This window comes from Mercenaria mercenaria, chromosome 14, assembly GCF_021730395.1.
Source record: "Mercenaria mercenaria strain notata chromosome 14, MADL_Memer_1, whole genome shotgun sequence".
NCBI lineage: Eukaryota > Metazoa > Mollusca > Bivalvia > Venerida > Veneridae > Mercenaria > Mercenaria mercenaria.
Genome location: NC_069374.1, coordinates 47,922,495 through 48,066,673, shown reverse-complemented (window position 1 = coordinate 48,066,673; position 144,179 = coordinate 47,922,495). Strand labels below are relative to the sequence as shown.

General features: G+C 36.2%; 1 protein-coding gene and 1 long non-coding RNA gene across 3 annotated transcripts; both read right to left on the bottom strand.

Annotated features, from left to right (window-relative positions):
• Window positions 1-8,154: 8,154 nt before the first annotated feature.
• On the bottom strand, window positions 8,155-52,146 carry LOC123527487 (uncharacterized). 2 transcript variants are annotated; one of them, XR_008367098.1, is made up of 7 exons: window positions 51,968-52,146; window positions 51,655-51,800; window positions 44,043-44,204; window positions 36,244-36,356; window positions 28,451-28,539; window positions 21,097-21,184; window positions 8,155-15,335 (listed from the first exon to the last, which is right to left on the bottom strand). It is a non-coding gene; the product is annotated as an uncharacterized LOC123527487 (long non-coding RNA). The 2 variants fall into 2 exon arrangements; XR_008367097.1 differs by lacking the exon at window positions 36,244-36,356 and having other exon boundaries at window positions 51,968-52,138.
• A 2,308-nt stretch (window positions 52,147-54,454) lies between these two features.
• On the bottom strand, window positions 54,455-126,911 carry LOC123527485 (uncharacterized). The gene is made up of 6 exons (XM_053523437.1): window positions 126,451-126,911; window positions 126,146-126,217; window positions 124,575-124,896; window positions 124,192-124,230; window positions 74,511-77,402; window positions 54,455-54,510 (listed from the first exon to the last, which is right to left on the bottom strand). Exons 1-5 carry the CDS (start codon window positions 126,841-126,843, stop codon window positions 74,773-74,775), a joined length of 3,456 nt encoding a protein of 1,151 aa, XP_053379412.1. The 5' UTR covers window positions 126,844-126,911; the 3' UTR covers window positions 54,455-54,510; window positions 74,511-74,772.
• Window positions 126,912-144,179: the final 17,268 nt, after the last annotated feature.

The following is a 144,179-nucleotide window of genomic DNA, read 5'->3' as shown; positions in this document are numbered from 1 at the left end:
CATATACAATCAATGATATCAAAAGTAGCAAAAGGGCTGTACCACGAGTTCTAACAACATCAGTAAACGGTTCTGGGAGACAGTATTTCACAACAGTTGTTATTAAGATTAGACTAAAATGACAGTGTTCAAGTGTAGTTTAAGAAAACATTTAAAATTTAGCTATTTAAGAAAATATTAACAAATTTAGCAAGTTGATCATTCGTACTATTTATTTCTTAGAAAACCCGTTTTGAATATATTTATTTCTTAGAAAACCCGTTTTGAATATATTTATTTCTTAGAAAACCCGGTTTGGATATATTTATTTCTTAGAAAACCCGTTTTGAATATATTTATTTCTTAGGAAACCCGGTTTGTATAATTGAACAAAATAGCCTCAAAGGAGTTTAATATTTCTATAGTTAAGAATTCTTGTCTCTCAATATAAAAGGAGAGTAGGTAACAGTAGGGCTGGTTCACCTGAATATTTGAACATAATGAGATGACGTGTCAGGTGCAAGACCTAGATCTCTAGCTCCAAGGTCAAGGTCACACTTAGAGGTCAAAAGGTAAACAGGGTCTGTTTCGTTTCCGGTCCATAACTCTGTCATCCATGAAGGGATTTTGAAATAACTTGGCATGAATATTTACCGTGATAATAAGACTACGTGTCATGCGCAAAACTCAGGCCCCTAGCTCTAAGGTCAAGATCATTTTTAGAAGTCTATGGTTTTTATGTAGAACATTTATGCCAAGTTATTTCAAAATCATTTTTTGTAAGTCAGAGTTACAGCCCGGACAAAAATTTACACTGGCGCCCGGACGGACAGTGCGATTTCAAAATGACCTCCTTCGTTGGAATAAAAAGATATGTCTACCGACATTATTCATCACCTACGATTCATTGTCTTTCTGCCAGCAGTACGGCTTGAATGTTTTGTTTAAATTTCAGTATACATGTATCACCTTCACGTGTTTTTTCAATATTTGATGTTTAATTAGTATGATATAACGTTGTGACGTGAGTACTTTTCTGTTCGATGTAGAGTAATAAGATATTACAAAAATCTTTTAATTACCTATAATTTAAACATGAAAAAAACAGCATAAGGGAAACAACCCAAGTATCATTTTGAAAGGTATTTATACCTTTGTTATCTCCCTTCTTCTTTTCATGGTTAGGCTATCTTCGTTCTTGATAACACTGAAATATCTTTAGGAATACAAAACCTACACAACTGTGAATATATGTTATTTTTGTTTTGTGCTTGTGTTTACCGTAGGGTAAACTAACAAATTTAGCATTAAACTATTTTTGCCATAAAGAAGGTAAACTTTAGCCCAAAAGTTAAGATAATCTAAGTATGTCTGTCTGTAGAGTAAGTGTTTTGATCAATACGCAAATTTAAGTGATAATATAGAGCGGACATAGAATTAGCTGGCATTATTTAAAATTATAAACCGACTGGCGATCAACACTCAGTCAAATAGATGTTTGCCTTGAAAAGTGAATGGTGTTTGGTGACATGCATTATGTCCGCATTTCCTTGACTGTAGAATTTCAAAATTGAGAATGATTCCTTCATCTTTTTTTACATATCCTTGTAATTCTTTTTACATTCTTAAACATACAAGTATATTCAGTCTTTTCCAATATTTTGTACATTCTGAAGGACTGTGGTTCATTTGAAGTTATTGCTTATAAGTTTTCAAAGCTTAACTTGAATTAACTTTTTAGGACCAAACTACGATATTCATTCATTGCTAGATCGAAATAACAAACTAATTTACTGCCACTAAATTACTATCAGATTTTAGTCATTTTTATTAACTGACGGTAGCCAGGGACTCTGAGCTCTGACTTCCGTTGTCCACAACTTCCCATGAGGCCGTAGATAGATATACACCGGCGAACGTGGAATAAAGCATCCTTTTTTTTGAACTCTTTCAGTGTCTTATATCTGTATTTATCTCTTTTTCATATAAAATGCTTCCAGAGTCAACTACACAAAAATTTTTAAAATAAATTCTACTCATAAGCTATTTGGTGGATTTCCATCAAACTTGGCATGTAACATCTGTTGAACGATTCCTTTTAAACCTCTGCACGTGATTGTCTCGTGTAAAACTACTTGCTGGCATAAAGGTCGAATTATTTACATAGAAATTTATACGCAAGTTATTGTAAAGAATGAGAGCTATTTTAAAGGATATTAACAGTGACTGGTGGAAAAGTGTGGTTTACCTGTGTATCAAACAAACAAATTACTAATATCTTAGGTTTGGGGAGTATGCTGTTTGTATTTGGAAACTGTTTTATCAAGTTTTCTCAGGCTTGCCAAGTCCTTTGGACAAAATACAGCAAACAGGCCCAATATTATGTACCATCTGTGGAGTGTGCTGTGATTTTTTACATGGTTAGTTTCTGAAATTAATGTTCAACTCACCTCAATTTATTCATAGAATTCACTCTACCTAGTCTTTCATAGGCCTATGGATCTATGTTCTCACTTGTTTAGAAATCATACTACGGTTTAATTGCAAGTGAAACCGGAAGGCGAAACAATGATGAACATGTTGTTTTCTCGTTTTGTCGCGTAACGCTCCTGACTGTATGACAGAACTACAACACGACAATATGTTGTTTTATGGTGTCCTAGCTTGTGTAATGACCTGTCGTCTCCATCAGCCCGAGCACATGACAAAAAAATAGTACAACATGACAAGAGTTGCTGTCATTAGAGCGTGCTCGACTACACAAAGTGAAATCACAAAAAAAGAGTTTATTTTCGGGGTGTGCACTAAACGTTGACCTCTTAACTTTCAGAAGAATACGCCTTTTCCATTTGTCAATGAGCGTCGACACATCTGGTCGAACCGCAACATTTCGCAGTAGTTATCGTTTTAACATATTAACCCATACACTGCTTAATTTCTTTAATGGACTTGACCATCTTTCAATTTGGTCAGTACCATTAAGTGTCAAAAGGGGAGATTACCGAAATAACAGTGACCGAATGGCGAACAGTGCAGATCACAATCAGACTGCATGGAGGTGCAGGTTGTTTATGATTTACACAGGTCACAAAGACAGTATCAATCGTGTCCAGCATGATAAGAGTTAAAGACCGGTGGATTGTCTTTATTCAAATAGAAATATTCAGCTTTAAAATCTTAAATTTATATCTGTAACAACTGGTGACTTGATACGAACAAAGATGAAAAAGAGGTTATACACACAAATTAATTCCAATATAGAGAGAAACATGTATGTAGCAATCGTATGATACTATGCTAAGTGCAGTTAGTTAAAACCTATCATAGGCACTGCGCGATTTCAAAGAAGATAATTGATTCCGAAAAACAGAATTTCTGGAATAAACATAATTTATTATTCATGATGTGGAATGTAACTCATGTTCATTTCCTGACGTTATAATTACTCTCAATATAAAGATATAAATGTAAACGCGTCTTACCCCACCCAAAGAAGTATTTTATAGCTCTTTGCCCCACCCAAGATTTTAGCAAAAGCGATTGACATTTTTTAAGAAATAATTTATAGAAAAAAAGTGTACTTTAACACTATTTATGCACGATGGACAGTTATACGTCGGGGGTAATAATTGCACGAGGGCGCAGCCCGAGTGTAATTATTTTTACGACGCATAATCGCCGAGTGTATAAATAGTGTTAAACACTCTTTTGCTCTAAATAATTTCGATTCTAATACGCCCTTCATCTAAATCAGTAGACGACAGGCCTATAGAAGCTCTTTTTCTTGGTCGCAACAAAAACTTTGACGTCACCGCACGTTAACGTGACGTCATTCAAGCGTAAGAGTGTTTTAACAGAGAAAAGGATATTAGAATGAAGATCATTTCATTTAACGCGGTGCAATGTTGTAACAGTATCTAAGAAACCAAAGGGACACAAAAAGGTTTTGCTAGACTAGAACCAGGACCTAGACACTGTCTGGTCTTAATATAATACAGTGTCAGTGGTCTACTGCCTAGCTTCCAGGCTTGTCTATCCATTAAAATTTCAAGTGATTCACTGTGACCTTACTTCCCTGCAAATATGAATAATATTATTAAATGAATTACAAGTTTCGCTAAGTTTATAGATAACTTATTTTAGGTCCATTGAGAAGCAAGTTCTGCAACTTATATTAGTCACTCTCGACACTCATTCTATCCTGATGGAGTCCATCGCCACGAGGGTAGGCCTATGAGAGAAAAGAAGCCAGTTTCCCTTTTAATGCTGAGCGTTTTTCACCATTTTTCACGTCTTTGGTGTTATGCGGTCGGGAATCGAACCCGCGGTCGGGGATCGAACCAACTACCTCTCGCACTGGAAGCGGACATACTACTACTAGGCTGTCGAGGGGGTTGCTTGACGGAGAACTATTGTGCCAAATTGATGTCAGATAATGATTATCTTTTTTCAGTGAAATACTGAAATAACAGTGAAAATATTATTTGTGTTTTTCACTGATGATACGCGTGAAAGAACATGAAATGTGACTTCTATATTATCTGTTCTTTTTGACAAAAATGATAAACTGTGTAAAAAAAAGATTAATCCAACTCATTGATATACCGTAATTTTTCGTGGTTTATTGCATGTTTTAAAATATGTCTGGAATCAAGCAGTATTATGTACAGAAAGAATTGTTCATCCTTTGTGAGATAAAATAATTAGAAGATAAGACGTTTATCACGAGACTCTGTGATCTTACATGTGAAGATCAAACTGTTGACAACTGAATAAAGTTTAAACATGAGGTTTTCTCATAATTGAGCCACGCCATGAGAAAAGCATGGATCAAGACCAGCCTGCAAATTCGCTGGTCGCTAATGGTTTCCCTAACTGAAATAGGTTTTGAAAACGAAAAGCATGGATCCTGACCAGACTGCTCGGACGCGCAGGCTGGTCTGGATCCATGCTGGTCGAAAACGCAGTATGTTGGTTTTCCTATGGCACGGCTCATATTTAGTATTTCGGATTGCTAAGTGTCAATCCAGAGGTGCGGAGTACGAAACCCGGTCAATTCACTAGAAATTTCTGTTGGCTAGTACTGGTTCTTCCCAGGAAAGACTACTTGGCGTATATCAATGCTACACACCGCGCATGTTAAAGAACCAGACGGTTGCGAACAGATAAGCTGTTAGCTAAACAGGCCTGTAACCATTAAAAGATTTTCCTCTCAACTGAGACTATATTTGTCATTTATATCTAAATAGCATGTTTAATTAAAACTAATTTTTGATTAATACAGTAGAATCTCTTCAGAGCGGCTCTCTTTTATGCAAAAAATATTTCTATAACAACATCATCTAAATTTCCCTATTAAAGCTAAATTATACTATCAAATCTACCTCACCAGAACAACAACCTCTACATAATAGTCAATATTTGTATCTCCCAAAGGGTGTTGCTCTACAGAGGTTGTACTGTAACTAGTTTTAAGTGGCTATTCAGTATTGATGGTCTGTTTCATTGAAATGTAACCTTAAAGTTTTAGTAAAATGAGCCGCGCCATGAGAAAACCAACATAGTGGCTTTGCGACCAGCATGGATCCAGACCAGCCTGCGCATCCGCACAGTCTGGTCAGGATCCATGCTGTTCGCTAACGGTTTCTGTAATTGCTATATGCTTTGAAAGCGAACAGCATGGATCCTGACCAGACTGCGCAGATGCGCAGGTTGGTCTGGATCCATGCTGGTCACAAAGCCACTATGATGGTTTTCCCATGGCGCTGCTCAAATTGATATTAAAATTTCAAACTCAAACTCAGCTGAGACCGAAAAATGTTGTGTGAAGACGGGGCCTGGTCACCTTGTTTCCGTACTAGTAGAAGATGAATTTGGCACCTGTGTATATAATGCGCCTCTGAAGGTGTTTATCGTCATAATTGACAGTTTGTGTCAGTCTCTCTCTCTCTGTGGCAGCTGGATATATAATCTAAGATATCAATTTTGACAATTTTTCCTGAATTCCATGTAACTATTGCCTTGCCTAAAACTTTAACACGAGTTATATTTTAATCTTTAGAAATAAATTATTCAGAAGTGTGTAAATGGCTTCATAAGCACACATTGCTTACTCCATGGTATCCCAATTTCTGACATTCCGAAGTGCAACATCTGTTTCAGTAGTGGTCCGATTTTAGAAATCCATGACTTTTATACATGTACCAAATCAGCTTATGTTTCGACATACAACCCCCTTTAAGAGACTTTCAACTAGTATTGAATTGTAATTGAAGATTTCAACATAAATTTATTTTCCAAAATACTGCATATTTTCTTGCGAGCTACCTAACTTGCATACTGTTGTATTGCACAGAAGATCATTCCATTATCAACTCAACACCTATTTAAATATTAAACATGATGGCCATAATGGCCCTATATAGCTCACCTTGGGTTGGGGCCCGTGGGTGTGTGTGTGTGGGGGGGGGGTGTGCTCTTTTCACCGCAGGGCATACATTGAATAAACTTTGTAGAGAACAACAAGGCAATGCTACGTACCAAACATCAAAGACCTAGACCTTGTGGTTTCAGACAAGAAGTTTGTTTTCCTATTTAAGTTTATGTAAAACTTAAGACCCCGGGGTGAGGCGTCTTTTTTAACCCAAAGGGCACAATTTGAACAAACCAAAAGGCAATGTTTCGTACCAAATATCAAAGGCCTAGGTCTATTGGTTTCAGACAAGAAGTTTTTTTTAAAGTTTTTTCCTATTTAAGGCCATATGAAACTTGGAACCCTGGGACGGGGCATCTTTTCGCCCAGGGGGCATTGTTTCAACAATCTTGGTAGAACCAAAAGGCAATGCTACATACCAAACATTAAAGGCCTAGGTTTTTTGGTTTCAGACAAACAGATTTTTTTCTATTTAAGTCTATGTAAAACTTGTGACCCCCGGGGCGCGGCCTCCTTTCACCCCAGGGGCATAATTTGAACAATTTTGGTGGGAAACCAAAAGGCAATGCTACGTACCAAATATCAAAAGCCTAGGTCCTTTGGTTTCAGACAAGATTTTTAAATATTTTTCCCATATAAGTCTATGTAAAACTTGGGACCCCACAGGATGGGGCTTCTTTTCACCCCAGAGGCATAATTTGAACAATCTTTATAGAGGAACATTAGATGATGCCACATTCCAAATATTGAGTCTGTATGCCTTGTGGTTTTGAAAAGGAAGATTTTCAAAGTTTTCCCTAAATAAAGTCTATGTAAACCATATGATTCCAGGGCGGGGCCATATTTGATCCTAGGAGAATAATTTGAACAAACTTGATGCTACATACTAAATATAAAAGCCCTATGACCTGTGGTTTTGGACAAGATTTTTAAAAATGTTCCTTTTGGTTGCCATGGCAACCAGAGTTCTACATTGAATCACTTTAAAGAATTTTTATAGAAGACCACCCAACCAGCATCCCTTTGAAGTTTCATCAAAATTGGCCGGTGGTTTAGGAGATGTTGTTTAAAGGAAAGTGTGGATGGACGGACAATCAACGGTAAGCGATCACAATAGCTCACCCTGCGGAATAAATCAACTCTATTGAACGTTCAATACATGATGGAAAAGTACTCAGATCTTTACTCATAACAGAGTTTATATTTCCCTCAGTATCTCAGTATGTCCAGTTTTCATATATGTCAGTTTCTCATTATATCAGATTCTCAGTATGCCAGTTGCTCAGATGTCAGTTTCTCCTTATGTCAGTATCTCTTTATGTCAGTATGTTAGTTTCTCAGTATGTCAGTTTCTCAATGTGTCTCAGAATGTCTAAGTATATCAGTATCTCAGTTTCCCTGTATGTCAATCTCTCATCTAGTCAGTATCTCATTATGTCAGTTTTTCTGTATGTCAGTATCTCATCATGTCAGATTCTCATTATGTCAGTATCTCTCTTACTGGGTATTTTATTTTCTCATCATGTTAGTTCCTCATTAAGTTAGTTTCTAAATGTCAGTATCACGGTATGTCAGAATCTCAGTTTCTCATTATGTCAGTTTCTCTTTATGTCAGTATCTCGTTATGCCAGTTTCTCATTGTGTCATTATCTCACTATGTCAGTTTCTCAGTGTTCAAGCTCTACATTTCCACATGAAACAACCAAATTATTAAAACTGGAATAATAAACAATAAAGTCAAATTTTAATTCATTGTTACTTTTTAATTTGACACATTCTCAATAGTACAATATTATACATTAAAGTTATAAGCAGTAAAATATGTTTTGCACATATTTTGGTAAGGTCATAATTATACTGAACATATTTTAAACAACTGAAAACAAGGTAAATATAAACAAGAGCTTGTCGAACACGAAATGCACCCCTTGATGCATTCAGTAATTGCACAAGGAACAGAAATTATATGCTCCCTGTAAACAAAGGTTCTACTGTTCTGGTTCAACCTTACCTTGACCTTTAACCTATTGACCTAAAAATCAACAGGGATCATCTGCTGGTCATGATCAACCTCCCTATTAAGTTTCATGATCCTAGGCCCAAGCGTTCTCACGGTATCGTCCAGAACGGGTTCAACTGTTTCCGGTCAATGTGACCTTCACCTTTAGCCTACTGACCTCAAAATCTACAGGGGCCATCTACTGGTCATGACCAACCTCCCTATCAAGTTTCATGATCATAGGCCCAAGCATTCTCAAGTTATTGTCTGGAAAAGGTTTAAATGTTCCAGGTCACTGTAACCTTGACCTTTGACATACTGACCTCAAAATCTATAGGGGTCATCTGCTGGTCATGATAAACCTCTATCATCTTTCATGACCCTTGGTCTAAGTGTTCTCAAGTTATCATCAAGAAGCTGTTTAACTCTTCCTGGCCAATGAGACCTTGAACTTGACCTAATGACCTCAAAATCAATACGGATCATCTGCTGGTCATGACCAATCTCCCTATCAATTTTCCTGATCCTAGGCCCAAGCATTCTTGAGTTATCACCTGGAAACCATTTTACTGTTCCTGGTCACTGTGACAATGACCTTTGACCTACTGATCTCAAAATCAATAGGGGTCATCTGCTGGTGATGATCAACCTCCTTATCAACTTTCAGGATCCTAGCCCAAAGCAACCTTGAGTTATCATCCAGAAACTGTTTAACTGTTCCATGTCACTGTGACCTTGATCTTTGACATACTGACCTCAAAATTAATAGGGGTCATCTGCTGGTCATGACCAACCTCCCTTTTAACTTCCAAGACCCTAGGCCCAAGCGTTCTTCAGTTATCATCCGGAAACTGTTTAACTGTTCAGGGTCACTGTGACCTTTACCTTTGACATACTGACCTCAAAATCTATAGGGGCCATCTGCTGGTCATGACCAACCTCCCTATCAACATTCATGATCCTAGGCCCAAGCGTTATTGAGTTATCATACGGAAACCGTTTAACTGTTCAGGTCACTGTGACCTTGACCTTTGACATACATACCTCAAAATCAACAGGGTCATCTGCTGGTGATGACCAACCTTCCTATCAAATTTCAAGTTCCTAGGCCTAAGCGTTCTTGAGTTATTATCCGGAAACGGATTGGTCTACATTCCGACCGACAGACATCTGCAAAACAATATACCCCTCCTTCTTCGAAGGGGGGCATAAATATAAGCAAATGATAATCACAGAATCTACATTATCTGACTAAGAAAGATTTTTTGTCTTAAAGGTCAACAGTATGGATTATCTTCAAAACTGACATTTAAAATGTGGCATATGAGTAACAAAACTTATTTACATTTCTATCAATGCAAATAATCTTGAATTGTTACCAATATGTCAAGTATAGGCCCTTATCATACAACAGAAACTGGCTAAAAGAAAGCATGAAAATGCCACTCTAACTGGAATACATAATAATCTTTTCCGTCCACCATTATCTGGCTAACCCTGAAATGTGGCTTGATTACTATAAAGTACTACTGTACTTTTACTAAAATGGCCTGATTCATTATAAATGAAGAACATTCACAGAAGCTTGAAGGACTGCTTTTCAAATAAGTGTCCCTAAAATCAATAGACGCTTTCTTTCCTATAACAACATTTTTGCAGCTTCAGTTTTAATACTAGCGATATCAATGTATCATATAAAAATGATATAAACAATGTCATTAAAATATATATATTATGTTAGAACAACTATCAAACAGTTATCATTTCAATAAATACCTCAATCTACAACAAAACATGTCAAAGACAAATACAGGCGCTTAAACAGGAAAACAACGGATCTATAATATACCATTTTGGTTGCAAATTTTATGTGAAACTTTAAAAAGGCTTCAACATATTGCGTGGAAATAGTTTATCTCTGATAAGATGGTTGAAATAAGTTGGTAAACTGTTTAGAAAACAAACTATTAAAATATGAATAACTTATCATAAATGAAATAATTATGTACAGTCGAACCTTTGCCAAAGATTCCCCGTGAGCAGAGCTCAACTAACTATAAAGCGTTTTGTTTATTTCGTTTCCAAATTAAATATTTTTTCTCTATTTTAACCTGTGAATAGAGGCCACCCGCACACAAACACTATTATTGTTTGACTTTTGCATGCATATTTGTCTGTTTACTTTATGCTTTAGCAATCTAAACCTGAAACACAATTTTCGAAAAGAGCTCAGTGTCACTGTCAAACAAACAAAGTGTATTTTCTAGCAAATTTATCAACAAGTATTCAGTGCAATGTTTTACGAGCAAACGTAATTCATATGGCTATGATATATATATATGATTTTGTTATGAAATATTTATGCTCTGGCAAATGCTAATTTACATTCAAATCTTTCTAATGCAGTAGAGAAACTTTCTGTTTCAGATATCAATTTATGGTTTTTCCCTACTTCCAGAACTGGAAAATTGTTACTAAATACTGTAACTGTTTTCTTGTTTTGGAAGCAAAGTCTTCATTTCGACTTGTTTCCTTCAAAAGGATTGTTACATAAGAGCATACATGTAACATTAAATGAAATACAGTGTTGCTAACTTTGATAAATGAACAGTGGTAATACTGATACTGTATCTTATATTGTAAATAAAATCTAATTTAGAGAAGCTGCTGCTCCATAAAAGTTGTTTTGCTTGTAATTTACCTTACTGGACAGAAAATATATACGTTCTACTCCAGTGGTTATTTCCCTTTTCATGCTCTTGGACTAAATAGACTGAATATATGGAGTTCATATAACAAATTCTACATTACATTTCAAACATAATCATTGTTTGAATGAAGACAAAAACAAATACAATTTTCACATTAAAGCATGATTGAATAAAATTATGTACAAACAGAAATATATTTATGTAGCAGTTACTAAATTGTATATAGCTTTTTAATTTGACTTATTTTACTACAGTTTTCTACACACTGAACTGTAACACAAATTCTGTTACTTCAATGATAAAAATAAATGCTTATATGTACACACAGAAAACTTTAAACACTGCTGCCCATTTACATTCACAACCTCAGCAAAAAAATATAATGTATATATACATATTTACAAGCTTGACAAGTAAACAAATACGAATTCTTTTGAAATGGTTTACTTGGCAGAGGGCACATCGATATATGGAAAGTATGTGTTATCATTTTATTATGTTTAACCTCCAATCGACACAATCATGTCACATAGCAACTTCTTAGCTTTTGATGTATTGTGTCATATAGCAACTTCTCAGCTTTTAATGTAGGAGGAAGACCCTAAGAGTCCTCCAGGCATTTTCAGGCATGGGCTAGTATTTGGGTAGGACAACTGATCTTCTATTTCAAACCATTATATGGTGAGAGGCAAGTGACTCGAAGTCGTCCTCCTTAATCACTCATCTGCCGAGGCCCGATATGTTATTAAGAGCACTTACAACTTACTGTACATTTTAAAATAAAAAAAACATGTTATATACAAACTAAGTACAAGTGAATTACAAATGTAACTGGAAAACTCAAGGTCCAAACAGTTTATATTACAAACAAGGCAGTCGGAAAGACAGCTAAATCCCCCGCTACTGGTACCGATAGTAATAGGGTAAACCTTTGACCTTGAGCTGTGACCTTGACCTTAAACTGACATGGCTGACCCATGAATTCTGCACATCGTCTTGATGAGGGGATCATTTGATCTAAGCTTCATGAAAATCCTTTTAAGATATTTAAGAGATACAGAGCTCAAACTTTGGCCTTGAGTTGTGACCTTGACCTTGAGTTGACATGGCTGACTCATGAATTCTTGATGAGGTGATCATTTGACCGAAGTTTGATGAAAATCCTTCAAGGGGTTTAGGAGATACAGAGTGGACACAAAATGGAAGGCTCAAACCTTTGACCCAAAGTTATGACTTTGACCTTGGGCTGACATGGCTGACTCATAAGTTCTGCACATTGACTTGGACAGGTTATCATTTGACCAAGGTTTCATATGAATCCTTCCAGGGCATTAGGAGATACAGAGAGGACACAGATTGGAAGGCTCAAAACGTAAGGTTCAAACCTTTGGCCTTGTGTCCTTGACCTTGAGCCGATATTGCTGACTGATTATTTCTGCACAATTGTCTTGATGAGAAGATCATTTGGTCCAAGTTTCATGATTATCCTTCAAGGGGTATAGGAGATACAGAGTGGACACGAAATGGAAGGCTCAAACCTTTGGCCTTCAGTTATGACCATGACCTTGAGCTGACATGGCTGACTCATGGGTTCTGCATTATCATCTTGATGAGGTGATCATTTGACCCAAGTTTCATGATTATCCTTCAAGAGGTTTAGGAGATACAGGGGGGACACGAAATGGAAGGCTCAAAATTTTGACCTTGAGTTGTGACCTTGACCTTGAACCGACATGGCTAACTTATAGGTTCTGCACATCGACTTTATGAGGTGATCATTTGACCCAAGTTTCATGATTATCCTTCAAGGGGTTAAGGAGATACATAGCAGATACGAAATGGAAGGCTCAAACCTTTGACCCTGAGTTGTAACCTTGACCTTGAACTGACATGGTTCACTCATGGGTTCTGCACATCGTCTAGACGAGGTTACCATTTGACCCAAGTTTCATGAAAATCTATCAAAAAATTTCAGACAGGGAAGTTAATGTTATACTATAGTCTGTGCAATGCGGTATAACTGTACACACTTGTCAGCAGAATATGTATACAAAAATAACATCTGAAGTAAAAAGCCATCATCGAAACCAAAAAAAAAAAAAAAAAAATCAGTTTGATTTAGACAATTATGAAATGTGAAAGTTCTTTATGATTACATGTTTTTGTATATATTTTAGGTGTGTATTCCAAATGATTAACTTTGATTTGACTTGTGTGTTTTTTTAACTCATTGCTGACCTATCTAAAACATGGTATAACCCATTCATAAGATAAATTAACTTTACAACTATCATTTATTAACTTCTGTTTTAACAGTTAGCTTGCTGGCAGCAAGTGATTCTGCGTTTGCGACCATTTGAGACAAAGATCAGCCTGCACATCCGTACAGTCTGATCATGGTCCATTTTAGAAATTCAGCCAGCTAAGGGTCAAAATCAATTTAAAACCATTGAACAATTCTAGGATCTGGAGGTCAGAGGAAATTTGTAAAACTTTTCATAATGTAATCCCTAACCAGAATCCCTTAACTTAATTTGAAAGACAAATAACAATGTGTTTAAAATTTATGTCCCTTGTTACTACATGTGATGGGTGACAAAGATCTGCACAAAATTTACAGTTATGTACACAATGTTAAAATGCACCTGTGTAATTTGTTTTTCATAAATCATATCAATAAGGTAAGTATAAAACTATCTCATTTACGATGCAGTCTGCTACATAATAACGAAACAATCTGTATTTCCTTACTTTCCTAACCAAACACAAGATATATACATGTATCAACAACCTATTTACATGTAAATTCTTCTGAAACAATGTATGTTTATGTACAAAACAATACAGGAAAACATATTCAAAACTTAGTATACAAACAAGAACTAGATAATAAATAACAGGCTAAAGGAGGAACACGTATTTAAACTTCTGTTAGCACAACTTTCCTCCAAACCTAAAGCTGTGCTATCAATCCAAATAGGTATATGATAATATGACAGATGTGTATTCCCTGAGTATTGTAACATAATGCTAGGCATCAATTAAGTGACAATGAAAATGCTACATAGAGACAGTATACTTATATGTCAATTAAAAATGTGTTGTCTATGCTATGTACATGTATGTACAAAATGAGATATAAGAAAGGCATTTTATGTACAGCGTACTGAATCTGATTTCCCTGAGTATTGATAGTCTTGAACAAACTAATGGCAGTATATGAAATGACGGAATGAAAGACATATGACATGACATGTACAATTTTTACATTTACAACAATACACTGACAAGATATGAAAATGCAAAAAACATATGCATGAATATACTTTTAATACAAAAAAGTATCACCTTGAACTGTTCAACACAAACACATCTCGATACTGAGACTATTCCCATTGTGTAAGTTTTATGATCTGTTGTGCTGATTAAATTTGAAAACAATGAGTATAGAATATCTGTCTGTGTTAACATTACAATGCAATACTTTTGGTAGAAAAAATATATTCAGGCATGCGCTTGTTGCGTTTTCATATCTCGTCAGTATACATGTTATTTTTGATTAGACGAGCTGTTATGAGTTTATCTTGTCCACTTTGTACTGATGCCAGGTAAAAAAAAAAACTTGACAATTTGTGCACATCATAATTATAATTACCTGATTGCTTCCACCCTAGGTTCAAATTTAAAAACATAAACATTCTCATAAACAAAAGAATTGTACAAGTCGCTGATCACTACAGGTGATTCTACATGTACTAGTTTTAAAATCTCAACTTCTTTATTAAAATAGAATTTCACTGCGAGGCTTATTATTCTAAATCAGATTCATATTGTTGTGTTGAAAAAAACTATCTTTTAAACATTACAGAAAATTTCATAGGAGCTTGTATGCAAATAGTTGTGTACAACAGCTGATCTGCAAGCTTAGTTACATTTTAGTTAAACTTGGATCCAGTTAGTAATATACTGTCTATGGTCCAAACCTTAGTACTTTCATCAGTCTGTGTCTACCAGTCCAGTAGAATTGGTTGAATGTAAAGACTAAGTTACCGTTTAACTTATGTAAATGTCTTGAGATCCAGGTACAACAGTACAATCATTCAATTGTGTGATAAATTTTCCGCTGAAGAGGGATCCTGGACGTAAAACTAATGGTCTACGAATTCACTACTTAATGGTGCTGAAATCTAGGTTCTAGATTGCAACTGGTGATCTGAAAAAAATTGTAAACATGTTTTGTTTTTCTGCAAGGTTTGTAATAAATATAAAACATTTAAGAACAGTTGTTTGTTCAGTGCTATGGAAAAAATATTTTAACTGAAAATGCATGTTGTTAAACAACAGTTCGCTAGGTCACTCACATGAGATAATGTCATTACAGTGTAAACATGTTTATTTCTACTTTTTGACGCGACAAGACCCAGTTTCGTTCGAGTATTCAAGCATATAAACATCCTGGCCAAGTTTCATGAAGACTGGAGTAAAACATGTACTCTAGTGTGTAAACAATATTTTCTTTCTATTTTTGCCTAGTGACCTAGTTTTTCCCCTACCTGACTCAATTTTTAACTCTTCTGAGATGTCATTTAAACAAATGACCTAGTTTTTCCCCTACCTGACTCAATTTTTAACTCTTCTAAAGATGTCATTTAAACAAATGACCTAGTTTTTCCCCTACCTGACTCAATTTTTAACTATTCTGAGATTTCATTAAGAAAAATATTCTGAATTATTTTTTATTAAGATTGGACCATAAATATGACATTGTCCTCTTTAGTGTTAACAAGCTTGACCTAGTGATATAGTTTTAAAGACTTTTAAGCTCTATTATTATTATCTATTTATTTATTTATTTATTTATTTAAGTCATCCACTTATATTTATACAGTCGATACATGTAAAAGCATATATATACTGGTTGGGAACCATTTTCCAGACACATTTTCATATTTCGGCTCCATTATTCCGTAAAAAATTATTTGACATAAATGAAGCTCACACTGCACAAACTTCAGCTCCTTCCACATCCGATGCTGTAATCAGCATCGCGTTGTGACGTAAAATATAGGTTCCATGGGACCTCAAATCGGGTCACTAAAATGAATTATTTTTCCCGTCAGGTAAACCAGTTTCCGGACAAATATTTTGACAGTGTTTTGTTGTTAATTTGATATCAAAATAAGTAATTAAACTCTTTCTACACATTTCTTTATCATTCATCTCTTCAAAATTGCGCACAAAACGTAACTCGACTTTCAATAGCAGCTACGAAAGCAAACCGAGGTTGACTACAAAAAACTCGATTTTCGTCTTATATGAATTCTTGATAATTCCAATAGATATAGAATAAAATTAGTGCAAAAATCGACAGCCCTGCATCTTACGTAACTTTTAGCTTTAAATTAAAAGTAGAACATGCTGTCAGCAGACAATCATTATGTAGTTTGATTATTTCTTCCCTACTTGATACTTTGGCATGTGTGAACTACTGCACATGCGCAATGCTATCTTCATGCCCCGTTAAGACAGAAAGTTGTTTTGTAAACGCAGGTGAGTTATCATCAAAAACCAAAACATATTATACAGCCTTATAAAAGAGTGGTTTGCTGTAGACATGAAGAACAAACATCTAAATGATCTAGATGAAACAATTACATGAATCACAACGAAATAAAGCAGATTTTACATGTGTCCGGAAACTAGTCCTGTCCGGAAAATGGTTCCCAACCAGTATAGTAAGATAAAAATGTAAATGGTCATTCTATTTATGAATTATAAGAGACTGTTAACGACAATATGATACTATTACATATTAATAACATTTAGTAAAAGTTAGGTTACCACTGATAATCTATTACTAACAAGGCAGTCTGAAAGACAGCTAAATCCCACGCCACTGCTATGGATAGTGAAAGGGTAAAACCTTTGATTTTAGCTGTGACCTTGACCTTGAACTGACATGGCTGACTCATGAATTCTGCACAACGTCTTGATGAGGTGATCATTTGACCCAAGTTTGATGAAAATCCTTCAAGGGGTTTAGGAGATACAGAGCTGAAACCTTTGACCTTCAGTTGTGACCTTGACCTTGAGTTGATATGGCTGACTCATGAGTTCTTGATGAGGTGATCATTTGACCCAAGTTTGATGAAAATCCTTCAAGGGGTTAAGGAGATACAGAGTGGACACCAAATTGAAGGCTCAAACCTTCGACCCTTAATTGTGACCTTGACCTTGAGCTGGCATGGCTGACTCATAATTTCTGCACATCGTTCTGATGAGGTAATCATTTGACCCAAGTTTTATAAAATTCCTTCAAGGGGTTTAGGAGATATAGAGCGGACACGAAATGGAAGGCTCAAACCTTTGACCTTCAGTTGTGATCTTGACCTTGAGCCGACATGGCTGACTCATAAGTTCTGCACATCGCCTTGATGAGGTGATCGTTTGACCCAAGTTTGATGAAAATCCTTCAAGGGGTTTAGGAGATATAGAGCGGACACAAAATGGAAGGTTCAAACCTTTGATCCTAAGTTGTGACCTTGACCTTGAGCCGGCATGACTGACTCATGGGTTCTGCACATCGTCTTGATGAGGTGATCATTTGACCCAAGTTTTATAAAATTCCTTCAAGGGGTTTAAGAGATATAGAGCGGACACAAAATGGAAGGCTCAAACCTTTGACCTTGAGTTATGACCTTGACCTTGAGCCGGCATGGCTGACTCATGGGTTCTGCACATCCTCTTGATGAGGTGATCATTTGACCCAAGTTTTATAAAATTCCTTTAAGGGGTTTAGGAGATATAGAGCGGACACAAAATGGCAGGCTCAAACTTTTGACCTTGAGTTGTGACCTTGACCTTGAACCGACAAGGCTGACTCATGGGTTCTGCACATCGTCTTGATGAGGTGATCATTTGACCCAAGTTTCATGAAAATCCTTCAAGGGGTTTAGGAGATATGGACCGGACAAGATTTTGTTACGGACGGAAGGACGAACGGAGACCATTCCTATAATCCCTCCACCACGGCGGGGGAATTAAAAACAGTGTTCGAAATTCCCGGTAGTCCGACAGCCTGTGGCTACCAAATTTCAGCTCGGGCTACTGATTTTCCGCAGGTACAAGCCCGACCAGGCTACCGAATTTTCCTCGTCCAGACTGAGGAATGCTTATGGAATTATTGTTGGTTTTTGCACTCTCACGTGATGACAATCAAACACCAAGTGTCAAAGACGGTACGTCACAATCACCTCTAGTGTAACGGATAATTTGATTGGTTTTCACACTTCTCGCGGAAATCTCACAAGTACCTGCAGCAGGCAGAGCTTAAATCATGCTATCAGCGTGTGTGTAAATGTGTATTCAGCACTCGTTATTACATCTTGCAAATTGTCAACAGTCCGAGTAGCAGTAATTGGCGAGTGTGGATCCTAAAAAATCGTGCGTTACAGTTTAGATTTCGTTTGGCAAGGAGTGTCATGTCCGATGCTTTTGGACTCTGACGATGCTGATCTGGACTGGAGTTATTAGAGTTAAATTTTTTCAAAAACATGGCAAACATGTACTGTATGTCTTTTCTATTCCTTCAAACATTCATAAAGATGTCTGTAAAACAAAATGTTATATGGTGCAAAAATTAAGTATTTTAAGGTGTTAAAGTTCGGGCTAGTGAAATTAGTGTCGGGCTTGGAAAATTTCCTATCTGGTAGCCCAAACGGGCTAGTGGATTCAAATTTGAATTTTGTACACTGTAAAAACTGCCATAAAATAAACACTTTTAAAATGCTCTACCGGCCCCTAAAAGGGGCCAAGTGCCCCGATTTTAACAAACATGGAAGAGGACCATATAATGATGCTTCCGATCAAATTTGGTGAAGATCCATCAAGGTTTTTTAAAAGGGACAAAGTGCCTCCGTTTTAACCAATTTTGGAGAGGACCATATAATGATGCTACAGACGAAGTTTGATGAAGATTAATTTAGCAGTTCATGATAAGAAGTCATTTAAATGTGTTTCTATATTCAGTTCTAGTGGCCCCTAAAAGGGGCCAAGTGCCCCCATTTGAACAAATTTGATAGAGGACCATATAATGATGCTACAGACCAAGTTTGATTAAAATCCGTTATGCAGTTCAAGAGAAGAAGTTGTTTAAACGTATTTCTATTTTTAGCTCTAGTGGCCCATAAAGAAGCCAAGTGTCCCCATTTGAACAAATTTGATAGAGGACCATATAAATGTTAAAGATTACTAGTAAGTTTTTCTATTTTTAGCTCTAACAACCCCTAAAAGGGGCCAAATGCCCCTATTTAAAAAAAAACAAGAGCTGTCACTAATGGTGACAAATGCCCCCGCAGCACCTTGACCTTTGACCTGGTGACCCCAAAGTCAGTACGGGTCGTGTACTCAATAAGTACTATCAGCAAGTGAAGTTTGAAGGTCCTGGGTGCAGTAGTTCGCAAGTAAAGTGCCTTCCTGCAAAAAAGTTAACATTGGCCCCTGTGACCTTGACCTTTGACGTGGTTACCCCAAAGTCAGTAGGGGTTGTGTACTCAATAAGCACGATCAGCATGTGAAGTTTGAAGGTCCTGGGTGCAGTGGTTCGCGAGTAAAGTGCCTTTATGCAAAAAGTTAACACTGGCCCTGTGACCTTGACCTTTGACGTGGACCCCCAAAGTCAGTAGGGGTCGTGTACTCAATAAGTACTATCAGCATGTGAAGTTTGAAGGTCCTGGGTGCAGTGGTTCACGAGTAAAGTGCCTTCCTGCAAAAAGTTAACATTGGCCCCTGTGACCTTGACCTTTGATGTGGTGACCCCAAAGTCAGTAGGGGTCGTGTACTCAATAAGTACTATCAGCATGTGAAGTTTGAAGGTCCTTGGTGCAGTGGTTCGCGAGTAAAGTGCCTTCATGCAAAAAGTTAACGATGTGACTAAGGAACGAACGGACGGACAGTTGAAAACTAATATGCCTCCCTTCAGGGGCATAAACAAGAGCTGACAGTTGACAGTGCGCTCGACTATTCTTAGTGCTTGATAGTATAATATAAGCTATGAGTAATACTTTAACATTACAATAAGCATATTTTAAGTCGAAAAGGGGCCATAATTTAGTCAAAATGCTTGATAGAGTTGTCTGCTCCTGTTTACAGACTGGGGTCATGATGGTAAACAAGTATGCAAAATATGAAAGCAATATCTCAATGGACTTTGAAAATATTTGCGAGGGTATGCAAACTTTAACATTTATTCTAAGTTGAAAAAGGGCCATAATTCAGTCAAAATGCTTGATAGATTTGCCTCCTCCTTTTTATTGACTGGGGTCATGATGGTAAACAAGTATGCAAAATATCAAAGCAATATCTCAATGGACCTTGAAAATATTTGGGGTGGTACGCAAACTTTAACATTTATTCTAAGTCGAAAAGGGGCCATAATTCAGTCAAAATGCTTGATAGAGTTGCCTCCTCCTTTTTACAGACTGGGATCATGATGGTAAACAAGTATGCAAAGTATCAAAGCAATATCTCAATGGACTTTGAAAATATTTGGGGTGGTATGCAAACTTTAACATTTATTCTAAGTCGAAAAGGGGCCATAATTCAGTCAAAATGTTTGATAGAGTTGCCTCCTCCTTTTTACAGACTGGGGTCATGATGGTAAACAAGTATGCAAAATATTAAAGCAATATCTCAATGGACTTTGAAAATATTTGGGGTGGTACGCAAACTTTAACATTTGTGTGACGCTCACGCCAACGTCGGGGCGAGTTGGATAGCTCCCCTATTCTTCAAATAGTCGAGCTAAAAAGGTAGAAGACCTCAGTTAACCTTAGTTTAGATCTTCCAGAACACAGAAAGGTGATAATAATGCATAGAATTCAATGACAAATAACTTTGATCTGTCACAGCTGCTATCAATTATTGTGTTTATATATATAATATATATATAAAAAGCTGATGTGGGCTTGACATACCATACAAACTGGTCAGCCACAAGATTTTCTGGAGTTCCTTCATTCAGAGCTTGTAGCTCAGGCTGTGTGTGTGTGACTCAGGCAGAGTCTGAAAATACAGCAGAGGACTGTCAGGGTAAAACTGAAGATGTAAAGTCTCCCCTTAGATATTGAAATGGGTGATGAAAAAAAGAAAAAAAGATACGGTAAACCTTTCATGAAAACCATTTAATCATCTCCTAAACCATGAGAAACAACTCAATTCAAGTTTTAAGCAAAACATTTCATCAAAGATTTTGAACACTTCCTAACGTTATGTGGATCTAAAGTAGAACGGGCCAGGTTTGCATTGTAGCCAGCATATTTTTTCTGAATACAGAAGTAGATGTATTTGAAAGTATTTATATTATATTCAACTAGCTGATTTATTGAAGGTCCAGGGCTTTTCACCAGGAAATTGGGAAGAGGCCTTGACCTTTCAATTTGGGAAATTTATGCGCAAAAATTGTCCATTTTGGGAAAAATAATCAACTGCAAGTAAAACACCATAACAGGAATCAAATTTACCTCCCCTGAAACACTGAATAAATTCCAGGCCATATAACATAACAGATTAGACTTGTAATGTGTCACACATGGTTCTGAGCACTGTTATGCTCCAGTGCAACAAAAAGCCTATACTAGACAAAAGCTTCCTCTTGAAAAACTAAAAACATAAATCTAAACAAAATCTTAACCGTCTGTTGGTATGATTAAGGGAAATCTTACCTTGAATTTTAGGAAATATCTCTGCCATAGTTGGGAAAAAATAGTATATTTTTGGACTGGGAAGAGGCCTTTAATATAAGCCTCTGTTATATAAGCATGAAAAGCCCTGAGGTCAGTGGTTATATCTAGGTGCTCGCTCGTGGTGAAATAATGCATGGGGGATTTCGGATCTTCTGCCATCATAAAAGCTAGAAAGTCGCCATTGGACCAATAATTGTATTAGTGCAACATTAAATACAACAAAAAAGTAAATAAAAGTCACCAGACGCTTTGTACAGTCAAACTAATGCTGGTGACCACATGTGATTCAAGGACAGAAGGTGTTTTAGTAGTCAAGCATGTACTGATGACAAACTTTGAACCAAGCCACCAGGCTGTGATGTACAGTCAAACCAGTGCTGATGACAACCTATAGACCAATGACAACAGGCTCTTAAATCCTGTCAAACTAATGCTGATGACCAAATTCTCATCAAGGCCACCCGGCTTTTTAATTGCTGTTAAATAGGTGCTGATGACCACATATAAACCAAGGCCATTATTAATACTTTTTTAAAAACTGTCAATCTAGTGTTGATGACCACATTTGAACCATACAATCAGGATAGCTACCGTCTAACCTGTGTTGATAACCACACCTGAATCACAGCCACCAAGTTCTCAATAAGGTCATAAGTTTGCTAATGACAACTTTTTAACCAAGGCCATCCAACTCAGTACTGTCAAACTAGTGTAGATGACCACATTTGAACCAAGGCTACTAGGCTCTGTGAGTACTGTTAAATTACTGATGTTGACCACATTTGAACCAAGGGCGAAGGCTACTAGGCACTGTGTACAGTCAAGTTAGTGTTGATAATCACATTTGAACCAAGGCTACCAGGCTCTGTGAGTACTGCCTAACTCGTGTTGATGACCACACTGAACAAATACCAGACTCTTTAAGAACAGTCCAATTAGTGTTGATAGCCACATTTGAACCAAGGCTACTAGGCACTATGTGTACAGTCAAGTTTGTGTTGATAACCACATTTGAACCAAGGCTGCCAGGCACTATGTGCACAGTCAAGTTTGTGTTAATAACCACATTTGAACCAAGGCTACCAGGCTCTGTGAGTACTGCTTAACTCGTGTTGATGACCACGCTGAACAAATACCAGACTCTTTAAGTACAATCAAATTAGTGTTGATGACCAAACTTAAAACAAGGTCACCAGGCTCTTAAGGTATAGTCTAATGTACTGTAAAACCTGCACTGATGACCACACATAAACTTTTAAGTACAGGCAGACACATGCTGAAGACCAAATGTAAACTAAGGCTTACAGGCTCTTTTTTACAGTCAAGCATGTGCTGATGACCACGTAAGACTTTAAGTTACTGTCATTACAACAGATAAACCCAAGACGACTACATTCAAAAGTACTGTCAAACTAACATAAACCCAAAACGGCTACATTCAAAAGTACTGTCAAACTTAGATAAACCCAAGACGGCTAGGGGTCATCTACTCTTCATGACCAATCATCCTATGAAGTTTCAACATTCTGGCTCAAGTGGTTCTCTAGTTATTGGTCGGAAATGGTTTTCAATGTTCAGGCCCTTGTAACCTTGACCTTTGACGGAGTGACCCCAAAATCGATAGGGGTCATCTGCGCTTCATGGCCAATCATCCTATGAAGGTTCAACATTATGGATCAAGTGGTTCTCTAGTTATAGATCAGCAATGGTTTTCAATGTTCAGGCCCCTGTGACCTTGACCTTTGACGGAGTGACCCCAAAATCGACAGGGGTCATCTACTCTTAATGACCAATCATCCTATGAAGTTTCAACATTCTGGGTCAAGTGGTTCTCTAGTTATTGATCGGAAATGGTTTTCAATGTTCAGGCCCCTGTGACCTTGACCTTTGACGGAGTGACCCCAAAATCGATAGGGGTCATCTACTCTTCATGAACAATCATCCTATGAAGTTTCAACATTCTGGGTCAAGTGGTTCTCTAGTTATTGATCGGAAATGGTTTTCAATGTTCAGACCCCTGTGACCTTCACCTTTGTCGGAGTGACCCCAAAATCAACAGGAGTCATCTACTCTTCATGACCAATCATCTGTGAAGTTTCAACATTCTGGGCAAAGTGGTTCTCTAGTTATTGATTGGAAATGGTTTTCAATGTTCAGGCCCCTGTGACCTTGACCTTTGACCCCAAAAACAATAGGGGTCATCTACTCCAGCAGCCCTACAACCCTATGAAGTTTGAAGGTTCTAGGTCAAATGGTTCTCCAGTTATTGCTCGGAAATGAAGTGTGATGTACGGACGGACAGGGCAAAAACAATATGTATCCGGGGGGGGGGGGGGGGGGGGAAGACATAATAAAGCTGTTATTGTGCAGACATGGTCAAAACAGCTATTTTTGGCCCTTTCAGGTGCCATAACTCTGGAATCATAATGGGATTTGGCCAGTTCAAGAAAGGAATCGAGATCTTACGGTGATACAAGTTTTGTGCAAGTTTGGTTAAAATAAAATCATAAATGAAACCACTATCGTGCAGACAAGAAATTGTTGACACACGGACGCACAGACTGATGACGGACAAAGAATCAAATACGCACTGATGCACCTGTAAATCCATCATACCAACAAACCTGTGCTGCTGACATGTGAACCAAGAACACTTAAATACTGTCAATACAGTCCTGACTAGGCCACCAGATATATATATATATATATATACCGTCAAGCATACTCTGGTGACCACACGTGAACCAAGGCTACCAGACTCAATTATATTAACAATACTAAAACTAGTGTTAATGACCACACACCCGCAAAGGAGATCATACTGTACTGTCAATCTGATGCTGGTGTCCACCTGTGAAGCAAAGCAACCAGGCCCTCAAGTAATGTTAGACCTGTGCTGATGACCACATGTTAACAAAGGCTACAAAGCTCTTAAGTACAATCAAACCTGTGCTGGCAACGCCATATGTACAGTCAAACTAGTGCCGATAACCACACATGAATCCTTCAGTGATGATGACTACATTCAACTCGGCTCTCAAGAACTGGAAGCCTTTGATGGTGACCTTATGTGGACAACTAAGTCCTCTAGGCTTTTATGTACAGTCAAATCTGTGGTGACGACCACATGTTCATCAAGACCACCAGGCTTTTCAGTAGAGTCAAATTAAAGCTGATTACCAAATGTGAACCAAGCCATCAGACTCATAGCCACAGTCAAATATATGATTATGACCACCTGGCTCTTAAGTCCAGACAAACATGCACTGGTGAACCCACATGAACTATTATGTTTTTTTACACCAAAAGCAAATAGTTACTTAATTAAGTATTGTCAAACCTATGTTGACGACTTCAGGCAGCTATCAGACTATTAAGTGCAGTCAAACATGTGCCAGTGAGCACCTGAGAACCAAGGCCACTAGGCTTTTACGTATTGTCAAACCAGTGCTGAAGACCACATGTAAACCAAGATCACTTTATTCTTGAGGACTGTCAAACCTACACTGAAGACCAAAACGTAAGTCTAGGTCACCTTATTCTTAAATACTGTCATACCTGTTCTGAAGACCACATGTAAACCAAGGTCACCCTTATTCTTAAGAACTATCAAACCTGTTCTGAAGACCACTTTTAAACCAATATCGCTTTCTTCTTAAGTACTGTCAAACCTGTCCTAAAGACCACTTGTAAACCAAGGTCACCTTATTCTTAAGTAATGTCAAACCTGCTCTGAAGACCACATGTAAACCAAGGTCACCTTATTCTTAATTACTGTCAAACCTGTTCTGAAGACCACATGTAAACCAATGTCACTTTCTTCTGAAGTACTGTCAAACTTGTCCTGATGACCACTTGTAAACCAAGGTCACCTTATTCTTAAGTAATGTCAAACCTGTTCTGAAGACCATATGTAAACCAATGTCACTTTCTTCTTAAGTACTGTCAAACTTGTCCTGAAGACAACATGTAAACCAAGGTCACCTTATTCTTAAGTAATGTCAACTTTCATGATCCTAGGCCCAAGCATTTTTCAGTAATCATCAGGAAACCGTTTAAATGTTCCAGGTCACTGTGACCTTGATCTTTGACTTACTTATCTCACAAAATCAACAGGGTCATCTGCTGGTCATGGCCAACCTTCCTATCAGTTTTCGTGATCCTAGGTCCAACCGTTCTTGAGTTATCATCCAGAAATGAATTGGTCTACATACAGACCGACTGACATCTGTAAAACAATATACCCTTCCTTCTTTGAAAGGGGTCATAACAAGGTTACCTTATTCTGAAGTATTGTAAAACCTGATCTGAAGTCCACATGTAAACATAGGTCATCTTATTCTTAGGTACTGTCAAACCAGTTCTGAAGACCACATGTAAACCAAGGTCACCTTATTCTTTATAACTGTCAAACCTGTCCTGAAGACCACATGTAAACCATGGTCACCTTATTCCTAATTACTGTCAAACCTGTTCTGGAGACCAAAATTTGAACCAAGGTTACCTTATTCTTAAGTATTGTCAAACTTGTTATGAAGACCACATGTAAACTAAGGTCACCTTATTCTTAAGTCCTGTCAAACCTGTTCTGAAGACCACATGTAAACCATGGTTGCCTTATTCCTAATTACTGTCAAACCTGTTCTGAAGACCAAAATTTGAACCAAGGTTACCTTATTCTTAAGTACTGTCAAACTTGTTATGAAGACCACATGTAAACTAAGGTCACCTTATTCTTAAGTACTGTCAAACCAGTTCTGACGACCACATGTAAACCAAGGTCACCTTATTCTTTATAACTGTCAAACTTGTCCTGAAGACCACATGTAAACCATGGTCACCTTATTCCTAATTACTGTCAAACCTGTTCTGGAGACTAAAATTTGAACAAAGATCACATTATTCTTAAGTACTGTCAAACCTGTTACGAAGACCACATGTAAACCAAGGTCACCTTATTCTTAAGTACTGTCAAACCTGTTCTGGAGACCACATGTAAACCAAGGTCACCTTATTCTTAATGACTGCCAAACCTGTTCTGAAGACCACATGTAAACCAAGGTCACCTTATTCTTAAGTACTGTCAAACCAGTTCTGAAGACCACATGTAAACCAAGGTCACCTTATTCTTTATAACTGTCAAACCTGTCCTGAAGACCACATGTAAACCATGGTCACCTTATTCCTAATTACTGTCAAACCTGTTCTGGAGACCAAAATTTGAACCAAGGTTACCTTATTCTTAAGTACTGTCAAACTTGTTATGAAGACCACGTGTAAACCAAGATCACATTATTCTTAAGTACTGTCAAACCTGTTCTGAAGACCACATGTAAACCAAGGTCACCTTATTCTTAATGACTGCCAAACCTGCTCTGAAGACCACATGTAAACCAAGGTCACACTATTCCTTATTACTGTCAAACCTGTTCTGAAGACCACAAGGTCACTTTTTTCTTAATTACTATCAAATCTGTTCTGAAGACCACATGTAAACCAAGGTCACCTTATTCTTAAGTACTGTCAAACCTTCTCTGAAGACCACAATATGAACCAAGGTCACTAGGTTCATATGTACAGTCAACCTGCACTGGTTGCCACACATGAACTCTCAAGTAATGTTAAACCAGTGGTGATGATCACCAAGGCCACCAAGCTTATAAACAGGGTGAAACCTGTGCTGATGTCCATTATCGACCAAAGCCACTGAGCTCAGTCAAACATTTGCTCATGACCACCTGTTTTGTTTGTTTGTTTGTTTGTTTTGGGTTTAACGCCGTTTTTCAACAGTATTTCAGTTATATAACGGCGGGCAGTTAACCTAACCAGTGTTCCTGGATTCTGTACCAGTACCAGTACAAACCTGTTCTCTGCAAGTAACTGCCAACTTCCCCACATGAATCAGAGGTGGAGGACTAATGATTTCAGACACAATGTCGTTTATCAAATAGTCACGGAGAACATACGCCCCGCCCGAGGATCGAACTCGCGACCCCGCGATCCGTAGACCAACGCTCTTACCTACTGAGCTAAGCGGGCGGGCCATGACCACCTGTGGACCAAAGCAACAAGACTGTTAATAACAGTCTTACTTTTGGTGATGACCACACATGAACCCTTATGGCCGATAACCATATGCAAAACCAAGGTCACCTTATTCTTAAGTATTGTCAGGCTTGTTCTGATTACCAAAATGCCATCTAAGGTCATCAGATTCTTATGTACACTCAAGCTGCGCTGATGGCCACACATTAAATCTCCAGTACTAGCAACGCTTTGCTGATATCCATATGTGAACTACTGAATACTGATAAACCTATCCTGATGACTACATGTGAACAAAGGCCACCAGATTCCTAACTACTCTCAATCCTATTCTGGTGACCAAATATGAACCAAGGTCACCAGACCCATGTACAGTGAAACCTGTGAAGATGACTGTATTTGGTGACTAAATATGAACAAAGGTCACCAGGCTCTTTAAGTACAGTCAAACTAAGGCTATTATTGATGAAAATGGATTAACATGTTAATTAAATTAATAGATGCATTCATAAACAAGTGTTATAATTTGATACAAATTTACCTGTTGTGTTTTCACAAATGTCAATAAACATAATTCTCTGTGCCATTTCTCTCATGACCTTAAGCAGCCTGTTACCATGGTGCCTGTTGCTGTAAATCACAAAACAATCATACAGTATCAGTACATTTCATTCTGCAATAAACTACCAGTATTTTCATAATGTAGACTAAGACTGCCACATTAAAGATATTCAATGTTCTTTGTTTTATAATAATAAGTCAGTAATACTACAATTTGAGAGGAAGGTTAATTCAAAGCATCATTTTAAATCAGCTGATTGCTACAGCAAGGTCAGCCTCATTCAACTTTATTGCATGTTTTGTTGGGTTTAACATCACGCCGACACAATTCATATTACATGGTGACTTTCATCCTCAATGAACAGCGTTATTTGGTAATATATAAATATATAAATTAGAAAACGCTTTTGTTGAAAAGCACATGTCTCCCCCAATGCATAGTTGTATAAGCAAGAAGTCAACAGGGGATAGGAGTGGGGACAGGAGTGAAAGTCAAAGAGACACTGCTGTTTGGCTACAATAGGGGTCATCTACTTTGCATGTCCAATCATTCCTCTAAGTTTCAACATTCTGGGTCTAATGATTATGAATTGGAAACCGTTTTCTATGTTTAGCCCCTGTGACCTTCACCTTTGATCGAGTGACCCAAATATCAGTAGGGGTAATCTACTCTGCATGTCCAATCATCCTATTCAGTTTCAACATTGGTCAAGTGGTTTTCAAGTTATTGATTGGGACGCGTTTTTGATGTTCAGCCCCCTGTAACCTTGACCTTTCATGGAGTGACCCCAAAAACGATAACGGTCATCTACTCTGTAAGTCCTATCACCCTATGAAGTTTGAAGGTTCTAGGTCAAATGGTTCTCAAGTTATTGACTGGAAATGGATTTCCATGTTATGTCTGCTGCAACCTTGATCTTTAAAAAAGTGGTCCCAAAATCAATAGGGGTCATCTACTAATTGCATGTCCAATCATCCTATGAAGTTTCAACATTCTAGGTTAGGTGGTTCTCAAGTTACTGACTGGAAATGGTTTTCTATGTTCAGGCCCCTGTGACCTTGACCTTTCATCAAGTGACCCCAAAATCAATATCAGTACTCTGCAATTGTCCAATCATCCTATTAAGCTTCAACATTCTGGGTTAAGTGAGTTCTCAAGTTATTGATCGGAAATGGTTTTCCATGTTCAGGCCCCTGTGACCTTGACCTTTAACAGAGTGACCCCAAAATCAATTAAACATAATTCTATTATTCTATTATATTTCTGAATTACCAACTTAGGCCACACCAAATTGAAGTTGTTCATTATATTTTTTTCTGAAATCTAGAATGTGTCTGTAGGACACAGGGTGTGCCCCCACTGGTACATTTGTCACAAATAAGGGGAAATAATTCAAATGTTTGTAGAATTAATGGGGCAAAGCCTCAACAAACATTTTATGAAAAGGATTCTAGGTCATATACTTTTTGAGCTATGAGCATCACAAACAAAAAATCCACTATTTTGGCTATTTCAAGGGCTGTAACTTTGTAATAAGCACTAAAACCAAGATTCTTAAGAAGAATGCCAAGTGCACAAGGTCACATCATAATAAAGACTCATGCAAGGTTTCATGAATTTACATCAAATACTTCTTGAGCTATGTACATAATTAGGTGAAAATGTTCATTTTTTTACTATTTCAATGGCCATAAGTCTGAAAATAGGGGGTGGAGGCAGACTAAAAGGGAAGGTGGGCAAGTTCATATCATGATAAAGACTCATGCAAGGATCAATTTGTATGTAATACTTTTTGAGTTAGGCGCGTCACATGGTGAAAATGTGCAATTTTGACTATTTCAGGGGCCATAACTCTGAAAATAGGGGGCGGACCCAGATGAAAAGTAGGAGATGCACAAGTTCATATCATGTTAAAGACTCATGCAAGGTTTAACTAGAAAATGCTTTTGTAAAAAAGCGCATGTCTCCCCCAATGCAAAGTCCTATAAGCACGAAGTCAATAGGGGTCAGGAGCGAAAGTCAAAGAACACTGAAGGTTGGCTGCAATAGGATCATCTACTTGGCATGTCCAGTCATCCCGCTAATTTCAACACTAGTGGCCTAGTGGTTCTTCAAATCCTGTTCAGGCTCCTGTGACCTTGACCTTTGATCAAGTGACGTCAAAATAATAGGGGTCATCTACTCTGCATGTCCAATCATCCTATTAAGTTTCAACATTGTAGGTCAAGTGGTTCTCAAGTCATTTCCAAAAAATGATTTTACATGAACAGGCCACTGTGACCTTGACCTTTACTAAAAACTGACTCCAAAATCAATAGGGGTCATCTACTCTCATGTTCAATCATCCTATGAAGTTTCAACATTCTGGGTCAAGTGGTTCTCAAGTTATTGATCGGAACTGGTTATCAATGTTCAGGCCCCTGTGACCTTGACCTTTAACGGAGTGACCCCCAAAAACAATAAGGGTCATTTACTCTGCATGAACAATCATCCTATGAAGTTTCAACATTCTGGGTCGAGAGGTTCTCAAGTTATTGATTGGAAATGGTTTTCCATGTTCAGGCCCCTGTGGCCTTGACCTTTAACAGAGTGACCCTAAAATCGTTAGGGTTCATCTACTCTGCATGACCAATAATCCTACGAAGTTTCAACATTCTGGGTCAAGTGGTTCTCAAGTTACTGACCGGAAATGGTTTTCAATGTTCGGGCCCCTGTGACCTTGACCTTTCACAGAGTGACCCCAAAATCGTTAGGGGTCATCTACTCTTTATGATCAATCATCCTATTAAGTTTCAACATTCTGGGTCAAGTGGTTCTCAAGTTACTGACCGGAAATGGTTTTCAATGTTCAGGCCCCTGTGACCTTGACCTTAAATGGAGTGACCCCAAAATCGATAGGGGTCATCTACTTTGCATGTACAATCATCCTATGAAGTTTCAACATTCTTGGTCAAGAGGTTCTCTAGTTATTGATCAGAAATGGTTTTCAATGTTCAGGCCCCTGTGACCTTGACCTTTGAAGGAGTGACCCCTAAAAAACAATAGGGGTCGTCTACTCTTCATGACCAATCATCCTATGAAGTTTCAACATTCTGGGTCAGGTGGTTCTCTAGTTATTGATTGGAAATGGTTTTCAATGTTCAGGCCACTGTGACCTTGACCTTTGACGGAGTGACCCCAAAATCAATAGGGGTCATCTACTCTTCATGACCAATCATCCTATGAAGTTTCAACATTCTGGGTCAAGTGGTTCTCTAGTTATTGATCAGAAATGGTTTTCAATGTTCGGGCCCCTGTGACCTTGATCTTTGACGGAGTGACCCCAAAATCAATAGGGGTCATCTACTCTTCATGACCAATCATCCTATGAAGTTTCAACATTCTGGGTCAAGTGGTTCTCTAGTTATTGATCGGAAATGGTTTTCAATGTTCAGGCCCCTGTGACCTTGACCTTTGATGGAGTGACCCCAAAAACAATAGGGGTCGTCTACTCCAGCAGCCCTACAACCCTATGAAGTTTGAAGGTTTTAGGTCAAATGGTTCTCCAGTTATTGCTCGGAAATGAAGTGTGACGTACGGACGGACGGACAGACGGATGGATGGACAGGGGAAAAACAATTTGTCTCCTGGGGGAGACATAATACATTTATGTTAAATACTTTTGAGCTAGGCACGTCACAAGGTGAAAATGTACATTTTTGCCTATTTCAGGGGCTATAACTCGTGACCCAGATGAAAAATAGCAGGTGCACAAGTTCATATCATGATTAAGACTCATGCAAGGTTTCACGACTCTATATCAAATACTATTTGAGCTACGTGTGTCAAGAGGTGAAAATGTGCATTTTTGACTATTTCAGGGGCCATAAGGCTGGAAATACGGGGGGGCGGGGGCAGACGAGAAATAGGAGTTCATATCATGATAAAGACTCATGCAAGGTTTCATCAATTAATATGTAATACTTTTTGAGCTAGGCGCGTCACAAACTTCGGAGGGACGGACAAGAGCAAATCTATATGGCCCCACCACACATGGGGGGGAGGGAGGGGGGAGCACAAAAATTTAAGCGGTGAGCAAAATAATAATTCAAATACTTGTTTTTGTTTTTGAGAAAATCAGGAGCGAGCGAAAAACTATATTTGTCTTGATTTGGCTCTCGATGAACTAATAAAAACCTTAAAATAGAATACAGCCCTTTTACATTTCACCAACAAATCACCAGGGATTGATAAAACTTGGGTACATTTTGGTTTGGGTACATTTTGACCTGCAGGCGCATAACAAAGCAAACTCATGAAAATATATAATAACACTGGCAGACAGTACAGTGTAATCAAATAATGTATGCGTTTGAATATGCTGTTAGAAAATTGGTAATCTACAACAAAGCATAACCTTAACAATAATCAGGACATAGATATATGAGCTGTGCCATGAGAAAACCAACATAGTGGCATTGCGACCAGCGTGGATCCAGACCAGCCTGCGCATCCCTGCAGTCTGGTCAGGATCCATGCTGTTTGCTAACAGTTTCTCTAATTGCAATAGGCTTTTAAAGTGAACAGCATGGATCCTGACCAGACTGCGCGGATGCACAGGCTGGTCTGGATCCATGCTGGTCGCAAAGCCACTATGTTGGTTTTCTCATGGCACGGCTCATATTATATGACTTGAATATTTACTGCTATGAAAATATACCATCCTTAGTTGGACTTTTCGAAGTTTTTGATAAAGTCAAATATCTCTGTCACTATTAAAGCTTTTGACTTGAAACTTAAAATTATAAGTTACCGTATTTTGGGGTGTATTGGTCTCACTTTTTTTTTCAATCATTTTGCTGCCTGAAAAAGTTCCTGCGACATATACTACAGAACACTGCCAGCAGAAATTTTTTCGTGCCAATTTTCCGGCCATGACACTCCCAAAATTAGGTGCATTTGTTACAAACAAACAAAATGGTAAAAAAGATCAATCTAGGCAGCGTTTCAAGGAATAGGGGTTATTTTCAATAAGGTAACTATATCTTAAATATCCAACACAGGCCACTAAAATTATGAATTACTACAATTCAGTGCCGTACTTGCAGTTTGAATTACGTTGGTATCTACTTTCATTTTACTCGGCGATATATGACCATTTTGTGTTGATTCCCCGTAAAACCCAACTCACTCACTCACTTTCATTTTACTGGACGCCATTGACAGGTACTTTACATGTACACCGAGTTGGATAAAATCCGGACAGATCTGTCCTCCATTCCAAACCAGGTTACTAATAAAAGTAAAAACTTTTTTACATAACCCCCCAAAAATGTTATTTTTTGCAATCAGAATCAAAAGAACGCGGTTAATTATTTTAATGCAGTAAGGTGTTATAACTGCTGTGCAAACAATTCATACTTGCATAATTCGATGCATAGAAATAAAATTCCGGTTCCCTAGCCTATGCACAGTACTTTGGCTAGAGAACCTGTTCTGGATAAATAAGTTCGCTGGTTCTCTAGCTACTGCCTTTTAACATAGAATATTTTTACATTTTATATAATGTCCAATATCTCTGTTACTTTAAAGCGACTAACCCACACATCATGGTGTCAGATTTTAAAAAATCAAAGTTTTGCTATATTCTGCATATTCGATGTTCTTACAATGTATTTTTTATCAAATTCTGTTGAAAATCGTTAAAATAAAAACATTCATCTACAATTTTTGATAAGGGTTTCCCGGTTTATAAAAAAACGGAATTCCCGTCAGCAAACATCTAGAGATGGTACCTAAAAAATTCAAATTTATCTTTATAGGTTTTTTTAAAGTGAAATGATAGCTAAGTGCACCAATTTTCTAAATATATTTATGGTTTTCCTCTTCTCCATGTCAAAAATAGAAATATTTGATATCTAAGAAATGACTTTCTCAAAATATCTGAAGCAAAATGGACAACTCTTGTATTGACCGTTTTTCAAAGATTATAGGACTTCCCCAATTATAGGCTATATCAAAAGCTCCCACAGCTAAATAAATTCAATAGAGTATGAGGTAAGTTTACTCTACTTTCAACATTTTGAAAGAGCCTATACTGAACTTCCTTTTGTCTTTTAATAAAGTCAAATTTCAAGACTAGCCAAGAGTCTAAAACGCTTGAAAAAATTCTGAGTGAAAGAGAATGACATGCTCTTTATTATAAGCTTACCAAAAATGTACCTTAAAGAAGTTATTAAAGATTTTATATTGTAAACAAATTTACCATCACTATTTTCCACTCATGAATGCACTCAATTCAGGTGACAATTGTTGATATATTTGTCAATAAATTTTTCAAGTTGTGTAAACATTATAAGTTTTAAATTAATGTTGATATCTGAAATTATCCGATTACTTTGTTTTCAACAATAAATAAAAAACCTTTTAGTTTGTTTAGGGTAGTTGACATGTAACGAAAATCATTAAATAGAATAATCTCCATTTATTCGTTTTTCAAGGAAAGCAAATATTCGTGCTAGTTCCCTCCAGAGAATGTTTAAATTGAGAATTGCTTAAAATACATTACATAGAGTCATTACCTGTCAGCTACCTTAACATGTAGTAATTACAACCACTACCTCAAAACACTGTAATTATATTTGACGATAATGAATTTTTGGTTTTTCAATGTAACATTTTTTTTATTTCTCGTTGTTGGATATATACATTTTATATTTTGATATATAAATGTTGTGTAAACCAATGTATCACCATTGAGAACAATCAATAAACAACTTTGGCTAAAAGAACGAAACTTAATAACGTTTCTTAATGTCGTTAATTTTCTTCAAAGGAATGTATGCATTATTCTATATAATCTTCATGCATTACTAACCTTTCTATCAGGGCCTCACTACAACTTACAAAATAACTGTCAGTGTAAGTCATGAGAAAAGCGTGCATATTGTATAATGAATACAAATTTAAACAAATGTAGGTCATATTTTGTCTGTCTGATAAGTTGTTTGAAAAAGGACCTATCTGATTTTTCTTTCATTTTTGATCAATGTTTAATGTTGGCTTCAGTTTATTAATCAATTCAGAGTTGCCCCCCTTTGATTTATTTGGGTAGGTACCATCTCTAAAACATCACATGATTATGAACAGGGCGCACACGTATAGGTATCGCACACTATTGTGACGTTTTGAAATATATAACATAAAACACTTAGTACGTTTATGATGCAGTCAATGATTTCTCGTTGGCCTAGAGCGGTTACAGTATGCGTATTGCTTAGTATATTTTTTCGTCATAAGTTCGATTCCCAGACCCGTTAAATTTTGTCTTTAATTTTCTCTTCACTACAATTCAATGAAGACCGAACGAGTTAGTAAATCTAGTTCTAACATGTATAATTATGTCTAAATACAGTTCAACTTTAATTACAATCTGTAATTGTTTTTTTTTTTTTAAACTTTCTTGTGATATTTTTAAACGAATACCGGTTGATTTTGTAAGTTTTATAACAATCTTACACTTCACTCTAATAAAAGCATTGCCCGGACATAATTTTAGGGTTGAGTGATTTATAGATACTACCGTAACCGCTCGGCCAACGAGGAATCACTGACTAAATCGTAAACTTAGTGTACTGACTTAATTTTATATTATTGTTTTTTTTTCACTTCTAACGCCATAATACTGTACGCTACCTATAGTTCGGTTTTGCGGTGAGCGATGTTTATGTACTTTTAATAATGGAACCGCCCTTTATTTAGGTGGTGTTATTCGTTACGATAGTTGTTCTTACCTAAATAAGGCGAAGTATATCATACTAACTTCCGTAATCAGTAGACGAGTGTATAAATTGACCCATCAAACTACATGCGCACTTTCAGTTTGCTGCCCACGTAACGATAGCATCTAAAAATACAATCACATCTCGTTCTATATTTACCAATGTTTACAAAATAAAGCATCTTAACGGTTTATAAAAGTTCATGAGAAAAACTGCAAAAATTCTACTGTTACCTAATTCTGGAAACTATATAAACTGGTCGACCATTATGTTTCATGTAAATATACGAAACAGTGGCGGAATTTTGCTTTTCGGTGATAAATTATTTTAAAAATTACAATTCACAATGTGTGGGTTAGTCGCTTTAAAAGCTATTGACTATTATGCCCCTTCTACTGGAAAAGCTCTGATTCAGAATCGAGCACTGAGAAAAGTCCAGCGGATTAAATCAAAGTTTCAATTAAGGTCTGAAATGGAGATTAAATTGCATTAACATTATTCTACTCGAGGACTGGAAAATTTGCCTTTAAGTAATAGCTATATGCACTTGCACATACCCAAGACATATGTGAAGTTTCAATTCAATATCTACATTAGTTTTGGAGATAGCAACTTGCAGACATGTAAAACTTTAACCAGGAGTTTCTAAGTCCAAAAGGGAGCACCATTTGGCCAAAATACATGTCAGAGTTATGGGACTTGACCCGGGGGTGAGTGAGGTTGGTAATTGACCCAGAAAAAGAAAAATAAGTATCAAAGCTATAGGCCTTTAAATGTTAGCCATATGTACTTGCATGAAAACTTTAACCAAGATGTGACGTCGACAGCAATAGCGACGCCAGGGTTAGTAGAATAGCTAGACTATTAAACACTTAGAAGTGTCGAGCGTGCTGTCTTACGGACAGTTCTTGATTTTAAGTTGCAACTGAATTTTAATTCATTGATGTGCTACTAACACAGTAGTTTGTAGCATTACTTATGTTTTATGTTAACATAGGATACATATAACTTTTAGTTTTAATTGCATTTTAGTCCTTGGATTTGCCCAGTGTTAAGTGAATTCATCAGGACAATATGAAATAATTATGTGAACGTCTTGTAACATACAACTACACTAACCAAGGTAGTTGAAAACTAATCTGTGGGTCTTTTTCATCTGGTGCTAACCTATGTCTGTGTGGCCATTGAAAATGTTGTCTCTGCTTAATACAGGTTGTTGTGCCCCAATTATTAGTTTTCTCGCAAACAATCTTAAATGGTATTTTTAGTTTTAATAAGTCATTTTATTTCGTTTTATGGTACTAAATTGTAGAAAAATGATATTGATGTAAAAGCTATGTGATTTGAGGAGACTGACTGTCAGATAATGCACACCTTTCTGGTTTAAAGGAAATGCTAATGAGACGTTAAAAAATATTCAGTAGTTATATATGCTTAACATTTAATTAGTACACTTATATCATTAAGCAGGTTTCTTCTAGTATGTTTTTGATTTTATAGAGATAAATTAGCCCAATTCGTTATTCCATGAGTAAAAGATACAGACACCAAGTTTTATGATAATTCTTTCGTCTGCTAATGAGACAGTCAGTCCCTTTTAACTTATATATAGAAAACTTTTTTTTTTTTTATATGGGTAGATCGTTGTTGGGTCAATGGATAGTTTTTATGCTGTTGAGTTTGATTTGCCCATCGATGCTTTGGTTACGTCACTGCTTTTGTGGTGGTGGCGTGGGCGTCGCCGGGTAAATGATAATCAACAATCTTGATGTACAAATTTATGTTTTATACTGTTTTATAGTGTCTCTACGTCAGTAATGGTTGGATGTAAAACTTTTATTGTGACTGTTTTATACATTATATAAAATGCTTTGATTGTTTTACATGTGACACTTTAATAAAATATAAAGTTGACTATTCTTCAAATAGTCCAGCTAAAAAATATATATTTATAGGTTAATAGCTTTGTATCGGGAAATATGCATGAGTTCTTCAGTAATAAATATAAATATATGTATCATAGTCTAGGAGCTAGTCTAGGATTTCACCAGTTATAGTCTATACATCAAATGTTTCTGTTGGTAAATAAATTCAAAAGAATACAGCACAAGTTCAACCTACATTAAACATTTTGAAATAGGATATATGATTTTTTTTTATCTTTAAGTAAATTCAAAACGAAAGACTTGCAAAGAGTCTAAAACTCATAACAAAATCCAAGTGAAAGTGATTTAATACATGCTCTTTATTATAAGCCTACCAAAACTATACCAAAATGTGTCTGTAGGGCACAGGGTGTGCCCCCCACTGGTACATTTGTCACAAATAAGGGGAAATAATTAAAATGTTTGCATTCTTAATTGGGTATAGCCTAAAAAAATATGAAAAGGATTCATTATTCTATACCATATACCTTTTGAGCTATGAGCATCACAAACAAAAAATCCACTATTTTGGCTATTTCAAGGGCCATAACTCCGTAATAAACACTAACATTCTCAAGAAGAATGCCCAGTGTGCAAGGTCACATTATGATAAAGACTCAAGCAAGGTTTCACGAGTTTACATAATAAAAACTTTTTGAGTTAGGCACATAATTAGGTGAAAATGTGCATTTTTTTTTACTATTTCAGGGGCCATAACTTAGCAAATAAATAAGAGCTGTGCAAATTCATATCATGATAAAGACTCATGTAAGTTTTAATCAATTTATATGTAATACTTTTTGAGTTAGGTGCGTCACAAGGTGAAAATGTGCATTTTTTACTATTTCAAAGGCCATAACTCTATATATAGGGGGCGCAAGTTAATATAATGATAAAGACTCGTGCAAGGTTTAATCAATTTATATTAAATATTTTTCGAGCTAGGCGCATCACAAGGTGAAAATGTGCATTTTTTAGTATTTCAGGGGCCATAACTCTGGAAATAGGGGGCAGAGACATGGAAGGTTTCATGAATTTATATCAAATATTTTTGAGCTAGGCATATCATAAGGTGAAAATGTGCATTTTTGACTATTTAAGGGGCCATAACTCTAAAAATAGGGGGCGGAGCCAGACGAAAAAAAGGAGGTGCCTAAGTTCATATCATGATAAAGACTCACGCAAGGTTTCATCAATTTATATCAAATACTTTTTGAGCTAGGCGTGTCACGAACTTCGGACGGACGCACAGACGCACGGACACGGGGAAGGACGGATGCATGGACAAGAGCAAATCCATATGCACCCACCACTCATGGGGGGCACATTAAACCTGAAGATCAATCCCATAGAGCCCTTAAATATCAAAATTTTTCCACTCATGAATTCATTCAATCTGAAAGCAGGTGACCATTGTTATGATTGATTGGATAATCCTAAATGTGACATGCCCCTACAGAAAATGTGTTTTAAAGTTATGTAAACAGTTACCAGTAAGCCATGAGTGAAGTATGCATTGTCTATTTTGATGACAAACAGTTTTTAACAAATGTAGATCATATTTTGTCTGCCTGATCAGTTGTTGGGAAAAATGTAGATCATATTTTGTCTGCCTGATCAGTTGTTGGGAAAAATGTAGATCATATTTTGTCTGCCTGATCAGTTGTTGGGTAAAATGTAGATCATATTTTGTCTGCCTGATCAGTTGTTGGGAAAAATGTCTTCTTAGTTTTCTTTTGCTTTTGATCACTCTCGTACAAAAACTTCCACACAGGAAAATCTAAGAAACCCGTCCAAATTGTAAGGCGGACTCCACTTACTGAAATTCAGGTTGATATAACACTGACTCCACCTATAAACAGGAATACGCAGTGAAATATGCAAATTATCTAAGATGGAAACCATACAGCAAAAAATTAGGCTAAGCCAATATTTAAAAGGAAAAAGTACGCCTTAAAATTCAGTCTACAGAATTCAATAGCAGGAAAATTCCTAACAGGAATAAAATCTGCCATTTGGTTAAATAAAGATCTACAAAATACTAAGTACATTATGCTACATGTAGATCGAAATTTCAGTGTCTTTAACAATTTATAGCTTTAGCTGTAATTTTAAATTTGATTTTTATAATTATTTAAGAAAAATACATATTTATGACAAAATAAGAAACATGGAAATCAAGTACTGATACTGATAAAATCATTTACATGTACAAGAATTAACAGTCATGAAAACTGATGGCAAAAGTATGTCGGCATCTGACCAGAATAACATGCATCAAATAAATGGAAAAATATCACATTCATGTCTCGTGTATCAGATATATATAAGGCACTTTCTATAGCTGATACCTTGCTATTAACACAAATCTGCTGTGCTCCAAATTTTTTTCAAGGTTTTCCTTTTTTCTAGTAAGTTTTTACTTCTTTCGAGACTAATTATGGATGTAATGTACAAAAGTGGAAAATTTTCCTTTAATAAGCGATATTTTGCTCTTCAATGTGAATTTACCTCTGAATCAGGAGGGGTAGAGTTAGACATCTTTAAAAATACTGAGTTACGTGCGGTAAAAGTTCTTTATTTTGCCTTCATTCTTTAGATTACATATTGTGGAAGAAATGCAGGTAGGTTTTACTACTGCCCCAAGGTTATTTTTGAATGAAATGAGCAAAATTCAAAACAGACCCACAGGATTCTACCTTAATTTTTCAATGTTGGAGTTAGAATTCTGTCTCATTAAATCTGTTTACTTGAGGCACCCTAGAAAAAAAAAATTTTACAGTTATATTTTGTGTTTTATAATTGTTTAACAATAGTTTGATGTTTCTTTTATCAAATTGACTATTTGATAAACGACATTGTGTCTGAAATCATTAGTCCTCCACCTCTGATAATTCATGTGGGGAAGTTGGCAGTTACTTGCGGAGAACAGGTTTGTACTTGTACAGAATCCAGGAACACTGGTTAGGTTAACTGCCCGCCGTTAAATGACTGAAATACTGTTGAAAAACGGCGTTAAACCTAAAGCAAAAAAAAAAAAAAAAAAAAAAAAAAATTAAATGCTGAATTCTCTGCAAACGTTTCAGATAGTGGCTATCACATTGAATTTTGTCTCTTCTTGAGCGTGAGGAAATACCATAAATTAAACAAAATTTATTCAAAAAACGGCACGGTAAAGGTTGTTTAAAATTTGCAACACAGTGTAAAACATGGTCAACTTTAAGAATATACCAAGCAAATGCCATTTTTTAAACATTGCTGTTAGGGGTCCAATACCATAATTTCAATTTTGTCTGTCAAAACCGGTGCTATTTTATTTTAAAAATCATGAAATTCATTAAGTCAGCCTAATTTTTCTACCTAGCCCTAAGTTGCTGTAAACTTAGCAGGATTCCATGTCCACCTTATTTTCCCAGTAAAATCTTTGTTAGACAGATTTTTTGGCAGTTTCCCTGTTTATTCTAGGCAAAATCCGGTTCAGATTTTCGTAAGGGAGTGACTTTATATTGACTAGATCTTTGGATAATTCACATTTCTTCAACCTTTACCTTTATGTACAGGGTAAGAAAAATATGCAGTCAGTCCAGTACTCAAACTGAGGACAACTCCTATAAAGAGAGAGTGCTCAACCGACTGAGCTTACTGGCTGCCAGACACTTATTTTATTGTCTCCTATCACAAATAAGTCTGCATGTTGCATACACACTCCCACAATTTGAGGTACACAATATTGCTAGCATTGTACGTAAGACTTCAACCGAGCAAGCGGGGCCTCCGTGGCCGAGTGGTTAAGGTCGCTGACTTCAAATCACTTGCCCCTCATCGATGTGGGTTCGAGCCTCACTCGGGGCGTTGAATTCTTCATGTGAGGAAGCCATCCAGCTGGCTTACCGAAGGTCGGTGGTTCTACCCAGGTGCCCGCTCGTGATGAAATAATGCACGGAGGGGCACCTGGGGTCTTCCTCCACCATCAAAGCTGGAAAGTCGCCATATGACCTATAATTGTGTTGGTGCGACGTTAAACCCAACAAAATAAATAAAAAACAAGAGCTGTCTCCATAGGATGACACATGCCCCAGATGGCACTTTGAATGAATAGTTATGGCCGATGTTAGAGTTTAGGACCTTTGACCTACGGAGCTGGGTCTTGCGCGCGACACGTCGTCTTACTGTGTCACACATTCATGCGTAGTTATTTTAAAATCCATGCATGAATGACAAAGATATGGACCGGACACGCCCATCAATGCACTATCATGAAAAATGACCTTTAACGTCTAAGTGTGACCTTGACCTTTGAGCTACGGACCTGGGTCTTGCGCATGACACATCGTCTTACTGTGGTACACATTCATGCCAAGTTATTTGAAAATCCATCCATGGATGACAAAGATATGGACCGGACACGCCCATCAATGCACTATCCTTTAACGTCTAAGTGTGACCTTGACCTTTGAGCTACGGACCTGGGTCTTGCGCGCGACACGTCGTCTTACTGTGGTACACATTCATGCCAAGTTATTTGAAAATCCATCCATGGATGACAAAGATATGGACCGGACACGCCCATCAATGCACTATCCTTTAAAGTCTAAGTGTGACCTTGACCTTTGAGCTACGGACCTGGGTCTTGCACCCGACACGTCGTCTTACTGTGGTACACATTCATGCCAAGTTATTTGAAAATCCATCCATCGATGACAAAGATATGGACCGGACACGCCCATCAATGCACTATACTTTAATGTCTAAGTGTGACCTTGACCTTTGAGCTACGGACCTGGGTCTTGCGCCCGACACATCGTCTTACTGTGGTACACATTCATGCCAAGTTATTTGAAAATCCATCCATCGATGACAAAGATATGGACCGGACACGAAAATTGCGGACAGACTGACAGACCGACGGACCGACAGACCGACAGACGGACAGACGGTTCAAAAACTATATGCCTCCCTTTGGGGGCATAATAAATCAACCGAGCAAGAATGCCATAGTCAATTGTGCAGTCTGTCCGGGGCCTGAACCCGGGATGAATGAGCTAACTGGCTGCCGGACACAAATTCTCCACTTATATTACCAAGTTGGTGCCGAGACATACACAATTATCAGTAATTTGCTGTAGAAAATGTTGATTAATTTTCTGATTTTGTATTGTTTATATCCATTATTATTAAGTCAAAATCTAAACAAAAATGTTTCACAACTGAATTTGAAGCTATAGTAATTTGCATAGAAATCAGAGCTCTTCTCAAAGACACCATGGATGACATGGGTTGACTTTAAAGGTTAGTTTAGATTATATCGATATATTTAGGTTATAATTATGGTGTAAAATTACCAGAATACTGCGATGTTTAATGAATGCTAGGTCAATACTTATGCACTATACACGTATATTCCAAATATTTCATATCTGTTTAAGCGAAGTTAAAGGTTCCATTACAAGTTAGGGTATTAGAAGAAAACTAGTGTGTCCATGTATACCATTTTTCGCCAGATGACTAATTTTTTTGATATTTAAGGGAAATTTTCGTGTCCCAGCAGGAGACCAGGAGAATATATACTGAAAATATGGGAGAAAAAGTCTGCCGGCGGGAGATATGGCATGTATGGCATAGGACACAGATTACCCCACTCCTGTTACTGTACATGATTTCATGACTCAAGGGTAGGCCCTTTTTATGCGTATTTTTGATTAAGTCAAGGGCCATAACTCTGGTCTGACTGAGTGAGATCCAGATTAAAACGCCTGGTGCATTGCTTCCCATGCTGAATTACAATCCTTAAAGACTTTTTGAAATATTAACGACACAAATTAATGCTGACTTACGGGCGGACGGATCCAGGATAAGAGCAACTCTAAATGGTTTTATGATTCTCACCTTTAACTGCTTTATCATTAGATTCTTCAAATGCATTCTTCTTGTTTGCTTCTGCAAAACTTGTATAGAATTTCTGAGTTCTTTTTCTTCAGCGTTTCTCCATTTTAATTCCTTTGTAATGGCAGACAACTTCGGTATCAACATTTTATGGTTCTCTTCATTCTGTCAAAGACAAAAACATTAATGCTTTTTAATATTTCAGATCTAGTCACATTTCGTTAAACATTTTATATGTGCTGAAGCACAGTATATGACAACATAATAACGTGCAATTATAATTTTTTTCTTTCTTCGAACTGACACAATTATAGGTCCTCTGGCAATAGTGATCGATTCCAGTACAATTGCTCCTGTATCAATATAATACAGTGGTTATAACACATACTGCCTTATCAACACATACAGTGATTCCAGCACAAACCAGGTCGTTGTTTCACTTAATTTAACTGAGAAATATATCCAGCTGCTTCACTGTTACAAATGTGGACCAATTATTTTTAGTTTGAATAAAATCCCTTCTGTAATCCCTTCTGTATTAACATGATTAAGAGAAATATAGTGAAAATGCATCCAAAACAAACCCTAAACTTCTAAGCAAAAAGGGGGCATAACTCTTGATATATTTGTGTCAGAGTAATTAACCTTGTGTCATATGCTGTTAATGATGATGTGGTACAATCATTTAAAGTTTGAATCAAATCCATTCAACTACATTAGAGTTGGGGTTAAAGGTAGACCAAACCTTTAACCAGAAATTCTAAGAAAAAAAGGTGCTGAAATATTTGTGTAAGCGTTATGGACTTTGCGTCATTAGATCTTGGTGATAATGCAGAATAACTATTTTAAGTATGAAGCAAGTTTAACAAGTAATAACAGAGATAAAGTGAAAGTGAATCAGAACTTTAACCAAGGTGTGGATGCCAACACGGATGCCAGATCAATTTTATCTGTTCCATCTTCATAAACATGTAATATATTACTACTGTCGTACTAGAATGGCTGCTAAAGCTAGCAGGCCTAAGACGATATTTATCTTTACTACATGTTCCATATAGACAATGCACACTACTGCAATTTTGCTTGCATTCTGAACAAAAAATAAAATTGACCTAAACAGAACAATTCAAGAGAAAAAAATTCCAGCCGCTGCAAACGTTAACATGAAGTTGACCAACTCTTTTTTTCAGCAATCTTGAACCGAAACATGCATGCATTAAGAATAGTCTCTAAATGGCCACAAACAAGCAAAACTGGCCCTGTAATCAACAACAGCTGTCTGTTGACAGCATGCTCGACTATTCGAAGAACTGATGTAAGTATGGGGTCAAAATATATTCCCAACCACAGAATTACAGACAAAAGAAGAAAAACAAGTGAATGAAGTATTGCCATGCAATACAAAGTCCCCTACTGGAAGGCACCTAATTTTCTCTACTGCAGTATAACATAATGAACTGATATCTGTCAATGACGTATAAACAATATTGTACTATATATACAATATAATATAACAAAGCACTTGGATTAAAATTTGCATAATTTATATAAAAACGTACAGTTGTTTTCATTTGGAATTTTTTTAGCCGATTATACAAAAAGTTATTATAAAATTTATTTATAGTAACAACAAAGTGAAATTAACCCTAATAAAAAAATCAAAAAAAATCTATAAAATATAAGTCCACAAGAAACTCTTTACCAGGTAGAGATAGATCAAAATACACCTAATATTTGGATGTACCGTGCATGTTGTACCACAGAAAAGTGGTCTCAATTTTTCCCTACGGCCAGTAATAAAAAAGTTACAATATAATTTATTTATAGTAACAACAAAGGGCCATAATTCTAAATAAAAAGTGTGCCTCATAGTGGTGAACATTTCTACCAAGTTAAATCAAAATCCCTCCATGCATAAAGAAGAAATGCTCCGGACAAAGTCATTCTTGAATTTGACATTTAACCTCTGAGGTTGACCTTGACCTTAGACCTAGGGAGCTGGTTATTGCGCAATGACACTTTGTCTTGTGGTGGTGAACATTTGTGCCAAGTTACATTAAAATCCCTCAATGTATAAAGAAGAAATGCTCCAGACAAAGTCATTCTTGAATTTGACCACTAAGTATTACCTTGACCTTAGACCTAGAGCCGGGGCTTTGCGCACAACATGTTGTCTCATCCAGGGAAATGTTTGTGCCAACTGATATTTAAATCCTGTTTTGCATGACAAAGTTATAGACCGGACAGGAAAAAAATCCTATTGACCTTTGATCTCAAAGTGTGACCTTGACCTTTAAGCTAGGGTTCTGGTCGTCTTATCATTGGGAACATTTATGCCAAGTAATATTGTAATCCCTTGATGAATGACAAAGTTCTGGACCGGACAGGAAAAAAGCCCTATTGACATTTGACCCCCAATAGTGACCTTGACCTCTGAGCAAGGGCTCCGGGATTTGCACATGACATGTTGTCTCATCATGGGGAACATCTGTGCTAAGTAATATCAAAATCCCTTCATGGATGGCACAGTTATGGACCAGACAGGAAACAGACCCTGTTCATGACATGTTAACATATGACTGCTAAGTGTGACCTTGACTTTTGAGCTAGAGGTCTGAAAGTTATGCAGGACACATCGTCTTATTATGAGGTACAATTGTGCCAATTGATATCAAAATCCCTTCATAGATGGGAGAGTTATGGACCGGACAGGAAAAAAGCCCTGTTGACCTTTGACCTCAAATTGTGACCTTGACCTTTGAACTAGGGGTGCGTGTTTTGCGCAAGACACGTCGTCTCATCATAGGGAACATTTATGCCAAGTAATATTAAAATCACATCATGGATGAAAGAGTTATGGACCGAACAGACCCTGTTCATGCCATGTTAACATTTGGCTGCTAAGTGTGACCTTGACCTTTGAGCTAGGGGTCCCAAAGTTGTGCATGACACATCATCTTATTATGAGGTACAATTGTGCCAAGAGATATTAAAATTCCTTCATGGATGGGAGAGTTATGGACCGGGCAGGAAAAAAGCCCTGCTGACCTTTGACCTCCAATTGTGACCTTGATCTTTAAGCTAGGGATCCGGGTTTTGCGCATGACACGTCGTCTCATCATGGGGAACATTTGTGCCAAGTAATATTAAAATCCCTTCATGGATAAAAGAGTTATGGACCGGACACGAAATTGTGGACGGACGGAATGACGGAATGACAGAATGACGGAATGACAGAGGTCCATTAGGCAATGCTACATGTCAAATATCTAAGCTATAGGCCTTCTGGTTTATTTTTTTTTTTAATGAAGATTATACTATAGAAATCTATGTAAAATCAAGTGACCTCTGGGGCGGGGTCAATTTTGACCCCAGGGTCATGATTTGAACAGCTTTAGTAGAGGTCCACTAGGCAATGCTACATGTCAAATATCTAAGCTCTAGAGCTTCTGGTTTTTGAGAAGAAGATTTTTTTAAGATTTTCTTATCGGTTGCCATGGCAACCAGTGTTCTGCATGGAATTCAATTCTTTGAACAATTTTTGTAGAGCTTCACCTAAGGAACATTCCTGTGGAGTTTGGATGAAATTGGCCTAGCTAGTTTATGAGGAGATGTAGTATAAAGTAAAAGTTTACAAACGACGGACAAAGTCATTCTTGTATCTGACCTTTGACCTCTAAGTGTGACCTTGACCTTAGACCTAAGGACCTGGTTCTTGTGCATGACACTCCGTCTCATGGTGGTGAACATTTGTGCCAAGTTACATCAAAATCCTTCCATGCATGAAGAAGAAATGCTCTGGACAAAGTTGTCATTCTTGTATCCTTTGACCTCTAAGTGTGACCTTGACCTTAGACCCTGGGACCTGATTTTTGCGCACGACACTCCTGCTCATGATGGTGAACAATTTTGCCAAGTTTCATCAAAATCCCTCCATGCATGAAGAAGCAATGCTCCAGACAAAGTCTTTATTGAATTTGACATTTGACCTCTAAGTGTGACCTTAACCTTTGAGATAGGAACCTGGGGTCTGCGCATGACACTCCGTCTCACTGAGGTTAACATTCATGCCAAATATAAACAAGATTGCTCCTTGCATGTTAATGTTATGGTCCGGACAAACAAATCCGGACAGACAGGCACGCATGCATGGACCGACGGATGGCATGCACGCACATACACCGAACAGCCATTTGGACAACTATGTCTTCGCTTCCACAAGCGGGCTCGACAAAAATAGTCCTGATTTTTCCCTATGGCCAGTAATAAAAAAGTTACAATATAAGCTATTTATAAATAGTAACAACAAAGGTGGGGTAATTCTATACTAGGGACCTGATTCTTGTGAAAAAAAACACCCCGTCTCATGATGGTGAACAACTGTGCCAAATTACATCAAAATCCCTCCATGCATGAAGACGAAATGCTCCTTGTATCTATCTTTGGCCTCTAAGTGTGACCATGACCTTAGACCTAGGGACAGGTTCTTGCAGATAACACTAAGAAAATTATTCATATTGAAAAACAAATACACCCAAACAAGTCATCTGCACATAAAAAAATAAAATGTGAACTGAGAAAAATCATGTACCTTTTTAAACAGTCTAGTATGTGGCAAATATAAGAATGAATAGCTTTTGTACATAAATATTTTAAATGTGTAAACTAGGTGTTTTTGTCAAAGAAATATATGTCTCCCCTATGGTGTCACCCCGGTATAGAAGTACTTCCGGGTCGTTGTATCCTAGAAAGTAGTTCTTTGAAATTTTTAAGTTCCCAATTTAACGCTATCACTACTTTGACATGTTATATTCCAAATGTATTTATTGATACTGTGTACATTTTTTGTCATTTCTGATGTTTTTAACAGTTGTTTTATGTGTGTTTTTCAGGATTACATTTCTGTGCGAAAGGATTAAAAAACTACACCAGACTGGTGGCCATGACAGATGTCAGTGGGAAATTTAAACATGGACTAGATACTTTGATGTGAAGCAAAAAAGTTCATCGTTGATGGTGGTGTTTTTCTGTGATATATTGACTGGGATAATATTACTCTTCAGAAATACAGAGCTGTCAATGCTGCAATTTTGTTGTGAAAGTCACAATCCATGTCCAAAAGAGCTTGTTTTACTATACAGCAAAGAAGGAGAAATTGTACCGGGCCGACACCTATATAAAAATGGTGTCACCCCGGTATAGAAGTACTTCCGGGTCGTTGTATCCAAGAAAGTAGTTCTTTGAAATTTTTAAGTTCCCAATTTAACGCTATCCCTACTTTGACATGTTATATTCCAAATGTATTTATTGATACTGTGTACATTTTTTGTCATTTCTGATGTTTTTAACAGTTGTTTTATGTGTGTTTTTCAGGATTACATTTCTGTGCGGAAGGATTAAAAAACTACACCAGACTGGTGGCCATGACAGATGTCAGTGGGAAATTTAAACATGGACTAGATACTTTGATGTGTAGCAAAAAAGTTCATCGTTGATGGTGGTGTTTTTCTGTGATATATTGACTGGGATAATATTACTCTTCAGAAATACAGAGCTGTCAATGCTGCAATTTTGTTGTGAAATTCACAATCCATGTCCAAAAGTGCTTGTTTTACTATACAGCAAAGAAGGAGAAATTGTACCGGGCCGACACCCTATGTATACCTTTAGCTCTGGCGGCCATTTTGAGAAGCAAAGTGGAACGTGTTGGTGATATGCACAACTGGGCTTGGTACTGATCACTCCTGTGATGTTTCTTCAAAATCTGTACAGCAGTTTGACCTGTGAAAGCCGGACAAGATTTTTCTACTTTTAGCTCTGGCTGACATTTTGTGCAGTAAAGTGGAACATGCCGGCGATATACACAACTAGGCTTGGTACTGATCACTCCTGTGATATTTCATTGAAATCTAGCCAGCAGTGTGACCTGTGAAAGCCGGACAAGATTTTTCCTTCTTTAGCTCTGGTGGACATTTTGTGCAGCAAAGCAGAACGTGCGGACAATGTGCATAACTAGGCTTGGTACTGATCACCCCTGTAAAGTTTCTTCAAAATCCAGCCAGCAGTTTGACCTGTAAAAGCCAGACAAGATTTTTCTATTTTTAGCTCTGGCGTTCATTTCGTGCAGCAAAGCAGAACGTGTCTCCCCCTATGTATACCTTTAGCTCTGGCGGCCATTTTGAGAAGCAAAGTGGAACGTGTTGGTGATATGCACAACTAGGCTTGGTACTTATCACTCCTGTGAAGTTTCGTCAAAATCAAGCAAGCAGTTTGACCTGTGAATTTTGTGCAGCGAATGGAACATGCCGGCGATATGCATACTCAGACTTGGTTCTGATTACTCCCGTGAAGTTTTGTCGAAATCCAACCAGCAGTTTGACCTGTGAAAGCCGGACAAGCTGAATGTGGACCAACGGATGGATGGACAGACAGCAAAGGCAAAAGCAATCTGTCTCCCCCATATTATAAAAAATATCAATCACAAAGCTGTCTGTTATATCCCTTGCCTAACTGACTTGTACAGCTAAAATAATATGTACATTAACTATATTAAATCTGAATTTAATATCATCAAAGGAAATACAAGTTAGTGCATGAGGTACAAAATCCTGTCCAGTTTGACCATAATTGTTTATACATGTAATCTTACTTCAACACTTGCTTCAAAAAAAGCAGTCATTATTGCAAAACTGGCTGAAATAGTAATTCTGATAATGTAGTTCTGTTTTTCCTGCTTTTTGCACTTGCAGTTGCAATTGAAAGAAGTCTATTAAATTTTACAATATCAGAGACAAATTTAAAACATCTACATAGCAATTATGCACCTATTCACAACACTGAATAAATGTATATGGTCAAATCTAAGAGGTGTTAGGCTAGCTTATATCTACAATGCCCATCTATCTGGTAAACTTCTCATTGCCCAAGTGCTGTTTTTGGATAATAAAAATATAATAAATCCAATAAAATAAGTAATTATGAAATCCAGGACTTCAGACAAATGTCAGATATTAAGATTAAAATATATTGAATTATGTCCGACATCGAGCCAACATCTTTGGATCACCTTAAAATTCTATATAAGCAAAAATTTACTAACTTGCGGTTATTCACTGGCAGTTTTGTTTTATATATATACCGGTTTCAAACATTATTATAAAACTTATAAAAATGCATTTCATTCACAAATACCAGCTAATTTCCTGTAGGAATTTTACATTTTTTCAAGTGGATTTTATGTTGATTTTACCCAAACTTCAGCAATTTCAGAAAATGTTATGATTATTCCAAATATCTAACAGATTTCTATCTTTACAGGTCACCGTCAAAAGACCAGCCATATAGAATGAAAAAAAAACACAAAAATATTGACAATTGACTTTTTGAGTTATCTGTCCTTCAGGTATAGGACCACAATTATTTTTGCTATTTATTCTACATGTGTATATAGACACTCTACACCCATACGCTAATGCAAATTTTTATTATTTAGAACAGAACTTTGTTCACAAGGTAAACATTTTCTATCTTGGTAAAATTCTGCATTCTGATATCTGTTTTGGATAAGTTTACCAAATATAACTTACAGGGTTACATATATATACAGTACATTTACCTTCGCAATATCAATAAGTTCCAGATGTTTTACAGAAGTACTGTTGTAAAGGTATTGTAGAGGATCTATCCTATCAAAGCTGACAAATATTGCCGACATTGACATATATTTCCTCCTTGCCTGCCACACACCTCAATGAAAGAAGTCTGTGAAAAAAGAACAGTTCATTCCAAACATGAAGAATGATATCTTTTATGTAATGACGTATCTGCAATATCAATTACGTTATGACAGTTTACATTTTAAACAATTTCCCATTGCCAACAAAATTCTTATGCAAAATGAATTTACAGAGGAAGAAATTGGATTGAACCTTTTCAGATAATTCTCCATCCTCCATAGAATCAGCTCTAGATACATTTGTATTTCTCCACTGGCCATGGGATCTCTTTGACTGACACACTGATGGCACTTTACTAGCCTGGTGGGTGGGTGTCTGGGGACTGGAACGCCTTTATCAAAAACAAATATTCTTTCTTATTTAACCTGGAAAATATAGATTAAAATTTATCTCAAAAATGCTCAGAAAAATACTGAAGGAATTTATCACAACTGACTTTCAATCAAAGATTCTTTATTTTTGTTTAGGACTTTTAGACATATACATTTACTTTATCTTTAAAAATATGAAATTTTAAAAAATATTTAACCTTCTACACAAACAGTATTTTGAGCAAAATACAAAACAAGAGGGCCATGATGGCCCTATATTGCTCACCTGTTATCATTGCACTTGAGGACAAGAAGGTCCTCAGAAAAAATATCTAAGTCCAAAGGACAGTAACAACAAAGGGAAAAAAATTTAACCAAAAAGAAAAAAAAATTCTAACAAGGTACAGATATGTCAAAATACACCTAAAAATTGGAGGTACCATCCATGTTGTACCACAGAAAAGTGGTCTCGGTTTTTCCCGACGGCCAATAGTAAAAAAGTTACTAAAAATATGCTATTTATAGCAACGTAAAAGGGAAGTAATTAAAAAAATTATTGTAAGTGAACAAAAGAAGGATCTGCCAAATAAATCTGTTGACATAAATGAAATTTCAGATCAGTATCTTCATTAGTTACAGAGATATACTTACGCTTTAATCTGATTTGTCATGGAATCCAAGATTTCTTGTTGTTGAAGTTATTTTGGAAGTTTGTACCAAATAAAACCATAAATGAAGTCTCTATATGGCTGCAAAAGCCAAAATAGCCAATTTTAGACCTTTAAGGGGCCATAACTCTGGAACCCATGATGCAATCTGGCCAGTTTAAGAAAGGAAGCAAGATCTTGTGGTGATACAAGTTGTGTGCAAGTTTGATTAAAATCGAATCATAAACTCACTTTCAGGGGCCATAACTCTGGAACCCATTATGGGATCTGGCTGGTTCAACTATGGAATCAAGATCTTATGGTGACACAAGCTTTGTGCAAGTTTGATTAAATTCAAATCACAAATGAAGCTGCTATTGTGCAGGCAAGGTCAAAATAGCTAATTCTGGCCCTTTTGGGGGCCATAACTCTGGAACCCATTATGGGATCTGGCTGGTTCAACTAAGGAATCAAGATCTTATGGTGACACAATCTTTGTGCAAGTTTGATTAAATTCAAATCATAAATGAAGCTGCTATTGTGCAGACAAGCTCAAAATAGCTAATTCTAGCCCTTTTAGGGGCCATAACTCTAGAACCTATAATGGAATTTCGCCAGTTCATGAAAGGAACCAAGATCTTATGGTGATAAAAGTTGTGTGCAAGTTTGGTTAAAATAAAATCATAAATGAAATTGTGCAAACAAGGTCAAAATAGCTAATTCTGGCCCTTTCAGGGGCCATAACTCTGGAACCCATAATGGAATCTGGCCAGTTAAAGAAAGGAACCAAGATCTTATGGTAATACAAGTTGTGTGTCAGTTTGGTAAAAATCGAATCATAAATAAAACTGCTATTGTGCAGACAAGGTCAAAATAGCTAATTTTGGCCCTTTCAGGGGCCATAACTCTGGAATCCATAATGGGATCTGGCCAGTTCAAGAAAGGAACCGAGATCTTATGGTGATACAAGTTGTGTGCAAGTTTGTTTAAAATAAAATCATAAATGAAACCACTATCGTGCAGACAAGAAATTGCTGACGGACGGACGGACGGACGCACAGACGGACGAAGGGTGATCACAAAAGCTCACCTTGTCACTGTGTGACAGGTGAGCTAAAAACAGAATGGGATACAATATTCAATGTTAATCGAGACTTCTTTAAATTGTAATATCTCAATCATGTTACAATATATCATGAAATAGTAGTAAGCCATAACAATTAATCCGCCCCTACCTTTTATTTCTATTTAAGCCAAAGAAAACCAATACTTCATAGGAAAAAATTACTGGCATGTACAATTAGTACATCAAATAAAGATTATTACAGGAATCCTGATATAAATCACTGGTCCACAGTTTGTACTATAGGACTGATCTATATTCAACACAAGTTTACTGAGCTAATAAGTCAAAAATGTAATAAACAACTTATTATTAAAAGATTTGCTAGTCAATAGTCAGGGTTGGCCCTCAGTCCTTCAGAAGTTTTGACTATTGACTGGCAACTGCCATTCAATAAGTGTATACTATTATCAAGAGTTCACTCATTGTTCCTCATCCTATCTTATAATTCAAAATTTCAGTAATATATCATAATATTTATCTATCAGCATACCACCTGACTATATAATCCCACAACCGTGAACCTGCTGTAACGGCTGTCACACAACGGCTCTTCACAAGAGTATAATGAGTTGATTCTAAATTAGGACTGACAAGTTGTCTGACGATATGACACACCAGTAAATAGCGGCAATCCAGTGAACACAGGTGAGCCTGGAAACAGAAAACATTTACCATGGATGAACAGTGATACAGTAGATAGAGTAGCCTGGGTTCCAGTCTGTCGATTTTTCATGTGTTTCTGTTCTGCAAATCGACACTATACTATCAGAAACTAAACGAGCCAGTAACAGCAACTTGTTCATGTATATGAAATAGCGAGTATGTTATGACAAAGCAAAAAATATCAATGCCTGAATCCCAGGCTATAGATAGGGTACCAGTCTCTTATCCTAGATGATATTTTAAATAACCAATAGAAACAAGGGAGTAACCTTACTAAAATAAAGTTTGAACTCCAGCATGGAACTGGTTGTTTTGGAGCACATACTTCTGAAAAACTGTCCAATGGCAAGAGTGCATTCTTGGTCAGTTCTTTAACCTATGAACCAGTATTACAATATTTCTGAATATATGGACTCCAGTAATGGAATACTCGCAAGTTTAACCTTGACTTCAGGCATCTGAGGCACAAATGAAAACAATATAACATATGCAAACAAGGGTGCCATAGTCATAAAATACACCCGTCGAGAGTTTGTTAGAAGAAAATTTTTTTGTTACAAAAATGGAAATATGATTAATATTGGTGACCTAAAAATGAACTTTGAAGTCAATAGGTATAGAATCATTCACTTTTCATATGCATTTCACTAAAAGAAGTCACAGTGACCTTGACATTCTGACCAATTGGCTTTAACCTAAAATGAGTGTCATGGATACCTTATAAAGTTTGATGACAATAGGTAGAAACTGCATAATTCACAGAACTTTTCATCCTGTATATAACAGAGGCCTATATTAGGCCACTTCCCAAATTGCAATTCAAAAATATACTGTAACTGAGACTAAAATTAAATCCCAAAAATGCAGTAGGACCAGATGGGATACATCCTAGAGTTGTTAAAGAATGCATCCATCCTATATCTGTTTTGCTGAGGAGAATATTTGTTAAGTCCTTGAATGAAGAGAAATTGCCCATTGAATGGAAGTATGCCAATGTGACAGCATTAAATATGAGTGGTAAAAGAAGTAAATCAGAAAACTATAGACCTATAAGTGTTACTTCTATTTGCTGTAGGCTTTTGGAAAGAATAATAAGAGAGGCAATATTAGTAAGTTGCACATGGTTTGGAGTCAAATAATCTAATTTCGGTTAATCAACACGGGTTCAGGCCGGGCTACTCCTGTTACCCAACTACTTGAATGTATAGAGGACTGGTCAGATAAATTAGATAAAGGTGAAGATGTTGATGTTATATATATGGATTTTAGGGCTGCATTTGACAAGGTGCCTCATGAACGCCTTTTAAAGAAGGTTTGGGGCTATGGTATAAGAGGGAAGGTGTTTGCTTGGATAAAGGATTTTCTTGGCAATAGACAGCAAAGAGTTATGGTGAATGGGTCAATGAGTTCCTGGAAAAGAGTTGTAAGTGGGGTACCCCAGGGTAGTGTTTTGGGACCTGTTCTATTTTTAATCTTCATAAATGACTTGCCAGATGTAATGAAAAGTGTGACCAAATTATTTGCTGAAGATACTAAATTATATTCTGACTCTGCACAAGAGTTAATACTCCAAGACAGTGTGTTTAGTGCGTGCGCATGTGAATTGGCTCAAAAATGGCAAATGGTATTTAACTGTAAGAAGTGTAAGCACTTACATTTTGGGAAAAGGGAAATTACTGATATCTTTTATATGAAAAGTAGTAACAATCAGATCACTGAAATTAGTCATGTACATAACTAGTGAGAAAGATCTTGGAGTTGTCTTTGATGTAGATATGAAGTTTTCTATTCATATTAATGATAAGGTAAATAAGGCAAACAGGAATTTGGGTCTCATTTTTAGGACTTTTACAGATATGGACAAAGATATGTTTCTGTCCCTGTATAAGGCAATAATTAGGCCACATTTGGATCCGAGATTGAAGAAAGATTTGATTGCTATAGAGAATGTCCAGAGAAGGGCAACTAGGCTCATAGCAGATTTAGGTAACAGAGAATATTGCGGAAGATTAAGGTTGTTGGGCTTACCTACTCTGGAATGTAGAAGGCTTACGGGAGACATGATACAGGTGTTCAGGATCGTCCATAGGTATGATAGAATTAATAGTGAAAAGTTTTTCTCCTTGATAGGTCAGAACAGAACTAGGGGTAACATGTATAAGCTGTATAAGAAACGATCTAACTCAGAATTGAGAAGAAGTGTTTTCAGTCAAAGAGTAATTGATACATGGAATGAATTACCTGATAATATAGTGTCAGCACCCTCAGTAAATGTATTTATTATCGGGAGCATACACCGTAACTAGAAATCTCCTTATAAGGAAATAAGCGGGTTTATGATTACGCGGTAAAAATGCACGAGTTTTTCGGTAGTAGTAAGAGTTGCCATTCGAGGTTTATTAGACAAGCCGTCAAGTTGTGAAATTTTAAAACATGTCGGAATCGATAGACGAGTTAAAATCTTACTTTGACTCAAAGTTTTCGGAAATTAAAAAGGACTTTTGCAAACAACCGGATCCAGTTACAGTGAAACCTGTATCCGTGAAATCAAAAGGAGCACAGGTACAAATTAATTTCAACTGTGAATTACTGACTTTAGTGAAAAAACTTGAACTGTGTTTTGATCACTTTGAGAGCTGTGAAGCCAGCGAGATATGTAATCAGCTTACAAAGAAGCTGAATCATCGTAACAAGCTAATACGTCTCGCCGACAAATCTCCAGGAGGCTGGCTCACCGTTTCCGAGTACGAGCAGGACGATCTTGCCAGTGACGACGAGGACAACAAGAAAATCAAGAAGGCTGAAAAGGCAGCCTTAACTATCTTGAAGGAGAGGGATGAAAAACGCAAGGCAGAGAAAAGAACTTTTAACTCACGTTACTCTCCTTATTCTGTTCCGAACGTGCCTACTGCTTCAAACCCGAACGCTCAGAAACCAGCGTTCGGACAGGGTTCTTTTCGTCCCTACACATACAATTTCCAAGGACGCCAGAGAATTTTCTCGGGACCCAGACCTACGGACCAGTGCTTTGCCTGCGGTAAATTTGGACACTACCGCTCAAGTTGCCCAAACAACTTCTTCAATCAAAAATCCTACGCCGAACCCAAAACCGTCACCAGCCCAGCAGCCAGCAGCAAGACATGCTGAAGCGACAACGCATGAAGTTAAAGATTTCAAAGTTGAGTATTTAGATACACTTTCTTTTTTCGAAACATACAATGATCATAAAGAATACTTTGAAATTCAAGAAAACAAATTCTCAAATAATATATCGGTAAAGGGCAGACTAAAGGAAAAGTTTAAATTTTGGGAAGAGATAGGTGCTAACAGTTACATACTAGAAGTTATTAAAAACGGATACAGTATTCCGTTTATACATACACCAGAAACAAAATTTTTAAAAATAATAAGTCGGCCTTAGATAACATGCCATTTGTTTTAGATTCTTTATCAGAGTTATTAGATTCAGGTAGAATTTTAGAGGTTCCCTTCCAACCTTTAGTGGTAAATCCTCTTTCAGTTTCTGTAAATCGGTTAGGCAAAAAACGGCTTATACTAGATTTGAGGCACGTAAACAAATATGTATGGAAAGAAAAAATGCGTTTCGAGGACATAAAGTTAGCTTTAGATTACGTAGAAAAAGATGGATTCATGTTCAAGTTTGATTTAACTTCAGGCTACCATCACATAGATATTTCTACCAGTCACCAAACTTTTTTGGGGTTTTCTGTTAGACACAATAATACTACCAGATATTTTGTTTTTACTGTTTTACCTTTCGGTCTATGTTCCGCAGGTTTTATTTTCACTAAAGTTTTGAGAGAATTAGTTAAATACTGGAGAACACATGGTATAAAAATCATTGTGTATTTAGATGATGGCTGGTCAACAAATTCCTCATTTCAGGAAACGTATAGAAATTCTGATTTCGTACGTGATTCTTTAAGCAAATCTGGTTTTTTAGCAAACGACGAAAAATCAGTTTGGATCCCTGTACAAATTTTGACCTGGCTCGGACACATTTTCAATCTCCAGTCGGGTTACTTAATGGTAACGAAAGACAGGGTAGATAACTTAAAACAAGAGATTACGGCCTTGAAAACAATGGCAAACAGAGTTACTTCCCGTAGACTAGCTAAGGTAACCGGCATGATAGCATCAATGCATTTCGTGTTGGGCAACCTAGCACGTTTAATGACCAGGTTCATTTATAAAAGAGTGAACGAAAGTTACAGTTGGGATTCTGTTCTTGTTATTGCAGAAAATGGCCCCGAAATGCGGGAATTAGTTTTTTGGTTTGATAATGTAGATCGTCTGAACAATCGTAATTTATTCCCCATTTCCCAAGACTCAGTCTTAGTTTATTCTGACGCCAGTGATTTAGCCTGTGCCGCGTTTTCGCCGTCTTTTCCAGACTGCATTACGCACAAACAATGGGCGGAGTCTGAAAAAGTAAAAAGCTCCACATGGAGAGAATTGAAGTGCATAGAGTGGGGTCTTTGCGCATTATCAAAGTTTTTAGTTAACAAGCGCGTTCAGTGGTACACAGACAACAAGAACTGTGAAATTATTGTTCAGTCTGGAAGTACCAAGCTCGATTTGCAATTCCTGGCTTTGTCTATTTTTAATTTTTGCAATTCAAACGGAATAGATCTTTCAGTATTATGGATACCTCGCAAAGATAACGAGATTGCGGACGGTTATTCCAGAATTTTTGATGCTGATGACTGGGGCGTTTCCATAGAGTTTTTCACATTTTTAAATACAAAATGGGGACCCTTTTCAGTTGATAGATTTGCTAATTACAATAACAGAAAAACAGCGCGGTTTAATTCAAAGTTCTGGAATCCAGAATGTGAGACAGTCGATGCTTTTTCGACAGACTGGTCCGGTGAAAATAATTGGCTGGTACCCCCTGTGAATCTAGTTTGTAAAACAATCATACATCTGATTAAGTGTCATTCAGTAGGTGTACTTGTAGTTCCCAGATGGCAGTCGGCTGCTTTTTGGCCTCTAATTTTCGAAGATGAAACACTTAACTGGAAGCACTATGTTAAAGACGTTTTAGAGTTTTACGACCCGAGCATTTTTGTTCATGGCACAAACAAAAAGTCCTTACTCGGATCGAAGCATTTCCATGGCAGTATTTTAGCCATAAAATTAGATGCTACCTTTTGATACGCTATCTTTAACCATTTGTGTTAATCCTAGAATGTAACAATGAATATAGGAAGTAATATTAAGAAGAAATAGTTATAAAGGTTAGTTTTTAAGTAAATCCGGGAATAAATGGTATTAGTTTCCTATTATAGGCCACAGGAGCCTTATTAGCTACAGAGGTTAGCCATTTTGAAATCTATATACATATATATAAAAAAAAAAAAAAAAAAAAAAAAAAAAAAAAAAAAAAAAGGTCACAGGAGCCTTAATTATTAGCTACAAAGGTTAGCTTGGATGAAAATTAGAATACGAGGTCACAGGAGCCTTAAAAGATAAAATGATAAGCTCTAATGAAACTAACTTTATGATATATTAAAACATACAGATTTACAAAGTTATTATGATTTTTATTATTTATTTTTTTTTTTTTAAATATTCTATATTAAATTTGTTAACAGAGGCATTCATTAATGCATTAAATTTTTCAGATATTTTCAAATTTGGCAGTTGGAGAGATTTGCATCTTTTAACAGAAGAAAATCCCAAACTAAATTGCTTGGCTAAAGATTTACCTCAGATGATTTTACAAAGTAGAGCAGATAATACTCGAAAATCTTACACAACCTATTTCAATAAGTGGATCTCGTGGTGTAAACAAATGGATATTTTTCAAACTTTTCCGGCCTTGGATTTTCATGTAGCTTTATTCTTGCTATCAATGATACAAAATGAGAGTTCTTTTCCGGTGATTGAACAAGTCTATTACAGTTTAAAATGGGCGCATGACGTTTCGGAAGTAAAAAATCCATGTAATTCGAAAATAGTTACTTTTATGTTGGATTCAGCAAGAAAACTTCGTGGAAGACCAACTGAAAAGAAAAAACCCATAACGTCTGATATCATTTTAAAAATGTTTAGTCGACATCCTCCAAATTACGAAAATTTATATTATTTAAGATCATTGGTTTTTGTCACATTAGGTTTTGCTGGCTTTTTAAGAGTTTCGGAATTGTATAGTCTTAAATGTTCTGACATTTCATTTTACGAAAGCTATTTAGAACTGAATATCAGGTCAAGCAAAGTAGATCAGTCTAACAAAGGAGAAAAGGTTCAAATTTCTAAAACTGACAATATTACTTGCCCTTATAACGTTTTACAGTTGTACTTTAAAAAGGGTAATATTTCTGTAAATGATGACTGTTATCTATTCCGACAACTTTCTTTCTGTAAAAAACGTAATGATTACGTATTTCGGAAATCGAATCGTTTGTCTTATACTCGATGCAGTGAGATTCTTAGAGAATTATTAAGCGAACTGGGACTTAACGCACATGAATATGGAACGCATAGTCTAAGAAGAGGTGGCGCAACAGTAAGCGCAATGAACAGTATATCAGATAGACTGTTTAAGAAACACGGAAGGTGGAAGAGCGAGAAAGCAAAGGACGGTTATGTCCTAGAAGACATTGATGAGAAATTAAGTGTTACAAAAAACTTGGGTTTATAAAAAAAAAAAAAAAACAAAAAAAAAAAAAAAAAGATCTCATTGACATTACACTTCAAATATTTGAAGTAATTAACATTGTGTGTTACTGTTTACTTTATATGTAAAATACATTATATGTTGATATTTATAGTTATGCTTAATGAAAATTTCCAGTCTCAAACGTAATGTTATTTCCGGTTGTCGATTGATTTGGAATAAGTCTGCGTGGAGGCTGGTAATTTTCCCGTTCTTTATTTTTCGACGGTTTGCTTACGATCCCTCTAGCCTAATTCAATCTTGTGTTATGTTGTTTTTAAAGTGTATGTTCAAAGAGTGTAAATGATTTATGCTCGTTTGAGAGTAACGAATTAGAGCATAAATGTATTTATTATCGGGAGCATACACCGTAACTAGAAATCTCCTTATAAGGAAATAAGCGGGTTTATGATTACGCGGTAAAAATGCACGAGTTTTTCGGTAGTAGTAAGAGTTGCCATTCGAGGTTTATTAGACAAGCCGTCAAGTTGTGAAATTTCCGAAAATATTTAAATATTTTCGTTTATTTGTTAAAAAAAAAAAAAAAAAAAAAAATGTCAACAATTATTATGTCATACCATTTCACATGACTCACAGTATTTAATTTTAATTTCAGATTTACAGTTCGGCAGGCGATTAAATGGAAGTGTAACAATTGTGAAACATATTATGGACTCTTTTTTCGTCACATGAAATAAGTTTGGTTTTTCACATGCAATTATACATGTACATTGTTTTGTGCCTAAAGACGTTATTATACGTAATGTAAAAATCGATTTATATTTCAGGAAAATTCCTCCTATATTTTAGTCATGTTTTTTTGCGTCAAAACTACAAAAACGTTTTATTTTGCTTCAAAATTGGGTATATATGTCAGGCAGGCCGGAAGGAGCCGCTGGTCTTGAGCCTTGGACCCCTTCATTAAATACCTCCCCCTCCCACGACGGAGTAGGGTTAGGTATCCCGCTCGCAGCACACCTGACTTTGGCTTTTTCAGAAATTTACTAAATATGTTTTTATAAAGATATTTTATTAATTAGAAATTTCATTAAAAAATTTTGTTGGTGAACGAGAAGATGTGTAATATTTTGACAGTATGGATTCTGACAGTATATCTTTTTGTTGGTTGGGTTAATAAACGGTTGATTGGGACGGTTTGCTTACGATCCCTCTAGCCTAATTCAATCTTGTGTTATGTTGTTTTTAAAGTGTATGTTCAAAGAGTGTAAATGATTTATGCTCGTTTGAGAGTAACGAATTAGAGCATAAATGCATTTAAATCACGTTTAAATAAACATTGGGTGGGTCTTTCCTTAAAATTTAAGGCTAGTTGCAATCAATAATGTTGTGACATTTAATGACTACACAGTAATAAGAAAAAGTGTGTGAAGAATGCATCATGTTCACGGAAGTTGTTTACTAATGAAGAATTTGGGAGAACAAAAAGAAAAGGGCCGTCAGAAACGATATGTTTAAATATGAATATTATTATTCATATGTGGCCTCGACCACAGTATGAACAGTATGAACAGTATTTTCGTGCTCTGACAAAGTTTCACTAATGCAATTAGAAAAAGTAATATTGCCCTTTTCATTGTATATACCTATATTATGTAAATATGTTCTAGTCGTGAAAATACACACACAAAAAAAAAGAAAAAAAAAAGACTTTTGAAAAGAAATATCACTAACTGATATTTATAAATTAATATCTTAATAATATGTACCGTGCAATGTATTTTAAAACTTTGGCGCTGAGATCTCATAAAAGCAAGTTGTCGAAATAATGATATCTCTACTTAATTCTTTGAGCATTTCCCCAAATGATTGTGTATGTTAATTTCTGTTAAATTCCCGAAACAAATTTAATTGTATGAATTCTTTCATATTGATTTTATGTAATGTATATGTTTTACACAGATGACTTCTACCTAATAAAGTAATTACGTCAATTTCTAAAACTGTGTTCTTGGATATTTTCCAGGTACATCTCTCCTCTTAAAGACGACAAACTCTGGTCCTCTTAGCGAGGTGTTTACCATCGCCAACGCTCACGCCCGCGAACCGCATATCAACGATCATAGGAAATACTGAGATATTTTTTCATATGGGCAATGTTCCCCCACTCGTGTAATACATTCAAATGACCAAAATAGTTGAAGCAACTATCAATGAAATTTTCATCACTGCGGATGCTTTACATGCTATAGGTTTAAATGTTGATTATTTCACAAATTGGCCATAAATTAAAATATAATTTTAACTTACATAATTATATTGAAAGAGGATTCAATTTCTCATTAATCTATGTTAAGATTATTAAATAATATCCAAAATTATGAATTTTCTGGTGATTTAAACCTTTGTATGTACTGTACACGATCAATGTTTACCGTGTGTTTACACGCCATATAAAACCAATAACTTTACATGACTGTGTACTGTGATTTAACTTCCATTATTTTGGTCCTTCAAATTTTGACGTTAAGACTGCCCGTCACAAATATAAAACAATCTGAACGTCGAATTATTTTGACTGCAGTACAGCCTGAATCTTAAAAAACAAAGAAAAATATCAAACAGGGAATGCCACGCACCAAAAATGTAGCCTCCTCAAAACGAAACCCCCAGCACGCAGATGCGTGCACCATACACACACACACACACACACACACACACACACACTCAAAGCCAACACATAAGGACACAAAGCCAACACATAAGCACAAAACGAACAGACAAAGGAACACAGTGGGGCACCGCCTTGGAACGGTCAGTGGCAAAAACCTTCATTTGTTTGTGAGTCAATTTTATTACAAATTAAGATGTGCAATATTTCAATTATCAATAATATAATACTGGAATCAAAGGAAATTTGACCGAGATTATGGTAAATTAGCATGTTTAATTTTACATGGTAGCGAAAATACATGACTTAAATTTTCTGTATCTGTTTAATACAAACAGTTGTTGAGGACAGAATCTGAGTTACAATGAAAACAAATAACTGTAAAATGATAAAATTGTACCTTTACAATGTATCAATCAATGCTGGAAAACTATTAAAACTGAAAATAATTTTGGAGGGAAAAAAAGGCCATTTTTATAAGGTGTCTCGTAATACTTGTTTTGTTGTGAAAATTGCTAAGATGGATATATTGCCAGTGTATTGCCAGTGTGTAACCAGTGTATTGTCAGTATCTGTTCTGAGTATTTTTTTTAAATTTATATCCGATGTACTGTCAGACACTAAAAATCCATATCATATTGCCACTTATTTTTTTTTACAATTCTAGTGTGTTGCCTTGTCAGTTAGATTATAGAAATTATGTTTTTTATTTCCAGTTTGTTGCCATTTTCCTGCCAGATTTCTTACAGACACTGGAAAAAAGGTGACAATATTGTCAGTGTGTTGACATGCTGACTGTTATGTACCAGTTTATTGTCATATAGTTGGCAGGTTGCTCCCAGAAACTGGAAATAATATGGAAAAAGTGCCCATGTTATTTTCAGCTAACCTGTTTTTCTTGGAAGTTTGTTCCTATATAGGAGTCAGATTATTTCCAGTTACCTTTTTTTTTGGACAGACTGTTTCCAAGCCATTGACAATTACCTTGCAGCTTAATGCCAGCCTGTTTCCATATTTCATTTTTGTATTGAGTACGAATGAAGAAAGGCTCCAGACAATGTCTGTAGACGTCACCTACGAGCCTATCAAGGGTGTATGTTTGAGCGCCTACCATTCCAACTAAACTTAATAGCCTTGGGATAAAGTCTCATGTATAAATGCTATACACCTGGCGCACAAATAAAAGCTTCTGGATACGGAGTGTCTTCTAAATCATGCACTATTCTCCAATTAAAAATTACCAACAGTCTTTTGGAGGAGTTCACGCAGCCTATTCGGGCCATGAAGCTAACATAAATTACACATGAAATAAAAGTTTATAAAACACTGACGGATCCATGCGCATGACTTCTTATTTCAAGCGCTCACGACATCTTGTCTCATGCACACAACATCTTATTTCAAGCACACACAATGCTGAGCGGCTAAAACCGCCCCCAGTTTTAACCAGGCGTTTAACCGGCTAAAATGGCCCCAGTCAAATTACTCTCTGAAGTGATCAATACCAGTCAATACTGGTCGACTGGTCAATTAGTCAATTGTTAAGATATTTTGCAGAGTTTATGAACAATTTGGGGCTTGGTGAAGGTGTTTGCATGCATTATATTTTATTAAGTTAAAGCAACCAAGTTGATACTCCCAAATAAGTCAGAAGTGGTCAATTTGTCAGTACTGGTTGATACTGGTCATAAACTTCTAATTTAAAGGCCCGGTCACACCGCCCGAACTTTGTTGGAGCGTTCCTTCAACGGTAGGGAGAGGGGGCGGAATTTAGACAACGCTCGTCACCGCGCACAAAATAGGAAAAAAATCGAAAACACGGGCGTTGCCTTAGAGGTGCACCGCTGAAGCCGGCGTTGCTTTAGCGTTGGTTTAACGGTAGCGAGCGTTGGTTTAGCAGTGACACGAGCGTTGATAGAGCGGCGTTCCGCGCATGCGTGCGTTGGCTCGGCGGGGTTTTAAAGTTGGTTAAGCGGCATACCGCTTTTGACTACGGAGCTGAACGGATCGCTTTGATAGAAGTTCTGATAGATTTTTTTTATAGAAGTCGATAGTGAAGTTCTGGTCCCGCTCCGACACCTCCATACCAAAGCCAAACCAAAGTTCATCACCGCAATGGATCGCTGCTTCAACGCCCGACACCATTCCAGCAATCCCGTGTCCGCTCGTAAAATGCTTACAACCGCTCCACCAAAGTTTGTGCAACGTTTAATCACCGCCCGGGCAAAGCTGGCGAAGCAGCGGTGGTCCAGCGTTCAAGATTTCTGCGTTGGCCTAGCGGACCCAAGCGTCCACGAACTTGCGTCTAGCGGTGCCAAACTTGACTGGGCGTTGTTAGAGCGGTGGTGAACTTTGCCGGAGCGGAAAATTGCCCGCTCCTCACCGCTCGCAATATTTTGTGCAGCTCAAAACTTTCGGAGCGGTAAGAGGGACCATCAGCGGTGGCCGAGCGTATACGGCGTTGCCTTAACGGGGGCCAACTTCTGTTAAACGGTGGTGAACGGTAACGAGCGGTGATGAAATTTTTTCACCGCTCCAGGAACGCTCCAACAAAGTTCGGTCGGTGTGACCGGGCCTTAACTGAACTTCATTTGTAGAAAGTGTTTCATAGACTGTAGCAGTTAAGTGTGATAAATCTAATTACTTTTACCAGTATATAATTCAATAAGAAATTGCTGGGAACAACTGGACCCTTTCATGGTTCCAAGTGGTTTAACTGTGTTTTGATAGCAAGTGTCACATTGCCTAATTGACACCATGTCTTACAATATACAATAGATTAAATGTTGCAGGCCTGTCTATCAAGTCACTAATTAGCTGTCATGATCAGTAATCCTACTGTATTAATGAGGTGCTTGAACATGGTAACTTTATCTAAAAATAAATAGTTATGCAGTCAAAGTATAGTGGACGCAACTTGACCCCGATGGTTGACCTTTGTATTATAATACATAATGAGGCACAACCTATTATTGAAAAGGAGCGTACATAAAACACGAGCTGCACGAGAAATGGAAATACAAAATTAGTGTATTTGAAAGTTTTAACTGATGAAATGTAAGTATATATATTTTGATATTGAAATGTATACAAACTTATTCAATATAAATATAAATATACATGGCTACCCTAGTGACCCTTAATTACTATAATGAAATAATCGATATGAATAATCAGCCTAAGGTCAACCATCGCGGTCAAGTTGCGACTACTATATTCATTTGTTTGTTTTGGGTTTAACGCTGTTTTTCAACAGTATTTCAGTCATGTAACGGAGGGCAGTAACAACCTAACCAGTGTTCCTGGATTCAGTACAAACCTGTTTTCCGCAAGTAACTGCCAACTTCCCCGTATGAATCAGAGGTGGAGGACTAATGATATCAGACACAAAGTCATTAATCAAATAGTCACGGAGAACACACGCCCCGCCAGAGGATCAAACTCGCGACCCCGAGATACGTAAACCAACACTCTTACCTACTGAGCTAAGCGGGTGGGCAAAGTATTCAAATGACCAGTATTGACCACTATATGTGTTGATAGGGAAACTGTGTAGGACCAAAGTTTGAATTGACCAGTAACATCCATTCCAATGAGTGTAATTTATATGTAATATTTTTTTTAATTAATTCAAAATGAAGCTAGTCTACTTTAAGACGATAAAAGCATTGAATAAACTACAGTATTGACCACTGACCAGTCTAAGTAGATTGTCCAGTCTGACCATGACACAACTCCAAGGACCAAAACTGAATCGACCAGTATTGACCAATATACTTTTTAATGAATTTTTTTTAAACTATTCAGATTTCTTTATCATTTTTACTTTACGGTTACAGTCTGTTCAAATCTGTGAATGTGCATTATGTAAAAGTGTTGAATAAACCAGTATTGACCACCCAAGAGTGACCAAAGTATTGAATCGACCAGTACTGACCAGTATTGAGCGATTTTAACCTGGTGAGTATTGACTGGCTTTTTGCCAGCATTGAGCATACAACATCTGATATCTATTAAGACCCTTTGTGTGTATTTAGTTCATCAGTCATGTAGATAATTAGGATCCCACCTATTCAGTGATTATTTAAGTTTCCTGTAAGTACATGGTCATCCTATCTAATCAAAACTAAACGAACAAGATTTATCACAATCGCTTGACATGCTTGAGATTATTTAATCGTGCACACAAGACAAGATATTGAGTGCTCAAAAAATACGTCCTGCGCTCAAAAAAAGATGTTGAGCGCATGAGATATGATGTTGTGCACAAAGAGATAAGATGTCGTCCACTAGAGGTACAAGATGTCGTGCGCACAAGATAATTTAATCTTAAAACAAGAGTGCAAGAATGTCACAATATACGCCCGTCACAGCAAATTTCTTTACACTAGCACCTGTATGTGGTTGTTTAGTCAGTATTGTAATTCTTTTGTTTTTCTAAATCCAGGTAGAGATACCTTAAAACACACCTTAAATTTGTTGTACCACAGAAAAGTGGTCTTGGTTTTTCCCTACAGTCAATTATAAACAAGAGGGTCATGATGACCCTGGATTGCTCACCTGTGTAATATGAACTGCATGTTTCAAATGTCAAAATGATGATAAAATATTAAGAAAGTCAGTAGGTCACATTCATGGTCAATGAAATTCAGTTTTATGATTTGTGTGCAAAACTGTGTATGTCATCAAAATTCCAAGGCTGTATCTTAAAAAACAAGAAAGTAGGTCAGTAGGTCAACTTGTCACAGTCAAGTGACATCATATTACTTGGGGTCATCAGGTTTATTATAATTAAACTGTCTTGGAAATAGGATCAGATGATTTTTTAAGTATTTTTCCTATATAACTCACATAATAATTATGTGACCCAAGGACAGGGCCTCTTTTAACCCCAGGGGCATAATTTGAACAATTTTGGTAGAGGACTACTTAAGTAATTGACAATGCATCATGCCAAATATCAAAAGCCTAGGTCGTACGGTTTCAGACAAGAAGATTTTTAAAGCTTTTTCCTATGTAAGTCTACATAAAACTTGGGACCTCCTACAGTCAGGGGTGTAACTGTTTCAAGTTATCACATTTTATAACCCATTTGAGTTACTGCGTTTACTTTCATAACTTGTTCCAGCTATCATAAAATATTACAAAGCCCTCCTGTGTCAATTCCTCATTTTGAATATGACTAATGCAATCATTTCCTGAATCCTTGGCCTTTTATCTTTCCAGCTGTGCAGTAAATTTTATAGTAAGGGAAGTAAATCTAAACAAGAGCACCGCCTTGCGGGTGCTGACGCTCATCTGATTTTTTTTGTATAATAGAAATATTGTCCTACCCATGATTTTCTAAGTCTAAAAAGGGCCATCATTCTTGCAAAAAGCAGGATAGAGTTATGTTTCTTGATGTACAGTGTCCACTTATGATGGTGAAAAACTGTTGCAAGTTTTAAAGCAATAGCTTTGATAGTTTATGAGAAAAGTATACTTAAACATAATACTCAACCAAGAAAATGATTTTCTAAGTCCAAAAGGGGCAATAATTATTGCAAAAAGCAGGATGGAGTTATGTTGCTTGCTGTACAGGGTCAGCTTATGATGGTGAACAAGTGTTGCAAGTTTCAAAGCAATAGCTTTGATAGTTTAAGAGAAAAAGTTGACCTAAACATAAAACTTAACCAAGAAATCTGATATTTTCTAAGTCCAAAAGGGGCCATAAATCTTGCAAAAAGCACGATGGAGTTATGTTTCTTGCTGTACAGGTTCAGCTTATGATGGTGAACAAGTGTTGCAAGTTTTAAAGCAATAGCTTTGATAGTTTAGGATAAAAGCTGACCTAAACATAAAACTTAACCAAGAAATCTGATATTTTCTAAGTACAAAAGGGGCCATAAATCTTGCAAAAAGCAAGATGGAGTTATGTTTCTTGCTATACAGGGTCAGCTTATGATGGTGAACAAGTATTCCAAGTTTCAAAGCAATAGCTTTGATAGTTTAGGAGAAAAGCTGACCTAAACATAAAACTTAACCAGGCAACGCCGACGCAGACGCCGACGCCGACAACCGCTCAAGTGATGACAATAACTCATCATTTTTTTTCAAAAAATCAGATGAGCTAAAAAGGGACCTACGCATGACACTTCATCTCATGATGGTGTACAATTTTGCCAAGTTTCATCAATATCCCTCCATGCATGAAGAAGGTATGCTCCGGACAAGGTAATTCTTGAATTTGACCTCTATTAAGTGTGACATTGACCTTAGACCTAGGGACCTGGTTCTTGCGCATGACACTCCATCTCATAATGGTGAACAATTGTGCAAAGTTTTATCAAAATTCCTCCATGCATGAAGAAGATTATGCTCCGGACAAAGTCATTCTTGAATTTGACCTCTAAGTGTGACCTTGACCTTAAACCTAGGGATCTGGTTCTTGTGCAAGACACTCCGTCTCATGATGGTGAACAACTGTGCCAAGTTTCACCAAAATCCCTCCATGCATAAAGATGATATGCTCCAAACAAAATCTGTTGACGCCGCCCGCCAGCCCGTTCCCATAATACGTCCCGTTTTTCAAATGGGCGTATAAAAATAAATGCATGTCCTAAACATACCACTGTACAATCGAGACAAATAATGGCCCATAAATATAATCATGTGAATTTTTCGTTTATTTTACTGCCTGTTTCTCTTAAAAGGGAAATCTTGATAACAGCTAGTTCAACGTTTTTACTCACAGATTAAAACCTGGTAGACTTAAAGCAAATGTTACATTCAAGCCCATTTACAAACAAGATTTGTTTAATGACAGAGCCTGCTCATGCAGCATGCAAATATTTGTACATAATCTGAAAACATTTGATCCAGTTATTCCTAAAATCAGATCCATCAATCAGTTCATGAGAAGTCATTGAAAGGTTTTTTTCTATTTTTTAGCTCTAGCAGCCCCTAAAAGGGACAAAATGACCCCATTTGATCAAACTTTGGAGAGAGCCATATAATGATGCAACAGACCAAATTTGATGAAGATCCATCAGAAGAAGTCATTTAAAGGATTTTCTATATTTAGCTCTTGCAGCCCCTTAAAAGGGGTCAAGTGCCACCATTTGAATGAAATTGTGAGAGGACCTTATAATGATGCTACAGACTAAGTTTGATCAAGATCCATCAAGCTGTTTATGAGAAGAAGTGATTTAAATGTTTTTCTATTTTTAGCTCTAGCGACCCCTAAAAGGGGCCAAGTGCCCCCATTTAAATAAATTTGGGGAAGGACCTTATAATGATGCTAAATACTAAGTTTGATGAAGGTAAATCCAGCCCTTCATGTTCAGAAGTTGTTTAAAGGTATTTCTATTTTTAGCTCTAGTGGCTCCTAAAAGGGACCAAGTGCCCCCATTTCAAAAAAAAAAAGGTAAAGAACCTTATAATAATGCTACAGACAGAGTTTGATGAAGATCCATCAAGTGGTTCAGGAGAAAAGGTCATTTCAAGGTTTTTTCTATTTTTAGCTCTAGCAGCCCCTAAAAGGGGCCAAGTGCTCCCGTTGGAACAAATTTTGGAGAAGACATTATAATGATTCTACAGACCAAGTTTAATGAAGATCCGTCAAGCATTTCATGGGAAGAAGTTGTTTAAAGGTTTTTCTTTTTTTAGCTCTATCGGCCCCTAAAAGGGGGTCAAATGCCCCCATTTGAACAAATTTGATAGAGAACCTCACCAGGATGCTACAGACCAAATTTGGTGTTATTCTGACCAACAGTTTCAGAGGAGAACATGTTTATGTAAAAATGTGGATGACGGACGACAGACGCCGGACCATCCACCCTATACTAATAGCTCACCCTGAACCTTTGGTTCAGTTGAGCTAATAAAGGGCAAGAAACTAATGAAAACAAGAGGACCATGATGGTCCTAAATCGCTCACCTATCCCCACATGACCCAGTGTTGAACTGAGTATGACGTCGTTATTTCTATTATTTGACAAAGTGACCTAGTTTTTGAGCACATGTGACCTAGATATCATCAAGATAAAAAATTCTGACCAATTTTCATGAAGATCCATTGAAAAATATGACCTCTAGAGAGGTCACAAGGTTTTTCTATTATTTGACCTAATGACCTAGTTTTTAAAGGCACGTGACCCAATTTTGAACTTGACCTAGATATCATCAAGGTGAACATTCTCACCAATTTTCCTGAAGATCTCATGAAAAATATGGCCTCTAGAGAAGTCACAATGTTTTTCTATTTTTCGACCTGCTTACCTAGTTTTTGACCGCACATGACCCAGTTACGAACTTGACCTAGGTATCATCAAGCTGAACATTCTCACCAATTTTCATGAAGATCCATTGAGAAATATGGCCTCTAGAGACGTCACAAGGTTTTTCTATTTTTAGACCTACTGACCTAGTTTTTGACCGCACGTGACCCAGTTTCGACCATGACCTAGATATCATCAAGGTGAACATTCTGACCAATTTTCATGAAGATCTCTTGAAAAATATGGCCTCTAGAGAGGTCACAAGGTTTTTCTATTTTTAGATCTACTGACCTAGTTATTGACCGCACATAAACCAGTTTCGAACTTGACCTAGATATCATCAAGGTGAACATTCTGACTAATTTTCATAAAGATCCCATGAAAAATATGGCCTCTAGAGAGGTCACAAGGTTTTTCTATTTTCAGACCTACTGACCTAGTTTTTGACCGCACGTGACCCAGTTTCGAACTTGACCTAGATATCATCAAGGTGAACATTCTGACTAATTTTCATGAAAATCCATTGAGAAAGATGGCCTCTAGAGAGGTCACAAGGTTTTTCTATTTTTAGACCTACTGACCTAGTTTTTGACCCCACGTGACCCAGTTTCGAACTTGACCTAGATATCATCAAGGTGAACATTCTGACCAATTTTCATGAAGATCTTATGAAAAATTTGGCCTCTAGAGAGGTCACAAGGTTTTTCTATTTTTAGACCTACTGACCTAGTTTTTGACCGCACGTGACCCAGTTTCGAACTTGACCTAGATATCATCAAGATGAACATTCTGACCAACTTTCATAAAGATCCCATGAAAAATGTGACCTCTAGAGTGGTCACAAGCAAAAGTTTACGCACGCACGGACGGACGGACGCACGGACGGACGACGGACGCTGCGCGATCACAAAAGCTCATCTTGTCACTTTGTGACAGGTGAGCTAAAAAAAGAAGCTAAATGGACAAAAAATTATTGGGGTGGGGGCAGGGCCAAAGCCAGGGGTGACTGCAATGTAGTTTGTTGCAGTCACCGTAACGCATCAACACCTGCCTATATTCCAAGTTTCAAGTTAATACCTTTAGTAGTTATTAATAAATGCTCTAGACATAATATATGATGTGTAGATTTCACCTTGCTCTGACTTTGACCTTTTCACCTTTGACCTACCACCCTAGTTCATGCACTCAGTATATCATCTCATCACATCCTGGTAGTCATATCAAGTTTGATGTCAATACCTGCTCCGGACATGAAATCAATTGGACACATTTTATATTTGAGCTCAAATTGTGACTGACCTTATCAGACCCTATTTATATAATATGTGCTCTGCACATCCTCTATATGCCACCTACCTACAAGTCAATGTTTAAAGTCAATTCCTTTCATGGTTATTTAGGTATGCTCTGGAAATGAAATTTGATGGCCAATTTTGACCTTTTGGCTCTGTTTGTGACCTTGACCTTTGACCTACAGAGCCAGTTGAAGCACTCTGCACATCATCTCATTGCTATCTACCTATATGCCATGTTTAAAGTCAATAACTTTAAGGGTTATAAAAGTCAATAACTTTAATGGTTATAAAGTTATGCTTTGGACAGGAATAATGATCGACAGCGGAGAGACGGACGGACGGATGCACGCGCCGTCAAAAAATATCCCAAAACCAGCTAACAAAAAGGGGCATTTTTTTTTTTGACAAAGAAGTTCTAAAAGCTAGAGTTATGTAACTTGTCATTAGGTCATTTTGAATGGGTATCAATCATATGATGGACTGATTTGACCTTTGAACTCAATTTGTGACCTTGACCTTTGACCTTTGACCTACAGATCCGATTTATCAGCTATGCACATCAGCTTATCACCACCTACCTACATGCCAAGTTTTAAGTCGATATATTTCATGGTTATTTAGTTATGCATCTGGCCAAGTTATGCATATAGACACAAAATAATGAAAATATGATGAACATTGTGACCTTTTAAATAGCTCAATTTGTGACCTTGACCTTTGACCTACAGAGCCTGTTCAAGTGCTCTGCACATCGTACCATCGCCATCTACCTATGTTTTAAGTTTGAAGTCAACTTTAAAATTTTAAATTGTTTATATAAAGTTATACTCTGGACAAGAATTATGACGGACGAACGAACAGGTGGAAAGACGCTTGCGCCATCACATAATTTTTTTTTTAAATAAAAAGATTAGCCTTTTTCATAATTACAGGTGGGGGTCTTTTTGATAAATAGACTTATGGATTTAAACAAATTCTCTTCTCAAATTATGAAAGCTCTTTCAGTAAGTTTCAGTAACTTTCTCGGCCCAAATCCTAATAAACGTGTTTCAATTCTCTAAAATTATTAAAAAAATATAGTAAATTTATTATTTAATGTAATAAAAACAAATAAAATAACTTACTTGTGTAATAAATCCATGTAGATATGAGAACGTCCATCCTCTTCATAATCTATGCACAACTATTTTAATAACTCGTTTTCCTATCTGTGAATTAGAATTGATTTTCGTGTCTATTTCACTCGCAAGCACGGCTATTTTTAACTCTGTACATACATGACATATGTCATGTCAATGACTCAATGTGTTGTGTTTTATGTTACATATATTTAATGAGTAATGATTATAAAATATTTACACTATCAGTCCAAGTTCCCTGGTTAACTTAATGTACTCGACTTCCAGCTTCAGTTGTTTGAAACTCAAACACGTACTTGTTGCCGTACCGATTGATTCCATCAAACGTGACCACGAAATTCCTCGATGTTTTTATATATTTTTTAACGTCTGCAAATTCTGTTTCCGGTGTTATATTACAAGCTCGCATTATTACTGTCACTGAGTGTGGAAGTTTCTCTACTACCTTAACTAGATTACGTAATGATGAACCAGACATTGTTACCTCACACAAGTAAACAAGCTGTATATTCACCATTTCCGGTGACAGAGACAGTGACCTTTCACCTAGGTTGATACCCGCCAACCCAACTTCTTTCACTGGAACTAACAATGGTAATGTCTGCAGCAATGTTTCAATGTCACCGGAAGATTTTAGAGCACCACACCTAAATGTGTGTAGTTTACTGGCTGCTGGCAGCTCTCTCAGCAATGACGTGGACAGACCGGGTTTAGATAAATGTCCTACTTCACAATCCTCTAACGACGATACATTCACTTTTAATTGTGACACAGGTATAGCGCCCAATCCTAACGTCCTTAGATCTGAATGCTGGGAAAAGTCCAAATTCATTTCTCCGCAGGAAATATCGTGTGTGACACAGTGTAAGTTGTACAATCTAATCTCCGCCATTGATTTTCTGTTTATAATATAATTCAGAAACTCCTTCAGCACATCGTGCTCCATCTCGAAACAATTGATATGAATTGCTCGTAACTGAGAAATATTCTGAAATGTTTTAGACAGTTCACTGGAACAAGAACTACGTTCGGGTATAAAGTTATTACCTTGCCATGTCTGTGATACAACAGTTACACATTCCAACGACTTGTTTGTCAACAACCGAATGATTTCCGCTTCCTTGCATTCTCCTCGGTAATATATTTTCTTGACGCTGTGCAGGTCATCAAGTTCACACTGATCGATAAGTTCACGTAAACAACGAATGCCTTCTATTTTGATATTTAATGACATAATATTTCTTTTATTGTGTATCACCAGCTGTTTTAAATTCAAGAAGTGATTTTCTTGTTGACATTCTCTATCGATGATAAAATCCTGGAAACAAAGAGAAGTGTTGTCCGTGTTTTCTTTCAAACAAGAAATGTACATGTTTTGTATGTCTTTCAGAGGATTAACGTACCTGTAATCGTAAACTGTCATAGATCTGTATGTTCTCGTTATTTGATCTTCACTGATTACAGACATTAATTCGCGTGATATTGAAGACATGATTTCTGCATTCATTCCACTGATGAAAATAAACACTGTCGACATATCAAGAATATTTTGTACACTGCTGAATTTTTGTTGCATTAATTTTTCGACATCATTTTCATTTTGGCAGCTAATGTGCAGTGCACAGAAATATTCCTGCACAGTTTTGTGGACAAAAGAAACTTTAAAACTTCGACTGGTTAACTTTTCTTGTTTACTTTGTGTTAATATTCCTGATTCAAGACATAATTTCATATCGTCTGTGCTGAGATACCTTTCAGTAACTAATGGACTAAATACCAACGTGCTTTCATGTTTTTCACTGAATAATGTTTCAAATGCTAATTGTCCTAAAGCTTGCAGAAGTGTGTAATAATTCTTGCAATGCACAAGTTCACTGAAGAATTGCGGGATATCACTTCGGGGTGGTTTGCGCGCCTGTTGTAACTGTGGATTTTTTCTAAAGGTTCGTTTTAGGAGCAGCTCAACAATTTGGCAGTATATCACACATTTAGACCTTCCTAGATCTATTTCATCACACCATAAACACAGAAGATACATCAATAAAAGTGGAATAGTTTCCAAATCTGAAATACCTTTATCTTCGACAGCAGAATCAAATTTATCGATATGTTCATCTGCAATTTGAGGTTTCTCAGACAAAAGTGAAATCACATTCTTCTTTAATTCATAGGCTGACTCTTCGTTAAGCCCGACAAGTTCCAACTTTTGATCTATTTGACTTAATCTTAAATTGATAACACTCAGCTTCCATGGTCTAGTTGTTGTGAGGATTGTACATTCCCTAGCTTTCCTGTGTGGAATGTCACGTGGTCCTAGCTTACAGGTGGTTTCAGGGTGTGTCCATTCATCTAAACCATCAAGAATTACTAAGCCTTTACCCTTAGAAATAATAGTTTCTATGTCGCTTACAGTTACAGAAGTGTGTGCCAGCCGCGGAATTATTTGTTTAACGATCATCTCATCAATGCCGCATTCCTCAGAACAATCGCGCAATGACAACAAGAACACAAATTCAAACTCTGACATTGCCTGAATATCTTCCTCCTTTAAGAATTTTTGATCACTTTCGATATGCTTTTTGGCTTGACACCACGTCAAAACGAGTCGCTTACTAAATGCAGTTTTCCCGAGCCCAGCATCTGCTGTAAGGTAAATTTCACGACACGTTTTGCTTTTCTTGTAGAACACATCACGAAGTGAGGTAACCTCTGACTTAATTTCATTGCCACCTCCGAGCGATCTCTGGATTTCCACTGAATTGATGTCTGGCATGACGTAAAACTTAAGCAGAGGAGTGTCTTGTTCTTCTATTAAAGGTGAAAGAGGTAGGCTATGATACTGTTCCCTGTAGAGAGCTATCAAATCTTCCTTCAGGTCTGAAATATAAACATGCAAACATCGTTCAAAATATGTGTACGTGTGTTACAAATTATTTTATTCTCTTTACGACAAATTTTTTTTCTAGACATTTAAAGGGTAAAACAAAAGTAATCATTATATAAGCTTCTTTGAAGTATGTATGGATTGTTGTTTTTATCTTAAAAAGTTATGCAACACTTGCCCTTGTTAACAAGAACAAGAAGAAGTTCATTGTCGCTTATCTGATTGTATAGGCCTAATAAATTACCACGCGCAATGGATATATTATATATGTACGTGTTCGTGTCAGATTAATCATATGTGAATTATCGTCGTAGTTTAAAATTAAGGTTGAACATCAAACACAATTACAATGTTTTGAACCCTGCATTTATAGCATTTATAAGTATAACAAGCATATGTAACTTAACGTAAGCCGATTAGAATTGAAACTCTCAAGTGCATGTTTCAGCGACTCCTATATTATATACAACTATAACTGTGGATAACCTGCGACTACAAATACCATGTTCATACTAGGGTTGCTGTCATTGCTAACTATATTTACTGCGACTACGAATGCAATGTTCTTACTGCGACTGCTACCATTACTAATTGTGTATACTGTGATTATGAATGCAATGTTTCTATTGTTCCTGCTGTCATTACTAACTCTCTGTACTGCGACTGCGAATACAATTTTCTACTGCTGCTGCTGTCATTGCTCGGTCTTTATATTGCGACTGCAGTGTTTCCACTGCTACTGATGTCATTGCTACCTCTCTGTTCTGCGACTACGAATGAATGTTCTTACTGTGACTGTTGTCATTGCTCATTCTTTATACTGCGACTACAAATGCAATGTTTCTACTGCTACTGCTGTCATTACTAACTAATTCTATACTGCGACTACAAATATCATGTTCAAACTGCGACTGCTGTCATTGCTAACTCTCTTTACTGCGACTAAGGATGCAATATTCTTATTACGAGTGCTGTCATTGCTAACTTTCTTTACTGCGACTACGGATACAATTTTCTGCTGCTACTGCTGTCATTGCTCATTCTATATACTGAGAGCAGAGACTATAAATGCAGTGTTCTACTGCTACTGATGGCATTGCTACCTCTCTGTACTGCGATTACAAATTATATGCAACGGTCTACTGATACTGCTGTCATTGCTAAATCTCTATACCTCGATACAAATATCGTATTTCTGCTGCTACTGATGCCATTGCAAACTCACTATACTTTGGCTAAAAGTGCCATGTTTCTAAGGCTTCCTCTGTCATTGCTAATTCTCTTTACTGCGACTACAAATTTAATGTTTGTACTGCTACTGCTGTCATGGTTACCTCATGGTTACCTCTCTATAGTCCGACTACTAATACAATGTTCTTACTACCATTGCTGTAATTGACAACTCTTTGTATTGTTACTACAAATGTTATACTACCACTATTGTCATTTCTAACTCTATACTGCGACTACAAATTCCATATTTCTACTGCCTGAGCTGTCACTGCTAAGTGTCTGTAATGTAACTATAAACGGCATGCTTCTACAGTATTGCCAATTCTCTACTCTGCGACTTCAAATGTCAGTTGCTTCTACTGCTACTGGTATCATTGCTAATTCTCTATACATCGATTACAATGCATGTTCCTACTTCCACTGCTGTCATTGCTAACTATTCTGCCGCTGACAATGCATGCTCCTACTTCCACTGCTGCCATTGCTAACTATACTGCCCTTGAAAATGCATGTTCCTACTTCCACTGTTCCACTGCTGTCATTGCTAAATATACTGCTGCTGACAATGCATGTTCCTGCCTTCACTGCTGCCATTGCTAACTATACTGCCGCTGACAATGCATGTTCCTACTTCCACTGCTGTCATTGCTAACTATACTGCCACTGACAATGCATGTTCCTACCTCCACCCACTGCTGCCATTGCTAACTATACTGCCACTGACAATGCATGTTCCTACCTCCACTGCTGTCATTGCTATCTTTACTGCCACTGACAATGCATGTTCCTACCTCCACCCACTGCTGCCATTGCTAACTATAATGCCACTGGCAATGCATGTTCCTACTTCCACTGCTGCCATTGCTAACTATACTGCCGCTGACAATGCATGTTCCTACTTCCACTGCTGTCATTGCTAACTATACTGCCGCTGACAATGCATGTTCCTACTTCCACTGCTGTCATTGCTAACTATACTGCCGCTGACAATGCATGTTCCTACTTCCACTGATGTCATTGCTAACTATACTGCCGCTGACAATGCATGTTCCTACTTTCACTGATGTCATTGCTAACTATACTGCCGCTGACAATGCATGTTCCTGCCTCCACTGCTGTCATTGCTAACTATACTGCCGCTGACAATGCATGTTCCTACTTTCACTGCTGTCATTGCTAACTATAATGCCGCGGACAATGCATGTTCATACTTTCACTGCTGTCATTGCTAAATATACTGCCGCTGACAATACATGTTCCTACTTCCACTGCTGTCATTGCTAACTATACTGCCGCTGACAATGCATGTTCCTACTTCCACTGCTGTCATTGCTAACTATACTGCTGCTGACAATGCATGTTCCTACTTCCACTGCTGTCATTGCTAACTATTCTGCCATTAAAAATGCATGTTCCTGCTTCCACTGCTGTCATTGCTAACTATTCTGCCGCTGACAATGCATGTTCCTGCTTCCACTGCTGTCATTGCTAACTATACTGCCATTAAAAATGCATGTTCATACTTCCACTGTTCCACTGCTGTCATTGCTAACTATTCTGCCGCTGACAATGCATGTTCCTGCTTCCACTGCTGTCATTGCTAACTATACTGCTGCTGACAATGCATGTTCCTACTTCCACTGCTGTCATTGCTAACTAAACTGCCGCTGGCAATGCATGTTCCTACTTCCACTGCTGTCATTGCTAACTATACTGCTGCTGACAATGCATGTTCCTACTTCCACTGCTGTCATTGCTAACTAAACTGCAGCTGGCAATGCATGTTCCTACTTTCACTGCTGTCATTGCTAACTATACTGCCACTGACAATGCATGTTCCTACCTCCACTGCTGTCATTGCTAACTATACTGCTGCTGACAATGCATGTTCCTACTTCCACTGCTGCCATTGCTTACTATTCTGCCGCTGACAATGCATGTTCCTACTTCCACTGCTGTCATTGCTAACTATACTGCAGCTGGCAATGCATGTTCCTACTTCCACTGCTGTCATTGCTATCTATACTGCCACTGACAATGCATGTTCCTACTTCCACTGCTGTCATTGCTAACTATACTGCCGCTGACAATGCATGTTTCTACTTCCACTGCTGTCATTGCTATCTATACTGCTGCTGACAATGCATGTTCCTACTTCCACTGCTGTCACTGCTAACTATACTGCCACTGACAATGCATGTTCCTACTTCCACTGCTGCCATTGCTAACTATACTGCCATTGAAAATGCATGTTCCTACTTCCACTGCTGCCATTGCTAACTACACTGCCACTGACAATGCATGTTCCTACCATTGCTACTGTTGTAAATCCTAAAAAAGCTAATACGCGTAGATCCATGCCCATTTGTTTATCGTTATATTGCGGATTCAAGTAAATGGTATTCGAAACAACAAAAGTAAATTGGAAAAAAAGAACCGATAAAAAATATCTTTTTTTTTTCTATTTAGCAGCCGACACTTAGTCCCAACGCCTACATATGCAATATTTACACAATGCGACGAATCAAACAACTTTCTTTTACAGAAAAATTACCGTGTCGTTTCTTCCGTAAATTCTACATACCTTAAATCCGTAATCATGGTAATTTAATTGTTTGAGTAATTATTTACAATGTTCTGCTGACTAAATTAATTCATAACCTTGCGTTAAATGAAAGAAACAGCAGGTTTATAAATAGTGTCGCTTGACAGATGTCAAAATTTATTGAATCGGTATAAATAGAAACAAGGAGAAAAGGTAAACGACTTCCTCATATTTTCCATGACAGGAATTAAACGAGGTTAAAAGAACGTTTTAATACTTTAAAAATCGCGTTTTTTTTGTCTGCAAAACCACATGCACAATTCTATCTCACACATGTGGCTCTCGGAGGATATTTGCTTGTCTCTAGTCCTCTTCTTAAATTGATGTTACTTGGCCACAACATAATTGAAGCATTGCTTGTCTATGGTGGCGTATTTCCGCCACGAGCTAACTATGTAGCTTTCTTGATACTTCAAAAATTATCTTCATAAAACGAAATGTTCTGAAATGATTATCTCAATAGTCGTAGGTTTCCTGGAAATATTATTGCGATAATTTACAATATTAGATAAATGAGAACATTTCCTGGAAAGTCTACAAAATTATCTTTATACCTACCTAGCTATCTCATGGCAGAAATATGCCACCATACAAGTTATAGTAGAATATTTCATATTTCATGATTTCAGGTTTCATGAAGTTTTATAGTTCAAATTAAATGTCCGTGTAACAACATATGTACATAGTTGTTATGTATAAGAGCATTATTTACATCCATGAGAAAACCGTAAAAGTATTAAGAAGTGTTAGGTCACTGTGCGATGTGCATGTTTACACATTTATCATAAGCATAAAGTGTAAAATGTATTTCAACACTCCACATTATTAGTAAACGTACATGCATGGATGCCCCAAAATCATACAAAAAAAAAAAAAACAAGTAAATGAGCACCTTCATAATTCCAAGAAAGCATTTTCCCTTTTTTATAACTCCTTGCTTCCATTTCTAACACACTCATTATGTAGAACACTTTTAAAATCTTCATCAAGATTTTTCCGTGATATCCATGCAGATCGCTGATAGTGTTATATTCAAAGAAAACTTTGGTCGAAGGGAAGCTTATTCAATTATTACACTTCAAACCTTGAACAGACTTGTATTCCTTCCTTGAGTTAGTTAGAACTTACGTATAAGAATACCTATAAAGTACACCTAGCTATCACTTTAGAATAGGTATATGTGTATGATTAGGTAAAATATATGTAAATATGTTTAGATGTATATTTATATACGTGTGTGTATTAAAAACTTGATCAAGATTTGTCCGTGATATCAGTGCAGATCGCCAAGTCATATATTTAGAGAAAACTCTGGTCTAAGGGAGGCTAATTCAATTATTTCACTTCTAATATTGAACAGATTTATTTCCCTTCCTTGAGTTAAGATAAGTACATCTAGCCACTGGCGCCAGATCAGAAAGAAAATGCCTCTGTACATGTTATACCCTACCCCTAGGTATTCTATAAGAACCATGGTCGTGAACGGGAAAATATACTAACCCATTTCAATCGCGTATTTCATACCTAAAACACGCAGTTCAGTAAATGTGTACTATTGATATTAAACAAGTGGTAATTTATCTTCCATTGTGTACCGGTCACATTTCTTCAGTCCTTCTTATCTTAGAAAAACAACATGTAGTTTACTGTTTTTCAACGTTACACAAAAAAACTTGCTTGAACTTCCCTGGTGAAGTTCCGTTCTAGATTACAAAACCATTCTGATTGGCTGATGTGAAAATGTATGTCAGTCTCAATTTTACTACACGTGTAGCTTAAAAATGTTATATATGCAGTATAAATATGCAAAAGAATAAATAAACAGTAATAGATGTATATCCAAATGATATTTCAATTCAATTTCATATCAATCTGTTCCATTCTCATTTCGAGTCTTATCGTAAAACTGTGAATAATCTTCATCGTTTTGTGTCTGTTTGTGTTACATTTCCTTAACATTGAACACTGGCCGAGGAACCTCTATACAGATATTCATTAGGAGTTCACGCAAGTTTTTCTATGTAAACGTTGACTAAAGCATATAAATAACTGGAGCATCACTGAATAGGAATATTGAGACAATGATATGTCACAAAGGGTAAGATAAATTATGGGCTTGTTTTAAAACATATACACAATTTCCTGAACTGCGTGTTTAGGTATGAAAAACGCGATAATGGGGTTAGTATATTTTCACCTTCAACCCATGGTTTATAATACCTTGGTGGTTATAGAACTGTACAAGCATTTTCTTCTGATCTGGCCAGTACATCTAGCTATGAATTTAGTATGATTATGTAAATATGTACAGATGTATATTTATTTATGTGTGTGTATGTATATTTGTATGTTTTGGTATAAGAGCGAACGAATATGTTATGTCTTTGAGATAATATACAGTCGTCAAATTGCTCATTTTTATGTATCACTTGTAATGTTGTATTTTCCAACTGTTGCAGTTCCTGTTTATTTATAACATGCGGCATCTGTGTATGTCGAATGATCTTATTTTCATGTACATTTTTTTCTTATATTTTCTCTCTCTATATTTTCTTCTGTTCTGCTTGTCCAGCGTCTTAGGGCCTGCGATCATAAAAATGAATTACGACTAATACAGCGCTACAAACTATACTTTCTACATATCTCTCTATCCATTTACTAGTTAATGTCCACCGAGCGGCAATAGGTCTTTTTTACAATAGTACTCAGAAAATTAAGGGGATATGTCGTTTTCACAGCCAGCCAATTCTAACCATTGTTAATGCCTTATTACAAATAATACGTGGTACCTTTTGTCTAATAAGACAAATAATAACAATATTTTTTCTTAATTTTGTTAATCTACAAAATGGAATTTTAGCATCCTTTGGAACTATCCATGCTGCTATCAGAGAATTTATTCCAGCAGACGATTATTTGTTTTTGAATGTTGAATATGTTTTTATCTTGATAAAAATATTGATATTACCAGGGAATGTTGAAGTAAATCCTGGTCCGATAAACAATAAGAACTGTTTGTCGGTCTTTCAACAAAATATTAGAAGTATCAGAAACAAACTTGATTTTGCAAGAGACAACTGGTTAGATTTTAATTTGCTCTGCTTTACTGAAACTCATTTAGATAGTTTAGTTTACATAGAAATTTCGAAGTTAGACAACTATTGTGAGCCTTATCGCGAAGATAATACTGGTCATTCAGGAGGCCTTTTAATGTCACAGAACATCTTATATCTAGTAGAATTTTTGATCTCGAAATAAATCTACCTGAATCATTGTGTGTTAAAGTAAAATGTCGAAATGAAATATAGCGTGCATGGACAACCAACATGTGCTTTGCGACCATTTGGATTCCATGACCAGCCCTGCGCAACCGCTGCAGTCTGGTCAGGACCCATGTTGTTCGTAACATTTCTCCAATTAAGGCTATTAAAGCGAAACAGCATGGATCCTGACCAGACTGCGCGGATCAAGTTATGTTGGTTTTCTCATGGCGCGGCTTATATATTTAATTGCTACAGTTTACAGACCGCCTAATAATACTGTCGATTTTTGGGACAGATTTAATATATTTCTATTGAAAAGGCTTTGATTTAAGCAACAAAGTCTTGATTGTAGGTGACATCAACGAGGACCAACTAAATTTGAACAATCATAAATTCAGAGATATACTACTGTTAAACGACATGGTTAATGTTATAACAGAACCAACGCGAATAACTCCCCTGTCTACAACTCTTCTTGATCCGATTGTTATTTCAAATGATATTTCAGTTTTGCACCATGGTACATTTGATACTCCGCCAAACATCAGTGATCACTTAGGTATTTTTATTTGCATTAAATTTGACCGACCCTCCTCAGTCCCGTATAAACGGCGTGTCTGGAATTATAAACGTGCAGATTTCTGTAAATTAAATGATTTGATTAGAAATACTGACTGATCATCTATAAATTCAAATACTATTGATGAGGCGTCATGCCCATTTACTTACAAATTTATTGAACTTGCGAAGAACTGCATTCCAGCCAGTTATATCACAATAAGACCCAATGATAAGTCATGGTACGACTCTGAAATTCGTCGTGTGACTCGACAAAAAGACCGAATGAATTTTTGAAACGAAAAGCTATAACTATAAATAATATATCTGATAGGAAACAGTACACTTAATTACGCAATAAAGCGAGTAACTTACGAAAGAACTATTTTTCAATAACTTAGAATTTACTCTTAATGAAACTAGTTCAAGCAACCCAAGATTTTATTGGAAAATGGTGAAAATGCTACTTAAACAAAACAAAGGTAGTGAAGCTATTCCTCCTCTTGAATTATTCGTAAACAACACCACTTTATATTTTACTTCTGATTAAATGATTATTTTGTTTCAATCTCTACAGTCGACTCTTCTAAATCTAAACTTCCTCAATTTACAATGAAAACTATATATATAGGAATATATTAGAAAAATTCGTGATAAATGAAGAAGAACTTACTGATATTATATCAGTTCTGTTAGTTAATAAAGCGTCAGGCCCGGATGAAATTAGCCATATAGGATGTTAGAAGAATGTAAGAATACTATTAATAAGCCATTAAGCATGTTGTATAACAGGTCCCTACGCGATTGCGAATACCCGAACATATGGACGTCGGCTACAGTTAAGCCGCTTTTTAAAAAAGGTAACAAAATGCACCCTCTAACTACAGGCCAATTTCGCTTATAATTATCAGTTGCATTGGGGAAGTTATGGAAAGAATCATGTTTAAACATTTTTATAACCATTTACATTTAAATAATTTATTGTGCTCAAAGCAATCAGGTTTCATACCAGGTCTTCGACAGTGTATCAGTTAATAGATATTTACAATCAAATTTGTCAGTCATTCCATTCTAAAATACCGACATGTATGGTGTTCTGTGACATATCAAAGGCGTTTGATCGAGTATGGCACGAGGGTCTGATTTTCAAACTTAAACAAAATATCACTTTATTGCCCAGCACCTCAAAGTGGAATTATGTGCATTTTTCAAGTAAAAATCAAGCTTAAATAGATGTGCATGTAAAAAGGATGGATGAAATTATAGCTTATAACCCAACATACCAAAGTCTTCCTGTTACCAGTACAAAATAATAAGTTTCCAAATATGATTTTTCTTATTTGACTGGGGCAGTCTTTTTAAAAAACGTCAAAATGCAAGCAGGAGTTGCTTCCCTCATACTTCAGAAATTTCCATTTTCAGGTAAGGAAGATCATTGCGCAGAAGATTGAAAAAATATCTATTATTTTATTCGTCCGATTTCTTATCTTCAAAGCACCACTTTCAAAAACTAATGTGGCATTATCGTTAATTTAACACATCTAAATGCACAGCAACCGAAAATTGCTTTTATAGAACACTCACCCAAAACACACTATATGCAGTATTAGATGCGCATAATGCCACTTTAATGATAATCTATTGCTACGGGTTAAAAACTATCTTAAAGAACGTAATCAAAAAGTGTTTTTTGGAACATCTTTTTCTGATACGAAATATGTTACAACTGGTGTTCCCCAGGGCTTAGTGCTTGGACCTCTCTTCTTTTTAATCTATGTTAACGACATTACTGAAAATTTATCTTGGATCTGTGCGAGCTTTAAAGTTTGAAATAAATCGTAATTCACTAAACCAGATATATATTTCGTACTTGAGACCCATATTAGGGTATGCTTCTTTTGTATGGGATGGGTGGGTCTGAATATGAGAAGCAATCTACTGCAGTATGTGGCTGCGAAAGTTGTCACGGGACTAAATTGAAAAATTAATAATAGAAATAGGCTGGGTTTCATTAAAAGACAGACGTATTAAAAAGCTAACTACTGTATACAAAGCAAGAGAAGGAAAACTTCCAGATTATCTTGCTGATTTATTTCCTGGAACTGTATCCGAATCAAACTCATACCGACTTCGTAATAGCAATGACTACGTGACATTAGCACGCCGCACCGAGATATATAATTCATCTTTTATTCCATCTGCTACTTCTCTATGGAATAATCTTGAAAAAGATATTAAAAAACTCAAATTCATTGAATATTTTCAAAACCAGATTGAAAGCGAAATATAAAGCAGATATTAGTTCCTAAATATTTTTGTATTGGTGACCAAACAAAACTTTTCTGTATATCACGCACGCATACGCAACGGTTGTAGTAACCTGAATGCTGATATTTCTAACAATCATTAACGCAATAATGCTTCATGTGAATGCGGTCGCCAATCATTTTGTCTTTAACTGTAGAAATTATCATACTCAGAGAATCTTTTTGTTTCACGAGACACGTAAATTTCATCCTCTAAACCTACAAACAATTCTATTTTGGAATGATCGATATACGGAAGATGAAAACACGTTCATCTTTCTACAAGTTCAAAATTATATTAAACAGACAGGCAGATTCTAATGACACTTTCTTAATTATGAAAATATATTAACTAATAGACGGCACTTTACAATGCTGGACAAGCACCAACTCTCTCTGTCTCTCTCTCTCTCTCTCTCTCTCTCCATCAATCAATTACAAATTATTTCAATATTAATAATACAACTTCGCATATTTATTTTATTTCCTCCGCCTACTTACATTATGTTATTTCTATTTGGTAGGGTCGTTTACTGATGTTGTGAGAACTTGTGGCCCGACCCATTTGCTTATTTTTTTGGCTGTACATGTACATTTTTTTATATTTGTTATTATAAATGTAACTATTAATAAGCAATAAAATATGATTAAACAATTCTTTACATTTGAAGAATAAACGCAATGTGTAAACTGGTATACATAGATTTTCACTTTATATACCTTTCTTGGACAGGAAAGCTTTTTCACTTAAAATTGGCCAACTATTAATGAAAGATCAAAACTGTTTCAAAAACAAAATTCAACTTCAGTCATTTCCAAAATCTCTCTATATAGGCTACTGCACATTGTACTGAATATATAAATAATACCCAAATTCCCAAAATAAACCATTTTAGAACTATTCCGGGAACTATTGGCCAGTTTTTCAACTCTAGCACTAAGAAAGGCTTAAACTAGTATTAGTTAAGCCATCGCTCAACCTTGTTTTCTAACGGATTTTTACTAATACTCGGCGGGTATATTTGCGATGTATTAGCTAAGCCTTGGTCACACAGTATGAACATGTAGATACAGTCATCGGACCGTTTCGCTGTATTTTTACATATATAAAACGTGTTAGTTTGGTGATTTACTACTTTCGAAAAAGAAATTCTCATAGAAATCATAGAAAAATACAAAGACACGTTAAAACATAAAAGCACCAGCGCCCGTCTAATGAATGAAAAAAATATTTGCTGGCAAAAGGTGAATTTAATTCAAGGTAAGACTACAAGCATTCCTATGTTTGCTCAGTGGCATATTGTTTTCATTATTCCTAAATGTTCCACCTTCCATGTACAAAACACGTGCAATATGCCTTTGTAATTAGGAATGCATTTGTAAATTTAAATCAATAGTATAGGTACTCAAACTGCACTGAATTTCAAAATCCACATGTGATTAAAAGGAGACGTATATGAGCCGCGCCATGAGAAAACCAACATAGTTCGTTTGCGATCAGCATTGTTTACACTTTAATTCACCATGTGAAATTAAAGGTTTACACCATGAAGAGAACAACGTGCATTTTGAACATAGTTTACTTTGAAGTATGGTGGCTCAGGTGAACCAGTTATCTAGTGCTTATGAGATAATTAATGTGTTCGAGAATTTCAAAGTCTACTCTATATAAACGACGACAGAAAACAAGTGCGCACTAGGCAAACAGAAAGACTATTTCAAATTTAAAATAAATTAGCGTGGCATAATATCATTTACATAATTATATATGTAAAGGAGAAAAGCCGAAAACTCCATTTTGTGAAAGAATGGACACATCGAGGCGGACGTTCCTACATATGGATACTTATGTGGTTACTCTTTTGTTCTCTCTATTGTTCTTTTAGCCACGTAAGAGAAAAATAGCCACATAAAAGCCTTACGGAATGAATGACATCAAAGAAAAAGTACAGTTACCTATTGTTCCTATAGCCACATAAGTATGCAAATGTGAGCTCGCGTTCGCCGAGATTGTCCATTCTTTCTTATAATGGATAGTTTGAGGCTTTTCTCTAACTTAAACACGGTCCTCACGAAAAAAATCAAGATTGTCGTGATATATCTTATAATGTCTCTTATATTATACTCTTTGAAGCAAAGCCAATTCATTGATTTGTGTCTCTGTGCTAAATAAAACTACCAAGTTAAAGGGAGTTTAAATAAGATTGCATATAAATGTTTATTGCAATTAAAACAAGAGCGCCGCCAAGCGGGGCAATATACGCCCGAAGACTTGCATCATAGGATGGGAGCAAAATTTTAAAAACTTGACTGTTGTAGCCCCAATGGTCTGGAACAACAAAAGGAAAACTTCAAAAAAATATCTAAGTCCACAAAAGAAATAGTCAAAGTCTACAAAAAAATCCTTATCAGGTACAGGTATGTGAAAATAACCTTAAAATTGGAGGTACCATCCATGTTGTACCACAGAAAAGTGGTCTCGGGTTTTCCCTACGGCCAATAATAAAAAAGTTTCAAAATAAGCTATTTATAGTAACATAAAAGGAAAGTAATTAAAAAGAAATATACTAAGTACAAAAAAGAGATCTCCCAAATAAAAATAGCACTGCAATGCAGAGCAATATACACAAAGCAAAGTCATATATGACCTTTGACCCTTAAGTGTGACCTTGGTCTTGAAGCGAGTCTTCCGAAACATGCGCTCTGCACATCGTTACAATGTGGTGAACATTTCTGCCAAGTTTCTTTGAAATCCTTCTAGCAGTTCAAGAGTTAGAGAGCGGACACGAAACAAATTGATATGACTTTTGACCCCTAAGTGTGACCTTGACCTTGAAGCAAGTCATCCGGAACATGCGCACTGCCCGTCGTCTTGGTGTGGTGAACATTTGTGTCAAGTTTCTTTGAAATCCTTCAAGGGATTCAAGAGTTACAGAGCGGACACAAAACAAACTGATATGACCTTTGACTCCTAAGCGTGACCTTGACATTGAAGCGAGACATCCAAAACATGCGTTCTGCACATCGACTCGGTGTGGTGAACATTTGTGTAAAGTTTCCTTGAAGTCCTTCAAGGGGTTCAAGAGTTACAGAGCGGACACGAAATTGCTAACGGACAGGCGGACGGACAGACGGACACCAGCGTCATAACATAATACGTCCCTTCGGGCGTATAAAAAACATTAATGATATTCAGTGCTGATTCTTAGGAAAGTTTCGAACATATCTCGTTTTGTCATATTTATGATTTTGAAGTGTCTTTGCAAAAAGTAAAATCATTAACTTGGCCGTATGATGTATGTATCAATAGTTGTCCATGCTTTGTACGTGCTGAGTTTGCAGTTTTATATAAATCAAGTAATTTGATAAATTACGGGTCCAGATGAAGACAATGTCTTTCTAAAATGTATGTATTTTATATCATTATTACAAAACAATCGTTCTTATCTCGTAATTACGAGATATTCTATCAATTATATTTGAAGAATATTACCCGTATCACATGAGCACGAGATCTTTACTCGTTATGACTCATATCTCGTTTATTACGAGAAAACATTCTGTTAATACAATTAATAATATAATATCGTTATTGCAATAAAATTGTATTGTCCGTAAGTATTGACCTGGCACTCATGAATATTCCGTGTATTTCCGTAAATTAATTTTCGGTGTCCGAATATAAATAGCGTTTAACTAAATATTACATATATCGTTCATAATTGATAAACTGTCGCATGTGCAGGTAGCTGTACGGACAAAGCGTTTACCTGCCAATATCAAGATTGTGGGTTCGAGTCCTACGACCGACCATATATTTTTTCCCCAAATTTTATATGCAGACTTACTACTCATTTGATCAAACGTATCGTGGTATTTATGGTTCATTTATAAGGAGTAATCATATTTTCCCGTTGTAAAAAAGCGGAATAAAATTGTTTTAATAGTATCTTAGATACAAAGACAAATTACCTGTCACCAACGTTCCAGAAAAAAAAATTACAAGAGAAAATTCATGAAATATGACACATAAAATAATGTAAACGATAACCTTACAATGCATTAAATTGAAAAAAAAGACCTATTCAGTAAGTTATTTCAAACCCATGGTAACGCGCGTGCTAGTCAGACACCTTACCTCTACGCCACCGTGTCATTGATTAACTTCACATTTTACTTTAATAATGTAGATACTTTCAGGATACTAATATTGCGTAAATTAGCGGAAACACCCAAAAAAATATTGGCGAAGATTAATGAGTGCCAGGTCAATACTTACGGACAATATTGCCATAGTGGATGCAACTTGACCCCGATGGTTGACCTTTGTATTGTAATACATAATGAGGCACAACCTATTATTGAAAAGGAGTGCATTATATACAGACTTACTGCATAAATATACATGGATACCCTAAGCACCCCTTATTCATACTAATGAAATAATCGATATGAATAATCAGCCTAAGGTCAACCATTGCGGTCAAGTTGCGACTACTATATGAATAGAGCATTATCGGAAAAGTCGATTATGTCTTTAATGGTAATTCAGGGTTTACTTCATGGTAAATCAGGGTTTTCTTTATAGTCAATACGATTCAAAAGTAATACAATATTTTGTCACGGACAATGGTTTCATAACCCGATTCCCCTTTTCTAAAAAGTAACATATTATATAAATATCATATGGCAACGTGTGTGACATTGATATTGTCAACCCGAGGGCAGAATGTCACCCGAGGCGAAAGCCGAGTGGTGACATTCTGTTTCGAGGGTTGACAATATCAATGTCACACACGCTGCCATATGATATTTATTTTATTATACCGAACAAAATTAAGTACATAAAAAAGTAAAAAAAAAAGTTTTTAATTCATTTAATTCAACTGTTTTAATTTTTGTCTGAATTGTCTGTTTTCACATTAAACAGTGACGTCACTACTATATGTGTACAAGGGAGGCAATCATTTCATGATTTGGCTGAAAACATTGAAGCAGTTATTTGCCCTTATATGACATTCAAAATATCAGCGCGGTCACATGACCTGACAGTCACTTTCGCTCGGTCACGTGGCAAAAAGTTTGAAAATGTGTTTGATAGTCATAATATCTCTTTTATGGGTAATGGGATTTTATCATTGTAGACAAAAGTGAGGTATAATAAAACATGTTATTGCTACAAATACCGTGCGAGAGTAGTAAATTAAAGATTATCACAGCCAAATTTTCTGGTAATATCGAAACGTGCAGTAAAACTTAAGGGAACTTGACGGGTTTTTTTTTTGTCTTCGTAGTAGAAAGGTGAACTTTCATATTTCTGGGTTGGACTGCAAGCAAGAAATCTCAGTTATGGCAAAAATTAAACCACTGCATGAGAAAGGTAGGTCTGCAGCTTTTAAAAAAAGAAAGAAAAATAAAGGTTTTTGTAGCTCGACTTTTCAAAGAATAGGTAGAGCTATTAGACTGCAGTTTGTTTAAGTATGCCCACTGTTTTCTCGTTTAAGGCACAGTCATTATTTTTAAAAATTGTTTTATAAAATTGTACGCGCGGGTATAAAAGTATACCTGAGGGTATAAACATTATACCTATTATACCTACAGGTATACAATTAAACCCGCAGGTACAATTTTTATACCCGTAGGTATAATTTTTATACCCGCGGATATAATTTTGTACCTGCGGGTATAATTTTAACCGCAGGTATGATTTTTATATCTGCGGGTACAATTTCACCCGCGGGTATAAGTATACCTGCGGGTATAAAATTGTACCCGCGGGTATAAGTATACCTGCGGGTATAAAAGTTATACCTACGGGTATACACTTATACCCGCTGGTACAATTTTTATACCCGCAGGTATAATTTTTATACCTGCGGGTGTAAAATTATAATCGCGGGTATAAAATCATACCTGCGTATATAAAAATTATACCAACGGGTATAAAATTATTCCCGCGGGTACATTTTTTATACCCTCGGGTACATTTCCAATTTATACCCTCAGGTATAATTTATACCCTCAGGTGTAAATTTATATCTGCAAGTGGTACCTGGAAACTTTCGACCCAAATGGTACGCTTTGGCGTACCACTTGGATCGAAAGTTTCAAGGTACCACAGGTAGTAATAAAATTATACCCGCGGGTATAAAAATCATACCTACGGGTATAAAAATTGTATACTTTTATACCCGTAGGTATAATTTTATAGCCGCAGGTATACTTTTATACCCTCGGGTATAATTTTACACCCTCAGGTATAAAATTATACCCACAGGTACAAAATTATACCCGCGGTTATAAAAATCATACCTACGGGTATAAAACTTGTACCTGCGGGTGTAATTTTATACCCACAGGTATACTTTTATACCCGGCAGGTATAAAATTGTATCCGCGGGTATAAAAATTATACCTGCGGGTATAGTTTTGTACCCGCCGGTAACTTTTATACCCGAGGTATAAATTATACCGCGGGATATTAATTACCCCGGGTATAAAAATTATACCTACGGTATAAAATTATACCCAAGGTAAAAATTATTCCCGGGTTATAAAAATATACCTTCGAGTATAAATTTGTACCTGCGGGTAATTTTATACCCGAGGTATAAATTTTACCCGCGGTATAAAAGTTTACCCGCGGGAATAAATAACCCCGTATTACCATGGGATATAAATATACTCGGTATAACTTTACTGTGGATATAAAATTGTACCCGCGGGTATAAAAGTATACCTGCGGGTATAAAAATTATATTTACTGGTATTCAATTATACCCGCAGGTACAATTTTTATACCCGCGGGTGCATTTCCAATTTATACCCGCAGGTATAAATTTATACCTGTAGGTATAATTTTATTACTACCTGTGGTACCTGGAAACTTTCGACCCAAATAGTACGCCATAGATAGGTAGATAAACTGTTACATGTTGACTTGCTTGTGTAGTCTGGGACTGATAACATTTTTCATTAAATACATAGTTTATATTGATATGTCACTAAGAGTATAACGTTAATCTTTTATTCACAGTGTTGTTATAATGCATTCAGTGCTGTTATATTTTCTGATCCTTTCGGATTATGGAATAAATTTAATATTTATGTAGTAGAATTCTATTTTAACCGGTGGTAGGGGCGTGAAGAGAGCTGCACTTTCATTATTTACCTCCTATAAACAGACTCTGTTACATTCTGTGTATTCTTATAATTTTATTGATGTAATATTCACGATCCAGGTATCCGCAAGAGATGAAATAGCACACGGAGGGACACAAAGATAAATTTGAAGAAATAAAGTAACGTCTAAACTTAATACTTTAGGTATTGTTTATACTGTGTTACGTCTATGAATAGCCATTGACTGCTACAGTAAATAAGTAATCTTGAGTAAACGTAAAACTAACCAGCAGCTATTAACAATAACAAAAATTTATTCACAAAAGTAACAATTCTTCTTCTTCTTCTCGTTTGCAACTACACTTTCTGACCAGTAGTCTCGATTAAACTTCTGATTTGTCACAGATCCTCAATGTCTCCATATAGTTTCTGGTGGACTGAGGTATCTATCGGCCAGGTCGCAGCTGGCTCCTGGCTTGCTTCTGGTCAGGCCTTTTACATCTCCGATTTTTGGTGTAGCCATCCAACTTGGCTTTCATGGGATGGTCTGGAAAAGACCTGAACTTCTCTGCTTGAAGCAGGACCTTTGCATGTCTCCTGTCTTGTAACGACTGTTTGCCTGTTAGCTTCTCAATGAAGAAGATTGGTGCAGACTTTGAAGCACCTGTCATGATCCGCAATGCTTTGTTTTGAACCTTGTCTAGAGCCTGTTGGTTAGTTTTAGCAGTAGTGGACCATGCAGTTTAGCTATACTCTAAATGGGGTCTCATTGTTCCCTGATACACTGTCTAGAGTACTTGCCCGTTTGCTCTCCACGTTGTTCCAGCATGACAAGCTTCCTACGGGCCTTCCCGTCTGCTTGACTAATGTGGGGTTTCCAGGTTAGCCGTTTGTCAAAGGCCACTCCAAAGTATTTTGCCTCGTCTGCTTCAACTAGCCAAGTATTTCTTATCTTGATTCTTACCCGCCTTCTGCTTTGACAATAGGGACAATAGTGTGGTGGACGACTTCTTTGTATTGATCGACCTCAAACCAATCTTAAGCCCAAACTAAAAGCTTGTTAATTGCTTCTCGCATCTTGTGTTTTGCTGTTGTGACATGTTCTTCTATACACCATAACACCAGATCGTCAGCGTAGAGAGCAGCCTTAACTCCTTTCGGTAGTTGAGACACCAGATCATCGATGAAAAGCAGGAAGAGTGCAGAGGATAAGACTCCGCCTTGTTGGACACCATGACGCAACAAGAACTTTCTACCGCCAGCATGTTCTAAGCTGACTCTTGTTATCCTGATGTAGAGGTTTGACTTAATCAATCCTACTCCACTCCTTATCAGTCCATACTTGTTCAAACGCTCGCTGCAGATATGGTCCATGCTGTAAGCACGATTTTCTGCTCTTGGAAGGCGTCCTCTATCTCTTGCGAAATACAAGTGCTCTGGTCCTCAGTGGGGCAGAATTGTCTGAAGCCAGCTTGTAGATTTGCGACTAGGTTGTTAGTTTCCATGTACCACTTCAGGCGTGCATTCACAATCCTCTCCATCCTTCCCTTTCTTGTGGATGGGGATCATGACTACCTCTTTCCATATCTGTGGAAGCAGTCCTTGTGTCCAGCTGTAGTTTTAAATTTGACCTTTGACCTAAACATCCATACATGTCATGTACACATACATGTACAAGACCAAGAAAGCTTTGGAGTTATAAGGTGTTAGGTGAACCCCTTCACGAATTATTGAGTAAAAACCCATTTTCAATGTTCAGGTCATCGTTAGCTTGATCTTTAACTCAGTGACCCTAAAGTCAGTAGGTGTCATCTACACGTCAAGACCAATACACCTGTGAAGTTTCAAGGTCCTAGGTAAAAACCTTTGTCCAGTTGATAAGCGTAAACCATTTTCAACAGTCAGGTCCCTGTGACCTTGACCTTTGTCTTAAACACCCATACATGTCATCTACCCATGCAAGTCTTCGGCCAATAAACCTTTAAAGGTAAAAGGTGTTAGGTGAAACCCTACACGAGTTATTGAGTTAAAACCCATTTTTAATGTTCAGGTCATTGTAAGCTTGATCTTTAACTCAGTGACCACAAAAACAATAGGGGTCATCTACATATCAAGACCAATACACCTGTGAAGTTTCTGTCAGAGTCCAGTTGAAGATATACATGAAATCTAGAATCAGTCGGGTAAGTAGTTATCAAACAATATTCAGTTAAAATTAAATTCAAGGGAAAGAGAGGAAACGTGACATAAAATCAATTCAGAGTTATCTGCTTTGATAATATGAGAACACCTGAAAGACATAACAAACTAGATGATGCTTTCGAAGAAAAGTTTATGTCTCCCCCAATGCATAATGGTGAAGGCAAGAAGTCAATAGGCGACAAGAGCGAAAATCAAAGGGACACTGATGATCGGCTGCAATAGGGATCATTGAAGATTCTGAATTAAATGGTTCTCATGTTACTGATCGGAAACCTTTTTCCATGTTCTGGTCGCTGTGACCTTGACTTTATTGTAGGTGACCAAACTAGCAATAGGGGTAATCTACTCTACATGATTAATCTTCCTATGAAGTTTGTTATTTATGAAGTTTCTACATTCTGGGTGAAGTGGTTCTGAAGTTATTGATCAGATACGGTTTTCCATGTCCAGGCCCCTGTGTCATTGACCTTTGATCAAGTAACCTCAAAAATGATTGGGGTCATCTCTATGTGAGTCATATCGCCCTATGAAGTTTGAAGGCTGTAGGTTAAATGGTTCTCCAGTTGTTTATTGAAACAGTAGTGTGACGGACAGATGGTCGTTGTGACCTTTACCTTTCATGGAGTGATCTAAAAAACAACATGGGTCATCTACTCTAGAAGTCCTATCATTCTATGAAGTTTGAATGTTCTAGATTAAATGCTTCTCAAGTTTTGTATCGGAAATGAATTTCCATCTTACGTCCACTGCGACCTTGACCTTAACAGAGTGACCCCAATATATGACGAATCTGCTCTACATGTCCGAGGGCCGTTAATGGCCTATTCTGGTAGTACTGGTCCAATCCAGCCTATAATAAAACTTGACCAAGTTTCCGTGTAAATAACTATAAGAACTGATGAAAAAAATGACGGCGATAAGAAGGTAGAAAATGTGAAATAAATAAAGTTTTGTAAATCAATGGCACATAATTCTGGCCCCACTAGTCTGATTCATTTCACAACCAAACTTATCCAAGTTCTTACAGTTATATGTAAATATACCCTGAACTGGAGAAGAAATGAAAGGGCTAGAGTGTAAACAATGTAAAATACAGCAACTTTTGTAAAGTCAAGAGCACTTAACTCTGATCCTACTACTCGGTGCTAGAGTGCAGTATATTAAAGTAGTATATATAAAGTAGAATATTGTAAGTTTTGTCAATCAAGGGCACATAACTTTAGACATACTAATCTGATTTAACCGAGAAGGACAAAATATCAGACCAGCAGAACAACAGAATGGCAGAATAGCAAAATAACTCCAGCAGAATAGCAGAATGACAGAATAGCAGAATAACTCCAGCAGAATGGCAGAATAGCAGAATAACTCAAGCAAAATAGCAGAATAACTCCAGCAGAATGGCAGAATAGCAAAATAACTCCTGCAGAATGGCAGAATAGCAGCAGAATAGCAGAATGGCAGAATAGCAAAATTACTCCAGCAGAATGGAAGGATAGCAGAATAGCAGCATAACTGCAGCAGAATAGCAGAATAACTCCAGCAGAATGGCAGAATAGCAGACCAACAGAATAACTCCAGCGGAATGGCAGAATAACTCAAGAAGCAGAATAGCAGAATAGCAAAATAACTCCAGCAGAATGGCAGAATAGCAAAATAACTCCTGCAGAATGGCAGAATAGCAAAATAACACCAGCAGAATGACAGAATAGTAGAGTAGCAGAAAAAAACCTCCAGCGGAATGGCATAATAGCAGACTAGCAGAATAACTCGACAGAATGGCCAAAAAACTCCAGCGGGATGGCATCATTGCAGACCAGCAGAATAGCTCCAGCAGAATGGCAGAAAAGCAGAATAGCATAATAGATTCAACAGAAAGGCGGCATAGCAGAATAGGAGAATAACTCTTGCAATTTGGCAGAAAAGCAGAATAGCTAAGCAGAACAGCTAAGCAGAATGGCAGAATAGCACAATAGCATAATAACTCCAGTACAAGCGATCACAGAGTGATCTCGGTGCCCACCATTGAGCCATTTTTGTTTATTTCAAATTTCAAGACTAGCTGAAGGTGAAAATCAAGGTCAAATTTCATTTCAGTACACATGTGCATGTGGTAGCTTGAGAAATGTGAAAGTAGGTCACAAAATCAATTTCAATGTCAAAGTTCATTTCGGCATACAAAACTATGCATGTGCTTCAAATTTGGAGGCTGCAGCTTGAGAAATGTGAAATTAGGTCACTAGGTCAATGTCAAGGTCAAAGTACATTTCGGTACACAAACTGAATGTGGTCCAAATTTGCAGGCATTAGATTGAGGAATGTGAAAGTAGGTCACTAGGTAAAAATCAAGCTCAAATTTCATTTCGGAATACAAAACTATGCATGTGGTCCAGATTTGAAGCGTGTACCTTCAAAAATGTGGAAGTAGGTCACTAGGTCAATTTCAAGGTCAAAGGGTTTTTTCGGTACACAAAACCATGCATGTGGTCCAAATTTGAAGGCTGTAGCTTAAGAAATGTGAAATTAGGTCACTAGGTCAATGTCAAGGTCAAAGTTTTTTTTCGTACACAAAACTATGCTTGTAGTCCGAATTGGAAGTCTGTAGCTTGAGAAATGTAAAGTAGGTCACTAGGAAAAAATCAAGGTCAAATTTCATTTAGGAACACACAAAACTATGAATTTGACCCAAATTTGAAGGCTGTAGCTTGAGAAATGTGAAAGTAGGTCACTAGGTCAAAATCAATGTCAAACATTTCGGAACACAAAACTATGCATGTGGTCCAAATTTGAAGCCTGTACCTTAAAAAATGTGAAAGTAGGTCACTAGCTCAATGTCAAGGTCTTTTTCGGTATACAAAATTATGCATGTGGTCCAAATTTGAAGACTGTAGCTTGAGAAATGTGAAAATAGGTCAATGTCAAGGTCAACGGTTTTTTTCGGTACACAAAACTATGCATGCGGTCCAAATTTGAAGCCTGTACCTTCAAAAATATGAAAGGTCACTAGGTCAACGTCAAGGTCAATGTTTTTTTTTTCGGTACACAAAATTATGCATGTGGTCCAAATTTGAAGTCTGTAGCTTAAGAAATGTGGAAGTAGGTCACTAGGTCAAAATCAACGTCAAATTTCATTTCGGAACACGAAACTATGCATGTGGTCCACCTTCGAAGGCTGTATCTTTAGAAATATGAAAGTAGGTCACTAGGTCAAAATCAAGGTCAAATTTCATTTCGGAACACAAAACTATGCCTGTGGTCTAAATTTGAAGCCTGTACCATCAAAAAAAGTGAAAGAAGGTCATTAGGTTAATATCAAGGTCAAAGATTTTCTCCGGTGCAAAAAACAATGCATGTGGTCCAAATTTGAAAGCTGTAGCTACAGCAATGTGGAAGTATGTCACTAGGTAAAAATCAAGCTCAACTCATGTCAATGTTCATCTTGCCACTCAAAACTATACATGTGGTCCAAATTTAAATATTGTAGGTTATTGACAAGAAGATTTTAAATGCTATTCCCTGTATAAGTCTATATGAATTATGTGACCCTCGGGGCGGGGCCATATATGACCCTAGGGAGATAATTTGCAAAATCTTGGTCAAAATCAAGGTCAAATTTCATTTCAGAACACAAAACTATGCATGTGGTCCAAATTTGAAGCCTGTACATTCAAAAATGTGAAAGTTGGTCACTAGGTCAATGTCAAGGTCAATGGGTTTTTTTCGGTACACAAAACTATGCATGTTTTCCAAATTTGAAGTCTGTAGCTTGAGAAATGTGAAAGAAAGTCACTAGGTCAGTGTCAATGTCAAGGGTTTTTTTGGTTCACAAAATTATGCATGTGGTCCAAATTTGAAGGCTGTAGCTTGAGAAATGTGAAAGTAGGCCACTAGGTCAAAATCAAGGTAAAATTTCATTTTGAAACAAACAAAACTATGCATTTGGTCCAAATTTGAAGCCTGTACCTTCAAAAATGTTACAGTAGGTCACTAGATCAATGTGAAGGTCAAAATTGTTTTCGGTACACAAAACTATGCACGAGGTCCAAATTTAAAGGCTGTAGCTTTTGAAATGTGGAAGTAGGTCACTAGGTCAAAATCAAGGTCAAATTTCATTTAGGAACACAAAACTATGCATGTGGTCCAAATTTGAAACCTGTACCTTCGAAAATGTGAAAGTAGGTCACAAAGTAAATGACAAGGTCAAAGGTTTTTTCGGTACACAAAACTATGCATGTGGTCAAAATTTGAAGGCTGTAGGTTGAGAAATGTGAAAGAAGGTCACTATGGTCAATGTCAAAGTCAAAGTTTTTTTCGGTATACAAAACTATGCATGTGGTCCACATCTGACGGCTGTAGCTTCAGAAATGTGAAAGTAGGTCACAAGGTCAAAATCAAGGTCAAATTTCATTTCGAAATAGAAAACTATGCATGTGGTCCAAATTTGAAGCCTGTACCTTCAAAAATGTGAAAGTAGGTCACTAGGTCAATGTCAAGGTCAAAGCTTTTTTCGATACACAAAACTATGCATGTGGTCCAAATTTGAAGGTTGTAGCATGAGAAATGTATCAGTATGTCACTAGGTCAATGTCAAGGTCAATGTTTTTTTGGTACACAACAACTATAAATGTGGTCCAAATTTGAAGTCTGCTGCTTGCGAAATGTGAAAGTAGGTCACTAGGTCAATGTCAAGGTCAATTTTTTTTTCGTACACAAAATTATGCTTGTAGTCCGAATTGAAGTCTGCAGCTTGAGAATGTAAAGTAGTCACTAGGAAAAATCAAGTCAAATTTCATTTAGGACACACAAACTATGAATTGACCCAAATTTGAAGGCTGTAGCTTGAGAAATGTGAAATAGGTCACTAGGTCAAAATCAATGTCAAACATTTCGGAACACAAAACTATGCATTGGTCCAAATTTAAAGCCTGTACCTAAAAATTGAAATGGGTCACTAGCTCAATGTCAAGGTCTTTTTCGGTATACAAAACTATGCATGTGGTCCAAATTTGAAAGCTGTAGCTACGGTAATGTGAAAGTATGTCACTATTTCGTCATTTCGAAATAGAAAACTATGCATCTAGTCTAAATTTGAAGCCTGAACATTCAAAAATGTAAAAGTAGGTCACCAGGTCATGTCAAGGTCAAAGTTTTTTTCGGTACACAAAACTAAGCATGTGGTCTTAAAAGCTTGAGAAATGTGAAAGTAGGTCACTATGTCAATGTCAAGGGCAAAGTTTTTTTCGGTACACAAAACTATGCATCTGGTCCATATTTGAAGGCTGTAGCTTGAAAAATTTGAAAGTAGGTCACTAGGTCAAAATCTAGGTCAAATTTCATTTTTGGAACACAAAACTATGCATTCAAAAATGTGAAATAGGTCACTAGGTCAATGTCAATGTCAATGTTTTTTTCGGTTCACAACATTATGCATCTGGTCCAAATTTGAAGGCTGTAGCTTGAGAAATGTAAAAGTAGGTCACTAGGTCAATGTCAAGGTCAAAGTTTTTTCGGTACACAAAACTATGCATGTGGTCCACATTTGAAGGCTGTAGCTACGGTGATGTGAAAGTAGGTCACTAGGTAAAAATCAAGGTCAACTCATATCAATGGTCATCTTTCCACTCAAAACTATACATGTGGTCCAAATTTGAATGTTGTAGGTTATTGACAAGAAGTTTTTAAATGCTATGCCTTGTATAAGTCTATGTGAACCATGTGACCCTCGGAGCGGGGCCATATATGACCCTAGGGGAAATTTGGAAAAACTTGGTAGAGAACCACGAGATGATGCTACGTAACAAATATCAAAGCTTATTGGTTTGGAAGTTTTCGGCTATTCTGCTATCTGGTATTTGGCTAGTCTGCCATTCTGCTGAGTTATTCTGCTGTTCTGCTTTTCTGTCATTAAGCATTAGTTATTTTGCTATAATAGAACCATTCAAATAATCGAGGAAAGTATGAAAACAATTTTTTTAAATCATCTCCTGTATAAACAAGTCTGCTCTTTGTAATACAAGAAAAGTCTCAGTATCTAAAGATTACTAGATCTCTACCTGCATGCATCGGTTGTCTGGAGCCAATTAACCGACATCTAGACCAGGTCTAGAGGTCTGGTACCGACCCTGCCACCACCTTATTGGATGCATTCGGCTAATAGTAAAATCTATGTACCCAGGTCATAGAGCAATGCAATTAGTTTTGACTACTAACTACATTCACTGCAAATAGAAGTAGTTTCAACATTTACTTCAGTTTTTCTTTATTCTACAATATTATAAAATAATCGCAAGTCAATGCAAAAAAATCTACAGTGTTTATAGTATGAAGAGGTAATATATTTATGTAAGCAGTCCTGAAACAGAAAAAAAATAATTGAGCCAACTTAACGATCATACTCGCTTTATCGGACAATATTCGAGAAACAGTCCGACCAACACTATGTAAGCCAAACTTTTAGGATGAAAGACAGAAAAGTAAAAATATTTACGCCAAATAATTAACAGTTTTATTTTTATTTTTTTTTTTTTTTTTAAAGAAACAAAATATACACATTTAATTCTCACGTTTTATAAAATATCGTTGTATGATTTCAGGATTGAGAGTGAATGACAATTAACTCCTGCAGATTAATTAACGGCGCCCTCCTCCCCCTTCTTAGTACATTTGTAAAGTGTAAAGAAATTCAAGTTTAGTGTAATAGTTTTTTCATATTCTCTACATAACATCAAACTATTGTCTGGTAAATGTCCCGCAAAATTTAAGTTCATAGTCAGAAATCGTAATATTTCGAGACAACAAACCTCATAAATCCTAAGCTCCTCCTCACTAATTAATCCGCTTAAAAGTGATCACAAATAACAGTAAACCGCTGTGATCGCGCGGGTAATTTCTGACCTGAGGCGCTTGGCATGCGCATGTAAACGCGAATTATCTCTAGTTGCATTCTGGTATTGTATTAATACATTAATTGCAGAGTGGTAAAATATAATGTTGAATAGAATTGCTATTGTGAACTCATTAAAAACTTGCAGTGATTAGCTTGCAATATGGCTGTCTTCATCAAGTGAATAAATTTTATGTCACAATGATTACATGTACACATTCTACGGAATCTGACCTTTTTGTATCAGAGAAGACATAATAATAATAATAATAATAAAGAAAAAACAGAAGTGATAGGATCGAACGCATGTCTCCAGCGTTTTTGTATTGATATAGCAAAGCAGGCGTTGCATACTCATATTAAAATGAAGTAAAATACAGATTACAATCTTTGTAGTATAACTCAGGCACGTGTCCAGGTGGGGGGCCAGGGGGCCTGCCCCCCCCCCCCCCCCAGCTGGCTGGCTAGTTACGATTTTTAGCTCGACTATTCATAGAATAGTAGAGCTATTGGACTCGCCCATGCGTCGGCGTCCGCGTCGGCGTCTGCGTCGGCGTCCGCGTCGGCGTCGGCGTCCGCGTCCCGATTTGGTTAAGTTTTTGTATGTAAGCTGGTATCTCAGCAACCACTTGTGGGAATGGATTGAAACTTCACACACTTATTCACTGTGATAAACTGACTTACATTGCACAGGTTCCATAACTCTATTTTGCTTTTTTTACAAAATTAGCCCCTTTTTGACTTAGAAATTTTGGATTTTAAGGTTTTTGTATGTAAGCTGTATCTCAGCAACCACTTGTGGGAATGGATTGAAACTTCACACACTTATTCACTGTGATAAACTGACTTACACTGCACAGGTTCCATAACTCTATTTTGCTTTTTTACAAAATATGCCCCTTTTTCGACTTAGAATTTTTTGGTTAAGGTTTGTATGTAAGCTGGTATCTCAGTACTCACTAATTGGAAATGGATTGAAACTTCACACACTTGATCACTGTCATGATCTGACATACACAAAGCAGGTTCCATAACTCTATTTTGTTTTTTTTACAAAATTATGCCCCTTTTTTCGAATTAGAATTTTTGGTTAAGGTTTTGTATGTAAGCTGGTATCTCAGTATCCACTAATGGGAAGGATTGAAACTTCACACACTTGTTCACTGTCATGATATGACATGCAGTGCAAAGGGTCAATAACTCAACTTTGCATTTACAAAATTATTGCCCCTTTTTAAACTTAGGAGTTTTGGGTTAAATTCTTATATGTAAGCTGGTATCTCAGTACCCACTAATGGGAATGGATTGAAACTTCACACACTTGTCCACTGTCATGACTGATAAGCACTATGCAGGTTCCATAACCCTATTTGTTTTTTTTAAATTATGCCCCTTTTTCGACTTTCGTATTCATTCAGTCGACAAGGCTGTTGAATAGTCGAGCGTTGCTGTCCTCCGACAGCTCTTGTTATTCCTATGGGCCCCTCAATTAGCAAATTTATACACCAGCGCAATTGGCTTGATTTGACAGCAATACACAGGCTAAAGAGCCATAAAACCGTGTCCGGTAGTGGAAATTAGCCCCAGGCATGTTACAGGTAAAAGTTTATCTGTACATGCTTCATTGATCGCTTGCTTTTTAAACACGGTACTTGATTGGGTAGTGGTAGTAAATCATTTTTCTACAAATCATGTCATTTTGTATATCAGTTTTGAGCAGATTTTGATAACTTTCTTTTTAGTGAAATTACACATATATATTTTTTTTTAGTTTAATTAGAAAACAGTTTTTTGTATTATGATTGAAAGAAAAGAGTAGAATGAATGAAATTTTATTCATTTGATTAAAATGTAGTATAGCAAGGTAATTATTGCTGACAATCATATAGTTTGTTTTATTATGATAAATAAAGTTGATTTTCAAACCACTAGCTTCTTTATTACTGGTAGCTGGTTATAGGCATACAGACACTAAATAGAAAAATGGCGCGAAAAAAAAATGGTAATCGCATAATGGCGGATACAAATAGTCCTCAGTTTTTTTCGCTGTGTAGAGCTATTTTCCTTATTTTCTTTGCATTTTTTGGTAAAATCACATGACAGATCTATGCTTGACATGAAGATAGCATTTTGATCATGAAATAACACCATGACAAAATTTTTCATGGAAACTTAGATCATACACCACCAGTATAATTTGGGGTCTCATTTTTTAGCTGATTTTGCAGTTTGTGTGTTTGACTGAAATTATTTTTCTTGCATCAAACATGACCCCCACTTTTCTTTTGATTTTTAGTTAGCACTGACAATATTCTTCAAGAAAATGTAAGTTACAGAAATTTAAAATGGGTCCTGATGTGTGCTGCGGTCATTGGAAATAGGTCAATTTTATATAGAATAAAGAACAACAACTATTTAGTGTGTTATAACCTATACATTGGATTGGTAGATATCAGAGCCAATACACTGAGACCTGGGTATCATACAGAAAAATGAAGTCCATACACTGTGACTGTACAATCATACATGCATTGAAAAGGCTTGATGAAATGATTAAAAAATAGACTTTTCCTTAATTATATAATACATTCATGCATCCTTAAAGGTGTTTCAGGTAGCAGGAAAATGCATCTTTTCATGTACCATTTTAAAAAAATTTCGACATCCGGAGAGGATACCCCTCCCAAACCCACCCCAGGTTGGGTCCCCCCCCCCCCCAGCAAAAAAATCCTGGACACGGGCCTGTTAACCTGATACTTTATAAATTCAAAGTCAGTGTATCTTTTCATCTTTAAAGATGAGCTTATAACCATGAAGTCACTAATTAGTAACATTTGAAAACATGAAATCCTGGTTAGAGCATCTATAATTTTTTTGATAATTCATTTCCATTTTTAGAACTTAACGATGGAGCTCATCCCTCTCCTTGTTCTTTTGTCGGTATTTAAATACTTCTTCGCCTTTACTGATGTATATTTACTGATTATTTGTACATTTATATTTTTTGAGTTCAAGTTTAATCTCGAATACGTGTAATTTACTGTATAAGTTTAAAAACAATAATGATGTAATGTTATTTCACTAATCCGACAACCGACTAGATACTCCTGTTTTACATTCTTATTTTATTGTTTTTCTTTATTTCTGTAACTCTTTAGCTCTCATTAAATCATATGGTTTGAAGAATAATTTAATACTTCACAAATCTTTCATATGACCTAATTTTATGGTCAGGAAACCTTGATTTCTTAGTACAGGTTTGTATTTATTTACAAAATATCTACCCACAGCATCCACTGATAAACTTATTATAACCTATTAGAGGATAATTATTTCTTATGTTCAGGTCAAAATCGCTTTCACCAACAGAATACCATAAAATTTCGTAAACATAAAAATAGTTAATATGTTGTGTACTTTTGAATGATAGTTGACAAGTTAAATCACATTTCAGTTCATTTACGATTATCCATAAATAATTGATTGCGTAACTACATTTTAAATAAATAAAATTGCTGAGTACGATAATAGACAATACACACACTTATTTCTGTTGATTTCTGCCGAACTATAACGGGTTAATTACACCTGTTATGACATGCCTAGAGGTGTGACTTACTTTTTGTCTTTTGAACCTGATTGGCTGAAATAGACAACTTTATAAGCAGAGGAGTGGCATGATATATCGGGCCAATCGTAAGTATAGCTATTGTGCGTAAGTATTTACCTAGCAGTCATTGATCTTAGCCATTATTTTCCCGGCGTTTTCGTTAGTTTACGCAATATTTGTACCTGTATTACTAAAACAAATACTAGTATAGTAAGTTAACCGATGAAGTGGTAAAGTGTCAGTCTTCCACACATGTTATCTCGGGTTCGAAGTCAACTCAAATACATTTTAAAAGCTGTAATGTGATGTTATCAATATTGCTTTTACACTTATATTATTTTTTGAACATATTTCACAAATTTTAATGATTTCTCTTGTAGTATTTATTTTCCGAGAAAGCTGGTGACCAGTAATTTGTCTTTTTATTTAAGACAGTAAAGACGCTTCTTAATGGACATTATCTACAACGGCTAACTGGATAACAATCATATTTCACTCAATAAATGAAGTATAAATTTGATCGGAAATGTGAGAATTTTCCTGTCTATTAATTTTACAGATAAAGTTTGAAAAAAGCAAGTTTTAATGCTTGATTAAAAGTTGCAATTATGTATATGTACATACGTAGAATTTAGTAGCCAGAGATCAGTTATTTTGCTAATATGTTTATATGTGTTTACTTGGATATATTCAATATTGTCTGATATTGTATTTATATTTGAATCTTCATATATATATATGGAGGATAGTATATAAATAATGCGGTAAGACGGAAGTCTCGAATTCATAATCAAGGCAGGTAAAGGTTTTGACCACACAGCTACCTGCACATGCAATATTATATAAGTTCTATCGCTGTATTACGGAATACGGTTAATGCCACATCAAAGGGCGACACACTACAATCAACGCGACACACGAAACAACACACGAAATTGCAACGCGACGGACAACAATGTACAACGGCACCCGACGTTTTAACATTTGAATGTCTCATTGTCGCGCTAGGGTTTGGCAAAAAAATGTTACAGTAAAAATTGAGTGTTACGACACACGACAATGAACAACGACACTCGACATTATGTTGCGCAAAAGTAGCGGATTTGTCGCATGTCGAAGTAATTTTATTGAGGGCGACACACGACAATCAACGCGGCACACGACACGACGCATGACATTCAACGTGACGGTCGACAATGTACAAAAACACACGATATTTCAACATTTGAATGTGTGTTGCCCTGAAAACGCGACACACGGCATTAACCGCGACACACGACAATGTACAACGACACACAACATTAACCACGACACACGACATTCAATGCGACACACGACAACGGGATTCAAGATTGAAGATTCAAAGTTTAAAGTGGAATTATGTGCATTTTCAAGTAAAAATCAAGCTTAAATAGATGTGTATGTAAAAAGGGTGGAGGAAATTATAGCTTTTAACCCAACATACCAAACTCTTCCTGTTACCAGTACAAAATAATAAGTTTCCAGATATGACTTTTCTTATTTTGACTGGGACAGTCTTTTTAAAAAACGCCAAACTGCAAGCAGGAGTTGCTTCCCTTCTACTTCAGAAATTTCCAGTTTCAGGTAAGGGAGATCATTGCGCAGACGATAGAAAAATATGTACATGTATTATTTTACCCGTCCGATTTCTTTATTTTTAAAGCATCATCTTCAAATACTAATGCGGCATTATCGTTAATTTAACACATCTAATTGCACAGCAACCGAAAATTGCTTTTATAGAACACTCACCCAAAACACACTATGTGAGTATTTGATGCGCATAATGCCACTTTAACGGATAACGACACTCGACAGGAATTGTCACATGTCGAGATAATTTAGGTCAGATGTTGTTAATATATTCCTTTTTTATTTTCAAGTATTTAAGATATCTTAATAACAGTTACATGCATTTGTAGAACTACTATGGAACTATTTAAAAAAAGTATAGCGCAATGCTCCAACGCAACCCTAAGGGTCGTTCTGGCTCGAACATTGGTGCCATGTTGTAAAAAAGAAAAAAATGCACGAAAATACACCTTATTTTTCCTACAAAAAAGGATTTTACATCAACTAAGGCTCTAAAGCAACCGTTGCCACTTTGGTGAATATCAATTACATCTATGGTAAATAGCTTAGGTAAGTTTTGTCCGTCTGTATGATCTGCAGACTTGCTATAGGGACTGTATAATGCTAATCTGTTTTCGAAAAAAAAAATATTAATTTCATTTTATTGTAAAAAGCGTTAAAAGTAAGGTATCAAACTGACAATTCTTTTAATAAGTAGTTGAAAATATTGTCTAATCGAATATGAAAAACAATTTTCTTCTCCGACGGACACGCCGTCGGGAACATTTGCTGAACTTTGCCATTTTTGGCTTAAAATATTAGCCGTAAAATGAGGAAAAGTGCTTATAAAATATTTATTTATGGATAAATAACTGCAAATAAAAACTTGTTTTGATAGAAAGTGACAAAATCTGAAAACTTATGACAAAAAGACAACATCTGTTCGTCCGTCTGTATGTAATTTAGGATAAAAGCTGTATTTCCGTACTTTTCCGCACGGAAAAGTCCGTGGTTTTCATTTCCTAACGTGATCTCACATAACTTACAAAGACAGTGTCGCAGTTACAATACATATGTAGTTAAAAGTCGAACTTGGAAATAAAATGTTCAGTTAACAAAGTTCAGCCTATGGTTTTATATCCAATAAATACTCCAATGGGGATCAATTCATTCAGTATTCAAAAATAACAATAATCATCTTAAAAAAGTTATTTTTTATTTCTGTTGTTTCTTCGAATTTGAAAGTTATTTTATTTGACATTATCAAAGTGGCCGAATAATCAATACAACGGTAACATTTGATAGAAAGGGGGCGGGTAGCGGGGAGGGGTGTTTTACACTTACATTTTTTATCTGTTCTAATTTTTGCGGAATTCAAGTTTATCATAATTATTCTAAATCACAGATAATGACTTCTTTGCGCGGTACATTTTCGATATGAAAATGATCCAGCATAAAAACATAAAAACATAGAATTTTATATCAGGCATTTTCCTTCAGTGTGTAGTTATAGTCCTTCAGTTGATTCATATCTTACGAATTTAGATTTTTTGTAACTACACTTTCATCTTTTAAAAAGGAATTGTCCATTAAAGTTTCAAATATATAGCATAACATATATTCTTATAGATTTTATGATACTAGATATCACGTGAAATGTTTATTTTTTATTCACAAAACAGCTCCGCCACGTGATATATTTATCCGTGTGGCATTGATGACCGAAAGCATTAATGTATATCACATCAGCTTCAGTAACTTTTATTATCCACCATAATTAGGGGACACTTTCGAAATTAAGTTACGGTCTTGATTACCCAGGTGAGCTATGTTTTATCATGACCTAATATTACGCCATGATTTCCGGTATATCACTTAAAATAGCAACCTCAGTGACATGGAGCCTCGACATGTCATTCAAGGCGGAAAAAAATGTATATAACAACTATTTAATGTTGTGGTAAAAATAGATATTATGAAAAAAAATATGAACTTTTAAACGTAAGGAACAAGTTTTATATTTGTATGATGTGTGGAAAAAAAACTGGAAATGCTTATTCTTTTCTGACGAAAATAAGCATAAAGCAGACTTTTCAAGTAAGATATGTTTAATTAACACACATGTCTTTAATCAAATAATATAGTATGATAAATTACTTGAATGAAAATATCTTTATAATGACAAAACAATTCGTAATATGATGATAATTTTATGTAGGTTTTCTTATGGTTGAGAGTTCTTTTGCCACACGTAAAGAGCGCATGCGCGTTAAAATCAAAACATCCGCCCGTTAGCATAGTTACCAATTACTTGTGTAAAATCATTTATACCAAATTTTAGTTTGATGCAAGACTTCCAGTTGTGAAACATAAGTGATCGATCTAGGCCATTATAACACTCCGATTTAAAGGAAAACGTATCTCATGCGTTGTACATCTCCAGCACATGATATCTGAACTCGAGGGCACGACATCTTATCTCGAGAGCATGACATTTTACCTCGAGCGCGAGACATTTTACTTCGATGGCATCTTATGTCTCATTTCGAGATGTGAACATCTTTTATTATACCTATTTTTGGTCTACAATGATAAAATCCCATTACCCGAGAAAGAGATATTTTGCCTATCGAAAACTTGTTCAACCTTTATAACACGTGACTAAGCGAAAGTGACCGTTAGGTCATGTGACCACGCTGATATTTAGAATCTCATATTAGGGCAATTAACTGCTTCATTGCTATATACCAATAAAAGAAATTGTTCTTTGTTACATATAAAATTCAGCTACTTCAGAACAATTTTGTTACAGTTTTAGATGTTTACTCTGACGTAGACCTATTTTCCACAAGATATCCATACATTTGCTTCGAGAAAACGAAAAAAAAAGGGATGTTGAATACCTGTAGTATGCAGTGAAATACAAGTCAACTGAAGTTAGGTACCTTCATTTCGCCGCATTTCAGAAAGCGGTCCGCAGAATATGCAATACTAGCATGAAAAGTGTACTATTTCAAGTATGTAAAATTCATTTCACAAGTGAATGCCCATTTGGCCCCTGATTTAAAAACGGAAAATCGAGGATCTATTTATCAGGAACTTCTTTCGACTGCTATATAACCTCATCGTTTAGCCAAATAATTGCCTCCCTTGTATACATAATTATAGTAGTAACGTCACTATTTAGTGTGTACACAGGCAATAACCGCGCTAAAGATAAAACTGTTAAATTAAATTAATCAAAAACATTTTAAAACATCTTGTACAAAAGTTTGTTCGGTATAATAAAACAAATAAATGTACTATATGGCAGCGTATGTGACACCGGTATTGTCAACCTCGAAACAGAATGTCACCACGCGGCATTCGCCTTGGTTGACATTCTGCCCTCGGGTTGACAAATTCAATTTCACGCACGCTGCTGTATGATATTTATATACGAGTGTCGACATCTATCTCGACCGTATGACATTATATTTTGAGCGCAAGACATCTTAGTTCAATCGCACAACATCCCATCATGAGAGCATGACATTTTAATGTCATGGACTCGACATGTTAATTCGAACGCACGAAATCACGTCTCGATCACTTTACACCTTATATCTACTGAAAATGTATGATATATGCGTTATAGCAAGGCCTTGCCACCGAAGGATCACACTCGAATATGTTGATAGACAACCAATGGCAAACTGATTGACATGCAAGAAGTGTAAACTGCACCGATCTTAAAAACGCCTGTGCCTTTGCACAAATGAGACTTTAATCTGTCCATGAAGTATTCCTGTGTACCAGTGAAGCTGTGGAAAACGAATGATTCCTGCCAAGTGATCCACGGTTTTAATTCTGTGTTGAAATTTTAGTAAATGTCATAAGGCGACTATCCAGCTGAAGATAATGTGTTGTCCTCATTGCACTATTTCAAAACCGAGCGGGTACCTTGAATTTTGCATATCTTTATTTTCTTGCATTGCCTCCTAGTATCACATTATCATTCTAACCTTTTCAAATTGATCCCTAGTCATCTACCCTCACCCCGCAAATCAATTTCTGTTCCCCTTAAAATACTTCTTTACTATATTTTTAGATCCTGTATCATTATTAATAATAACAATATTATCATTATTCATTTATTCCTTTCCCCACCTTTACCCCATCCCTACCACACGCCTCAAATACACGACATTACCATCCCGTATTATTTAAGCGGAAACTTTAACATCTCCCTGTCACAAACACTGTCCCTATTTCAAAATAATTTCACTTTTTTCTTGCGTGACCCTCTATCAAAACAGCCAACTATAAAGGCAAGGTGAGCAAGGTCCTCGTCTTTCAATATGTACAAGGAAGTAGAATATAGATAATTATACATGTTAAGACTGCTGTCGTCAGAAAGTATACATGTAATAGAATGTATAACTTCCATTGGGCTTAAAGTTAATATCACATTATTTTACTATTGAAGATCCAAGCCTATTACATAATTGATTATGAATACATGTCTTAGTTTTCAATAGGCATTGTCGACATTAAAAGTTCATACTACGATATATATCTGTGTACCAATTATTGCAACATTTAAGGTCAAAAGTGCAATTTATAGTGGCAGATGATTTTGCGGCAACACGTTTGCTAAGGGTGGATGCAACATTTAATTTCATTCTTGCGACGTTTAACTGTACTTGCGACACTTAACGCTAGTGCGAAAGTAAATGGTGCTAAAGTAAGTTAGCGTATGTTTTGGGCCGTATGTTAAAGGCAGGATACGTCAGTTCCTCAGTAAAAAATCATATAGATGTGGGACCGCTGCTTTGTGGAAAATACATATTTCTATCCTATAAATTGACGTAAATACACATGTTCTGATACTTGTAAAAATAAATATGGTCATTATATGACTTTCACATTCGTTATATAGCACACTCTTACACGACCCGATTTATTTCCATACTAAACAAAGAAGACTGAAACTGTTAATTATTATTCAAAAACACACACAGATCGTACGTCAGAATCATTACGCCAAGCGTAACGTCATAACGGTGCGCTGTTAAAGAAAATCACATGGAGCACGCAAATATTTAGAGAATATCTTGAAAAATGTAGACAGAAATCTTTAATAACTTGCTAAACTCAAAAGTATAATATCTCAAATTTCTCGCCCTGTGTGGCTGCGTTTCTTTAGTAAAGCGCAGTTGAACGTGTTTATCATGGTGATGATGATGATGATGATAATAATAATGATGATGATAATAATGATAATAACTTGGTCATGCCTAAAAACCAACTTAAATACTAATGATTCCCAGCAGAACGTGTAGGACATAGCTCGATGTGTCAACTAGAGGTTTCCCTTGACATTCATAGACAACAATTTAAGAGCTCTATCTCTCCGCAAAAATAGTTTCTGTGTTTAAGTATTGTCATTTAATAATAATTTCATATAAATACAACTAAAATTGCACCGATGCACTTAAAATTACTATTGAAGATCCAAGCCTATTACATAATTGATTATGAATACATGTCTTAGTTTTCAATAGGCATTGTCGACATTAAAAGTTCATACTACGATATATATCTGTGTACCAATTATTGCAACATTTAAGGTCAAAAGTGCAATTTATAGTGGCAGATGATTTTGCGGCAACACGTTTGCTAAGGGTGGATGCAACATTTAATTTCATTCTTGCGACGTTTAACTGTACTTGCGACACTTAACGCTAGTGCGAAAGTAAATGGTGCTAAAGTAAGTTAGCGTATGTTTTGGGCCGTATGTTAAAGGCAGGATACGTCAGTTCCTCAGTAAAAAATCATATAGATGTGGGACCGCTGCTTTGTGGAAAATACATATTTCTATCCTATAAATTGACGTAAATACACATGTTCTGATACTTGTAAAAATAAATATGGTCATTATATGACTTTCACATTCGTTATATAGCACACTCTTACACGACCCGATTTATTTCCATACTAAACAAAGAAGACTGAAACTGTTAATTATTATTCAAAAACACACACAGATCGTACGTCAGAATCATTACGCCAAGCGTAACGTCATAACGGTGCGCTGTTAAAGAAAATCACATGGAGCACGCAAATATTTAGAGAATATCTTGAAAAATGTAGACAGAAATCTTTAATAACTTGCTAAACTCAAAAGTATAATATCTCAAATTTCTCGCCCTGTGTGGCTGCGTTTCTTTAGTAAAGCGCAGTTGAACGTGTTTATCATGGTGATGATGATGATGATGATAATAATAATGATGATGATAATAATGATAATAACTTGGTCATGCCTAAAAACCAACTTAAATACTAATGATTCCCAGCAGAACGTGTAGGACATAGCTCGATGTGTCAACTAGAGGTTTCCCTTGACATTCATAGACAACAATTTAAGAGCTCTATCTCTCCGCAAAAATAGTTTCTGTGTTTAAGTATTGTCATTTAATAATAATTTCATATAAATACAACTAAAATTGCACCGATGCACTTAAAATTCGCTTGCCTGACACGTTAAACTTCCGAACAAATGCTAGTTATCTGCCATCGATAGGTATCCCTGAATTAAATGTACGACAGTGACGTAATAATAATGCGGAGTCACTGACGGCGACAAGAACGACATTATAAGCCAGTGGGTGACTTTCTACGGGCTCATTTAGTAACATAGCATATGTTGCACAAAGATTATATGATACATATTTTTCTTTTCGTTATTATAAATTGATGTATTCACAATCATTTCCAGAAAGCTTAAGTACCTCAATGTTCGCATTTAAATTTAGATAAAGATTGAAAAAAAACTTTAAAGCGCTAAACCTTTTTATTCGGATTTCTTTTCTTTTCTTGCGCGGCTTAGATTATCCAAGCCTGAAAAAATCCTCGAGTCACATATAACATCAAAGATTAAGATACTGTGATAATAATTAATATCGTATTTCATATTAAACGAAAGAAATATATGTATTGTTCTAAACAGAAAAACTATGTGTCATATGATCACCGTTATATAATATTACAATTAGATTTCATCACTTTTTATACGCCCGTTTGAAAAACGGGACGTATTATGGGAACGCCCCTGGCGGGCGGTTGGACGGGCGGGCGGGCGGGCGGCGTCCACAGACCTTGTCCGGAGCATATCTTCTACATGCATGGAGGGATTTTGAAGAAACTTGGCACAGTTGTTCACCATCATGAGACGGAGTGTCATGCGCAAGAACCAGGTCCCTAGGTCTAAGGTCAAGGTCACACTTAGAGGTCAAAGGTCAAATTCAAGAATGACTTTGTCCGGAGCATATCTTCTTCATGCATGGAGGGATTTTGATGAAAGTTGGCACAATTGTTCATCATCATGAGACGGAGTGTCATGCGCAAAACCAGGTCCCTAGGTCTAAGTCAAGGTCACACTTAGAGTCAAAGATTACAAGAATGAAAAATTCAAGAATGACTTTTCCGGAGCATATCTTCTCATGCATGGAATGATTTTGATGTAGCTTGGCACAGTTGTTCACCATATGAGAGGGAGTGTCATGCGCAAGAACCAGTCACCTAGGTCTAAGGTCAAGGTCACACTTAGAGGTCAAAGGATACAAGAATGAAAACTTTGTCCGAGCATATCTTCTTCATGCATGAAAGGACTTTGATGTAGCTTGGCAAAATTGTTCACCATCATGAGACGGAGTGTCATGCGCAAGAACCAGGTCCCTAGGGGTAAGGTCAAGGTCACACTTAGAGGTCAAGATACAAGAATGAAAACTTTGTCCGGAGCATTTCTTCTTCATGCATTGAGGATTTTGATACAACTTGCACAAATGTTCACAAGCATGAGACGGAGTGTCATGCGCAAGAACCAGGTCCCTCTGTCTAAGGTCAAGGTCACACTTAAAGGTCAAAGGTCAGATACAAGAATGACTTTGTCCGGAGCATTTCTTCTTCATGCATGAGGGATTTTGATGTAACTTGGCACAATTGTACACCATCATGAGACGGAGTGTCATGCACTGGTCCCTTCTTTTGATTACTTCCCTTTGCTGTTACTATAAATAGCTATATTGTAACTTTTTCATTACAAGTCGTAGGGAAAAATCGAGACCACTTTTCTGTAGTACAACATGCATGTTACGTCCAATTCTGAGGTGTATTTTGAGCTATCTCTACCTGGTAAGGATTTTTTGTATGGACTTGTAATTTTTTTTTTTCTCTCTCTCTCTCTCTCTTTAAAGATTAACTTCCCTTAGTTGTGTCTATAAATAACTTACATTGTAACTTTTTTTATAATTGACCCTACTGAAAAACCAAGACCACTTTTCTGTGGTACAACATTGATGTTACTTTCAAATTTTGGGTGTATTTTAAGGTATCTCTACCTGGTAAGGATTTTTTTTGTGGACTTAGAAAAATAAAAGAATTACAATAATTTCTAAAAAAAAAACATTGTAAACAACTAGAAAATTAAAATTCCATTTGCAAATACAGGTGCTAGTGTAAAGAAATTTGCTGTGACGGGCGTATATTGTGACATTCTGGCACTCTTGTTATTCATTAAAACAAGGAAGTAAAAACTACTCCTTGCCACTGAAAATCAGTTAGCATTTATCCCAACAATAGTGAAATAATCTTTGTAGCAAGATTCTGTGCTTGTCGATTTAAATGTGCCAACATAGGAAATCTAAATTCTCTGTTTCTCTTGTATTGTATTTCATAATCACTAAAATTATCGAACTTCCTTAAAAAATAACCTAATTGCCATGGCAAAATAAAAAAAAACTTGAGTTATCGATATGAAACAACATATTTCTACCAATACATTCGTTTGGAGATACATGTAGTTAAAATCACTTTTTATGAAAAATTAAAAAAAATGTAACAATGAGCACAATGCCCAACTTTATAGTGCTGCCTCACTAGAATATCACGCCGTAAAAACGTGATATGATACCCTACCCAGTAACATTATACTGACACCGGGCTGACAAGTCCTAGGACTACCGTCTTGAGTGCCAAGTGAGGAATCTTCTAGTACCATTTTTACGTCTTTGGTATAACGCCACCGGGCATCGAACCTATAACCGGTTCCGCTGGTGTGTGACTTTCTACGGGTTTTGCAAAATGCCCATTTCTGTAACATAGCACATGTTGCACAAACCTATGTGCAAGGGAAAATCTGATACACATTTTTCCTATTCGTCATTAAAAATGCTTAAGTACCTAAATGCAGATCAAGAATATAAAAACAAACTTTAAAGCGCTAAACATTTTTTGTTCGGATATTTTTTGCGGGGCTTAGATTATCCAAGCCTGCTAAAATCCTCGAGTCATATATAACATCAAACATCAGGATTCTATGATAATAACTAATTATGTCTCCCCCCCCCCCCCTCTGGGGGAGACATATTGTTTTTGCCCTGTCCGTCCGTCCTTCCGTCCGTCCGTCCGTCCGTACGTCACACTTCATTTCCGAGCAATAACTGGAGAACCATTTGACCTAGAACCTTCAAACTTCATAGGGTTGTAGGGCTGCTGGAGTAAACGACCCCTATTGTTTTTGGGGTCACTCCGTCAAAGGTCAAGGTCACAGGGGCCTGAACATTGAAAACCATTTTCGATCAATAACTAGAGAACCACTTGACCCAGAATGTTGAAACTTCATAAGATGATTGGTCATGAAGAGTAGATGACCCCTATTGATGTTGGGGTCACTCCGTCAAAGGTCAAGGTCACAGGGGCCTGAACATTGAAAACCAATTCCGATCAATAACTAGAGAACCACTTGACCCAGAATATTGAAACTTCATAGGATGATTGGTCATGAAGAGTAGATGACCCCTATTGATTTTGGGGTCACTCCGTCAAAGGTCAAGGTCACAGGGGCCTGACCATTGAAAACCATTTCCGACCAATAACTAGAGAACCACTTGACCCAGAATGTTGAAACTTCACAGGATGATTGTACATGCAAAGTAGATGACTCCTATTGATTTTGGGGTCACTCCATTAAAGGTCAAGGTCACAGGGGCCTGAACATTGAAAACCATTTCCGGTCAGTAACTTGAGAACGAATTGACCCAGAATGTTGAAACTTCATAGGATGATTGGTTATGCAGAGTAGATGACCCCTAACGATTTTGGGGTCACTCTGTTAAAGGTCAAGGTCACAGGGGCCCGAACATTGAAAACCATTTCCGGTCAGTAACTTGAGAACCACTTGACCCAGAATGATGAAACTTCATAGGATGATTGGTCATGCAGAGTAGATGACACCTAACGATATTGGGGTCACTCTGGTAAAGGTCAAGGTCACAGGGGCTTGAAGATGGAAAACCATTTCCAATCAATAACTTGAGAACCTCTCGACCCAGAATGTTGAAACTTCGTAGGATGATTGTTCATGCAGAGTAAATGACCCCTGTTATTTTTGGGGTCACTCCGTTAAAGGTCAAGGTCACAGGGGCCTGAACAGTGATAACCAGTTCCGATCAATAACTTGAGAACCACTTGACCCAGAATGTTGAAACTTCATAGGATGATTGAACATGCAGAGTAGATGACCCCTATCGATTCTGGGGTCAGTCTATTAAAGGTCAAGGTCACAGTGGCCTGTTCATGTAAAATCATTTTTTGGAAATAACTTGAGAACCACTTGACCTAGAATGTTGAAACTTAATAGGATGATTGGACATGCAAAGTAGATGACCCCTATTTATTTTGAGGTCACTTGATCACAGGTCAAGGTCACAGGAGCCTGAACAGTGACTTGAGAACCACTAGGCCAAGAGTGTTGAAATTTAGCGGGATGACTGGACATGCAAGTAGATGATCCCTATTACATCCAACCATCAGTGTCTCTTTGACTTTCGCTCCTGACCCCTATTGACTTCTTGCCTATAGGACTTTACATTTGGGGAGACATGCGCTTTTTTACAAAAGCATTTTCTAGTAATGTATTTCATAAACGAAAGAAACTTACTTATTTGATGAATAGATATGTTCTGTAATTTAAGTAATATTTGTATTGTTCTAAATAGAAAAATATATGGCACACGGTCACTGCTATGTAATATTACACATACATTTCATACATTTCATTCATTAAAACAAGGAAGTAAAAAACTACTTCTTGCCGCTGAATATCAATCAGCATTTATCCCAGTAATGGTGAAACAATCTATGTAGCAAGACTCTGTTCTTGCTGATTTAAATATGCCAAGAAATCTAAAATCTTCTCTGTTCCTCTCAGTATTGTATTTCATAATCACTAAAATTATTAGAAAAATATATGGCACAAGGTCACTGTTTTGTAATATTACACATACATTTCATACATTTCATTCATTAAAACAAGGAAGTAAAAAACTACTTCTTGCCGCTGAAAATCAATCAGCATTTATCCCAGTAACGGTGAAATAATCTATGTAGCAAGATTCTGTTCTTGCTGGTTTAAATGTGCCAAGAAATCTAAAATCTTCTCTGTTCCTCCCAGTATTGTATTTCATAATCACTAAAATTATCAAACATCCTTTAAAATATTTGAAAAAAAAACTTATTTGCCATGGCAAACTTACCACGGTAAAATTTTGCCATGGCAGAATCTGGCCATGACAATTTTTTTTGCCATGGCAAAATAAAAAAAAACTGAGTTATCGATATGAAACAACATATTTCTACCAATACATTCGTTTGGAAATAGTTAAAATCACTTTTTAAGAAAAATGAAAAACATTTGCCATGGCAATTTTGCCATGGCAAAATCATGAATTTTCTTGCCAAAATAATTTTGCCATGGCATCACATTTTGCCATGGCAAAACACCGATTTGCCATGGCAAATGCAATTTTCTCGTACTGATTAACAAAAAAACTAGTAATGATATCATATCAAAACATACTAACTTTAAAATAGGTGGGTTAATGTAACAATTTAAGGCAATTTTCATTTTTGTAAAGCGCGTATAAATATGGGCTGAATTTGCCAAATACTGGCTTGGCAAAAAGAAACCAGCGGCTATTTATTCTGCTGGTGTTATTTTACCTTTCTGCCATTCTGCTGGAGGTTTTCTGCTATTCTGCGATTCTGCTGAAACTATTCTGCTATTCTGCCATTCTGCTTTAGGTATTCTGCTATTCTACTATTCTGCAGAAGTAAATTCTGCTATTCTGTCATTCTGCCGGAGGTATTATGCTATTCTGCTGAAGTTAATCTGCTATTCTGCCATTCTGCTGGAGGTATTCTGCTATTCTGCCATTCTACTGACGTTATTTTACTATTCTGTTGGAGATATTCTACTGGTCTGCATTTCTGCCATTCTGCTGGAGTTTTTCTGCTATTCTCCTGGAGTTGTTCTACTATTCTGCCGTACTGCTGGAGTTATTCTGCCATTCCGCTGGAGATATTCTGCTATTCTGCCATTCTGCTGGAGTTATTCTGCTATTTTGTTTGGAGTAATTCTGTTTTTCTGCCATTCTGCTGAGGTTTTATGCTATATTCTGTTTTTCTGCAAGAGTTAGTCTGCCATTCTGATTAAAGTACTGTGCAATTCTGCCATTCGGCCGGAGTTATGCTGATATTCTGCTATTCTGCCATTCTGCTGTGTTTTTCTGCTACTCATTTATTCAGCCAGACATATTCTGCTATTCTGCCATTCTGCTAGAGTTATTATGCTACTCTGCTATTCTGCCATTCTGCGATTGTGCTGGAGCAATTGTGCTGTTCTGCTTTTCTGCCATTAAGCAGTAGTTATTTTGCTATTTCGCTGGAGTTATTCTGCTATTCTGCCATTCTGTTGGAGATTTTCGGCTATTCTGGTATTCTGTCATTATGCTGAAACTATTCTGCTATTCTGCCATTCTGCTGAAACTATTCTGCTATTCTGCCATTATGCTGAAACTATTCTTCTATTCTGCCATTATGTTGAAACTTTTCTGCTTTTCTGCCATTCTGCTGAAACTATTCTGCTATTCTGCATTCTGCTGAAACTATTCTGCTATTCTGCCATTATGCTGAAACTATTCTGCTATTCTGCCATTCTGCTGGAACTATTCTGCTATTCTGCCATTATGCTGAAACTATTCTGCTATTCTGCCATTATGCTGAAACTATTCTGCTATTCTGCCATTCTGCTGGAACTATTCTGCTATTCTGACATTCTGCTATTTTGCTGGAGGTTTTCTGCTATTCTACCATTCTGCTGGAGAATTCTGGTATTCTGGTATTCTGCCATTTTGCTTGAGGTATTCTGCTATTCTGCTGAAGTTATTCTGCTATTCTGCCTTTCTGCTGGAGGTATTCTGCTATTCTGTTATTCTGCCATTCTACTGAGGTTATTCTTCTATTCTGCCATTTTGCTTGAATTATTCAACTATTCTGCCATTCTGCCATTCTGCTGGAATTATTCTGCTAACTTCACACAGATACATTGTCCATTGACCTGTCCCTGGCTCATGACCAAACTCCAACACAGTGTTATTTTTCATTATCGGTACAGTTAACACTGCCAACTGTTATGATTTTCACAATTTTAAATTTGTTGTACAAGGTATTTATCTCAGTACTAGTTAAATATATTTTTGTTATTAAACGAGCAAAAAAAAAAACAACAACAACAAACAAACTAAGAAATAATGCCGAAGTACTTTTAAAACTACTTCATTGTTCTTGTGTTATGACGCACTCCTGTTGTACATTTGAATTACTAGGCGTTGCCAAGAACGTCTCCATTTTAGGATGACGTTGGTTCGATTTCTTTTAGTATATCATGAATGATAATTTTTCAGTCGTTTTTTTTTCTAGTCTGTCAATTGTCCTTGTAGAAAAAATGATCTCATAGAACTAAACTGTCCACTTGTAGCTAGCTTTTTCGTGCTAGTTTACTGCTTGGATTTGCTTCTATTTTATTTTATGTTGCTATAGCCTATGCATGTTTATGTTTGCTTGCAGGACACCCTGCATTCTGAATTCCTACAATAGTTTATAAAGAATAACAATGAACTCTATCTACTTCATTTTATTTCTGACAGTACCCAGACTTATATGCTCTACTAAAGGCCTCTGTCACACCTGTAAAGTGAGGAAAATACTCAATGGTGAACAAAATATTACATCGTGAGGACCGAAATTGACTTTTTTGTGTTTGTATTGATAAAATCTAAAGGTAGTTAAGTTTGCGGAAGTTCCGGATTTGCAAATCAAATACAAATATCTGTTTCCACAAATAGTCCAATGCACCAAATAATACACCATATAATTATCATAGTCAAGACTACACACGGCGATAAATCGTACATAAAAATACATAAGGTTAATCAGCTGGAGGTCAACTTGAACATCTTTCATATGTTGTTTCATATACACAGTAGTTTCAATCAAAATTTATGGTGGCATATTTCAAACGTATGTTAAAATATTGAATCACGTAAGCTTAATAAATTTCGAGACAATTATGTGGTTAATTTTTGCGAGTTTATTTCTATTAAGATAATCATAACATGAACAATTGCATTAAGAACTGCTACCAGATATGTTACATTTTCTTCTTACGTTAAAGGGATAGGCCAAATTAGAGTTTTTGTGCAACTAAATGGCAAACACGAAATTGTTTGTGTAAGCAGGTATTCAAGATTTTCTTGACTATTCGCTTGGTAGAGAAATATCAAAAAGAATCTTATCTAGTTTCGAAAGAAATATGCCATGGTACCAAATTTTGATGTTTGCTTATTAAAACATACATGCGTTTGAGCATGTTTACCCATTTATCTGTACGACGTAAATACAATTATGATAGTCAACATTACTGTAGATTATGATCCAGCGAAAATCACGTTATGCATGCAAAGTTAGGCAATTAATTACAGTTTAATAAGATACATGTATGCCCAGCAGTGATTTTCTCAGTTTTTTCTCTGAAATTACTGAGACGAGAAAACATTTGCATTGTTAAGTATTAAGTGTGCAAATGTGTATGTAATGGTGGAAATATAATTTAAACTGGAGTACTGTTACTAACGTTTTTTTGGGTTTAACGTTGTTTTTCAACAGTGTTTCAGTCATGTAACGGCGGACAGTTAACCTAACCGGTATTCCTGGATTCTGTACCAGTACAAACCTGTTCTCCGCAAGTAACTGCCAACTTCCCCACATGAATCAGAGGTGGAGGACTAATGATTTCAGACACAATGTCGTTTATCAAATAGTCACGGAGAACATACGCCCCACCCGAGGATCGAACTCGCGGCCCCGAGATCCGTAGACCAACGCTCTTACCTACTGAGCTAAGCGGGTGGGCTTTTACTACAAGAACACAGTGTATTATAGATATGTGTACAGTAGTTACCTTTATAGCACGACATGACAGCAAGGATTACAATTTTTGAAATAATACTGAAGTATTGAACACTTACTTGTTGCTACTGATTCTTGTGCATTGATCTCTTTTTGTTCTGAAATAAGATTGGCAAAACCTAATTCATTTTCTCAGATATGCTTCATGTGCACGTGCTATTTAAATAGCAATATACATTAATCAAAAAGTCTCGCCCTCAAGAGCGGCCACCAAAGTACAATGGAAAGCTAATTATTGGTACATCAATTCCATATTTTCATTATCTGTAATAATACAAGAATTACATAAACCGGTAACTAACAATTAGGATTACCACTGTTACTTTAGTAATGCATTACGATTCACTGGGCAATTCAGTTGCTAAATTTTCACAAGTTCAATTGAACAATCAGATATACTTAATTCTAATAGACTAATATATAAATGAGAGGCCGATTTTACCTTTCTGTTTTTGTGTTGATTCATTGTTCTTGGTTATTTGGTTTTCAAGATCAGCTACCCTGCTTTCTGTACCCTTTATAAGTTCTGTATTTTCTGAAGTGCGCTTCTCTATTTCGCCCACTTTTCCCGTTATCTTCTGTACATCTACTTTCACTTGCCTTAAATCGACCTCTACACCCTTTTCAAGTTTTCTCCACTCATCCACTTCTTTTTGTATCCTTTCCTCTGCTTGTGGATCAAGTGGACTTTGTTTAATAACATCAATTGTCTGCTGTAAGTTTGGAACCGGACTTATCACCGAAGTGTTTAGCCTCAACAGAATCTGCGAGTAATAAATGAAATGTATTTTTTTTTATTTTCTACTGACTATTTCATAAAGTGAGCGGTTTCATTTCTAGACTATACAAACTGACGAGCATTAGACAACCAGAGCATGGGATTTTCAGTTACAGGTCACTCGCTTTAAATCTTAAGCCAGAGTATTCATTAACTTTGAATTGATTACGGCTTATCTATTTGTTAATAACTTTTCTAATGACACAATCAATAATATCTAAGAAATCTTGGAAGCGTATAATGCAACAAAGGGACAAAATTTCTCACTCGGTTTTATTCAGTCTGGTTTGAAGAGGTAAATAAACCACTCATGACCGCTAGCAATGGCTTAAATGGATTTCAGTAATACATAAATAATGACTTTGTGATCCAAAAGGACAAGACGTTACAAGAACTCTAAGTCCAAGTACCCTAAAAATTCGCATGGCCTTTTACTGCAGCTGAAGACTAAAAAAATCTGTAAGAAGTTTATATGGAACAAAGCATTACAAACCCTGTTTGACAAATAAGCAAGTTCTATCTAACAACGTTATGTAAATATATCAATGCCTGGTAACCAAATATGATTTTGGTTTCATTTGAAAGGAAAATATTTACATGACTATTTTTTATTTTCTAATTTTTCTACTTTTCAATGATACATACTTCAACAAAAATCCAGATATTACATTGTAAGAATTCTCATGTCGCAGTCCAGACATGACTGTAGTGATTCATGCATATTATCTGCTGTCATCATATATACCATATCATGTTCAGCAGATACAATTATTTCAAATAATACAAAATAACACGAAACCACCAGGCATCGTAATATTTGTGGATCGGATACTTTAATTGAGCCGTGCCATGAGAAAACCAACATAGTGGGTTTGCGCAGTCTGGTCAGGATCCATGCTGTTCGCTTTCAAAGCCTATTGCAATTACAGAAACTGTTAGCGAACCTACTTGTTTAATGGCAAATATAAACTATTGTACGCTAAAATGAAGTCGTACAATTACTGCTAACCGGACGAGCAAGTCTATTTTAGGAACATAAATTGATATTATATTGGGAAAATGAAACTCTACTTAAATATATATAATGAATTCTTTTTCACAACAGAGCCCATTTCCGAATGTGGAAATATATTTACAAGAGATATAACCCCTTACGTATCGATATATAGCTGTCAGTGAGAATCTGGGCGATATTACTATATTTAGATGTAATATATTTAAGCTTGTTTTATCACCTGTTCTATCTCAGTCCACTTAAAACGGAAATCTGCCAACTTTATTCCTGTTGTCGTCGAGATATGACTGATCTGAAAGTAAAGTGTAATGTAGAAAGAGCCATTTACTGAGTGTTAAAAGAAACTTATTGACTTTAAGTAGGTGGCACGAAATTTTTATTTGAAAAACTTAAAAAAATTCTGCAGCGCCCTTTGAATTGCTTCACTAAAGGTTGTTTACGGTATCTTAGATAATAAGATTGCTAATTTAGAGCTAGAGTACAACTTAGTCGAATTAAAATTCTCAGGAAGAATGTTTTAATCACCTCATTCCTGTACAGTTTAAGCCTGTAGATATCAGCCTCCACAGAAACGTCTGATGCATTCGGAATAACATTCCAGTTGAATTTTTTATTGAAACCACAACACTGCAGGTTCCTAAGAAGGCATATTATAAGCGTAATGTCAAAATCTGCTGTCGATGGAAGTTGTCCACCTGGTGGCGGATAAAGTAGATCGTATTGGACTTGAGTAATTATTTTCTTGTTTTTAAGGCTTGTAATTGTCGGTTTTTCTTGACTCAGGCATGTGCTCAGAGAGATGTTCTGTACGTTGAGCTTCTGGTCTAGTATATTGCGTAATACTAGAAGTCCTCCATCTATAATAAGCACTTGTAGGCGGAAAAGGTAAACTCGATTTTTAGGGTCTGCAGTTGCCATTTTCCCTCCACTTATTTCATATTAGATGAACCAATATCAATTCCGCATATCTGTAAAGAAAATCAGCTGTTTTGTATTGTCTGCAAGTGAATCAACAATTACTTCATTTTTATATAATAAAATATTAACTGAATAAGATTTCGGTCAAGTAACTTTATTCTTATTCTCTTTGCCAAACCTAGGTATCTTTATTTTAGCGTAAGTATATATTTTATAATGATATGAATATAAGACTTTTTGTATTATCTTTGTATATTCCGATGCTTTTACAACTACATGTTTAGCTTAAAAATATTAGAAATATTAGTTTTCTTATTGTGGACGTGCCGCCAAGTCAGATTTAAAAAAAATGCATTCAATTGCTTCACACAGTAACTGTTAAAAATGCCGTCAATATCAAATGCAAATGTAAAAACATAGTAGTTATATCGTAAAAAATAAATATAAAACATGCATTTGTAATAGGGATATAAAACTATGTAAACATTCTTGTTTACTTAATTGAATCTCTAACAAATTATCTACGAAAGTGAAATTTGTCATAAGATACTCCTTATATTTGATGAACCACCTTTAAAAGAAGATGAACTGAAGGTTTACATTTGTTACATGGATAAGCTGCATTGTTACTACAGCACAGTTACTTAATATGCCACATCTTATAATAACAGGTGTTGTATAAATAGCATTCATATAATTATACATACCTAATTTCATTTAAACGGGGATAAGATTCGTAAATGACATAGTTGATAATAATGGGAAGTTTCTAGACCTTAACCATTTAAAAGAAATAATTGGAAAGCCACCTAATTTCCTTCATTAATTTGTCTTAAGAAATGTTGTTACTTGTTATATCTAAAATAAAGATAAAGATACCATTAGAAAAATCGAAGCAACACTTAAATCCAAAGGAAGTTTAAAGGGTAATTATTATATGCATCCCATTCTATTAAAGACAGATATAAATATTTTTTATATAAAACTTTTACCAAAAATTACGGTGGTCTGTTTAGGACATGGTATTTAGGTTTTTAAAGATTAAATCATCTCGTGCACAGGACGTCTTATCTCGAGCGATCGACATCTTTATCTCGAGCGATCAACATCTAATCTGGTGCCCATAACATCTTATCTCGAGCGACAACATCTTATCTCGAGCGATCAACATCTTATCTCGTGCGCACGACATCTTATATTGAGCGATCAACATCTCATATCGTGCGCATGACATCTTGTCTTGAGCGATCAACATCTCATCTCGTGCGCACGACATCTTATCTCGAGCGATCAACATCTTATCTTGTGCGCACGACATCATATCTCGAAGTTTAAAGGGTAATTATTATATGCATCCCATTCTATTAAAGACAGATATAAATATTTTTTATATAAAACTTTTACCAAAAATTACGGTGGTATGTTTAGGACATGGTATTTAGGTTTTTAAAGATTAAATCATCTCGTGCACAGGACGTCTTATCTCGAGCGATCGACATCTTATCTCGAGCGATCAACATCTTATCTCGTGCGCACGACATCTTATCTCGAGCGATCAACATCTTATCTCGAACGCACGACATCTTATCTATACATATTAAGGCCCTTTGTGTGTATTTAGGTCAATTAGTAAAACATACGGACAAGTTGATAGTCAGGGTACCACCTATTCGGACGTTATTTTAACTTCCTACAAGTACATGTTTAAGTTTATCACATCATTTGGTAGAGCAGAGCACATAATTGGTCATCTTCAAAATTAACTGAACGTAATCAATGATGCTTTCTTCGTGTTAGAATACCAACAATTTGCGGTTCGACTGATAAATTCGCACAGTAAAGTTATAAAATTGCATGCATGAATTAAGTGAAAACAAGAAAACAAGAAATTTCTTTGATATATGGGCGACACCTACATACTAAATCCTTTTCTTTTGTCGAGGACTTAAATTTATTTCTTTGCGTGATCACTGAATTTTTGCTGCCTTTTTTCAGTGACCCCAACAGGTTGTGGTGCTGCAATAATAATAATAACAGAACCTCATCTTCACACTTTAGGATTTTTAATCAAAATAGAGAGCGAATATGTCCCTTTTTAGGTGTCACATTGATATGGCAAAAGTGATAGCTGGCACGTCCAGTTAAAACTGTTCATTTTGAGGGCCTCATGAATTAAGCCTTAGAAAAGAAAATTGATCTTTTTCTTGGTTATTTAATACTTTATTTTCAGAAGATGGTTTCTAATTCAGTTCAAAATGTATGTGTCATTAACGCCTTTGCGGTACTTGCTATTCTGTCATCTTAAAGAGCTCACTCTGTGTCATTATCTTAATAAGTAATCTGTATTGAAACAATAGTCTCTTCTTTAAAGGAAGTTTTTGTGTGATTGTAATATTATTAGGCCACTCTTAAGGTTTCCTACTTTCAAAGAAGTATATTTGTCATTAGCTCTGGTTGCCCTTAAATGGGTCGTGCAGAACCATTTGGACAAGGTTGAACCACAGACCATTTTAACAATACTACAGATCAAGGTTAGTGTTGTTTTATTGAGCCACTCATAAAATAAGCTGTTAAGTTTTACTTTCTTTTACATTGGTGGTCCTTAAAAGGTGTAAAACGCATGCGTGCTCTTAGTTTCAAGGAGGCTGTGTTTTTCTTTTGGATAATTATCCTTGTTCTTTTAAGCCGATTAATTTGTATAAACTTGAGATAAGTCTAATGTTCATGACCAGAGAACATTTAAAGTTTTTCCTTTTTAGGACAAAACCAACAAGAGGACCATGATGGTCCTGAATCGCTCACCTATCCCCACATGACCCAGTGTTGAACTGAGTATGAAGTCGTTATTTCTATTATTTGACAAAGTGACCTAGTTTTTGAGCACATGTGACCTAGATATCATCAAGATAAAAAATTCTGACCAATTTTCATGAAGATCCATTGAAAAATATGACCTCTAGAGAGGTCACAAGGTTTTTCTATTTTTAGACCTACTGACCTAGTTATTGACCGCACGTGACCCAGTTTCGAACTTGACCTAGATATCATCAAGGTGAACATTCTGACCAAATTTCATAAAGATCCCATGAAAAATATGGCCTCTAGAGAGGTCACAAAGTTTTTCTATTTTCAGACCTACTGACCTAGTTTTTGACCGCACGTGACCCAGTTTCAAACTGGCCTAGATATCATCAAGCTGAACATTCTGACCAATTTTCATGAAGATCCATTGAGAAATATGGCCTCTAGAGAGGTCACAAGGTTTTTCTATTTCTAGACCTACTGACCTAGTTTTTGACCCTACGTGACCCAGTTTCGAACTTGACCTAGATATCATCAAGGTGAACATTCTGACCAATTTTCATGAAGATCTTGTGAAATATATGGCCTCTAGAGAGGTCACAAGGTTTTTCTATTTTTAGACCTACTGACCTAGATTTTAATCCCACGGATCCCAGTTTCGAACTTAACCTAGATATCATCAAGGTGAACATTCTGACCAATTTTCATGAAGATCTTGTGAAATATATGGCCTCTAGAGAGGTCACAAGGTTTTTCTATTTTTAGACCTACTGACCTAGTTTTTGACCGCACGTGACCCAGTTTCAAATTTGACCTAGATATCATCAAGGTAAACATTTTGACCAATTTTCATAAAGATCTTGTGAAACATATGGCCTCTAGAGAGGTCACAAGGTTTTTCTATTTTTAGACCTACTGACCTAGTTTTTGACCGCACGTGAGCCAGTTTCGAACTTAACCTAGATATCATCAAGGTGAACATTCTGACCAACTTTCATAAAGATCCCATGAAAAATGTGACCTCTAGAGTGGTCACAAGCAAAAGTTTACGCACGCACGGACGCACGGACGACGGACGACGGACGCTGCGTGATCACAAAAGCTCACCTTGTCACTTTGTGACAGGTGAGCTAAAAATGTTGCAGGCTCGGTTTGATTGAGCCGGTTCATGGACGGTAGTGGAAATGCATGCTACCGTCCACGACCTGTAGCTCCCGGCTACAACTGAAAAAGTAATGCCAAAAGACTAAACTAAAGCAGGCATTATATCCAAGGTGTGATAATACAATACCAAAAGCTATGAGAGCGAGAATATTGGAACCACCCAGGCCGAAATGTTCAAGCTGAAGATCGAAATATAACAGCCCTGATTGAATATACGGGGAGAATTTTTACGGCCACCACACGGCACAAACAAGTCTGATGATGCTATATTCAGTTGCTCATCTGAATATGTTCTTTGAAAGGATGTTACAAACCACGTTTGATGGTTCCAAGAAGGTCTTGAAATATTTGTCTTTTCGAAACCCTGGTGGCCTAGTGAAATCCATAGAAATAAACATAAAATATGTTCATAAAAGATGCTACACAATAAGTTTGGTGACGGCATATCCAGGGGATAATAAGAAGATAGTCTTTTAAATATTTCTTCTTCTGTTTTAAGCTCTTGTGGTTTACAAAAACTATTAAAACAGACTTGAAACATGTCGATAAAGGATTCTTTATGACAAAGATCGTGAAACACCAACAAAGGTTTCGTAAAAAAAGAAACAAAAAACCTTTTAAGCAGCCTCTTAATCATGAACAGCTTAATCGACACACCGAATTTGGTTTAAGCATCATTTATTGACCTAGCTCACCGAGGAAGTTTGCTTAAACGCTTCAGCTCGGTCCTTAAAAGGGGCGCCATAAATAATACAGAAGAAAACTAAAGGAAGTTACAGACTATGTTTTGTGAAGACCCATAAAGTCATTTGAGTGAAGGTTTCGTTCTATATAAATCTCAGGCGGTCCGTTGATGGAAACAAACGGCGCACTCAAACAAACCTGATAGAGGTCTAAGATAATAATAAACAGAAAATGTTTGGTATAGATCCGATCAGTGCTTGAAAAGAAGAAGAAAAAAATATTTACGCAGGATGAAGGACGATGAACCTTTCACCTATACTGGTTGGGAACAATTTTCTGGACACATTATCATATTTCGGCTCCATTATTCCCTAACAAAAAAAAATTTGACATAAATGAAGCCCACACAAACTTCTACTCCTTACGCATCTGATGTTGTAATGAGCATCACGTTGTGACTTAAAAATATTACCATATGCTCAGCTCTTGCTCAAACGCACTTATTAATATTTTTGAATTTAGTTAGAGTACCTTTTTCTATAAAAAAATGCTGGTCGTATATATTTCCTGTTTAGATACATTGTCTGAATGGAAGTTTTGGTGCTCATGATAATTGTATTAAAAGGTTATTAAATTTGACATTATAAAGTTCCATTTTCCTGTAGATCAAATCACTTGTAAACTACGAATAGGATGTCTTGTGTATCGATGAAAAGATTGTAGCTAAATTCGACGCATGAACTTCCGAGAGAGCTATTGTTTGAATGATTGCCCTCTTGAAAATATTTATCGGCAAGTATTAATAATGATTTGATATAAGAATAAAATACAGTCAAACCTGTTATAAAGATCTCCTAAAATGTACTAAGGTCACAAGTACAAAACTTGCAAAAAGCTACTATTTTCTCTTTCCGTTTAAGGTAGTTCTGCACGTTTGATAAACCGGAAGTGATGGCGTAACGTCATTTATCCGGAAAACGTACAATAAAGCCTAGATTCGGCGTACGGAAATAAAAATCGTTTTATGAATTAATGACAATCTGTGAGTTAATTTATTTAAATGGCGATGTTACTTTATTTCTAAAGTCAAAGTATGATGTAAAAACATATGACACGTTACAAATTTCAAAATAATGTCTTAAAATTAGCGTGAAATGTCCGGTTCACTTTAATCATGGTTGAATATCTCAAAAATAAGCACACGGACATATACATTTTATTTCACAAAATTATAGACCATGTGTTTATTTACAAATGTGAGAAGTTTCATCAAAATCTACATTGTGGAAAAAATTCTTCTCGCGAAAATGTTATGAAAGTTATGATTTTACACTCCCATTGTGAAATATTGCATGATGTCCAAATTTTTCAAATCGGTCGAGCAAAAAATCAAGCACACGACCCTATTATTTTTATTTGCTAAACTTTCCATGTATATTCTGAAGTTTCGAAAAATCAGTGTTTAATCAAATTCTACAATGTAGAAAAAAGTTCGATCCAAATGTGCAGAACTACTTTAACTGTTAATGAGATCTCCATTCAACATAAGCCACGTTTTTCTTTCAGCGGTGATCATGATAGACACATTGAACTGTATATAGTAAACGGTTTGATTAATAACCCAAAATCATCAACTGCTATTGTGATTGTGACAATATAAAATAATTGCAAGGTAAAATTGAATATTAGATAATTATGATCTTTCTGGTGCTCTTGAAAAACAGCAGAAACTTGTTTATTGTTATTGCATTACTCTAGCTATTTCTAAGATATTTCACAACAAAGGGGCCAAGATGGCCCTTGGTTGCTCACCTGATAAACACAACATAACAGTGTAAACAAGTTTGACCTAGTGGTTTCCTGGAAACAAGGCAGTCTGAAAGACAGCTAAATCCCCCGCCACTGTCATGAAGATTGAAATGGTAAAGTTTGACCTTGAGCTGTGACCTTGACCTTGAACTGACATGGCTGATTCATAAATTTTGCACATTGTCTTGATGAGGTGATCATTTGACTAAAGTTTCATGAAAATCTTTCAAGGGGTTAAGAAGATACAGAGCATAAACCTTTGACTTTGAGTTGTGACCTTGACTTGACATGGCTGACTCATGAGTTTTTGATGAGGTGATCGTTTGACCCAATTTTGATGAAAATCCTTCAAAAGGTTAAGGAGATACAGATTAGACAAAACATAAAAGGCTCAAACATTTGACCCAAAGCTGTGACCTTGACCTTTAGCCAGCATGGCTGACTCATAAGTTCTGTACATTGTCTTGAGAAGGTAATCATTTGGTCAAAGTTTGATGAAAATTCTTCGAGGGGTTTAGGAGATACAGAGCGGACACAAAATGAAAGGCTCAACCATTTGACCCTAAGTTGTGACCTTTACCTTTTGCACATTGTCCTAATGAGGTGATCATTTGTCGAAAGTTTTATAAAATTCCTTCGAGGGGTTTAGGAGATATGGAGCGGACACAAAATGGAATGCTAAAACATTTGACATTGAGTTGTGACCTTGAACTTGAGCCGACAAGGCTGAATTTTTTGCACATCGTCTTGATGAGGTGATAATTTGACCCAAGTTTCATGAAAATCCTTTAAGGATTTAGGAGATATTGAGCGGACACGAACGTGTTACGGACAGACGGACGGAAGGACGGACAGAAGAACGGACGGAAGGACGGGCGGAAGAACGGAAGGACGGACGGAGACCATTCCTATAACCCCCACTACTCGTGGCGGGGGATTAACAAATATTCTGACCAATTTTCATTAAGATTCGATCAAAAATGTGGTCCGTTAAAGTTCTATTAACAAGTATTTTCTTCAATTTGACCTTGTGACCTATTTTTGAGCCAAGATGGTGTACATTCAAATTTGACCTAGATTTGGACAAAGCAATCATTCTGACTAAATTTCATCAACCTCAATTGAAAAATACAGCCTCTATCGCATACAAAACGTTTTCCCTTAATCTGTCCTTGCGACCTAGTATTTGACCCCTAATAACCCATATTCAAACCTGACCTTAATTTCATCAAGGCTATTATTTTGACTAAATTTCAAGATGATCAAATTTGAAAATTAGTCTCTATTGCGCACACAGGGTTTTTCTTTACTTTGATTTAGTGACCATATTTTTGACCACATATGACCCATATTGTAACTTGACCAAGGCAATTATTCTTACTAAATTGTATGAATGTCCAGTGTAAAATGATGCTCCTATTGCTTACACACATTTTTCTTTAATTTGATATAGTGATCTAGTTTTTTACCCTAGATGACCCATATTCAAACTCCACCTACATTTCATATAGACAAAACATTCTGATTAAATTTCATGAAGATTCGGTGTTAAATTTAGCCTCTATTGACATAGTGACCTAGTTTTGATTCTGGATGACCTGTTTTCGAACTTGGTTTAGATTTTATAAAGGAAATCATTCTGACCAAATTTCATGAAGATCTGTCGAAAATTACAGCCTCTATTGTATACAAAACGTGTTTCTTTTATTTGAACTAGTGACCTAGTTTTTGACCCCAGATATCCCATTTTCAAAATTGGTCTAGATTTTATCAAGGTTACCATTCTGACGAAATTTCTAGAATTTCTTTTTGACCTCTGATAGTCCATTTTAGAACCTGACCTAGAATCTATCAAAGCAATCTTTCTGATTAAAATTCATGAAGATCAATTGAAATATTTAGCCTCTATCGCATACACAATGTTTTCTTTTATTTGACCTAGTGACCTAGTTTCAGCCAGTTTTCTTGATGAGTATCCTGGTCGTTTCAGACCACTCTCCGAAAAGGAAGTTATTGTGGTTATGACAATACTGAAATTTAACATGTATGTCAATATAAATTTCATTTCGTTCAAAGAAGTTCGTGATAAGTACCAACGAAAGGGGAGGAGAAAGGAGAGATATTTCATGGGCGGAAAACATAATTGTAAACTTCCGAGAGCTATTTTTCAAATCGTTACTGGTATTCTTTTCTCCTTGAAAATACATTATAAATATTGGAGGGACATATTTGTTACATCTTAAAAAAAATGGTGTGTATATGTTTAAGATTTGCCTACAAATTCAAACAAATAAAAGAATAAACGTATGCTATAAATAAAGCAGACGACAAATGATTCTTAGAATCCCCGGCTAAATGCATTGTATTATTATTCGTTTCATTTTCACCGGAAACTGTCAAGTACTCAAAATGCGAATCACAATCATGTTTTGATGTGGTCTCTATTGTATAGATAGGATACAAGCACTTTTCGCAATGCTTTGCAGTCAAAACTGACTTCCTTCATTATTAAAAGATAATTTATTAACTTTTATCTTTAGGTACTATATACCATAAACCAGTCTTTCAGTCGTAAGTTTCTTTATTTATCATAGTCAATTTTACAGGTATTAACAAATTAAAAACTATCACACCTTAAAATATATTTTGACAGATATATATCTTAAACAAATAACCAAGTACCTGATCCGAACATTTAATTAAGCTGTGTGAAGATCCTTTTGAAGCAAAGAACGTTACCAAACAGAAATCAAAGTACTGAGTACAGTACTGATGGAAGATGATTTATGTTAGTACGTGTATGAAAAGAATTCATTCCAAAACAATTGCTTAAGATAGTTCGAAACCCAATATATATAAGATTTGATCATCAATTTAATACTGCGATTTTGTCGTTTAATGGTATATACAGTTATGCATTCAAACCCCCTGTAAAGTAAGAATATGTTTTAGTAAAGGCACGCAGCCGATATTTATTCATAATAAATTACTGTGCCTTTGGTATACAATATATTCAAAGTAAGTTGAACTATTTTTCTAGACATGAGTACTTTAAGTTGTGATCAAGTCAACGGCTGCCTCAAGATGGTGATAGGGTAGGTCAAATTTCCCGGTCTGTAACGATAATGATATCAGAGGTGGTAAATTATTCTGCATTGAACTACATTGTACAGCGGATAGGTACGAAATAGCTGTGAGAAAGTCTATTCGTGATTAAAATAGAGAGGGTGATTTTGATAAATAATGCAATCTCAATTTGATCGAGTCTCTTCATGAGATGCCCCCAACCCCCTCTCCCCGATACACTGGTTTGAGTGGAATTCTTTTAAAGTATTTTGTTATGCCAGTTATTAAAATCTGTGAGAAGATCGTCTAGAAGCACAGAATACAACCAACCAGAATAATAACAGAACCGGTTTCATTTAGTCTGTCCATAACAGGTAATGAAATATGCAATACCCTCACGCCCCTCATCTTCGGGTTAAGCGGAATTCTATTACATTAGATTGAATGTTTTCCATGATTCTATGGGACCGGAAATTATAAAAACACTGAGTGAAAGTACGGGTAGACGTTTCATATCCGTCATGCAATATTGCTGTTATGATAGTTAATAAAATCTTTAAGAGGATGCATTTAAAGTGTATACCGCAAGCAAGTAGTTTAGAAGATTAGATTTGATTGGGTCAGTTCTTTGAATGTAAAAATAGAACTTATTACATGAGTATGAGACTGTCAAATCATCCGTAATTTATATGGGGCATACGCAACAAACAATTTATTTTTTGCCCCCCCCCCCCCCCCCCCCCCCCCCCCCCCTTAGAAGAAGGAGGGGTATATTGTCGGTTGGTCGGTCGGTCCGTCGGTCGGAATGTAGCCCAATCCGTTTTCGGATGATAACTCAAGAACGCTTAGGCCTAGGATCATGAAAGTTGATAGGGAGGTTGGTCATCACCAGTAGATGACTCCTATTGATCTTGAGGTCTGTATGTCAAACGTCAAGGTCACAGTGACCCTAAATATTAAAACGGTTTCCGGATGATAACTCAAGAATACTTGGACCTAGGATCATGAAAGTTTATAGGGAGGTTGGAAATGATCAGCAGGTGACATCTATTGATTTTGAGGTCAGTATGTTAAAGGTCAAGGTCACAGTGACCCTGAACAGTAAAGCGGTTTCCGGATGATAACTCAAGAACGCTTAGGCCTAGGATCATGAAAGTTGATAGGGAGGTTGGTCATGACAAGCAGATGGCCCCTATTGATTTTAAGGTCAATATGTTAAAGGTCAAGGTCACAGTGACCCTGAACAGTTAAACGGTTTCCGGAAGATAACTCAAGAACGCATAGACCTAGGGTCACAAAAGTTGATAGGGAAGTTGGTCATGACCAGCAGATGACACCTACTGATTTTGAGGTCAGTATGTCAAAGGTCAATGTCACACTGGCCAGGAACAGTAAAATGGTTTCCGGGCAGTAACTCAAGAACGCTTGGGCCTAGTGTCAGGAATTAATAGTTAGGTTGATCATGATCAGCAGATGATCCCTATTGATTTTGAGGTCATTAGGCGAAAGGTCAAGGTCACATTTGCCAGGAACAGTTAAAATGATTTCTGATCTTCTTGTCTAAAACCACAGAGCCTAGAGCTTTGATATTTAGTATGTAGCATCATCTAGTGGTCTTCTGCCAAGATGATTCAAATTATGCAATTAATTAATGCATCGGGGGGGGGGGGGGGGAGGGGATTTCGTGTTCGATGAGCTCTTGTTTATGTAAACTCTTCCCTACCCCCCCCCCCCTCTCTCTCTCTCTCTCTCTCTCTCCCTCTCTCTCTCCCTCTCTCTCTCTCTCTTATCATTTCCCGTCTATAATTGAAAGTAATTGGTTCTAAAACAATGAAGGCACTTCCACCGCGAATCAAGTAGACTAAGGACTTGATAGATTGATAGATATTCAAGTCGAAACTGTTTATTTCCGCTCTCTTACCTTCCCACATCGCATTTTTGAACTATCATAAGTTTAAATCAAATTCCCTTTGGCAATTTCAAAGTTAACATTTGAGGTATTAGGCCCCTAATAGTAATGTTTGAAAAATAACATTTGCTTGGTATCTTCTTACAGCTGACCGTGCTTCGCACTTTGTTGCAAATTTTTAAAAACTTTTACCGTGCCGTTTTTTATAAATTTTGAGTAATTTATAGTACTTATGGTATTTCCTCAAGCTCAAGTAGAGACAAATTTTAAAGTGGTGGCCTTTATCCAAAACGGGACTTGAACCTACACCCCCTGAAAATTGCAGTCAAAGTAGGTTTATGGTAGAAATTGAATAGTCTTCAAAAAGGAGATACTCTATTATGGGCCTAATACCTTAAGGGGTGACAATATATTGTTTGTAATGTCCTAACTCATATTTTACCTACTGTGCACTGAAGCTATAGATGATTTTACACAAGTTAATGGATGCTACGCTAATGCGTGAATGTTTGTATTTTAACGCGCATGCGCGCTCTACATGTGGCAAAAGAACTCTCAACGATAAGAAAACCTACATAAAATTATCATTATATTACTAATTGTTTTGCCATAATAAAGATAATTTCAGTCAAGTAATTTATTATATAGTATACTTTGATTAAAGGTATGTATGTTAATTAATCATATCTTACCTGAAACGACTGCTTTATTCTTATTTTCGTCAGAAAAGAATATGCAATTCCAGTTTATACAAATATAAAACCTGTTCCTTACAGGAGGTGTTTTGTGAACCAAACAAATAAATATTTCACGTGATATCTAGTATTTCAAAATCTATAAGAATATACTTTGAAACTTTAGGCCTAATGGACATTCTTTTTAAAACGGTGGAAGTGTAGTTACAAAAAATCTAAATTCGTAAGGTATTTATCAAATCAATGACTATAACTAAATACACTTAAGGAAAGTACCTGATATAATTTTAAGATGATTATGATGATGATGATTATTATTTTCTGAATACTGAATGAATTCGATTTATTCCTTACATCTTTTAAATGGTTAAAGATAACAAATTTACTTTGATGGCATTCGTTGATTTAATCTTACCTCTAAATGACGATATAATTTTAGAAGTTGTAAGTTTATTATTTCGTTTACCCTTTCAACCGTTGATATAACCACCTTATTTTCCCCTGACGTCGGCTATGTCAATAAAACAGATGGACTAGGTTTCTTACATGATTCAGGTAAATATCAATATTTCAAAACCTGCTCTTAATATGTATATATTATAAATGAAATCATAACACCAGCACCAGGCCAAAAAATCAATACTTAACTGAATCATAATATTATAATAGTATTTCAATAATAAACAGAACCATTTAAAGTTCATATAAGGCTCATTTGATATACATGCAAATTATGATAAAGTAAAAGAAAGCTATGTCAATAAAACAGATGGACTAGGTTTCTTACTAGATTCAGATAAAATCCAATATTTCAAAATCTAAAATAAAGATGACTGTATATTTTATAAATAAAATCATAGGAAATTACAGAATAAATAACAATCTAGCATAACATTATCAGGTCAAATGATTTCAATGATGTTTGAGTGGTGAATTCTATGCAGCACAAGTGGAGAAATAATATTTTAACCCGCAGTATACAGAATTAAATAACACGATTTATGCACATGGAGTGCAAAAATGTACACTTTTGAGCACAACGCAAACTGTTCTATTTCGTATTTACCGAGACTTTATTCTCATCCATGACCTAGTTTTGCACTATATTTACCCTTGGTACCTTTGGTACAAACAAAATTTCATACAAACGTCTTTTTAGTAACATTTTCTTTATCATATCTAAAACTCTAAAACAATGACCTGTTTTTTGTTGTTTGTGTGTGTGTGTGCGTGCGTGCGTGCGTGCGTGTATGTGCGCATGTGTGTGTTTCTTTTAAAACCAAAAATCAAGTTTTCTTTTCACTTTGCATTGTGTATAGCATTATTTGGAACATATGCATCTGCAAGAATGATATGTTGATATGAGACAGCAACGAACAACTAGTGTTATGAATAAATTTACGTAGTTTTGTTAGTCCTTGATATGTATTCTTTCCAGTTGCTAAATCATAAGACTATTTCAGTGATCGCTCACTGATGGTAGGTACAGGTTGATATATCCGGCTCATGGGTAATAACTGTTTAGATGGCGCTGCAATAACAATAACATAACAATTACCCGAGCGCCGGATATCTCCATCCATACCTACAAATACTGATCAAATCCTTTCATTGTATACAATATTCAAATGGAGTGTATGAATTGTTGGCCCAAAAAAGAGTCCGTCACATAGTATTTTTCATCTTTGATAATGACAGTTTGTATGTTGAAAGCAAGGAAATTCTTGACCATGCACGTATATTTTACATGCTAATGTAACAAAAAAGTTAATGAGCTGCGCCATACTTTATAGCCATATAGTAACAGTTATCATATATTGTCTGTTTCAAACTTACATGACACTCCCAACAGAAATTTTACCATGGATCACAATTTCTTTCTTCTTTGTAAGAAAGGTTTAATTGCACTATGCATTGTTTAAAGGTTGTAAAAATGAACCAAATGTAACTATACCGATAACAAAGATGATATTGCAACGAAAACACCATCGAGAACGCCAAAAGTATAGCTATATTGTTACAGTTATCATATATTACGTAGTGCATTGCAAATGTTCTTTCTCCATACTTTCAAGATCGAGAAAAGACAAGCTAGCTTTTTTTGTTTCGCACTTGTGTGTTTGCTCTGCTTGATTATGTTCACGTCCACTGGCAGTCCATCCGTTAGCATCACAATGCACAAAGTCATTGCTCAAAGAGACAGTTGCAATTTTTGGAGACATTCCCTACTTGATATTCATCCTTGTTATTTTCACTGATAGATTCCGACAAAAGTATACTGTTAAGCGGAAAAGAAAACGCAAATACGAGAAAAAATATTAGACTTGCAAAGTCAGTAAAATGATATTGAACTCTCTAAGATTATTTGTGTGAGGTTGACATTTTATGAGGAATAAGCCTCGGCAAGTAAGAAAAAGAACGGCATCTACTTGATTTCGTTGGGTAGTGACCCACTGGAAAGTGCGCTGCTTTAGGTTGCCGGTCGATTATTCGGAAACTGACCGGAATAAGTCTATAAAATATGCATAGGTTGTCTAAAGAAGCGCTGAGACCTTTAAATATGAAGTGTTTTAATCAATACTTGATCAAGACTAGCATTGTATATGATGCGATAATCTAAAATAGTTACAAAAGTCTGCTTCTTCAGAAGTATTTGAATAAACGGTACAAGTCTCAGCTAGATGAACATACATGCTATGAAATAGATACATCTGCGCCCCAAGTGGACCTATCACCTTTATTTCAGTAGCTCAGAAAATAACGGATGGAAATTCCTTTACATCATACTTATAAGACCAAACGTTTGGGACTTCTTCAACTTTTTCTCCACTTGTTCTGCGTTAACTTCACCACTCAAACAAAGTTGGAACCATTTCTTCTTAGAAAGATATGGCCAATGTGAACAAACATAAAGTCGAACTTTATGAATAGGCATTTCATCACATGCACTATGAATGCACTAATTGGGCTTCTGACACTACACTATTTTGTGTAAATCAGTAATACAAAATTATGTTATTTTGATTTAAGCCCTGAAAATTATGACCAAAAAATCACAACAAATGTCATTGGACCTGAGCTGATGAGAAACCTTTAATTTTATATTTTTTTCTCTTTTTTCTCTTTCTGTCTTTTTTTTTTTTTTTTTTTTTTTTTTTTTTTTTTTTTTTTGAATAATTTTTAGTTTCGCTGGATGCGGCCTACTAAAAACTTGTTTTTACCGTTATTTGGTCAATTTTTTTTCGATGTTTTTCTGTAAAAATCCTTCCCATTTAAATGCGGGAACCAAAGAAATTTCGTGTCAGACTAATCTGTGTTTTTCAAAATTTTACAAAAATATAATTTTTTAAAGGGGCAGTTACTTTATTATTGCACGTCTTATCTTCTGGGCAAAATTTAAACAAAGACAGTTTACTAGTTTTCTTTATACAAGTGAACTAGGTATTAAAATTTTGAATAAAACAAAAACAGCTCGAATGAAGCAGATACAGCGATACCCCAAGATTTTTTCCCTTTAACAAAAAAATTTCGAAAACAAAAGGTTTTTAAATAAAAGGGAAAGGTTTCAAATAAACAATGGCCTCAAAATAGGGATGTCCACCAAACAAAAATTTCCCAAAATTCTTTTGAACAATATTTGTAACGATAATTAAATAATCACGTTTTACACCAAATTATTATTGTTGCTCGAACAAAAATTTTGAGGATTGCAAAAATTAAAGTTTTGAAAAATATTTTATGCATACAAAAACATTTTTGTTTTATTTTTGCAATAAAGATTTTTTTTGCACAAATAAAAAATTGAAATTGAAAAAAAAAGTGCCGCATGCATATTTTGTTTTTAGTTTTGCAAAAAAATTAAAAAGTTGAAAAAAGTATTAGAAACATTCATAAAATATTTTCTGTTTTAAAATAAAATTTTTAAGTTGAATAAATATAAAAAAATAGACATAATCTAGAAGATAAAATTTCTGAAACCATTACACTCGGCATGATGGGAGAAAAATGTCTTGCAATCTTATATATTTTTTTGTTTTTGTCTATCTTTAATATTTATTCAATGTCTTAAAATATTTATTGTAATATCAGAAATATTTTTTCAGTGTTTCTTAATTTTTTCTATCTTGTGAAATATTTACTGTAAAACTAAAGAAAAATCTGTTATGTTACAAAATATTTATTTAATGTTTTCAAATTATTTGTTCAATCCTACAATAAAAAAATGTCTTAAAATTTTCTTGTTAAAAAAAAATTGTTTTCAGTGTTTTCATAAATTTTTTTCTAGTTTGACATATTATTATAAAATATAAAAAGTCGAAAGCGAAGAATATTTTTTCCCAATGTTTTAAATTTATTTATCGATCCTACAAAATTTTTTTGCAAAATAAAAGTATTTATTGTATACATAAAAAATTTATTCTAAAATTTAGTATTTTTATTAAACCCCACAAAATTTTTGTTTGATCAAGAGTAAAAATTTTGTGTAAAAGTAAATATTTATCTTTTTGCTTAAATATTTATTCAAAAGAAATCTGGGAAAATTGCTATATTCGGAAAATTGCGGAAAATTGTGACGCATTTTATAAATAGCCTTTTTTTGGAAAAGACGGAATTTAAACCCATGTGTGATGGGGTGCGCCCGTCTATTCACCGTCCGTCTGTCCATCCGTAAAATTCGTGTCCGGGGCAAAAACTTTATAACCAATGACTTTTAAACTTAGATGGCGATGAGGGGAATGTTTGAGCATTAAAATCGACTTTTTAGGTAAATTTCAAGTAAAAACTGAGCTAAAAGGTAAATAGACCAACTTTTTTCGTTTTCAAAGCAACAAAATAAATAAAAGGTTTGTTTCATTTTGGCATGTTTGATGGGATGGGCCCTTTTCAGAGCCTTATACCGGCTTGAAGGGTCAAAGATAAGTCCAAATTGAGCTCACAGTGAAATTTTTTTTCGTGTTCGAAGCAAGCTAAATAACCTTTCACGGATCGACTTAAAACTGGGGGTAGGTATGGGGAAATGAAAAAAAGTGCGAGTGCTGCTAAACCCCAAGGGGGACGGTAAAAGGTCACAGCAAGGTTAAATCTCTCCATCTGTTCTGCAGAGCAGTACCCCCCCCCCCCACGCCCCCAAACAAAGAAAAAAATATTCAAACCCAAAACACTCCACACCCTCATTTTTTTTTTAGTTTGCTCTTTTTAAAAACTGC

Bases quoted from the DNA above. Each gene is read 5' to 3' on its own strand.
- LOC123527485 (XM_053523437.1), bottom strand. From the start codon at position 126,843: ATGGCAACTGCAGACCCTAAAAATCGAGTTTACCTTTTCCGCCTACAA. The intron at 126,218-126,450 runs GTGATTAAAACA...CTTTACTTTCAG, and splicing joins TTAAACTGTACAGGAATGAG to ATCAGTCATATCTCGACGAC. The intron at 124,231-124,574 runs GTAAAATCGGCC...ATCTTATTTCAG, and splicing joins ATCAACACAAAAACAGAAAG to AACAAAAAGAGATCAATGCA.